This window comes from Seriola aureovittata, chromosome 4, assembly GCF_021018895.1.
Source record: "Seriola aureovittata isolate HTS-2021-v1 ecotype China chromosome 4, ASM2101889v1, whole genome shotgun sequence".
NCBI classification, from domain to species: Eukaryota; Metazoa; Chordata; class Actinopteri; order Carangiformes; family Carangidae; genus Seriola; species Seriola aureovittata.
In genome coordinates this window covers 26,908,909-27,017,218 of record NC_079367.1, presented here as the reverse complement: position 1 = coordinate 27,017,218, position 108,310 = coordinate 26,908,909, and the positions used below count along the sequence as shown (strand labels likewise).

Here is a 108,310-nt window from a genome sequence, read left to right as displayed (position 1 = left end):
CATTCCTGAGTGTTCAGCGAGTGTGAAGTTATTTAATGCTATCTCTGTATTAACATGAAATGGAAGAAGTGACGCAGTGTTGATGTCATGTCGCACAGTCTTGACTTTGAGTCTTCGGTAACTAGTTCAAGTAATTCTTTAACAGACTAAAAAGAGCACATAGAAAACTACACATTAAAATATTACAAGCTTTTCTAATATTTATAATAGTGACTTGCGATGCATTGTTCATTTGAGGCATTTTAGTGAATAAGCATAGATGTAAAATTACAAGATGAAAGATCCCCTTAAAGCTACAGAGAACTGTCACACTAATTGCATTTAGCAGCTAAAGAGCCAGATGTTTCCCAGAGGAGATGGTAAAGACCGAAAACTAAAACAGTGAATATAAAACATAATTTAACCAATAAATTATAACGGTCTGCTCTGTAACTGCTGGATGTTTAAATAAGCAACTGTTTGCAGTATCAGCTTAAAAGGTGATGGTATGTCAATGTGTTCACAGGAGGAAACTTTGCACATCTATTCAGCGAGGCAGGTGCATAGCAGCAGGCTTAAACTTGGCAAACAAAGAAATCCTGCACACTGTCTGACTAGCAGCAAACAATTTAATTGCAACGTTTTGGTCTTAGATGTTCATCAGGCAAATGGTTCTCCAGCATCATGGAGCCCTCTTAAATAGGAGTGGCTGAGTTGGCAGCCAATTGTCTCAATGTTGTGTTCACAACTTGTTCAAATCTGTTACTGCAGGTTTAGGTACGCTGCCTGTGCCTCAGTTGATCTCCTTCTATGTTAAACTGCTTTCATGGGGCAGATACAATCCAAAACAAATATCTAACAATTTGGGTTTTTGTATTCTGGATCCCATGCACATGTTGCCTTGTGCTTCCTACTGGTATGACCATTTTTCAGTCCTCTGCAACTCTGGTTTTTGCTTTAGCTGCTAGATGTTTTGACTTTCTTCAGAGGTTAGCCACTAACTTTTATCTCATGTCTGCTTTGGCTGTGGGCAAATAGTGTCTATTGGCTCATCTAAGCTTGTTAGACGAGACATTTTGAACTTATTGACACATATTTGGCTAAGTTTGTCCCACATAGAGCAAATTCACCTCTTTAACAGTCGCCTCTACAGTTGACTTCATATTCAGTTAGTGTGACCTCTGTGTGTGCTGTGCTGTCTGCCACATCTCTGTGATACAACTGAGGGGAACAAATTAATGTTTTTAAAATCCTAAAGGTGGCTAGTGACTAGTGGCTTTGAGTAAATGTACACCTGTTGCATCTTTGTTCAAGTGAGTGTTAACTTCAGTCCAAGGCCAGGTGATGGTCATCAGAACGACACTGACTCAGGCACACAACAACAACTTTGGAGAGCCATATAGCTTAAGACTGATTTCTGAATAGAATGGAGGGTTAAAAGTGAAACATGTACAACAAATACATAATTTGTGAAATTCTTAATTTGCTGAATACTGAAGTGTGTACTTTTAGTATTAATAATAACAGCAATGCCACAGGGGGGGGAATCTTCCTACTGGATAAGAAACTTGTGACAACACCGGTGTTACAGATTAGACCAGACATTAGGACGCTTGTCGGCTCAATATCTGTAGATCAGATGTCAGTGTTTCCCACACATTAATTTATTTGTGGCAGCCTGCCACAATATCAACAATGTCCACTGAATATTGACATTTATATTATCTTTTTTACTATTTCAAATAGATAAAATCCCTCACACTCATATTCAACAGAGCATCTGTCATAGTTGGACTGGACATCAGGAGCACCAGAAGAAATCCCACCAGATTAGTGTGTCGTCCAAAACTCCATAGTGTTGTTACTGTGTGTGTGTGTGTGTGTGTGTTGTGTGTGTGTGTGTGTGTGTGTGTGTGTGTGATTTGGGCTGTGAGCTAGGGAAGGTTGTTATCTGTTTGACACAATGTGAAGCAATGGAGCTGTGTATATTTATCTGATAAACGTGGGAACAACCACTGGAACGCGAAAATGAACTAAATGAGTTTTATGTCTATTAAGGAAAATGAACAAGAAGACGGTGGCCAAGTTGCCATGTAACACTGGTAACATCTACAACCGCGTCAACCCTAATTAATAATCAAGTAGTGATTGATATTATTACATTAAGATTTTTATTGAAAATATGTTTACTGTTAATGTGGAAAAAAAATATCCATCTTTTAATTTTTTAAGTGTAACTTCACTGAGAAAAACGTTGGTCCTTATTTTGATCATCTGGAATGGCAGAACTGGACTTCTGGTGCAAAACAGCTGAAGTAAACAGATTCATGTTTTTATGATTATCATCTGGAAATACGAAAATATAATTTGAACGACCTGCACATTTTAAAGGCAAAAGCACTTATTACATTTAAATACATTGCTTTAAACAGCATAAACTTGATAGCTTAACTTCTCCCTCGTAGACCGAATGTAACATTTACATTTTGACAAACGTCATGTTTTTGAATATGTGCAAACACTTGAATGTCCCTGTGCTCATCAAGAGAACATCTGTTATTTTAAAAAGATCATCTGTCATGTCAATATGCCTGTTTAACTTTATTTAAAACAATTCATAATTTTTTTCAGTGTTATTAAAAATGTACCTAAAAGGGTAAACATGAGGAACGCAACCTCAAGTTAATTGCACATTAATTGCTGTATTGTTATTACTTCAGTTAACCTGCAGATGATGGTCTGCTTCATGTAAACTTGTTTAAAGTATTTTCTTGCAGTGTAAATGCTACTGATATTTTAAGTAGTTTAAAGGGTTTTTGTGTTCAACAACAGTTTCCATGTTGTTTAACTTTAGAGTTCATAGTTAACTTGTAACAAGGAAACTGAATTTGTTTTTAATCTAAACTCAGGAAGGAATGATGTTGGATTTCAAGTGAACAGGAAGGAAAGGTTGTAGTGCAGCGTAAATATGTCAAGGTACAGTCATTATGTAAACACACTATTAATAACTCTCTGGAGACAAACATATTTTTTATGACTTTTTAAGTGAATGATCGTTATAAAATGTGCACCTTAGATTAGAGTCTCCAGTCACTTAGTTGTGACATCTCTTTTAGTTTTTCTTGAGGGGATTAACTTTGGTGTAGGGCATCTGATGTGAGCAATCGATTCAGCTGTGGGTTTCTTTCTCGTAACAGTCAGAGACTGAACATCTGTCCAGTAATAAGAGGTGTTGCATGTAGAGTGTGAGTGTGAGTCTGTGTGTGTGTGTGTGTGTGTGTGTGTGTGTGTGTGTGTGTGTGTGTGTGTGTGTGTGTGTGTGTGTGTGTGTGTGTGTGTGTGTGTGTGTGTTAGCTGGTCCCACCAAGTGAACCTCGTCTTGTCAGGCTCTGTGTGCTGCAGCTCAGGCCTCGAATATCTGCCAAACGGCTCGACTGAGGGACAAAACAAAAACACATGGCAGGTGTTAACATGCTGCACAAGTCTGTTTACAGATAAACACATACATGTCAATGCTGGGATTTCATCTGTTATAATTACTGAAAACAACGCAAAACTGAGAAATAACAAAGACAAGTTTGGTTTCTTTTATAAAAATGTTGTGTCTACTGAAAAAAGGATAAAATTTGATGGGCTAAAAATCTTATTCTTGAAGGGAAAGTTAGTTTTATACTGTATATTGTAATGTTTATGTCTACTACAAGTACATGCATGTCACAGTGGTTAAATAGACTGAATGACCAACAGTCTGCTCACCTGGGCTCCATCTTGACTGTCTCTGGCTCCAACATTTAACACATTCAGAGAGTTTGCCCTCTTCATCCTGAAAACAGGACAGAATATCATAATAATTAACATAATAAATAACAATAAATACACATCATGAGTAACTTAATCTTTATAAAAGGGTCAAAATGTCACTAAAAACTCCCACAGGCTCAGTTTTACTGCTTGGAAAAACAAGAGTTGTTGGGTGAAATGCAACAAACAAAGTTTAAACAAAGTGACTGAAAAAAAAAACTTAAAAAGAAAAGTCAGCCATAAATTTGCAGAAGTTAAGATCACCTTGTCCTCCAGTTGCTTGATATCAATTTTTTTCAGTCTTGAGTTCTTAATCAAAATATTGGATGAAATATGAAGAGCTTCCATTAAAAATGTACAGAAGCCCTAAAAGAAAGTGATAGAAAAGTTTTTTTTGTTGCCAAAATCAGTGTACGTCCATGAGCTACAAACCTTCCTGTACTGAGAGGACCTGGCTTCAGCTAGAGCTGCGCTCACAGTGGGGGTTTTGAAAACCATTCTAACGGAGTATTACCCAGCATTCCTTGGGGTTGTTTCCTCCATTCCGACCCCTCTCAGCTTGCGGACCAGTTTCTCGCTGCTCCGGCGAATTGACTCTCTGAGTTTGGTGAAGGAGCCGCTGCGCTTCAGGTTACTGAGTCCATCCTGTCTGGGGCCGCCGTCCTCGGCCCCGGACCAGCTGGGACGACCTTCTCCTGGAGGACGGACAGACAGAATCACAAAACATTGTTAGGTTTTCCCACGAACTTTAAGATTATAAACTAACATTCTGCAATGTTATTGATGAAACATTTGGTGGTTACAACCAAGGTTTTATTTTTCATAGTTTGTCACTAAAGCCTTTATTTGGTCTGGTATGACCATTAGCTTATTGTGGCTCATGTTGGCAAACGTTAGAAAGCTAATGCTGTGTAAGATTGCATCAGATTTCCACATTGATAACTCCTCTATACCTGTGCTACTGTTACACAATGTCTTAGTATACACCATTATATCATAGTTGTTACCAGTGGCCACATAAAGCCATTATTATGAACCTGTAAAGAAAAGTGTATCTCTACAATATAACAAGGTTCAAGATGAACCAGGAAATGTATCAGTAATACAAACGTCATTTAGGTTTTCAATATTTCCCTGTGTTTTCACTTTCAAAGCAGTGGTTTTCGATAACATGGTAACAACCTCTTGGTTGCATCATGCCAAGAATGATGACTGTAATTACAAAAACAAGATTAAGTGTTCTTGTGGGATGCACTATTTTCCCCATGTGTCATCCAAATCAATGTGGTGGTAGACATGTAATAAACCAAAATGACAAGTCCAAAAATACAACATCTTCTGCTTTGAGATAAATATCATTGTTTTGTACCTTCTACAGATCCAAACTCCTTTTCATGTGCTCTGGTCAGGATCTCTTTGTACAGAGCCTCAGCTTGTCTGTATTTCCCCTGTTTAAGGTAACATGATGCCTGAGATTGAGAGAGAAACAAAAGATGAGTGAAGAAAGCGAAGGTCTAGATGTGAGGAAAATGACACATGTATAATCTGATATCGTTCCATGAGCACTGTTCAGTATTGGTACTTGGAGGCCTAAATGAAAGAGTGACTTTATTACATAAAAGTTATAATTAACAGTTATTGTTTTGCAGTTGTCATATCAGGAGAAATGATGCGTGATCTAAGACCTTTCTACACTCTTCTCACCAGGTTGTTCTTGGTCTTGGCCACGTTCGCGTCGTCTGGTCCCAGTTTGCTCTGGTAGATGTGCAGGGCGCGTTCGTAGTACTGCTCCACCTCCTGGTACTTCCCCTGGTTCTGACATAGCAGAGCCAGGTTGTTGAGCTGCTTGGCCACATCTGGGTGGTCTGTACCCAGAACCTGATGGGAGACAAAATACACTGTCTGGTTGAAAAGTATATACAATATTTCCATAAGCAAGTGAAGTATTTATCTGATGCATGACACTGTTTGACATGACATTCTTTACTAAAGTAATAGTAGTAATACCATGCTGTAAAAATAGTTCATTCAAATACTTAAGTAGAAACACTATCCTACTATTAATAGGAAAGTACACTTAAAGTATCAAAAGTGAAAGTACTTGTTGTGCAGGAAAATGTCCCCTATGGATGTTCCTTCATATACAGTAGAATTGTCTTATTATTAGTACTCATGATATGCAAGTAGAATTTTCCTGGTGTAGTTGATTGTTGATTGATTATCTGTAACAAGGTATCATACATAAAATCATATGTTTTTAATGGGACAACTAAATCTGCCAAAAATATATATGTAAAGTAAAAAGTACAATGTTCTACATTTAATGGTTTAATATCCCTCAACAAAAAAAAAAATCCTCAAAATGAGGACAATTTAGTGATTCTCATGTCTTCACAGTTTAGGACACAGTTTTAAAAGTTACATTATTTTCCTCTTCCCCCATGTTTTATTTGAAGTGTTGATCCATAAGAATATATATTTGTGGTTTAAGCTCTATAAACAGCAGGTCAGTGGGTGACTGTTGTCTTGAGTGATCCAATAAAAATACAGCAGATTTCAGGAAAACACTCAGAGAAACCAAATCCTGCAAGGTTGGATGGTGGGTCCAGGTGGGCGGGGCTTGGGTCATGGCTGAGAGCAGTGACAGCTTTGTTGTGACATCACAAAGTTCCAGAAGTCCTGACCGCTGGTTTTAAGGCTCAGTGTCTGAATACAGGCTTTGTGCATTTCTCTGTGGACTGAGGCTTTGATACTTTCACAGTATTAATATAGAACCTAAACCTGCTTTATAATCAAACAACACATTTACTAACTTTAAGTTAGTAAAGGTTGGATAACTTTAAGTTATTAAATGTATTTAGGGTTGAAGTTAGAATAGGGTTAGGTGAGTGTTAGGTTACAGTTAGTTATGTAGTAGTGATAATTAGGAGTTGTATGAACTCTGAGGCTCGGAAGTCTGAGAAGTGCAGTAATATAAAGTGTCTTTTCTCACCTTCTCTCTGATCTCCAAAGCTCTTTTACACAGTGGCTCTGCTTCCTTGTATTTTCCTCTTTTCCCATAAAGCACTGCAAGGTTATTGAGCGTTGCTGCTACCTGCACACACACACACATACACACATGTATATCACACACCAACTCAGTTGGTCCGATCTATACTACATTAAACAACCATAAAAAGACCAATGCAAGTATTTTCAGGTCAGAAGCAGCAACAAAATGAGATTGGAGGATCAGACATCTGTTAGGATACATCCCTGGCAAGTGAAAATAAAGTAAAACAAATACAAATACAAACTGTAGGAGCCATTTTTAGGTGAATATATGTAGATACCAAATTTGGCCCCTAGGTGTCCTCATTGTATTGTGTGTGTGTGAATTTATATATGGGTGGGAACATCCTGGCAGGTGTCAGGTGTTGCTAGACGGAAGGAGCACACAGTTTTTCGACCGCTACGCTATGCTACGACATGGTATGCTCCGCTCCGCTGTTGTCGCATTTGTTTGTATGAACTTTATCTGCACTAAGTAATGGATTCTTGCATGGTTAAAAGATCCAGACGGTGAAAAATAAAGAAAATATCAAATGAAGAAGCGAATCCGGAAGCTGTTTGTTTCATTGGACACAAGTGTAGTAGCAGCAAGCGCGTCGATTAGTTTTAGCCCGTCTATGCAGCCCCTCAGTGGCTTTAAGTTTAGGCTTAGCCGCTACACAAACCATGCTTCAGAAGTTACTACATCATCTGTGACTGCAGCTGCTTCATTAACTTACAGCTGGATGATCGATCCCAAGAGTTTTCTCCCTGATCGCCAACGCATCATTCAACAGGTTGGCTGCTTCTTTGTATTTGTTCTGGTCTCTGTAGGAAAAAAACATGTCACACTATCTGTCACCTCAGATCAGACTTTTCATATAAAAATCACATGGTTTTGATGAAAGGATTTAATTGTTCCAAGTACAAGAAGAATCGTATGGTGGTTGGTTTTATCATTAGTGATTTCCACGTATTACTTTCAAGTTTTATGGCTCAGATAAGTGTTAGGACTTCAACTAAAGTGTTTTGTTACAGAAACTGATCCCTAAATACTAAGAAATAGAAATCTGAGACATTTGTAACAACCTCAAACCTTACTTTGACACCCATCTCAAATGGGGACAACCAGATGCAGATGTAAATCAAGGATGTTCTTTTTTTGGGGGGAGATTGATCAGCTTTAGCATTTGTCACCATGGTAACTAACTAGCCTCACCTGTACACAAGTGCCAGTATATTCAGCATGGTGGCTACGTCTGGGTGGGTGTGGCCTGAAGACTTCTCCAGGTCTTCCAAAGCCTGTTGAGACATGATCATCAGACTTAAACCTCTCTGGTGTGAAAGGAGCTAGAGCCGGTGCAGACTTCAGACCCAAACAGCAGCAGTTACATGCTGTGCAGGGGACCAGTTGGAGATGGAAGTCCTTCACACACCTGTTTGCAGAGCGGTACGGCGACTTCGTATCGTCCCTGGGATGCGTACTGGATGACAAGGTTGTGGAGCGTTCGAAGGCGGGCGGGAATCTCGTAGCCGCCCTGCTGGGCTGCAGCTGCTGCACTGCTGTGGTGAGGCTGGGACACTGAACAGAAATAAACAAATACAAAGCAGAATTTTCATGTCACATTTACAACTGGCCAAACTTTTACTTCAGTAAACAAACAGACAAGGCACCCCTCCAACATAAATGAGCTGGCTTGATTTAACTAGATTTGACCAAGATGCAAGTAATCACTTCAATCTAATAAAGTTCACTATTGAGTCACATTCATTCATCTATTTTTTCATCTACTTTGTCATGGTTTTAATTCATCATAGCTTTAAATGATCTGGTGTCTTGTTGCTGAAAAGTAGCCGTCATGTGACTGTCCACTCAAGGTGCTGTTGTACAAAATGACTTGAAGGAAAAGTTGAAGGTGTTGATGCTTTTGCAGAACACATTTTCTGGATGAGAAAATAAGATGTCTCATGCTTTAAACTCATTATCACTACATGTGATGCAGATGCTCACAATGTGACATCAGAGCTTGAAATGTCTTTGTTGTGTGTGAAGAGTTGTGACTCAAAATATCATGAGCAGAGGAAATACAGTTACACTGAGTGTATCTAGAGAATGAAGACTTGTTCAACATTTGGGACAGTGAGTTGTACAGATCACCAGCTACAAACCTGTTGGACAACTGATTAGTAAAGGGAGAAACAAAAATATTTTCACACCAGCAGACTTATTTGAGATTTATTTTCTGAGCTTTTACACCATCTTACACCATGCTGGCAAAATCAAGGCGGCTTGTGTGATGCTCACAGCATTCAATGACACAAACTAAACACCAATGTCTCTCTATACAACACCTCCACTGCAGTGAAACAGAATCTCAAATCTCTGCAAATAAAAGTTTGGTTTTGTTTTAATTTTGGTAAATTAACCCTTTTTATATTTGACCTGCATGGCTTAGATAAAGATGAGCATATCGCATTCACACACCCCAGCAGAACCTTACTCTGTGACTGTTCCTCATCCTCAGTAGGAAAGAGATCATCCAGAGACTCTTTGTTGGAGGACGTGTCTTTGTCATCCTGAGAGGAGAAACAAACACACTCAAACAGATAAACTGCAGATACATTATGTCATCACATTTGCAGTATTTCCCTACATGCAGGATGTACAGTGTTTTTATAATGAATTAAAACGGCTGGATATCAGCAGATAGTCAAATTACTATCTGTGACTATAATGACTATAGTCAAATGACTATAGTCAAATGACTATCTGTGATGGGAAAAGTGTTGCTCGCACTGTATGTATCTGTCCAACATGAAGCAGCAGGCAGACAAAGTTAGCGACTAACTGGTGAAGAAAGTGGAACATCTAGCAGCTAAAGAAACACAGAACGGCTGCACAAAACAACACACAACAGTTTTCTACTAAAGTATGACACTTAAGGTTTAATTTCTCCTTAGCTGAGTTACTTAAGGTTGTTGCACAGAATCTCTTAAAAGGTTTCCTTAGTTGAGGAAAAAAGTTTAGGCATTTGCAGCAGTGAAAGAGACTTAATAGAAAGACATGACATATCTCGACTAAACCTGACAGGAAGAATCATATGGCATAAAACCATAGAGCGATCATTAAGCTGCAGAAAGTAGAGTGATCTAACCTAACTGTATCTCAGACTTTAAGTAAAATCTTAACTTGAGGCCCCAGATATTTTCTCTCAGACGTTGGTGTGAATACTGGACTTACATTCACATTGTTTTTTTCCATTTCTGCTGAATGTGTAAATAAATAACTGTTTGCTACAGGAATAGATCAGACGTCACAACTTACTGAGACGATAATTCTTTTGCCCCCTAGAGGTCACAAGAATTAATAACTGCAGCTTTAAGGATCCATTTAAATGCTGACTGTGGCTCGTCTTGACTACACTCATTTAAGAAATTGTCAAGTTCAGATAGGCCTACACTACTCTCTCAGGTTTCACTCAGATCAGGTTTATATTTCAGACTGCTTTCCCTGAATCACACACAACACACAGCCCTGACAGAGGCCTTGTGATGAAATGTGTGGGTTAAATAAAGAGCAAGTCAACTACTGTTGCCAAGCTATTTATCCACTTTTGATCCTTTGTTATTTGATCACCTAGTTGGCTGATGAGGAAGTGATAAAAATCTCCCTGAACATACACAAAGACATGTTCGTGTTTATGTGTCCTCACCAGCTGCGGCTCCTCCTGGTCGTATTTACGTATGGAGGACATGAACTGCAGGTGTCTGTTCTGCTCCTCCAGGGTGACCACCTCCTGCTCCCTGTCCTGCAGCCGCTGCTGAGCACCAGCCAGCTCGTCCCTCAACCACTGGTTCTCCTGACAAAGACGACGCACCTGAGAAGGAGGCAGAGGACGCAATGATGAAAAGAACGAAAGAAAGAGAGGAGAAATGATGTAGGGTTGAGAGGATGACGAAAGGATGACAAGAGAAGAGAAAATGGAGGAAGAGGGTGTAGAGGGAAAGGAAGGAAAGGAGGAAGAGGATGAATATGGGAGGGAGGGAGGAGAAAGATGGAGAAATGGTGACATGACATAAAGGACAGGAAAGATGAAGAACAGAGAGGAGGAAGACAAGAATGAGTAGTAAGAAAGGAAGAAAGGGAAGAGTAAAGGAAGAAAAAGAAGCAAGGGGAATGGATGATTACATGGAGAAGGTGAAGGAGGAGGATTTCAGTATACTAGCAAAACAAAGATGGATTAAAACTCCCCACACAGGAAACACAGTGGAGGGTTTAGCGGAGGGTTGGTGGAGTCACCCTGTATGTTGAAGAAAATATGACCCTCAGTGAACCTCCCATCTGCTCTTTATCTCTTCAGATCTTCTTCTTCCTTTTTCTTCTTATTTTTTACAGAAACGTACCTGAGCTCGCAGCTTCTGTTTCTCCGCCTCCAGTGATCCCAGGTGAGCCGACAACGCCATCATCACCTGAGGAGACAAGAGACAACTGAGACATGAAGCACAGAAGAAAAATACAGCAGCATATTCAAATGAACATCAAAATGTAGACACACGGACACATGGAACTTTTCCTGCACATTTTATAGGGAAGCATGAAAGGCTCCAAAGCTATTACATCATAAGAACATTTTAAAATAATACTTAATTGCATTTTTAATGCTCATCTAATACTACAGCTTGTAAATATTGTAATTTCTGTTCTCCTCGCTTTTAAATACACCTTTAATGTTAAATAAACTTTTACTTTAATCAGTTTTATTTGTACTTTTGTACTGAGCTTTTAATGCCCTTTTACTTATGGCACTTATTACATCAGCTTTTATTCTAACCTATTTGATTAAAGTGTTTTTGTGTGGGAAAGTCATCTTTAAGATATTCAGATAAATTAACTTAATGGACCTTCCTAAATTGCATTTTTCCCCACAGTTACATGGATGTTGCCTGACTTCTGTGAGATTTGTACTTTTTTTTGTAATTTTGGACAAAAAATTTAAACAGAAGTAGCAAAGAAATGAAAATGATAACATTTTTAAAAATACATAAAAATAATAGTAAAGAAGAGTGTACCGCCTCACCTGTCCACGTGGCTGCTTTTACATCGGGCGCTTTAAGAGGCGCTTGAAAGATAGAATAGCAGAACACAAATATGCCATAAAAACTCATAATGTTGATTACACTATGGAACGCCACTTCCATATTTGTCCTAACACCAACGACAGCCTTTTGAAAGTGGAAGGTATTGAGCTTGTGGAGCAGCCCATCAGAGGAGGTGATCGCCTCAATAGATAACTCCAGTGGGAGACTTATAGGATTTTGATGCTTTGGTGTATCCAGGCCTTAATGAGGAAATAGATGTCAGACCTCTCTTCTAAAATGGCTTACCCCTCTCTTTATTGTTCACAAATGGTTGGTATCACTAATTTCTAATGATTATAATTATGATGTAATCAATATCTTCTTGTCTACATAACCTACTTGTAATATATTATACGATATGCTAGTGAGATCTGTCTATGCAAGGAATCATGACACTCCATTCTGGTTTACTTCTCTTTGCAACCACGCCCTGAGGAAGACCCTGTTGTGGTTGAAACCAGTCTGCGTTTTTTTTCCCTTTTTGGAAGTTTTTTTGTTACATATTTTACTCTGATGTGCCTTTACACAAAAAAGGCATTTTAATTACATCCTTGGCTCCATGCAAGTGTGCCTGAACTAAGACCAGCAGCTTTGAAAAATCTTTTTTTGGAAACCACAAGAAAACAGAAGAAAATTAACCATAATTTTAACTTTGTCCTTATTCCACTCTTGTGTTTGTACCTGTGCCTCGCTCAGCCCCAGCTCTATCCTCTCCAGTGATTGGCAGATGATGCTGCTTTTCTCCTGCTCCACGCTGTTGCTGCTCTCTGGCGCCGGCCGGCTCTCCATCGCCTCCTGCAGGCTCTCCAGCAAACCGCGGTTCTCTCCTCTCAGCGCCTCCAGCCCTGCGATCACCTGCTGCGTGCTGCACAGAATCTCCTCCGCCGACAACATGGCTCCAACTCTGAGGTTCCTCCTCTCACAACAACTGACCTGGGAACAGCAAAAACAGTGACACATGAATTTCTGAAAATGACTCTTTATAGCAGTACTTGTAAAAGAAGCAGTAGTGATAGAGGCAATGGCCACTACCACTACCCTCGTGGCATTAGAAGTAGTAATATATTTACCAGCAGTAGTAGAAGTAGTCATCATAATAGCAGCAGTATTGGTAATATAATAATAGTAGAAGGAGGAGTGGTAGTGGTGACATGGCAGGAGAAGTAGTAGTATTATGACTACTACTAGTATTTGTAGCTAACAGTACCAGGAGAAGAGGTGGGAGGCCAACTAGTCTTAGTAGTAGCAACACTGGCAGAAGTAGAATATAAGTTGTAATAGTATCAGCAATGTACCAAACGAAAACTTCAACTAGCAACATATGAGGATTAGTGTAGCAGCACCATCTTTGAATGCAAGCAGAGTTTAAACTGTATTTGCAAATTTATCTTAATAGCATTTAAAAACCGGTATAGTACTGATTTACTATCAACTTTGTGGTCCAGTCTCTTTTGATAAAGGTAAAGAGGAGAAGAGAAGACATTTGGATATAGATCACAGACAGTGACTGAATCTAAATAGAAGCTGTGATTTCTTATTGGTTTCACTGAATTAATCCATTTCTGTCAGTAAACAGATTTGATTGTAAAAGGTAAGGGGAAAGGATAAAGGTGTCCTTTGGGTTTCATTGTCAGCAACTTCAGTAAATACAAACATGCTGGTTTTCAGTTTCCTCTTCTCTGCTCTGATCTGACAGGAGAAGTAGGGATATGGAACTAAATACAAACGTTACAGTTCATGGTTAACATGCAGGCAGATTGTTATCCAAAGGTCAGCATGAGTCCAAATATTTCTCTTTGCATGTCAGGTCATCAACTATATCAGGTTTAGAGCGTTAGTTTAAGACAGTGTGTTAAGTCTAAGAAAAAAACTGTAGATTTTTTTGTCTCACGTCGGCAGAAATGCTGCGTGTCACTGTAACTGAATAGAGGAGTTTTAATATAAGACTTTGCTTCAGATTTCCAAAAGTGATTTCTGAAATACATTTCAAGACTGACTTTTCACTCTCATGTAGTTCAAATGAAGTATCTTTCTATCTGTTTTGCTTTGATTTTATTCCGTCATAAAAAACCTCAATCTAACACCTTGTGCAAATATTCTGAGGACACTCAGTCCAACATGAAACATGGAGACAGAACACAAACAAAATGAGCAAAAGAAAAACAACATACAACACAAACAACCTGTTATGATATATCTGAGTATTGTTATGTTATGTATCTATCTATCTATCCACCCAGTCACAGAAAAACAGTTTTTTAATAAAAGAATTATAAACCGAAACTAAATGATGGTTTGGATTTTGGTATTTTTTCCGGTCTTTACAGGCAACTGGTATCCCTCTAGAGTATGTTTCTGCATCTATGAACACAATTAACATGTTTTTATAGTAATATAATAGTATCATTGTTGATGATCAATATAATTAATTATGAGTTGGAAATGCTAATGTGAGTCTTTCAAATAATATCTCATTCATGTGTGGAGCATGAAACACTTCTGAAAGAAATATTCAAAACAGTGAATTATTGCATTATAACGTTATGTCACATTGTTTCTGCTGTATTTGTGTGAATAAACAGTAAAACAATATTTTTTATAATCTCGAACTGTCCTACAATAATATTTTGAGTGATTCTGATCTATAGGCACTTGTGTCACTTCTCTTGTATTTATAGGTTCCTATGAATAGATATCAGAAATATATTGACCAAAATCAACCTGGACTTGAGAGGGTTACTTGTTAAAATATAAGAAAAACACACACACACACACACACACACACACACACACACACACACACACACACACACACACACACACACAGTCTATGCCTTTTGTTTACTGTTGGCGGCGCAACAGGCCTCAGGGTCGGTTTTCCAACACGTCAGGAATAACGTACTTTCATGCCAATTTACAGCTGCCACAACCCTCTCAGCTGATTTAACAACTACTGCGTCACATTACGAGACATTTCCGTTCATTTCTACAATTTAAATGAATTTAATTTTTGCTGTGACTGAGTGAAAACATCATTGGCCGCTGTACAACACATAAGCGTCTGTCTGTGGTTGATAATTATGCTCTACAACAGGATGTAAACAAACAGGTACACACGCAGACTTCATTTCAGATCCAAATCAACAGTTATTTATAGCCTACCTGCTAAGTCCGGGCTGCGGCGGCGTGGTTTGGTCTTTTTGTCCACTCTGAGCTGGTGTTGTTGTTTTTCTGTGGACAGAGGGACCTGTCAGACACCGCGGAGCATTTGCTCTCACAGTATCTGTCCGTTTATTTAACGTTGAACAGGTGAGACGGTGAAAACTGGAGGCTGTAAGTCATTCACCTGCCGCCTCCTCAGCTCTCAGCTGCTCCTGTCTTTAACCGGCGTCAACTTCCGGTTCTCACCTTCAAACTAAAAGCCTCAATGCGCAAGAAAGGCGATATCGCTGCATTGTAGTTACACGGTATAACATCCACATAAGTGTTTTTGTAACTAATCTAAATATTCTCGTTTTACATTTACATAGATAATGGGAGCTTAACGGATGTGTTTCTGATATGTATTTACACAAAGTCTGACTTGAAGGTTGATATGTAATAATCAATTTTGTCCTCAACACATGTTTCTGGCTTTCAAACAAAATTAAATTTTAACACACATATTTTTTAGTTTTAGGCCCAAGAATGGCGTCCCTTAGGCTCATGAGTATCCAGCTTATCAGTCATGTCTTGGTTTTAGATCAGATTTGGGATGTGATGTGGAATCACATTTTGCATCGCCTGTCTTTGTCCATAGCACTGTCAGCACTGGAGGATCATGGGAAAACGTGGTAATTCATATTTCTTTATGCAACATTAAAACAAACGCTTCTGATCGCTGTCTGTTGTCTGTACAGGCTCATCTTCAATAACCACTCTGTTTAATTTCACTGACTCGTCACCAGTAACTGTAGACAAAATTGTCACGCAACACACAACTTGCCCTCTGCATTACAGGCGTCAGGATTCAACTTTCACATCAGCATCAATACTCTTCTTATCTCACCAACTTCTTCATGTCAGACTGTATCCAGAAAACACAATAACAGTATACTTGGCTACACTAAACTGGGATCAGGTCTGAGGCACATTTATGCAGAATTTTATGTTAATATGTGCAATATCTCAATCGAGATGTAGGTCTATCATTTACCACAAGATGGAGTTTCTGAAGCTTTGTGACTTTTATTTATCCACAGTAAACAGACCACAAAACAAAAGGCGTGCACGAGCAGTTTACACATGGAGACACAGAGGAGCCTGTAGCTTCCTGCGTCACATCAAATCCTTTTTGAAGTAAAAACATCTTTCCATGACAGAAGGATGGACTTTGCTCATCCCCAACAAAGAAGAATGCCAAGACATTGGAACAGCATAGATGACTAAATCATTAATAGATAAATAAATACACAAATTGTAGAATATTAAAATAATAAAGCATTGTGAAATAACTTGATATACTTGATATATCTAACCTGAGTAGAACTCAACATTAGAGCCTTGAAATAAAAGTACGTCGCGCTTTTATACTTTTTATTCTGAAGGCGAAGTCTCACGATTTCCTGCATTTGTCTAGTTATGTCTGTCAGACTTGACAAAGCTGAGGAGCTTACCTGATCCCATGTTTCCCACCATACACCGCGGCACCGGGGTTGGCCGTCATGTCCACTAGACAAGGCCATCTGCCGGAGAGATGAGCTGCCTGCAAGAGGAGAGAGGAAGAAGACAGATTATTAATGACACATAATCAACGGTTCACTTTGACAGTGTGTGTTTGAGCCCCATTGAGGGGGTGGGGGCCTTACACTCTCCCCTTCTCTAGACATTTTAAAAGATACAATTACTTATGTTTGTTGGTTATATGTATTATGATATATTCATGTTTTATTTTAATAGTTCTGTCCCGTGATTAAATTAAACTACCACTCTTTCTAAGTTACTAACAATATTTTATTTTCTGGTACAATCACTCACTTATTACCAAACTGATTTAGGACTGAAATGAAAATGTAAATAATTTGGTGTTATAATAATCATAATTTAAAAATATACACATTTCACTGACAGGTTAACAAATATAACTGATGTAAATAAACCTTAGAAATCAGAAAACAGCAGGCTACTACCTTTTTTGTGTTCAGTCAAGCTGAGATGCTTCAATCTGTGTTGTGATTTGTCTTAGGTGTTGTTTAATTTTGTTTTGCAGTGCTTGCATTTTACTTACTTATGTTGTATTGTTGGTCTCACAGATTAGCATATCCATGCAGTCAGATTAACTGGGCTGTATGTGTGTGTGTGTGTGTGTGTGTGTGTGTGTGTGTGTGTGTGTGTGTGTGTGTGTGTGTGTGTATGTGTGTGTGTGTGTGTGTGTGTGTGTGTGTGTGACCCAGAGGTCACAGTGTGGAACCTCCATTAGTCTTATTAAAGTCACATTAGCTAAGCTGGTGGAGGAACAATCAATTTACAGCAGCAGTCATTGGCCACGGTTCAGCAGCTTAACATTAAGTCACTGCAAACAAACAGGATGTAAAGAACAAGCCCTGTATGTTTTTTGTGGGAGTGGAGAGACAGTCAGGCTGTATCCATCCCTCATTCCCTGTATTTTCCTGTTCTCTCTTCCCTTGTATAGTTTGTTTTTCCCGAAGCCTGTTAATCCTGTTTGCCTCAGGTTCATCATTCCAGTCTCTCCTGTTTCCTGCCACATCCAGCTCAGTCTTCATCTCTTGCTCCAGTTTGGATCACCAGTTTAACTGCCTGCCCCGCTCCGCTAATACCAGTTTCATTCACCTACCACTCTCCTGTGACAGCTCTGGCTCAGCCCCTTCATCTGTAATCTCCACAAGTCTACAATAATATTACCTTTGAACTGCAGTCTCGTTTGTGTTCTGCCTCTTGGCTCCCAAGATCGCACTGACCATAACACAGTATAGTAAGGCAAACAAATGCCAAAAAAAGTCATATTATAGTAGAGCATAAAAATGTCAAAAAACGTCATAGTATAGGATGGCATTATATTTCATAAAAACCTCATCATATAGTCTGGCATGAAAATGTAAAGAAATGTCATATCATACTAAGATATAAAAATGTCAAATAACATCATAGTATGGTCAGGTATAAAACGCCATAGCATAGCAAGGCAAAAAAATATCAGAAGAATTATGGTATATTAAGAAATAAAATGTCATAGTATATTAAGGCATTAAAATGCCAAAAAGCTTCATTGTATAATATGGCGTTAAAATGTAAAAAAAAATCATAGTATACTATGGCATGAAATTTCAAAAAAGGTCATAGTATAATAAGGCATAGAAATGTCAAAAAATGTCATAGTATAGTAAGGCACAAAACGTCACAGTATAGTAAGGCAAAAAAAGTCATATTATAGTAGAGCATAAAAATGTCAAAAAACCTCATAGTATTGTATGGCATAAAATTTCAAAAAAACATCATAGTATAATAAGGCATAAAAATGGCAAAAAACGTCATAGTATAGTATGGCATAAAATTTCAAAAAACGTCATAGTATAATAAGGCATAAAAATGGCAAAAAACGTCATAGTATAGTATGGCATAAAACGTCAAAAAAAAATTAATATATTAAGCCATAATAGGTTATAAAAACGTCATAGTATGGTAAGGCATCGAATGATATAGTATAGTAAGGCATAAAAATGCTAAAAAAGGTCATAGTATAGTATGGCATAAAAATGCAAAAAAAAACGTCATAGTATAGTATGGCAAAAAGTGTAAAAAAAACATAATAGTATATTTAGCCATAAAGGGTTACAAAATCGTCATAGTATGGTAAGGCATTGAATGATATAGTATAGTAAGGCATAAAAATGCTAAAAAACGTCATAGTATAGTATGGTAAAAAATGTCAAAAAAACATAATAGTATATTTAGCCATTAAGGGTTACAAAATCGTCATAGTATGGTAAGGCATTGAATGATATAGTATAGTAAGGCATAAAAATGCTAAAAAACGTCATAGTATAGTATGGCAAAAAATGTCAAAAAAACATAATAGTATATTTAGCCATAAAGGGTTATAAAAACGTCTTAGTATGGTAAGGCATCAAATGACATAGTGTTTTAAGGCATAAAAATGCTAAAAAACGTCATAGTATAATTTGGCATAAAAATGGCATAAAACGTCAAAAAAAAAATTAGTATATTAAGCCATAATAGGTTATAAAAACGTCATAGTATGTTAAGCCATCGAATGATATAGTATAGTAAGGCATAAAAATGCTAAAAAACGTCATAGTATAATATGGCATAAAAATGTCAAAAAACGTCATAGTATAGTATGGCATAAAACGTAAAAAAAAATTAGTATATTAAGCCATAATAGGTTATAAAAACGTCATAGTATGGTAAGGCATCGAATGATATAGTATAGTAACGCATAAAAATGCTAAAAAAAATGTCATAGTATAGTATGGCATAAAACGTCAAAAAAAAAACAATTAGTATATTAAGCCATAATAGGTTATAAAAACGTCATAGTGTGGTAATGCATCAAATGACATAGTGTTTTAAGGCATAAAAATGCCAAAAATAAACGTCATAGTATAGTATGGCATAAAACCCCCCAAAAAATACATATTAAAGCCCCAAAACAGGGATTGAACGCATGACCTTGTCAGTGTTAGGCAGTAGTCCTGACCATTGTACCACAATGCTTCTACATCACAAGCTCATAGAAGCTCACAAAAGATTGTCCATTAGGCATAAAATGTCATGAAAAAATCAAAGTATAGTAATGCAAAAAAAAGTCAAAAAACGTAATCATATAGCGTGAGTTGAATATGTCAAAAAATGTCATTGTATAGTATGGCATAAAATGTCACAAAAACATAATAGTATATAAAGGCATGAAAGGTCATAAAAACGTCACAGTATGGTAAGGTATAAAAATGGCAAAAAACATCATAGAGTATAGTATATAGTAAGGCAAAAAATATATCAAAAAGGACCATAGGACAGTAAAGCCCCAAACCAGGGATTGAACCCATGACCTTGCCAGTGTGAGGCAGAAGTCCTGACCATTGTACAACAATACTTCTGCATCACAAGCTCATGGTATAGCATGATATTAAGGATATTTTAGCATACTAATCCATGATATATTACAAAAGATTGTCCATTAGGCATAAAATGTCATGAAAACATAATTGTATAGTAAAACATATAAATATCAAAAAACATCATAGTATAGGATGGCGCAAAAATGTCACAGTATATAAAAGCCTGAAACCAGGGTTTGAACCCTTGCCCTTCTCAGTGTGAGGGACTAGTCCTAACCATTCTACCACCATGCTGCTGCATCATAAACGCCTTGTATAGAAAGGTATATAAAATATCAGTATACTACTCCGTGACATATCATAAAAAATCATAGTATTGTGAGGCATAAAATATTATAGTATAGTAAGGCATAACAATGGAAAAACAATTCATCGTATACTGTGGTGTGAAAATATCAAAAAGCATCATAACAGAGTAAAGCCCCAAACGAGGGTTTGAACCCATGACCTTCTCTTTGTGAAGCAACAATCCTAACCATTGTACCATGATGCTGCTGCATCACAATTTAATGGTATAGCAAGATATTAAGAATATCTTAGCATACTAATCCATGATATATCATAAAAGGTTATTGTCCATTAGGCATAGAATGTCATGAAAACATCATTGTATAGTAAAGCATAAAAATGTCAAAAAACATCATAGTTTAGGATGGCGCAAAAATGTCACAGCATATAAAAGCCTGAAAACAGGGTTTGAACCCTTGCCCTTCTCAGTATGAGGCTATAGTGCTAACCATCGTACCACCATGCTGTTGGATCACTAGCTCATTGTATAGCAAGGTATATAAAATATCAGTATACTACTCTGTGAAATATCATAAAACGTCATAGTATTGTAAGGCATAAAACGTCAAAGTATAGTAAGGCATATAACAATGCCAAAAAACGTAATCACGTACTGTAGCGTGAAACTATCAAAAAACATCACAGGATTATAAAGTCTGAAACCAGGGTTTGAACCCTTGACCTTGTCAGTGTGAGGGAATAGTCCTAACCATCGCACCACGATGCTGCTGCATTGCAAAGTCATTGTATAGCAAGATATATGAAATATCAGTATACTACTCCTTAAAATATCATAGAACATCCATAGTATAGTAAGGCATAAAAATGCCAAAAAAAACATCATAGTATAGTATGGCATAAAAGGTCAAAAAAAAAAATTTGTATATTAAGCCATAATAGGTTATAAAAACGTCATAGTATGGTAAGGCATCGAATGATATAGTATAGTAAGGCATAAAAATGCTAAAAAACGTCATAGTATAGTATGGCAAAAAATGTCAAAAAAACATAATAGTATATTTAGCCATAAAGGGTTATAAAAACGTCTTAGTATGGTAAGGCATCAAATGACATAGTGTTTTAAGGTATAAAAGTGCTAAAAAAAACGTCATAGTATAATATGGCATAAAAATGTCGAAAAAAAAAATTAGTATATTAAGCCATAATAGGTTACAAAATCGTCATAGTGTGGTAAGGCATCGAATGATATAGTATAGTAAGGCATAAAAATGCTAAAAAACATCATAGTATAGTATGGCAAAAAATGTCAAAAAAACATAATAGTATATTTAGCCATAAAGGGTTATAAAAACGTCTTAGTATGGTAAGGCATCAAATGACATAATATAGTATGGCATAAAAATGTCAAAAAACGTCATAGTATAGTATGGCATAAAACGTCAAAAAAAAAAATTAGTATATTAAGCCATAAAGGGTTATAAAAACGTCATAGTATGGTAAGGCATCGAATGATATAGTATAGTAAGACATAAAAATGATAAAAAAGGTCATTGTATAGTATGGCATAAAAATGCTAAAAAAACGTCATAGTATAGTATGGCATAAAACGTCAAAAAAAAAAATGTGTATATTACGCCATAATAGGTTATAAAGACGTCATAGTATGGTAAGGCATCGAATGAAATAGTATAGTAAGGCATAAAAATGCTAAAAAACGTCATAGTATAGTACGGGATAAAAATGTCAAAAAACGTCATAGTATAGTATGGCAAAAAATGTCAAAAAAACATAATAGTATATTTAGCCATAAAGGGTTATAAAAACGTCTTAGTATGGCAATGCATCAAATGACATAGTGTTTTAAGGTATAAAAGTGCTAAAAAAAACGTCATAGTATAATATGGCATAAAAATGACGAAAAAAAAAATTCGTATATTAAGCCATAATAGGTTACAAAATCGTCATAGTATGGTAAGGCATCGAATGATATAGTATAGTAAGGCATAAAAATGCTAAAAAACGTCATAGTATAGTACGGGATAAAAATGCTAAAAAAACATCATAGTATAGTATGGCAAAAAATGTCAAAAAAACATAATAGTATATTTAGCCATAAAGGGTTATAAAAACGTCTTAGTATGGTAAGGCATCAAATGACATATTATAGTATGGCATAAAAATGTCAAAAAACGTCATAGTATAGTATGGCATAAAACGTCAAAAAAAAAAATTAGTATATTAAGCCATAATAGGTTATAAAAACGTCATAGTATGGTAAGGCATCGAATGATATAGTATAGTAAGGCATAAAAATGCTAAAAAAGGTCATAGTATAGTATGGCATAAAAATGCTAAAAAAACGTCATAGTATAGTATGGCATAAAACGTCAAAAAAAAAAATTTGTATATTACGCCATAATAGGTTATAAAGACGTCATAGTATGGTAAGGCATCGAATGAAATAGTATAGTAAGGCATAAAAATGCTAAAAAACATCATAGTATAATATGGCATAAAAATGGCAAAAAACATCATAGTATAGTAAGGCAAAAAATATATCAAAAAGGACCATAGGACAGTAAAGCCCAAAACCAGGGATTGAACCCATGACCTTGCCAGTGTGAGGCAGAAGTCCTGACCATTGTACAACAATACTTCTGCATCACAAGCTCATGGTATAGCATGATATTAAGGATATTTTAGCATACTAATCCATGATATATTACAAAAGATTGTCCATTAGGCATAAAATGTCATGAAAACATAATTGTATAGTAAGACATATAAATATCAAAAAACATCATAGTATAGGATGGCGCAAAAATGTCACAGTATATAAAAGCCTGAAACCAGGGTTTGAACCCTTGCCCTTCTCAGTGTGAGGGAATAGTCCTAACCATTCTACCACCATGCTGCTGCATCATGAACGCCTTGTATAGAAAGGTATATAAAATATCAGTATACTACTCCGTGACATATCATAAAAAATCATAGTATTGTGAGGCATAAAATATTATAGTATAGTAAGGCATAACAATGGAAAAACAATTCATCGTATACTGTGGTGTGAAAATATCAAAAAGCATCATAACAGAGTAAAGCCCCAAACTAGGGTTTGAACCCATGACCTTCTCATTGTGAAGCAACAATCCTAACCATTGTACCACGATGCTGCTGCATCACAATTTAATGGTATAGCAAGATATTAAGAATATCTTAGCATACTAATCCATGATATATCATAAAAGGTTATTGTCCATTAGGCATAAAAATGTCAAAAAACGTCATAGTATAGTATGGCATAAAAATGTCAAAAAACATCATAGTTTAGGATGGCGCAAAAATGTCACAGCATATAAAAGCCTGAAAACAGGGTTTGAACCCTTGCCCTTCTCAGTATGAGGCTATAGTGCTAACCATCGTACCACCATGCTGTTGGATCACTAGCTCATTGTATAGCAAGGTATATAAAATATCAGTATACTACTCTGTGAAATATCATAAAACGTCATAGTATTGTAAGGCATAAAACGTCAAAGTATAGTAAGGCATATAACAATGCCAAAAAACGTAATCGCGTACTGTAGCGTGAAACTATCAAAAAACATCACAGGATTATAAAGTCTGAAACCAGGGTTTGAACCCTTGACCTTGTCAGTGTGAGGGAATAGTCCTAACCATCGCACCACGATGCTGCTGCATTGCAAAGTCATTGTATAACAAGATATATGAAATATCAGTATACTACTCCTTAAAATATCATAGAACATCCATATTATAGTATGGCAAAAAATGTCAAAAAAACATAATAGTATATTTAGCCATAAAGGGTTATAAAAACGTCTTAGTATGGTAAGGCATCAAATGACATAATATAGTATGGCATAAAAATGTCAAAAAACGTCATAGTATAGTATGGCATAAAATGTCAAAAAAAAAATTTGTATATTAAGCCATAATAGGTTATAAAAACGTCATAGTATGGTAAGGCATCGAATGATATAGTATAGTAAGGCATAAAAATGCTAAAAAACGTCATAGTATAGTACGGGATAAAAATGCTAAAAAACATCATAGTATAGTATGGCAAAAAATGTCAAAAAAACATAATAGTATATTTAGCCATAAAGGGTTATAAAAACGTCTTAGTATGGTAAGGCATCAAATGACATAATATAGTATGGCATAAAAATGTCAAAAAATGTCATAGTATAGTATGGCATAAAACGTCAAAAAAAATTAGTATATTAAGCCATAATAGGTTATAAAAACGTCATAGTATGGTAAGGCATCGAATGATATAGTATAGTAAGGCATAAAAATGCTTAAAAACGTCATAGTATAGTACGGGAAAAAAAACGTCAAAATACGTCATAGTATAGTATGGCAAAAAATGTCAAAAAAACATAATAGTATATTTAGCCATAAAGGGTTATAAAAATGTCTTAGTATGGCAATGCATCAAATGACAGTGTTTTAAGGTATAAAAGTGCTAAAAAAAACGTCATAGTATAATATGGCATAAAAATGACGAAAAAAAAAAATTAGTATATTAAGCCATAATAGGTTATAAAAACGTCATAGTATGGTAAGGCATCGAATGATATAGTATAGTAAGGCATAAAAATGCTAAAAAAGGTCATAGTATAGTATGGCATAAAAATGCTAAAAAAACGTCATAGTATAGTATGGCATAAAACGTAAAAAAAAAAAAATTTGTATATTAAGCCATAATAGGTTATAAAAACGTCATAGTATGGTAAGGCATCGAATGATATAGTATAGTAAGACATAAAAATGCTAAAAAAGGTCATAGTATAGTATGGCATAAAAATGCTAAAAAAACGTCATAGTATAGTATGGCAAAAAATGTCAAAAAAGCATAATAGTATATTTAGCCATAAAGGGTTATAAAAACGTCTTAGTATGGCAATGCATCAAATGACATAGTGTTTTAAGGTATAAAAGTGCTAAAAAACGTCATAGTATAGTACGGGATAAAAATGCTAAAAAACATCATAGTATAGTATGGCAAAAAATGTCAAAAAAACATAATAGTATATTTAGCCATAAAGGGTTATAAAAACGTCTTAGTATGGTAAGGCATCAAATGACATAATATAGTATGGCATAAAAATGTCAAAAAACGTCATAGTATAGTATGGCATAAAACGTCAAAAAAAAAATTAGTATATTAAGCCATAATAGGTTATAAAAACGTCATAGTATGGTAAGGCATCGAATGATATAGTATAGTAAGGCATAAAAATGCTAAAAAACGTCATAGTATAGTATGGCATAAAAATGCTAAAAAACGTCATAGTATAGTATGGCAAAAAATGTCAAAAAAACATAATAGTATATTTAGCCATAAAGGGTTATAAAAACGTCATAGTATGGTAAGGCATCGAATGATATAGTATAGTAAGACATAAAAATGCTAAAAAAGGTCATAGTATAGTATGGCATAAAAATGCTAAAAAAACGTCATAGTATAGTATGGCAAAAAATGTCAAAAAAGCATAACAGTATATTTAGCCATAAAGGGTTATAAAAACGTCTTAGTATGGCAATGCATCAAATGACATAGTGTTTTAAGGTATAAAAGTGCTAAAAAAAACGTCATAGTATAATATGGCATAAAAATGACGAAAAAAAAAATTAGTATATTAAGCCATAATAGGTTACAAAATCGTCATAGTATGGTAAGGCATCGAATGATATAGTATAGTAAGGCATAAAAATGCTAAAAAACGTCATAGTATAGTACGGGATAAAAATGCTAAAAAACATCATAGTATAGTATGGCAAAAAATGTCAAAAAAACATAATAGTATATTTAGCCATAAAGGGTTATAAAAACGTCTTAGTATGGTAAGGCATCAAATGACATAATATAGTATGGCATAAAAATGTCAAAAAACGTCATAGTATAGTATGGCAAAAAATGTCAAAAAAACATAATAGTATATTTAGCCATAAAGGGTTATAAAAACGTCATAGTATGGTAAGGCATCGAATGATATAGTATAGTAAGGCATAAAAATGCTAAAAAAGGTCATAGTATAGTATGGCATAAAAATGCTAAAAAAAACGTCATAGTATAGTATGGCAAAAAATGTCAAAAAAACATAATAGTATATTTAGCCATAAAGGGTTATAAAAACGTCTTAGTATGGTAAGGCATCAAATGACATGGTGTTTTAAGGTATAAAAGTGCTAAAAAAAACGTCATAGTATAATATGGCATAAAAATGTCGAAAAAAAAAATTAGTATATTAAGCCATAATAGGTTACAAAATCGTCATAGTGTGGTAAGGCATCGAATGATATAGTATAGTAAGGCATAAAAATGCTAAAAAACGTCATAGTATAGTATGGGATAAAAATGTCAAAAAACGTCATACTTTAGTATGGCAAAAAATGTCAAAAAAACATAATAGTATATTTAGCCATAAAGGGTTATAAAAACGTCATAGTATGGTAAGGCATCGAATGATATAGTATAGTAAGGCATAAAAATGCTAAAAAACGTCATAGTATAGTATGGCATAAAAATGTCAAAAAACGTCATAGTATAGTATGGCAAAAAATGTCAAAAAAACATAATGGTATATTTAGCCATAAAGGGTTATAAAAACGTCTTAGTATGGTAAGGCATCAAATGACATAGTGTTTTAAGGTATAAAAGTGCTAAAAAAAACGTCATAGTATAGTACGGGATAAAAATGCTAAAAAACATCATAGTATAGTATGGCAAAAAATGTCAAAAAAACATAATAGTATATTTAGCCATAAAGGGTTATAAAAACGTCTTAGTATGGTAAGGCATCGAATGATATAGTATAGTAAGGCATAAAAATGCTAAAAAAACGTCATAGTATAGTATGGCATAAAACGTCAAAAAAAAAATTAGTATATTAAGCCATAATAGGTTACAAAATCGTCATAGTGTGGTAAGGCATCGAATGATATAGTATAGTAAGGCATAAAAATGCTAAAAAACGTCATAGTATAGTATGGGATAAAAATGTCAAAAAACGTCATACTTTAGTATGGCAAAAAATGTCAAAAAAACATAATAGTATATTTAGCCATAAAGGGTTATAAAAACGTCATAGTATGGTAAGGCATCGAATGATATAGTATAGTAAGACATAAAAATGCTAAAAAAGGTCATAGTATAGTATGGCATAAAAATGCTAAAAAAACGTCATAGTATAGTATGGCAAAAAATGTCAAAAAAACATAATAGTATATTTAGCCATAAAGGGTTATAAAAACGTCTTAGTATGGCAATGCATCAAATGACATAGTGTTTTAAGGTATAAAAGTGCTAAAAAAAACGTCATAGTATAATATGGCATAAAAATGACGAAAAAAAAAATTAGTATATTAAGCCATAATAGGTTACAAAATCGTCATAGTATGGTAAGGCATCGAATGATATAGTATAGTAAGGCATAAAAATGCTAAAAAACGTCATAGTATAGTACGGGATAAAAATGCTAAAAAACATCATAGTATAGTATGGCAAAAAATGTCAAAAAAACATAATAGTATATTTAGCCATAAAGGGTTATAAAAACGTCTTAGTATGGTAAGGCATCAAATGACATAATATAGTATGGCATAAAACGTCAAAAAAAGTCATAGTATAGTATGGCATAAAACGTCAAAAAAAAAATTAGTATATTAAGCCATAATAGGTTATAAAAACGTCATAGTATGGTAAGGCATCGAATGATATAGTATAGTAAGGCATAAAAATGCTAAAAAAGGTCATAGTATAGTATGGCATAAAAATTCTAAAAAAACGTCATAGTATAGTATGGCAAAAAATGTCAAAAAAACATAATAGTTTATTTAGCCATAAAGGGTTATAAAAACGTCTTTTTATGGTAAGGCATCAAATGACATGGTGTTTTAAGGTATAAAAGTGCTAAAAAAAACGTCATAGTATAATATGGCATAAAAATGTCGAAAAAAAAAATTAGTATATTAAGCCATAATAGGTTACAAAATCGTCATAGTGTGGTAAGGCATCGAATGATATAGTATAGTAAGGCATAAAAATGCTAAAAAACGTCATAGTAGAGTATGGCATAAAACGTCAAAAAAAGTTAGTATATTAAGCCATAATAGGTTATAAAAACGTCATAGTATAGTAAGGCATCGAATGATATAGTATAGTAACGCATAAAAATGCTAAAAAAACGTCATAGTATAGTATGGCATAAAACGTCCAAAAAAAACCAATTAGTATATTAAGCCATAATAGGTTATAAAAACGTCATAGTATGGTAAGGCATCGAATGATATAGTATAGTAAGGCATAAAAATGCTAAAAAACGTCATAGTATAGTATGGCATAAAAATGTCAAAAAACGTCATAGTATAGTATGGCAAAAAAATGTCAATAAAACATAATAGTATATTTAGCCATAAAGGGTTATAGAAACGTCTTAGTATGGCAATGCATCAAATGACATAGTGTTTTAAGGCATAAAAATGCTAAAAAAAATGTCATAGTATAGTATGGCATAAAACCCCCCAAAAAATACATATTACTATATTAAGCCATAATAGGTTATAAAAACGTCATAGTATAGTAAGGCATCAAATGACATAATATAGTATGGCATAAAAATGTAAAAGAAAATCATAGTATAGTATAGCATAAAATTTCAAAAAAGGTCATAGTATAATAAGGCATAGAAATGTCAAAAAATGTCATAGTATAGTCAGGCACAAAACGTCACAGTATAGTAAGGCATAAAAATGCCAAAAAAATACATATTATAGTAGAGCATAAAAATGGCAAAAACGTTATACTATAGTATGGCATAAAATTTCAAAAAACTTCATAGTATAATAAGGCATAAAAATGGCAAAAAACGTCATAGTATAGTCAGGCACAAAACGTCACAGTATAATAAGGCAAAAAAATGCCAAAAAAAGTCATATTATATTAGAGCGTAAAAATTTCAAAAAACGTCACAGTATAGTATGGCATAAAATTTCAAAAAACGTCATACTATAATAAGGCATAAAAATGCTAAAAATATTCATCGTATACTAAGGTACAAAAATGTCAAAAAACATTATAGTATAGTAAGGGTTAAAACGTCATGGTATAGTCAGGCCAAAAATCTCCATCTTATAGTATGGAGTGAAAATTTCAAAAAACGTCACAGTATAGCAAGGCATAAAAATGTCAGAAGACGTCTTAATATTGTAAGGCACAAAACATCATAGTATACTAAGGCATAAAAATACCAAAAAACATCAACATATAGTATGGCGAGAAGAGTGGCATTTAATTTTTAAAAAAGTCACAGTATAGTAAGGCATAAAAATGTCAAAAAATGTCATACTACAGTATGGCATAAAATCTTATAAAAACATCATAGTATAAAAGTCATAGAAGTTCATAAAAACGTATGGTAAGGCATAAAACATAATATTATAGTAAGTATGAAAATGACAAAAAAACGTCATGGTATAGTATGGCATAGAAATGTCACGGGATAGTAAAGCCCAAAACCAGGGTCAAACTCATGGTATAGCAAGGCATAAAATATATCATAGTATATTTATCAGTGAAATATTATGAACCATCCTTTGATTTATTGTTATTTTGATTCCAGGCACCTCTTTCCATCGTTTAAAAAAAAAAGAAACTGGCAAATGCTTAAAAAGCAACAACCAAGCGACATTCTCTAAAAGAAAGAACTTGTTACAGTTCCAAAGTTATCTAAAATAATTAAGCAAGAAATAGAATAGTGACAGCTGCTCTGTTGTTTGTGGCCAAAAATGATAACAATATATACTAGAAATAAAACTCAATTTGGAGTAATAAAGATGCCAGGATCTCAGCAGTTACCAAATCTAGTTACAAATTTGCTAATATCCCATGAGAATTGGAGGCATCCAGAAGAAGTCATCAATTACAAATCAGCTAGAATTAAAGAAAAAAAAGGGAGAAATTTGGCAATACTGCGTTTTGACCATACATAACAGGTCATTTTTAAAATCTGATGTCAGTTACTGTTACAGGTCTATTATACACTGGTAACACATTTTGTACCCTCTGGGGTTCCTCGCTTCCAAAAAAGGACACACAAAGAAAATGCTATAAAATTATCATATATCAATATTTTTTTCTGCTTTTTTTGCATAAATCTCTTAAACCACTTCAGTTCTGCTCAAACCTACCAAATGATTATTAGTTTTCAGGATTTAAACCTTTAAATGCCAGTTTGAAGACATGTTGCCTCTTGTTTTATTAAAAAAAACAAGACAGAATATGAGATATTTCCCACATAATACATGATTGAGGGATGTGACATTGTTTTATATCAGTCTTTTATATCAAGACATTTCTCAAAACCAGAATATGAACAGGGTGACTTTTGAACACTGGAAATAAATCATGTACTCATCCCGGCAGTAGCCCCCGAGGCACTCAAAATTTCCCTGGAATTTTCTAGTTGGATATTCATATTATAATTGTTTGATTGACTGTAGATACATTTCACATATTTCGTAAGGTTAAAATTCAATACAAGCTCTTGGAGAAAAGTACAACAGAAGTCCTCAACATGGCCTGGAAGCTGTGGACGCAACACCCACGAGAACATCCAACCCACGATGATGGCGAAAAAGTAGGTCTACGGGGAGGTGGCAGCCATGGCATCATACAACACCAGATTCCAGTTGTCCTCAGTCAGGATCTAGATTGATAGATTTAATCAAAGAGAGCAAGACAGACAGATTCATTTACAAATAGCATGATGATGGAATACAACGATGATGGAATACAACGATGATGGAATACAACGATGATGGCACGGATTAGGACCTCAAAAACTGACCTGGAACACAGTGACCATGGATCACAGTACGGAGTCAAAGTTCATCTGGTCTTTGATGTTGTGTCCGCTCTGGGACTTGAAGGTAAATTTCCTGTCGGAAAAATCTGTTTCCACATGTGTAATAAATGATTTTACCTTGAAAATATTTGTGCATCCTCTCACTGGCCAACTCAGGACACGTCCTTCCACAATATGCTCCTTCAAATGAGGTATTAAAGTGTTAACATCTTGACACTGGCGTTCACACAACGCCATTGCACATTTGTAAGGGGTAACATTGAAGTTAACAGCCACGTAAACAGGAGAAGACACATTATGGGTAGTAATGGGCCTTAAAAGCTTCATATGGACAAAATGTCTGCTTGCAAACGTTTCCTAAGCACTAAAATAAACAACGTGGTTCATAAATGTGAAGTTTGTAATGAAGACCATAACCTGTCAATGTCTGAACCGGCTTGCAACAAAAAGGCAGCTTTCCCCAACCATGGGTAATCTCAGCCAACGTTAGCTAACGTTAGCTCTGATCAGTTATATGGAACTGGTGGCGGGGAGCCCGTCAGGAGCACTGGGACGTTACCCGGTGTCCTCAAGGTTGCTTTGGCCTATGCCAAAGGATGGGCTTAAAGCTCGTTCTCCGAGCTGTGGTCCAATGCCACGTCATTTCCCGGTGGGCTACAATTGAAGTGCTGCCCACCACGAGCTCCCACAGAGGACCCGTGAAAGCTCTGCTCCAGGTCACGTCTGAGACCCCTCTATAAGAGCGAGAGCCTTATGGACTAACAGCTGTCGTCGGGGAGGTCTGAGCACATCAGCACCTCAGCACGAGCCTCAAGAATGTCACCTTGTAGAAGTTTGTGTTGCCACTATGACATCGTGATGGAGCGACTGCTGAACCCATATCCAAATGAAGCAGCTGTACCAACATTCAGTGATGTGAAACTTAGTTGTCAAACATGTATCCACCTGACCAACATATAACTGATCACAGTTAGTATTTATCTGATCAAAGCCTGATCAAAGCCTAAGGGCCATTCTTATGTCTTTGTGACATCACAGGTGATGTCACAAGTACTCCTGAACCAACATTGTAAGTAGGACCCAGGGTTTGCATTGAGAGTGCTTCCACTCTCCCTCAGAGGAGACATGGAAGGCTCTGGTGGTCTGGGGACGCCGGGATCAGGTTAGGAAGCCCCAGACCCCCGGTCCAACGACAACTGTGGACATTTGTCGTTGGGGGCCCTCATGCTGAGCAGCCTAACCAGTTGCTTCAGGCTTGTGAGGAACCATTGAGACCCATCGATTCCCGGCTGTAAGCGGAGGCCTCAGCATGAGTCCGATGCTCGTGTCTGGAGGCTTTTCCGTTCTGTCTGAGCTCTGGCTCGCTTTTCAGCGTTCCCGGGCTCAGACGTGGTCCCCACCAGAGCCTTCACGCGTCTTCTGTGGTGCCGGTACGTGCTGTGGTCCAATGCCGCGTCATTGTAAATAAGACCCGGGTTTTGCATTGAGAGTGATTCCACTCTCCCTCAGAGGAGACATGGAAGGCTCCTGTGGTCTGGGGTCACAGGAAGAAGTCCCTGACTGATGATATTACATGATACAAGTTCATATTTTTATTACACCCCACCAACAGCATGAGTCTGAGTGTGACAGGAATAGGATTAGTTGTGTTTTGTAGCCTGTCACGTTCGGACATTTTCTCTTCAGCTTCATGAAAATTTTCTTAGCTGAACGTTTTATTTGTCACTTTCATTTTATGTAGATACACATCCACTTGATAAAGAAAAGGGTCTGTTCTGTCATTTCACTTTTGATATTATAGATTAAGCCTAATTTGGTTGGCAGGTGTATTAAAAAAGTGTGATCAGGGTCAGGAGCAAAAAATAAATAAATAAATAAATAAATAAATGTACAGGTCACTTCAAATAGACGCCTTGGCCCAGAGGCAACCTGAACTCTCTGGCCCGGTCCAGGCCTGTGTCCTGCAGATGTGTTCAGTTATCTATATGCTGTGACTTCTGGTTCTTTGGAGTCACCAATGGAGAACCTTGAGTTTCTATCAATGGTGTGGTTTTCTTTATTCAGACATTGTACTAGCATGCTGCTCATGCTAATGACTGCAGAGTTAAAGTTAAAGGGAAATAAGTTAGTGTTATCTCGTCCACTGTTGTACTCTTAAAACATATTCAGGCAGGTTCTCTGGATGGAAGTATGTCACAAAAAGTGGTTCAAATAATGAAAATGTACAGAGAGAGAGACAGTGTGGATCTCAACAAACCAAAACTGTCTGTCTCTCTCTCTCTCTCTGCCTGTGTGACAGTTATATGAGCGAGTTGATGGACAGCTCAGCTGTTAGTCAGCAACTGCCGTGTGTAGGCAGGGCCCGGCCATATAAGGTCACTGTTCCCTGGGGAAACTCCTCCAGGCCTCTGTGCTCCCTTCAAGCAAACCTACTGCTCACCCATAGACTACATGTGAAGTGCTCACCATATGTGCACCCAGGGTCAGGCATGGACTGTCCTCTGTGATTGGTTGGCAGGTGACTGCTCTGTGTTGATGAATGAAAAAAAAATATTGTTGTTTTGTGGATTGTCATGAGCAATAAACAATGACACAGAGACACTTTACAGGATATTTGCTTAATAAAATCATCATCTTGCACCACAACCTTTACTTTTTGTTGGAAGTCTTTGCATCACTCAATGAGGAAGGCTGTTAAGAGGCTACATAGACACTTAACCGTGATGCCTTCATACAAACCCATACTGAGGTCCAGATGTGTTTTATGCTGTTTATTCAAACAAAAGGACTGACAAGCATCAATACTGGAATAACTGAAGGAAGACGTGACTGTCAGCAGAAAATATTGGAGCCCTTCTCACCCTATTTTACTGAATCTTACCATACAAGTGAACATGTGGAGCACACCCATGTGCCAAAAATAATGTGTACATCCTAAACAAATAATAAACAACACAGGCTAAAAACACAAACAAAACTGCAAAAAAAAAAAAAAAAAAAAAAAAAAAGACTCACCTGCATGTCATTTTCTTGTCAGTAAATGGCAGAAAACCTGAACAATCAAGATAAAAGCAGCAGTCTGAGTTACATTTGTTTAAGATTTAGTGATTTTTAGATAAGACCTCTGGATGAGAACAAATAATCCTGCTGTGCTGTCAGTAGGCCTATCATATATCACACACCATGGGCATGACGCTTTCCAGATGTTTTGACTGTCATGTAAACCTGTAGCTGCTTATTTTAGCCTTTTGTTTTCTGTCAGGATTTGCGAGGTAAGTTGGACCCAAATGCAGTCGACTCTTGGGAGACGGTGAACGCAGGTTTATTTAACAAAAAATCCACACGTGAACGTGACGTGAACAGACATGAACAAACGCTGAACTAAAAAGACGAACCAACACAGACAAAGGGAAGCACAAGGACTATATAGACAAGGGAGGCAAGGGTGATTGAACACAGGTGAAACACATTAGGGCGGGGCAGACAATCACAGACACAGGACCAAGACAGGAAGCAAAAACACTCACACACATGGAAACCAATTACAAAATAAAACAGGAAGTGCAAAAACTCCAAAACAAAACTAACAAAAAGTGTCTGCCATTGCAAACCATGACAGTTTTCTATTCAATTTTTCAATAATTTTTGTTAATAATAATTGTCATTATTTCAGTAATTGTTTTGCAAAATGCTTCCTACAAAACCTTCTTTCATTGAATGTAATAAGCGTAATCTCTGTGTTCAATTTTCAAATTATGATTAAAATCAATCAATACAAAAAAATACAAAGAATAGTAGATAAATCAACAACAAATCTCTCTGTTTTTAGAAAGTCCTGAGTCTCAATAACAAGCCATACATTTGTTATTTGTTTGTTGATTAAACACGTCACGGTTAAACAGGATAGGAAACAGACAACAGGTTGTTTGTCCTGCCATGTGCTGCAATTTAGATTGTGTAAATTTCATGGAACAGGATTTAAGACTGATCTGAGACGATTAACACAAATACAGTATCAGTGATATGAGATTAACTGTTCACTGTGCACACGAACCCTAAAGAGAAGACACCTTTGCCATTTTTAAGAAACATTTCTAATACAACTCATACAAGTATTAGTGCAAAATCCTTCCCCTGGGTGTCTTCACTGGGCTGAACTCCTCAAATAGTGTCACTGAACTATGCAGGGCCACTAAACATTTGCCATAAAGCTCTGTGGGTCAAAGTTCATTCTTTCCTCAGCCTCTGGCCTTACTGCAGAAAATAGAAACTACTTTATTTGTTCATCTGTTACGGTGAAAATATTTGTATATATTTATATTCCCTTTAAATATTTCAGCTTCTCAGTTGTATATTTTATTTTGCCTGTTTTATTGGGTCTCGATGTGCATTTCTTTATGACTTTTGCTAAATATGAACTGGTGTCTGATGCTGACAACACTGGACATTGGTGTCACTTACACAGAATAGACTGAGAACCAGAGGCTTTAATATAAAACCTCATGAGTGAAAAGCTAATCTTTTCTAAATCAGTTCAGCCATCTAAAGCTCTTCATACTGTAAACCACACTGACCTTTATAATAACAATTAAGTCTTTGTTCTTAAGCAAAGTATTACTGACTTATTAACTACTGACTCCATTTAACATAAACTCATGTTTAGATTCCTTTTCTTCCCTTTTATGTTTTACAAAAAGTTTCATTAATAAATGTTATTAAAATACTTTATCCATTGTTTAATTTGTTCCTGATCACTCAGACACTGATTATTGCTGTAATGCCGTGTGGACCAAAGGTAATCTTTTTTTTTTTTGCATGGTCTTTGTCTTCACACACACATAAATCTAAAAATAAACAATAACCACATCATGACTGTGCATTTATAAGAATTTATCTACATGCCCCTCTGTCTTTTAATTCAGACCTAACACGCCGAATATCAGATTCTTGTCTGCTGTCACCTCAGTTCCTATGTTCTTTTGTATGTACAGATGCGTGACAAAATAAAGAAAAAACCTGAGAAAAGAGCACAGAAACGTTTCCACAATGCTCCCATCCTAAGGGCACAAGGGCACAATGGTTCAATGAAATGGAAATGATATGAACCATAGATAGATAGATAGATACTGTCGTATCCAAATTGAGAGAGGTGCTTTGCGCATTTTACACACATGGCACAGTCTCTGTATCTTAATCAATCTTTTCAAATTCTATACAAGGTAACATTCTTGAGACTCCTGAGGTGCTCAGATCCCCCCCCCCCACCGACAGCCGTGAGTCCATGAGGCTCTCGGTCTGATGGGGAAGTCCTCTGTGGGAGCTTGTGGTGGGCAGCCTTTAAAGTGTGGACACCGACGACACCGGGAAACGTCCCAGTTCTCCTGACGGGCTCCCTGCCACCGGCTCCCACAGAGGACGCGTAAAGGCTCTGGTGGGGACCACGTCTGAGACCTGGAACGCTGAAAAGCGAGCCAGAGCTCAGACAGAACGGAAAAGCCTCCAGACACGAGTTTTGATTGTGCTGAGGTCTCCACTGACAGCTGGGGGTTGATGGGTCTCAATGCTTCCTCGCAAGCCTGAAGCAACTGCTTAGGCTGCTTAGCATGAGGGCCCCCAACGACAATTGTCCACAGCTGTCGTTGGACCGGGGGTCTGGGGCTTCCTGCCCTGATCCCGGCGTCCCCAGACCGCCAGAGCCTTCCATGTCTCCTCTGAGGGAGAGTGGAATCACTCTCAATGCAAACCCCGGGTCCTATACAATGTTGGTTCAGGAGTACACACCTGTGATGTGTGTGTGTGTGTGTGTGTGTGTGTGTGTGTGTGTGTGTGTGTGTGTGTGTGTGTGTGTGTGTGTGTGTGCGTGCGGGCGGGCGTGCATGCGTGTGTGTGTGTCTGTGTGTGGTTGTGTGATACACCTTCAAAAGGCTGTTTGAGGGTTAAGTCTTCGTTTTAGGGTTAGAATTAGGTTAAAGTTAGGGCAAGGGGCTATCAGGAATGCATTATGTCAACAAGTGTTCTCACAAAGACAGAAGTACAAGTGTGTGCATATCTGTGTGTGTGTGTGTGTGAGAGAGAGAGAGAGAGAGAGAGAGAGAGAGTTAGGTTAAAACCTGCTAAGCTGCTAAGCACAGAAGTTGAGATCAATGCTGATATGAGAGCGAGAGGTGGAACTCCACACTGCTGTTGCCACGTAACAGACAGCTGACAGCAGGAAGGAATGATGGTGCAGGCCATGTGTGTGTGTGTGTGTGTGTGTGTGAGATATAGATATGGTTACACACACCCCCCTCCCCCCCATTTGGACATACCATATATATGTAGACACACATGATCAAAGAATTATGCAACACACACACACACACACACACACACACACACACACAGAAGAGAACTCAGCAGAGTTACAGCAACAGCTTAATGTTACAGCTGTCTTGGCCAATATCCCAGAGATGTAAATTTAGAAATGAATGACTTATAGAATGAATGGGAACAATGACACACACACATACACACGCACACACACATGCACGCACGCACGCACGCACGCACACACGCACACACACACAAACAAAATGATGCAAAAGTATATTGTATAGGTATATACAAAGCAGTCTACAAAAACATGTCACAGGCAGTGTGTGTTAAGGTATGATTCACATTCCACATTCATGGATTAAATCCTAAATGTTTATTGTTCTGTCCATTATTCTGTTGTTTTCTCAGCCGTCCTGCTGCTTTGGTCACGCAACATGAAGTTGGTCAGTCTGGTCAAGTGACAGTGAATGAACAGATGAATGGATGGAGGGATGGAGGGAGGGAAAGACACCCTGACAGCTGAGTCGATGCAATTCAATCAGGAGAACTGGCATTGGAGATTGGAGGACCTGGTGAGGTGGCACTAAAGATAGAAATCCATGGTTCACCCCATGTCTCCCGCCCCCCCTCACAAGTTACTCAGGTAGCTCATGTTTCATTGTCAGCTCACCACGGTCAGCTTCACAAGAAACACACAAAAAATCATAGAGTTCAAAACTGTGATCCAAAAATAATACAGAAATATTATGTTGTTAAGTGCAGATGGTTGAATAATCACCCATACACACAACACATCCAATATATGTCATCACATGTGAGCACAACATTTAAACTGTGCACCCTGTGATGATCTGTCATGTCTAATGTTACTGGTTCCCTTTATATTGAATGAATCCCTCTGCTTTGTGTCAGTTGTCTGCTGCTGCTGATACATCATCTAACAGTTCACTATGAATGCGGAAGGTCATAAATGTATTCTATCAACTAGAGCACCACATCACTTGTTGGGGAATTATATGATGTTTCCATCAGGCTTGCGAGTCGCTTCAGAGGCCAAATAAAGAAATCTAATTCAATTTCATGGGGATGAGTGTGATCACATTCCTATGAAGAGCCACGCTGTGTGGAGAGATTACTCACTGATGAACACAAATGAGGTGATAATCCTGTCAAAAATACAGTGAAGTGGTTTCAATCAGAGTGTGTGTTATTGTTGTCAGTATCAGCTCAGCGCCAGCTCGTCCAAAGTTACACAAAAGCTATAAAAAAATATTTAATTTCTATATGAACCAAAGTGAAAATGTTTATTTGTGTTAAAGTGGCAGTCTCAGTATAGATACAGATTACTGTACATGTTGTGTACGTACAGAATGTGATTGATTATTACCAGGACAAAATTGACAAGACATTTTCTTTAGCTCCATCATCACTTATATGAAATTTTACACATAAGTATATAGTTTTCATTTATGTGGCTCTGCCGAGGTGACACTGCAGTGGTGCGTCACTTAAAATGTTGCTGTGACAAGAAATTGTGAGATAGCATTTCTCATTTCCTTCTGTAAAGCAGGGTCATGTGTTTCCTAAGCTAGAGGAGATAAGATAGGAAGCACTGTAGCTCCTTTCCTTCTCATTTAGAGAACCGGACCAGCTCTGATCATGGCTGACACTTACGTTACGTCTGAGTCGTTTCTCTCAGTTAGGAAGCTTCAGAAGCGAAAAAGACGTTTCCACTGCAGCCATGACCTTTCTTATTCTTCTTGCTTGGTTGACACTCCTCCCACTGTCTTGAAGGTCGTCCTGGCAACCTCAGCAGGCAGTTGGTTGACATTGGAAGGTCGTCAGCTGATGCAGTTCACCTGGACCTTCCATTAGTTAAGAGCTGGCACATGTGCTCACTTGTTCTTCCCCTTCCTGCACATACATCACCTCCACAGCACGTCACTCAGACACACGCTGCTTTCATTCCTGAACTTTCTGATTTTCCCACCTGTTGTTTCTTTGTCTTATTTTTTAGTTATAAGTAATAAATTGTTTGTCTTAAGTACAACCTTTGTGTGGACTCCCTTCTTGTCACATTCACTGAGCCAGTCTGTGTGCCGTTGTCCCGGTAAGTGTTATCTCTGCGTGTTCTTTGGTTGTTTACCGGAGGCTCTGTTGTCTGCAGTGTTTTGATATCTGATAATAATTCCTTTTGGAAGATGAAATTTGATCTCTGAGTTGAAATATAATATTTGTTGTTGCTGGTTAGTCTGAGAGGATGAAGCTAAAAATGAATTGCTGGACAGTTTAACAAGAGTGCTGCCTCTGTGAGCTTCTGTGTTATACCACCACATTTCAGTACAAATAAATATATATACAAATGAAAATGAACAGAGGCAGCGGGCTTCATATTAAATTCTGTTAGATTTTTAATAACAGATTGGATATGAACTATATATTTTACCACACTCCGTCTGTTTGTGGAGATTTGAGTTTAGACGAGTCAGAGCCGACCTTTTCATTTTCATAAGATGAAAGTTTTCCTCAATCTTACCCAAATGTTTTAATAACCTAAACTTCTATATACATGAACATGAACACCCGCCCCTTCATCACAAATGATTAACAGTACACACCGATGTGTACAACCAAACACAAAACCTCACATCTCATTGGCTCCAACACCATCACTCCTCCACATTCAGCCCTGCTCATTCCATCACAGCACTTTTCACCGTCTCAGACTTAACATGAACACATGTTGACAGAGTCGTCTTACAAATGCCTGGAGTCTATTTATGGTTTCTTCAAACTACTAACATGCTCAGGACTTGTATGTCTGAAACAGTTAATGCAGGTCAAATTAGAGGAATCCAAAGAAGGCATGACTGTCCTGGATCGTGGCTGCTTCTTGCAGAGGCCTGCAACTTCTTTCATAAGAGTATCGCCTCCCTTTGAGTTCAGAAAGTATTGTCTTTATATTTGGATTCATAATTTGAGTTTGATTAAGACACTAACATTGAGGCTTTGAAAGAGAATATCATGATAAACACAAGAATTAAAATTCATGAAACAGACATCACCTTGAGCTCAGATCAATTTGTTGTAACATCTTGAAGTTTCGCATCAAAACAGTTTCACTCTCTCAGTACAGGAAGCACAAGGACAAATATCGGCGCTATAAGACGCTGCCTAATGCAAATACAAACATCACAAATGTGCGTCAGTGGCTAAGACTGCCAGCTGTTCCTGGCAACACCCATGTGTGAATGTGTGAATGCATGTATCCCTCAATGGCTCCCTATGGCCTTTACTGTGAATAAGAGTCTGTTATCAGACGGCACGCCAGCTCAAACAAGGTTTATAAAATGCTGTATATATACAGTTTATCTCAGTGACTCCTGCTTACTACTTAAACTGTTTTCTAGGTATCAGAATGCATGATGACACAAACCAGCAACTTGGAAAATGTGATACTAAAATGAAGTTACAGACAGTAGCTTAGCATTTAGATGAATATTATCTTGAATGCTTCAAATCTGTATAAACTTGTTGAATATCATAAGATCCCATATGCATCTATGATTTCTCACACACAGAATGCATCTAAACACATTAACAGAAACTACTACTATTACTACTTGTATGTTAAATGTATCAACTACTCACAAATGTTTAGACCTTGTATGAATCCAACACACCACATGGTACTAACATTTTTCAGCAAAAATGTACCAATATCAGTTTCACTGAGGTTGAATTTAATGCAAAGCTGCAACAAACCTCAAGTTGCCACCGCCTGCATGTATACATGCACACATTTGCACATGCACACACACAAACCATGGATCAGAACTACTTTACATCCTTTCTAACAACATATTCTAACACAGACACCAGAAAACAAACACTAAAAATGTAATCACTCAGTCATTTAGTATGAACAAAGCCCATAAAAATATTCAACCACCTTGATTTTTTTGCACATTATAACATTATAAATGATTCAGACAGTGTTCCTGGTTACATAACTGTCCTTGGTGCCTGTTTCTGCGGGGCAGCTGCAGGGTTCTGGGGCTGTTTGGCTGTGTTGTGGGCCGGTGGCATGGGCATGTGTGTGTGAGGGGAGGGGGTAGGGGGAGTGCTGGGGGATACAGTGACAGTCTAAACTGGGGTACTGGATCCGTGCCACAGTGGTATCTGAGCTACAGAACTAACTGGATGGGCAGGAGGCGCACACAGCACATATCGCACGTCAGTCAGCGTGACCTTTGAGTTTTATCGATGGGGGGTTGACGGTAGTGGGGAGTAAAACAGAGTTTCTACATACTTTTATTCTGCTACAAGTCCTTGAAGGTAATTAACAGCTTCTGCAATAATGTCTATATTAGTGCAGAAACTATAATATGAAGATATTTTCAAGACAGAGCTTCAATTTGTGCAATTTACTTTACATCTTACATAAGATAAGATAAGGTAAGATAATCCTTTATTAGTCCCACAGTGGGAAAATTTGCAGTGCTACAACAGCAAAGTGGACAGTACAAAGAAAACTGCAAAATATCAATATCGAATACTTAAAAAAAGATAAATAATAGATAATATTAATATAATATGTAAATTTAAAAATAGCAGCAGATAAGTGATATTGCACAGATGCTGTGTGTTGATTATTGCACGTGGGTTTTACTTTATAGTGATCATTAACTGAATCTTACAGTTTGCTTACTGATAACACAGTAATACTAATGATTATACTACTAATAATAAACAACTATATCTAGGCTATACAGCACTTTTCAGTGCTTTACAAAAAAATTAAAAAACAGACGAAGCAGAAGTAAAAACAATGAAATAAATAAAATCAAATAAATATGAACAAAACATCACAAATAAAAACCTCAAACATTTCCAAAAGCTTTCACATAGGTTTAAAGAAGAGATTTAAAAGGAGCTAGAGGCAGAGCGCTCCATAGTGTGGAGGTTCAACCTCAGTCACAAACTATGACCTAGGAGTAACCAGCAGGCCTCCATCCGCAGATCTCAGTGGTCAAGAGGTCACAGAGTGAAAGTATTTAGGAGCGAGGCCATATAAAGCCAAAACAGTGAGCAATAAAATTCTTAAAGTCAGTTTGAAATCTAAGAGGGAGCCAGTGTAGGGAGGTGAGGACAGGGCTGATGTGGTCTTGCCTTTTGTGCTGGTAATGATCGAGCAGCAGCGTTTTGTAATAAGGAGACACAGCAGCAGGAGCCCCAGCTGATACCTGAGGAAATAAAAATTAAAAAAAAAAATTAGATATTTATATTTTAATATATTTATAATTATATTATGTCTATAAGTTAACAGAACATTAGTTGAAGGGCAGTAGTTTTCCATTATCACGTGACTGCTTTCTGTTTCTTTCTTCTCTTTTGCGACTGCTCACCAACAATCAATAATTGTTATTATCAAAGGCAAACTCAATGTAGAAAGTCAGGCCTAGCAGTAGCAGCAACTCTGTGATGCAAGAGGCCTGTCAACTCATTCCTGCTTGTTATATTATCGTTGGTTAAGTTGAATGTCCATGGTGCAGGTCAAAACGACACTCAGGCCACCGGGAAATGTGCCGGTTCTCCTGACATGCTTTCTGCCACTGAAAGCATGTGTGCAGAAATATCAACAGGCTTAGAACAAAACTGTGGTGCACCAAAACAGAGCACTGAGTATTGAAACGATCACCTGGACGGTTGGAAGCGGGTGGTGCCATAGTGAATTTCATTGGCCCTTTTTAGCCTTGTATGTTTGTGTTGTAGCTTCAGGCTTCCTGTTTTCATGTCATGAGTTCTGTCATAAATGATGCTGCCTTTATCTCTATACACAACTTGAAATACAAGCTCTGTCTTTTAGTTGCTTTCTCCAACCAACTTTTCCTAGTACTAGTATGAACGCTGAACACTGCAGCTCCCACCACAATGAAAATCAAAACTTTCTCCCGTATAACACACAATGAAAAGTGTTTACTGTGTGTTATATTTTCTCTAAGTTTCTGTAAGTTCATAAATATATAAATATTTACAATTACTCTCTTAAAAAACAAAAAGCCTGAGCTGTTATGAGACATGAAATCTGTCTAACATGAAACATCTGACCTCCAGGTCTCTGTTGTGTTGTGGGGAAACCTGGATCTGATGTGAGCCTGCTGTTTGCGTCACTGTGTCTCTCAGCTCCACCCCTCGATTTCTACTCTGTCACATGTGTGTGTGATTTAATATCTGTCTGCGGGTATATTATTGAGGTCTATCACATTACTGCTGGTGTGTAATAAAGCTGGCACTTGTACAGTGCCAGTTTTATAAAAGCTAGATCTGAGTATGAGTGTAACCTCCTGTGAGCCCAGAGTTGACTAATAACCATTTACACTGCATACTAAGCAATAATATCCTAAAAGACGTCATGACATTGAGTATCGTTTACACACACACACACGCACACACGCACACGCGCACACACACACACACACACACACACGCGCACACACGCACACACGCAAACACGCACACACGCACACACACACTCCAGTGTATGGACTTTGTGTTTTCCTTCCTCTGACTTGCCAAATCAATTGTATCACCACATGAAATTTCACACAGGGAGCAGTAACACGGATCTTAAACTCACACTTGCAGACACCTTAGCAAATTGGTAGGAGAGAGGGCCACGGCTCAATGAAATTCAGTCTGTAATCTTGACTATTACTATGATGTAATCTAAGACGAAGTGGTTATTTTATATTCAAGTTCTTCTGCTTCATCAACTCAGTACAAGACATGTGCATGCATGTCTATAGTCCGAACCATCAGAGCTGCTTCGAGCAGGCTGAGGGTGAAAGGTTGGGCCGGGCAGCTGCAGCTGTTGCCCTGTCTCTCGTCTCGAGTGTTGTGTGATGTTCGTTCTTGCCTTTTAGAAACTCACCCGGGCACAGATGACCCCCTGTGACCAATGAGATGAGGGAACCCCAAGCCCAGTCAGCCAATAGGGACAGAGGTCTGGGTATAAATGCTTATGTCCGTCACCTGGAGGAGTTGGGCAACCCCTACATTTGGTGGACAGGATCTGATCCCGGGATCTGTTACCTCTTTCTTTTTCTTTTCTCCTAAGCAGGTAAAAAAGCAAAAACAACAAATATCTGTCAGACAGATTCCTCCATTGGTGGACTCTGGAGCTTTGAAAACCTTTTCTCTTCTTGGATTCCTCTGAAGTTTTGCACATTTCTTCCTGATATGGAAACTACTAAAACCTACTTTGATCATTCTTCTGAGTGCACTTCATAGCCTGAAACCTAGATTTTTTTTTTGTTTTTTGAAAGACTTGACGCTGTGTTTTTCTTGGATGTGGGTACCACTTGTCTGCTGATACAGGGATAGTTGAGAGTATGGCAGTGTAGTGTCACTGAAACAGTTGTGACTATCTATCAGCTGCTGCTGACACCAGCAGGGCAGGCTCGAGGTGTCTGTGAATAGTTTAGGAGTGCTTGATTTGGTCATGGAACTTGTGGAGCCATCCACAAGGCATACGAGCTTTGACCTTTCAGTGTACCAGGTGTCATCACTCATCTGCACCTTGAGCAACTGACGAAACTGAGCTTTGACCTCTGTCTGACAGAAGGAGAGCTCAACCTGGAAATAGACACAGAAAGACGGCTGGTGGTTAGTAAATCTATTCCCGACCCCACATGTCTATTCTGACTGGTTTTGCAGCTGCAGCTCTGTTGGCTCCTGCTTTGCATTTAAACATTTGTGTCTAAGTGCAAAGTAATTTGACTTTAGTTACTGGATCATTAAGACAGAACTGAATGAGTGCTGGAGTGGAAATATACAGAAATATTTTTCCTTCTTTAAGAGGCTTTCTCAGTTCACTTAAAACTTCAAGGATTAAATAGTATTGAGTATAGAAAAATTACTAAATTAACCACTTGCATTTTTGAGCATTAGTATGTTTTATAGTTATTTTCAGTATTACAAACATAAGGTAATTTAAAAGTTTATTGCGTGTCGTACAAAAGTCACCATGCTACACTTTGTATTGGACAGTTGTCCGGCCACTAAGTTAGGGTTATTCTGAGAGGGAACAGAGTGACAGCGGAGAGAAAGTCAGACATCATAATGAGCTGGAGACTGTAGCTCGCTGCAGAGATGGGAGGGTGCAGGTCAAAGGGAGGGGAGGGGGTGAGGGGGAGTGGCAGGGGGCAGCACAGTCAGACTATTAATAATATTGGCTGTGAAGGGGGAGGGTGCAGGTGCTGAGGCACTAAGAGGCAGGAAACACTGGAGAGAAGCATATAGAGAGGAGAGAGAGAGAGTGAAAGAAAGAGAAAGAAAGAAAGAGAGAATGAGAAGGTGTCTCCTCTTCACCAGAAGACTCGTAGACACAGCCCTTGAAAAACTTGGAGAAATACCAGACAAGAAATATGGTATTCATCAGATCACTGTGTTGTGTTTCAGGTTGTTTTGTTACATTAATGCAACAAATAAACTTTAATTAAGGTTTCACAAAAACAATAGTAAAACTACAAAATCCCTTTTTCAGGTCTGCTTCTATAATATTCATCTGACTGAACACAAGAATGACTTAATACTGCCTGGCCCTGTGTACAATTACTACAAAGTATCACAACCAATGCAGATTGTGAGAAATAACCTCCTGTCCTCTCTTTGTTGTCTCCTCTCAGACGGAGTAAGAATTGCAGCCATGGCAAAGAACTGCCACAACGACTACAAGATGAAGTTCTCCCTGGACGATGAGTTCCCTGATCTGTCCCTGCACAACAACCACATGGCCAAGGTACAAATCCTGCTCTGATGTTGTCTGTTCATGGCCACACACCCAAAACACACAGGCACGTGTCAGTGTGATCCCAGGACCCGCCCAGATTACTCTGACACTGTGCTTCGAAGCAAAGCAAATCAAAAATATACCTCAGAATAGACAAGTCACTTGAAGCATTTTTTAGCTGCTCTTGGAACCCCCTACACTTTGTGAGTGTTAAAGTCATGTGACTGTATAATCACCGACCTGCACTGTGTGTCATTTGCTGTAGGTGCTGACCAAGGACATCTACGGCAAGCTCAGGAGCAAGTCCACCCCCAGCGGCTTCACAGTGGATGACGTCATCCAGACCGGTGTTGACAACCCTGGTAAGAACGAACGAGTCGTCAGCCAGGGTTTCAGGAGGCATGAATTAACTCAAGCAAACACTGTATCATTATGTTATGTTTATAGAAAGGCCTCTAAATCCAACTCTGCTAGCATCTGTTTATCACTACAGTAAAGGTGACACCATCTTCCTCATCCTCCCTCTTGTTCCCAAGGCCACCCCTTCATCATGACCGTGGGCTGCGTTGCTGGTGATGAGGAGTCCTACGAGGTCTTCAAGGATCTGCTGGACCCCATCATCTCCGACCGTCATGGCGGATACAAACCCACCGACAAGCATAAGACCGACCTGAACTTCGAGAACCTGAAGGTGAGGAGAGAAGACATGCATGATGGGATTGTTTAAAGGAAAGGAAATTGGCCATTGACAGCCTTTAATTTATTGACTGTCTAAAATAAACTACTGTTAAGGATATATCACTTCAAGGTTAAGTTTACCATTGGCCATTCACCCAAAATACTCTTACAGTACATTCTTTAAATTATTTTTTTTGAGGCAAAAAGCTTTAATATATCCTACTAACATATGATCACAACTTAGTGAAGTAAATCATCTATCCACTCAACACACTTGCTTTACTGGGCCTATAATTTCTACAGAAACTGGGAGATTTTTTTGTGTGCTTTTTGATTCAAATCACTGTAAGACTGGAACAAACCTAAAATGTATTTGTTCTTGTTTTTGATTGTAATTACCTTCAGTTTTAGTTTATAGGTAGACACAGTACTTTGACTGTGTTATTTTGTCTGGTCTTATTATTCCAGTTCTTTATGTATTTATTTCTGTTTTAATGTCTGTTCAAAACGAGACGGCACATCTCCCGTGGGCAATATTCAATTATATTATATATTCAATATTCAAATTAAAAACTGAAATATGTGAACTTTTATAAAACCACCCATGGGTGAGGCAAGTTTGTTTGTAAACAAGAGTGTAAAACAATGGCTACAACACAGTAATAATGTGTCTGTTGTGTGCCATCGCTCAGGGTGGTGATGACCTGGACCCCAACTACGTGCTGTCCAGCCGTGTCCGTACCGGCCGCAGCATCAAGGGATTCACCCTGCCCCCCCACAACAGCCGTGGAGAGCGCAGAGCCATTGAGAAGCTGTCCATTGAGGGTGAGTATCAAACTATTGACACTAATACCACTCTAACTGAAGAACACACACATTAGTGACAGAAACTGACTCCTCTCCCCCGTCCTTCCTCTCAGCTCTGGCCAGCCTGGAGGGTGAGTTCAAGGGAAAGTACTACCCCCTTGATGGTATGACCGACGCTGAGCAGGAGCAGCTGATCGCTGATCACTTCCTGTTTGACAAGCCCGTGTCCCCCCTGCTGACCTGCGCTGGTATGGCCCGTGACTGGCCCGACGGCAGAGGCATCTGGTGAGAAGCACAGACACACAGAACAGAAATGAAATAGAAAATCTGATTACTAATCAGACTAGATGCTGAAAAGATGGTCAAGGATGTGCCATAATCAACTATAAAATCAGACTCGGTTGGCCGACACAATTATTCACAATCAAACAAGCAAAACACAAACAACCTCCTCTGAGTTAAAATCTCCCATATGGTCTTCCCAAGCCAACCTTTAAAACTTTCACCATCTGTCGCTGTCTCCCACGGCCCTGATATGACAGTCCTCATTATTCCTGTTTTCAAACATCTGTTTAATTGTGTCATGAATACTACAGCTCACTACCCCACCCCCACCGTAAGTGGGGTGTCATCTTGTATATCCCCCACTGTGCAGCTCAGTGGGTCACATAACTCACATTTGCACACTTAATGTTTTGACACATATCATTCAGTTTCTGTGCATCACATTTTTACCAAAATTGCAAAACTTTTTTTGCTGAATGTAAACTGAGTGTGAAACTGAGCTGGACTTTCTTGCTCCAGGCACAATGACCACAAGACCTTCCTTGTCTGGGTGAACGAGGAAGATCACCTGCGTGTCATCTCCATGCAGAAGGGAGGCAACATGAAGGAGGTCTTCAAGCGCTTCTGCACTGGCCTGCAGAAGGTAGCACACATAAACATCCATGCATGCTTTCACATAATCATATAGTTATGCAAACACTTGAGCACGATTCAACTAGGAATGTGGGTACAAGAGTTAAAGCCAGGTCACGAATTTTGTGGTTGCTTTCTCAGAACCTTGTTTGCATGATGTTTAATTTTGTCATTAATAAAAGACAGATCTAGTTAGCACTTAGTGACATCCACATAGTTATATTTGAACTGTGATGCATTTCTCATTTCACTTTCCTCTTTGCTGGTCAGATTGAGGCTATCTTCAAGAAGCACAACCACGGATTCATGTGGAACGAGCATCTGGGCTACATCCTGACCTGCCCCTCCAACCTGGGAACTGGCCTGCGTGGTGGCGTGCACGTCAAGCTGGCCAAGCTCAGCACACATCCCAAGTTCGAGGAGATCCTGACCAGGCTGCGTCTGCAGAAGCGTGGCACAGGTACTGAATTCAAAACTATATCAAGGACCAGTCTCAAAGCTAGTGACAGATTGGCATTTTCAGAGGAGCTTAGAGAAACTGCTACCATAGCTAACAGGCTAACTTGGAGTTTCTGGTGAAAACATTAACAGAAAGTATATGGCAACCAATAGGTGTCCATGTGTTGTTCAAAAACATTAGACACCTTACCCACAGGCTAACTCAGACCTAAGACCAATGTTACCATGGTAACAATCAGTGACATCTGCACTGAGCAGTAGCATCCAACAAGAAAAAGTCCAAGCAAACATCCTTGTAACATTTTCTGCTGCGGTTGAATGTGATTTCTCGGTCAGCCATTTTTTTGTGTAGAAAAAAGTCTTAATTTACCCAGAATTCATTGTACCACAGTCCATTTTAAGGTAGTCAAGAACTAAACTGCTTTGTGCAACGGATGAATTAAGACGTATATCTATGAGCCATGTTTTCCCTTTTTTTGTTATTGGATGCTACTGCTCAGCGCGGGTGTCACTGACTGTTACCATGGTAATAATAATAATTTATTTGTGTAGCACCTTTCTTACAAAAAATGTAGCACAAAGTGCCTTAAAACAAAGAAATGACAGGCACCAAGTGTTTCACATGAAAAGAGATAAAATGAACATAAGAAATAAAAAACATTAAAATGACATGGAACGATAATAAAATAATAGATTATTAAAATGAAATAAGTGATTACATAGAAGGCCTTAAATCAGTAAGACATAAAAACTTATAGAAGGCATTTAAGACAAGAGCTGAGCAGTGTATTTACATTGTTTCTAGGCCACAGTACATTTCTCCTCTTACTGCTGCTCCTGACGGTGGATTTATTCTTCTCCCCCTTTCTCCTCCAGGTGGTGTGGACACAGCCTCCGTGGGTGGTGTGTTCGACATCTCCAACGCTGACCGTCTGGGCTCCTCCGAGGTGGACCAGGTCCAGCTGGTGGTTGACGGTGTCAAGCTGATGGTTGAGATGGAGAAGAAGCTGGAGAAGGGAGAGTCCATTGATGGCATGATCCCCGCCCAGAAGTAAACTGAACAGACAACCAATGACTGAATGACTGTCTGTGTTTGTTTTTTTTATATTACAAAAAAATGAACGGGTAGCCTTGTTGTAAAGTTATCTTACTGGTCTTAGCCAACTGGCTACTTTCTGCTTACTTCGTTCCGTCAAAAGGACGCTCCACTTTTCTCTCTGCTCTTTTCTTCCTTTCTTACTTCTGTTAACTTTACTCATCTTTTCCTTTCCTGCCTTTTCTTCTGCTCCTCTTTCTAAGCTCATGTCACTTTAATCATCGCTCTCCCCATCTTCTCTGTAACATCCTGGGATCAATCCATGCATAGTCTGGTCATGGCTATGTATACACACCAAAATAAATTTTTTTTTGGTTGCAAAATATAACTGGACAATTAAAATATGCCCCATGTAACAATCAAACCTTCTGTCTCTGTTTTCTTTATGGGAAATACACAGAGTACTCAGTAACATACAGTACGTTAACAATATTAAACACCATCGTTAAATATTAATATTAGTTTTGACTGGACACACGACATCAAATCCATTAAGTCCATTTCTGAGAAAAAAATAGACATCCAATATTAAAGAGGTTGAAAGTCTTTATTTTTGTGTCACACATTATTTCCTAGGAGACATGCAGGATTGCAGGTCGATCATTTCCGTAATTTCAGCCCATAAGTTAAGTTTTGTTGATAACAGTGACAGCTTCAAACACACTATACAACAGAACTGTAGCCTTAAAGCATGGCCCTAACTGTATCTAGAGAACAGGTTCAGAGAGTGAGGCCCAGTTGTACACAAAAAAAAAGAAAAAAAAAAAGAAGAAATTGCTAAAACTAGCCCTAAATCACAGCTTCACATTTTCAGACAGTGGTGGACACGTGCTGCAGCTGAAATCTCCCATGGAACAGATAAACATGTCGACCTTACAGCCGAAAAGATCACAAACCTGCTGTAATGTCCAACTTCTCCATTTCCATATCAGTGTTTTGTTAGATGCTGAAGGAACAAGTTATAATTGCTTGGCTTTAAAGAGTTACAATATAAGTACAACAACCTTTTGATTTTGGAGTCGTCAGTGTTAAAGCAGCAACACATGATGGATGAGTCTTGTTGATTTGCTCTGTGATGAGCAGCAAATTGTTTTTATGCCTCTGCCCAGTGACAGCATGTTGTCAGGTTGTCCGTCCATCCCATTCTCGTGAACGCAATAGTTCAAGAAAACCTTGAGGGGATTTCTTCAAATTTGGTACAAACATTCACCTGGACTCAAAGGGAAACTGATTAGAATTTGGTGGTGAAAGGACATCATCACTGTGACCTCAAAAAACATGTTTTTGGACTTAACTCAAAAATGTATACACTAAAGACAGAAATCTAACACAAATTTAACAGGATGAAGTGATGACATTTTATATTGAAAAGGTCAACTTCACTGTGACATCATCAGACTTTGACCATTATTCAGTGCTGTCACTCAGGAACAGAGGGAGAGATTGTGACCATATTTCCTGCAACAAGATTGTTTGGCGGAGGCATCGTTGAAAAAGAAAAGGTAATTCAAGGTCACATTTGTCCGACACCACTGCCTCATGACTGCACGTCACAAGCTTTTAAATTATACACTGGTTTGATGAAGCAGGAGTTTCATTGGTTAACAGTCATACACCTCTTACAGCAATAATGGGATCTGATTGGTTCAACAGTCATACACCTCTCGTCTGATTGGTCAACTGAGGGACAAATCTACAGTTTACATATCAAGTGTTGCTGAGGTTAAAAACACAAAACAAATGTGATATTGGGCGAAAGAAAATCTGACAAAACTTTGAGGAGACAAATTCCCATTTAGAATTTTTCAGAAATTTGGTAATTTTCTATCCATTTCCTTGATATGAGTGTGGCATCAGTGGAATCAAATGGCACCTCTGCCTGGAAACCTTAAGTGAATGATGCTAAGAAACCATTGTGGGTAGGTACATGTAAGTAAAAGAAAGAAAGGCATTCAGAGTGTCAATTATTCACCTCAGTAGGCCTTAAATGTATCAAACAATGTGTTTTTTAACAATTTAATAAAAGAAAAAAAGCAGATGAATTAAAAACTCTGGCAGAACAGTACAATGTGATCCCAGCTAAAAAGAAAAAAAAGTGCTCAACGAATTTTAATAATAAATCAGAAATATAAAAAATGAAAAAAATAAATCAAAACAAGGAGCCCTATTAAGTCTTACACAATGCTTTGTCAAGTCTTAATTCTTGGCTTTGTGGCTGTATTGCACTACACTTGAGGAAAGCGAAGGCATCCTGACAGTTATATCCCAGGTGCTACCAGAGTAACTACTGCACATCAGTGAACCCTCCATATACTCTAAACCAGCTGAGCTACAGTAACTGTGTGTGTGTGTGTGTGTGTGTGTGTGTGTGTGTGTGTGTGTGTGTGTGTGTGTGTGTGTGTGTGTGTGGGGTGGGGGTTTAGAAGAAGAGATCAAATTATAATGAACAAACAAAAATATATACTGTCTTCACTAAACAGAAATCTGTGGCTGTTTAACGTTTGACCAAATACCAACAAGAAAAGTCTTTATCATCATGTTGGATCAGGTTTTTGAGTTATATCTGCACTAACCTAGCAGGAAGAGGATTAAAAATTAGCTTTTTTTGTTGTTTCTGTATCATACAGTGTTAAATTACCATTACACGAGATAAAAACTAGGATGCCATACTATTTGACTTGTAATCTAATGCAGCAGATGTACAGTATTTGCTCAGAAAATTAGATTTTTTAGCATTTGTGGCACAGATTCGATATGTGCTGAGGAAAATTTAATTTTCTTATGGGTGAAAATGTAGTTTAATTTATGTAGTTTAGTTAAATGTTGACTTGATTTACTTGAGCTGATGTTAGTCAAATAGGATATTAGTCTCTGATTGGCTGAAAAAAAACTTCTTTTCTAATGTACATAAACTAAAGCTCCTGAGTGGAGACTTTTAGATGCAATAATATGAAGTGGCTCTTGTTGCTTGTGTACATCCAACTCCAGATAAGAAACTACAAATCCGGCCACGACATTCTGTTGCGACATAAAATTAAAATTCTACTTTGCGCTTTAAACCAACAAAATATAATTTTTAATTTTTTGAAAGGACTTTGCTTGTTGAGAAAGGTGGTGAGGAGCAGAAGTTGAGTATCTGTAAGGAGCAGAGCCTGAGCTCAAACCAGGTTCTCAAGGTCAACATTTCAGCTTGAGTCCTGTGTTATGAGGCAGCTTTGCTCACCTGCCAGAGAAGACAACATCTTACCAGAAATGGTGCAAACAAACATCAAAATCCCAACTGAGCAATAAAATGGGCTTTGTCAATGGATGGGCAGAGAGGCTGTGGTGCTTCATTCAGTCTGTCACAAGTGTCTGCATTTCTGCATGTCTCCCTCTGGAGGCCGGAGGTCAGACTGCGCCCTCACTCCTTAAATATGTGACGTCTGCTTCAGAGGACGACAACAGATGTCAAAGTTCTGCCCATTTTAAAAGCATTAAAGAAAGAAAATAAACTTAATACACAAAAAAATTAAAACATTTCTTTAAATAGCAGCTCTTTAAAAAGGAATGATGACAATTATGGTACAACAGGAATAACAATGACAACAACAACAACAACAAATTATCAGTCTCCATCATTCTCAGCAACACCATCCTTATCAACATCAAATATGAAATCATGAAAAAAAAAAAAAAAGTTTAACCCCATGGGCTCACATAATGTGGGGGTGGTGCCGCGTTTTAAGCAGGAGTCGTGGGTCACTGACAGCTCCAAGGTCAAGGGTCATCATAAGTCTGCCGATGGCGGTCTATCCGTGTCTGTGCATCCATTTGTCTGGCTGTGATTGGTGGCATCAGAGGAAGAGGGTCTTTGGCGGAGGCGAGGCATCGCTAGCCACATCAAATGAGGTGGAGCCCAGGGAGGAAGAGGAGGAGGGGTGGTGTCTGCCTCATTGTTCCTCCTCCTTCTCATCCTTCCTTGTTAATTAACCTGTCCTGTCCGTCATCGACCTGCCCCGCCTCCTGTCGATCTCAGAGCTCCAGCTCCTTGGACACTTTGGTGGCGATGTCTCTAAAGGCTAACGGTGCCCCCCACAGGCGCTTGAACTTCACACCGCTGCTCTGGCCCAGCCCGCTGGGCAGCTGGCAGACCTCGGCCTCGAAAGCCACCCGGGCGCCGGCTGCTCCGTGGGTGCAGGACAGGAGGAAAGGCCCGGCCAGATGGACCTGGCAGCCACAGCCCTGCGCCGCTTCGCGCAGCGCTAGCACCACCTCGGCCGGGTCGCGAGGGCTCCGCACCCTCACATCCCAGCCGCATCGGGGGGTCCGGGGCTCGGCCGCTTTCTGATGCCCAGATAGATGGCGACTGGAAGAGGGGAGAGGAAGGGAAGGGTGATGCGAGTGAGGGATGGACCAGGACATGTATGAAGGTTTAAAGCAGAAGGGACAAAGTGAGGTTGATAAGAGATGTTTGCATGAGGAGAGGGATAAATGTGGGATAGTTAAAGAAGGGGTGAGATCCGATAGAAATACAGGAGCATGAATAAACAGAGTTAAGAATAAAGGAGTAAATGTGTTGGGTATTTGAGTGAGATGGACGTGTTAAGAGACAAGTGCAGGCAAGTGAATGTATGAATGTAATTGAATGAATGGTCAGGGGAAGGGGAGAAGAAGAAAAAAGAATTAATACAGCATCATTGGATTTTGACAGTTTGCTACAGTACCTAGGTCACAGGTAAATACAGGTAAATGTGTATTTTCAAGCCTAACATCATGTCTTTATTCATACTACAGTGGATATACATCAACAACAGGAATATGCAAATCACACCTACCTCAGATTTATTATTCATGTATTATGTTCTTCAATGGAAGTTTATATAAAATGTATATAATTAATAGCAAACTATAAAGATAAAGTCATAAAATACTAATACAATAATATTTATTTTGTTAGAGAACTTGCTTTAAAGCACAACAACTGCATCATGAAAACATTATTTCTTTCTTTTCTTTAAATCAGACATCACAGGATCATCTACCACAAGGAGCCACGCTCAGCATCTACGGTCACACCACAGTCTGTCAGCTAGTGTTACACTGGTGCTACTGGTTTACCTGCTGTTTTTAACCTGAGACTGACACTGGGCTGGAGCAGCTGAGGCTGAGAGGAAGTATGCAACACCTTTAGTAACATACCGATAAGCTGAGACTGATAACCCTGAAATTATACAGTATATATACAACCAGAGCACAGGAGGTCAATACCACCTGTATAATCCTGGTTTCATTGGTTTCACAAGGCTTGAAAATGCTTTTTCATAAATTAGTTTAGCCTTCAACACACTAACACACAGACGAAACCAACAATGACTTACAGTGATTAAAAAATACAAAGGTTAAGTTCTGTTACAGTCTGTGCCTTTAAGCTTTGATCTAATCAAAGTGTTGCAGCAGTAATGATAAAGTTAGATACTTAGCTTTCTCTCTTCACATTGTTGTGGTTGTTTTCCACACATAGTGAAAAGCTATTATTTTGTCACCAAAATAACAACTGTTGCCTCAGATAATCTTTTTACTCCCATTTTACATGAGTGGCCTCTCATTGTGACCAGCCCAGACACACCTGTGCAGTAATCATGTGTAATCAGCATGTTGATCTGCCACACCTGTCGGGTGGATGGGTGATCTTGGGAAAGGAGAAATGCTCACTAACGTGGAGTTAAACATACTTGTGAAGAAAATTTAAGAGAAATAATTTCTCTGTGTGTAGAAAAAAAATCTTAGTTCTTTTATTTCAATTATCAGTATATATGATTCAGTCATCAATCATTCATTCTTGTCTGCAGCTATGGGGTTACAGATACATAGTGAATATCGGTCAGGTGGGTATTGATGTTTGATTTTAAATATTTATAGCAATTATAAGTTATTGGTGTTGATCAGCGGTTGGTTCTTGGTTTCACAAGATGTAGGATGGAGAAGTTTACATGCATTTATCCGTTTTGAGACTTATGTAGGTAAATGACAGTTTGGGTTCTCTGGGTAGAAAATTTCAGATCTTTTTTGTCATAAACGTATTTCTGCACGTCTTCACCACATGAAAGAGAAAAATGGGTGTTGACATGTGAGTAGCATGCTTCAGGCTCTGTGCTGGATATTTAATCAACAGCTCCCCTGTTGGCTCATGCAAAACACCCCATAAAAATATCTGGTGTTTAGAAATTGATCAAAAAAAAAAAAAAAAAATCCAGTCATGGTCACACATCAGTACGACAACATTCACTGTTGCACTGTGAGCAAAATGTTTCCCTGCTCGAAATTAATTTTACATCCTGTACTGGTTAAACCATCAATGACAGTATATAAGTCTACGCATACAGTAAACAACAAATCTTTTTAAATGTATCATAGTGAGAGATTAAAGTAATTCTGACTATTATATACAATTGTACAAAGTGAATTTTCTTCAGTCAAACAGAGATTTAACTGAAGCAATAATATTCTCAGAGAGAGCTAGACAAACTGTCTCGTTGAGAAGTTAACTAAAGGTTCAGCATCATTTCAGTACATGCTAAACTGTTGAATACATTTTAAGATACTTTTTGAGGATGATACTACAGTAATTTCTTTCACATAAACACATATTATAAACTAATAACATTGATGTAGATCCCTTAGATTTGTGATTTTAACAAATAGTGATGAAGATAGGTACTAAGTGAGTATCGCTCTCTGCTGGACAAACTATATAACAGTGTCACTGTTTTAGTTATGACATTTCTCTGCTGCAGTTTCCTGTTAATTATATATATATATATATATATAAACCGATGCTGATATATTGGTCTCTTGGCTCTACTTGTAATGATGATTTGGTTGTCAGAGTTGATAGAATGTAAATTATCACTCACCTTGTGACCGGAGATCTGCTGATTCTCTCAGGTTCGTCTGTGACCCTCAAGAAGAAGACAACGTATCTGTTAGGAATCATTTGGCAAATCATGTTCTCACACAAACCCGCCCCCCCACCTTTCCCCTTCAGCCCCCCTCCCCCCACTTCCTCTTTTAATGCGACAATCAGCAGCACAGCTTATCAATCCACGTCAACGACACAGAACATGACAACTCATCCTCAAATCACAAATGGATCATTACCGGCCTACACTCACTACACTGGATGGATGTGAAACAACAAAATGTCAGAGTCACCACGGAAACAAAAGGAGACGGAGATAAACAGACGTAGAATGAGTGAATCCAGAGCAGACTGTCAGGGCTCGACAGACAGCAGATACAGTGTGTGTTGCAGTGGTGGCCACACATGAGTCACACACATACAAATCTAATGCAGGTAAAATCACAAATGCACGAATTAAAACACAACACCTTGATTCATCTGCTGATTATTCTCTAGATTCATTGATTAATCATCTCATGCATAATCACAATTTACGAACACACAAAGCGATGTTAGCAAATAGTTTTTTTCTGATCTGAGCATCAGTCTGAAATCTAGTTTGTGATCACATGAGATAGACTAACAGGCTGGTTAAACTTCATGCACCACAGATGCCACTAATGTTCCTAACATCTCTCACGACAGTTCAAATTTGGGTGAATGTTATATCTTTTTGTTATTTAGAAAGTATTCAGAAAGTATTCAGACTCCTTCACCTTCTTTACATTTTGTTACGTTGCAGCCTGAAGCTAAAATCTTTTAAGTTAATTTTCCCCTCATCAATCTACCCTCAATACCTCATCATGACAAAGAAAATTTTTCAAAGAAAAGTGATCAAAAAGGAAAATCTGAAATATCACATTGACAGAAGTATTCAGACACTTTGCTACGATACTCAGGTTCAGGTTCTTCCCATTCTCTTGATCATCTTTGAGATGTTTGATTGGAGTCCACATGTGGAAAACTTAACTGACTGGACATGATTTAGAAAGGCACACACCTGTCTATAGAAGGTCTCACTGCTGACAATGTATAGCAGAGCAAAATCCATGAAGAAGAAGGAACTGCCTGCAGAGCTCAGAGACAGGACTGTGTCGAGGCTCAGATCTGGGGAAGGCTACAAAAACATCTGTGCTGCATCAAAGGTTCCCAAGAGCACAGTGGCCTTCTTCCTTCTAAAGTGGAAGAAGCGTAGAACAACCAGGACTCTAGAGAAGGGTTTTGGTAACAGAGGAGACCAAGAACTTGATGGTCATTCTGGCTGAGCTCCAGAGAGCCTGTGTGGAGATGGGTGAAACCTCTAGAGGGACAACCACCACTGCAGCTCTCCACCGATCTAGGCTTCATGGCACAGAGGCTAGACAAAGCTTCTCCTCAGAGAAAGACACATGAAAGCTTCTTGGAATTTGAAAAAAAGCACCTAAAGGACTCTGACTGTGAAACAGAGCCTGAAGAAGATCTACAGGGACATATGGCAGAAAATCAAGGCTTGTACCTAAGAAGACTTGAGGCTGTAATCATTGTCAAAGGTGCTTCAACTAAGTACAGAGTAAAGGGTCTGAATACCTATGTCAATATGACATTTCAATTCAATAAATTTACAAAAATCTTTAAAATTCTGTTTTTGCTTTGTCATTATGGATACTGAGTGTAGACTGATGAGGGAAACAATGAATGTAAATGATTTTAGCATCAGGCTGCAGAATAAGAAAATGTGAAAAGAGTGACAGGGTCTGAAAACTTTCTGAATACATGTGGGATCTTCATATTTTGTCCTGGTATCATTGTCATGTAGATACTATTGAGTTTGGGGCTGATTATTGCACTTCCCTTTCATCACCACCAGGAGCTGCTGTTGTTATTTCCTGTGAGTACACTGATGGCTTTAACCCACCAACCTGGCAAACTGATCTCTATTCCAGGAACTGGGGCTGGCCTGGAGGTGCTAGCAGTGAAATTTCATTGATAGATTTTATTATTTTTACTGGAAATGAAACCTACTCCAACACAGCCCTGGATGTGACTCATGAGCTGTTGCAGCGCAGTAGCTTTAATCAGATCTAAATAAATGTTAAGACTGTGAGTCGCATCTTTTTCGCTGCGTCACCTCTCTATAAAAGCTACAGCGAGAGATCTAATGCCGCTAATCCACACAGATTATCACTGAGATATGCATCAGCATTTATCAATGAATGTCATCCTAATACTTATCCAGCAAATATGTGGAGGGGAATTCCTGTTGGATTAAGAACACTGAACCTCAACTCTGTTGGGAACATTTGACTCTTAGCACCAGTGTGTCGGTAAGAGCTGGACAAACATGTACCTGTCATTTTTTCTTAAGGCTCTTGAGGCCACATTTTGTCTCTCTTGTCATTACACGTCTTAACTCAGCACAACAGTAATTATGTAAATGTTTTGTAATTGTCCCATCTAGTTATGAGCTTGCCTTTCTTGTCTGGGTAGAATAAGTGAGTGAGTGACATTTTGGCCCTCCCTCAGAAACTGATGCCAAGGTGCCCTTGAGCAAGACAAGTGCTATCACATGGTTGGAAAAACCAACCAAGACTGGACAGACTTTAGTGCTCTGAGCCAGCGACTGTGTATAAACTGTACAGTGTGTGTGGCAGATGAGACAGAGAGAGAGAAGTAGAGCATTAAGTGCCAGAGAGAGAGAGAGAATAGAAGAAGAGAAGACATGAGAACAGAGACAGGGTGAGAGACAGACAGAGCTAGCAGCAGAGTAACAGAACAATCTGCTTGTATCTTGAAGGAGCGCTGTGTAAGATCCCTGTTTAAGAGCAGGATAAATCCTGGTTACATAACTAATCCTGATTTAAAACGGCAGTGACGCTGGGTCAGTCAGTCAGGATGACTGGTGCAGGCTGAGATGTTTCTCACAAGCATCTGCTCTTGCAGAGGGCTCGGATGTATGCTGTGTACTTATAATGTCACAAGTTCGAGGCTGAAATGATACAGAGTAAGTTTTGTTTTCAAACTGCACTTTTTTTTACCCAGACATGAATCTTTACAACCTGAACCAGGCCAAGTTTATGAGCAAAGTGTAATTTAACCTGTAGTCAGTGTACCTGCTTTATTACTCAGCGGCGTCTCCCTGCTCTTTACACTGTGAATGTTGTCTGTGTGATCACAAAGTGCTGCACAATCTGACCTGAGATCAGTCAACACTACCTGAGAGTATTATATTATATATACACTATAGCTGCAACGATTCATTAAAGGAAAATTTATTGGCAACAATTTTGATATTAGATTAATTTTCTATGTAAATTTGTTGTTCCAACTTCTTGAATGTGAATATTTGCAGGTTTCCTTAATTTTCAATGATTGTAACCTGAATATAATATTATAGTTTAAGACGATTCTTTCTAGATATCTGAAGACGTCACCTTGAACTCTGTTATTTTTTCACATTATTTGGTGTAAAAAAATATCAGAAAATCCGACAGATTAACTGATAATGAAAATCCTTATAGCAACAGCCCCAGTAACTACAGTGCATTAAGAAGCGAATTATTTTATTATTATCATAATTTACCGTTTTTCTGTCTCCACATTCACTCAACTTAATCCTACTTCAGTCATCAATTTCCTAACTTTTGACATTTGACAACAGATATCACCAGAAAACATGAGCACAATTACAGAGTAGAGGCTAAAATTATGTCTCACTTTATTCTTACAGTGGATTCTGGCCTCCAATACTGGTATAAAACCCTGGTCTCTCGACCACAGGTTTATCCTTTGTTTAATGTTGGTGCGAAATGTTGGCTCTACAAAGACGCCTCTCTTGCCTCTTTGATTCTGAAGGACTACATGTACTTTTAAAGGTTTCAGATCAATGAGACATTTTCTATCAAACTGGATATCCGGTGGTACCATGTTGTTCACGTTAGGCCAATTATAAATTACCAGTGCTTCATTTTAACAGTGATGAAGTCATTTACTCTCCCTCTCCCTCTTCATCACTACTCTTCATCCTTTACCCCCTGCCTCTGTCTTGTACAAAGCACCAATAAAGCCCCACCCCCTCCTTTCCTGCCTGTCTCTGCTCCCAGAGATCCCACAGCCTTGCTGCAGGACGGCTGATTTGTTAACAGCATGGACAAACATGTGGTGATGATTACATGAGTCAGACTAGTACAGTTGAGCTGCAATAAATTCACAGACACACATCTTCATAGGGTTGTTTGTTCTAAAGTTGTGTGACTGTGAGTCAGTGTGTTTGCATGACTATTGATTTCTACTGTAGCTACCTGAGCTAACTGTGGCTAACAGTCACAGCTGCTGTGTAGAAAAAGAAAGCCATCTCTAAAAATCAAACAATAAACCAAGTCCACCTCTTGTTGCTCCAGAAATGAGAGCTACAGCATGAAGCCCAGCCAGCAGAGACACAAGCAGTCCAGACACACACACACAGACACACAGACAGACAGATGCCGATCTGAGGTTTAGTCATACAAACACATTGTTTAGAGATGAAGCTGCTCTATAGGAAGAAACAAACTGTGTTAAACTTTTATGGGCACAACCCAAGAAATTTTATAAAGAAGAATTAAACTGGGTCTGAACCAGGACAGGGCTTTCCAGTTCTCAGCTTTAGCATTTAGGCTCCTTAATGTCTGACCTAGCATATTGTAGCTTTCTCTGTTTTCCGACCCCAACCCATCTTTGTCAGTTACTGGAGACAGAAAACCTAAATTTGTACAAACAGGGTGGGGCTGAGGTGAGTGAGCGGCAAAGACACCAGCTGAATGTAAAACAATCAGACACACGACAGTAACTGTATAACAGTGTATAATTTCTTTATACTGAGATAACTACCCTTTCAATACACATGGTGAATTGTAATAAGGACATAAGGACATATTGGATTTTTGGAGTTTTGCATCTATGTGACAAAGAATTGTGACTTTTCAAGTATCTACTTCACTTGATTAACCAGAAGCAGGTTATTCTACCTAAAAACTTGTTTCTCAATTTAACTGTCAATCAATTTCATAATACTGTAAATCATATACTATGATAGAAGACTCTATTTATACCATCAGCTCCTATCAATAACCCCCTCTAAGCCTGAGTCTCTTCTTGATGGAAGATACATTCACAGAGAAACTAACCATTTTGAATTTACTTTGTATGTCTAGAGAAACAGACACTTTCCAGTTCACAGCTCAGTTTTCCTGAAGCCAGAATCCTGCAGGCTGAATTTAACTCAACCACGGATGAAACTCCTGCCTGCAGAGTATCTTCACCTCGGTTAATGTTTGTGTAACTAAACCTGCAACAGACAGTGAATGAGGAGTAGAGGGGATGACAGTGCACTGGCAGGCAGGCAGACAGACAGACAGACAGACAGAAGCAGCCAGAAAACATGGGAAAGGAAGACTTACTAACTGTTTTTGTCCCCTGTGGGAGTGTGCAGCCCGACATGGACTTGTTTGAGCTCTGACGTTTAGTAGGGTCAAGAGTGACCCTAGGAGCAGAGAGGAAGAAGAGAAGGAGATGAAGAGAGGATGAGAGGAATGGAAAAAAAGGAAAAATAACAGCAGAGAATCAGACATTGAATGAAAGAGAAGTGGGGGGGGGGGACAACATAGAGATGACAGACAGTAAGAAGCACAGGTAGAAGAGGTACAAATCAAACTGTGTGTACTGTAGTTCAGGAAAGAGAAGGGGAGAAGACTGGCAGGTGACTGGCAAGGAAAAGCAAAACTCGTTAAAGAACCAAACAATCAAACAAACAAACAGATAAAGCAACAATAAGCAGCCAAGAAGAACTGACTGTGAAAGACACGGAGTGTGTCCACCTGATCAGCAGACCTGGGTCAAATAGATTTCTAACAGTACTAAGTCTTGATGACAGAAACTGAGAAGTACCAGTGGCACAATTGGATTTGATCTTCTCAAACTTCACATACTGCCCAACTGCACAGATGTGATTGGTTAGGAGAGAGGGCTGCAACAGGACTGGGTGACTGTCCAGCAGAACTTGACACAACTGTGTGAATGTCTCTGCTGCTATTGGAAACAAGCAGTCAGCATTACTACATCAGGATAGAGTATCATATCCATTACCATCCAGTAAACTGTATGCTTCCCAGTGCCAAGTTACCACTCTGTGTTGCTGCCTCCTGCTCTCTCTATTAAGGTAGTGAGATACATTCATGTCTAACATTAGAAATCACCATCTTGATGGTTCAATTTAAAGTTTCCTGGAAAGAACCGAGTAATCTTAAATTAAAAGAAAGAAACTACAAGCCTTAATCTAAACATACAAAATCAATCAGCAATAACACTAGTTGTTTGTCTGTATCTGTTTCTAAGGGAAACAACATAAAGAAAGACACAAGCTGTAGTTTGATCCAATTTTACGTAATACTGCCTCATGCTGGATGTTTTTATTTTTACTTTTTAAAACTTTTTATGAGGCTTATTTTCAGAATATGTCTTATCATATACATTATTTACTATTTCACTATTACTTTATTAATTATTATTTACTAATTTCATTCCTTCATCCTTCCTGTGGGAAGGCGCAGACAGATTTTCAATAGTAAAATGTTGTAGGAAGCAGGTGGTTATGGGAGGAAATCCTACAGCTGCTGGCAGAAAACAAACGCACACACAAGATGTCTAATTTCAGCAAGTAAAACAAACAGTAGGAATACTGTTTGAACACTATTAGACCCAGGTCTGAGATTAAGAAGGACAAGGTCTGAAGCCTTCTGTGAAGCTGTATTATTAGAGAAGGAAGGCTGGTAGGTTAGTACTTGTTAAGGAAGAGACGGTGAGAGGCAGCACAGTTAGCTAAATGATCTTCATGTACAGGTTTACAGCAAAAGAGCTACACCGTCCAGTTACAAGCCTTTAAACACACAGTCTGCTACCACTTCACCACATTTGGAAGATTAGTGATAATTATCACATACAATAACACATATACTTCCTCTTCCTGCTTCACCTTAAGTCCCCCCTCTGAACGAAAGCAAATCTAATTTCTCTTTATGACAAACAATTGGCTATACAGAAACCTTCTTTTCTTTCCTTCCCTTCTTATTCTCCCAGCTTCTCCTCTTACCTGCGGGTCAACTTGGAGGTGAGTTTGCTCAGCAGGTTGCTCGTGGCCCGGGTCCTGGCGTGGGGCAGCGGGCTGGCATCGTGGGACGGCGTAGGGGAAGCTGGGGGAGCATGAGAGGGAGGCCGACGGTCTCTAATCTGCCCTCCATGGAAAGTGCTCCTCACCGTGGATCCTCTGGAGAGGCGGGAGGAGGGCGTGGAGGACGAAGAGGAGGCCCCAGAGGCGCCAGCGATGCTGTGGGTGGAGGGGGAGGCAGGGGGAAGGCGGTGGGATAAGGTACTGGAGGGAGGAAGGAGAGGAGGAGGAAAAAAAAGAAAGAATAGTTGCAATCAAAATCATTTCTATTGGCAGATGCAAGAACTGTGCAAGAATCACATGTGCCTTGAATTATAGAGCATTTCACAGTTTTTTACATTACAGAGTAAATCCAGTTACATGGTGTATTTCTAACAAATATGCCCCTAAATCATGGCAGGCAGGGTCATAAAAGGGGATATCTGACTACCTGGCTTTTGTTTTGTTTAGTTTTTTGACCCAATAAATTTTTAAGTGTGTAAAGAGTAGTGTTCCTTGAATTTATGATTACAATCAAGCAACACTGAATTCATTTTAATTTTTTTTCAGGCAGCATGAACACCCACACAAAGGAAATGTAACAGTGTAAGAGAGTGAGAGCTGCTCCTCACATCATAACCACCAGTTCTCCTCTAATCTTTAAAAATGGACCCAAAACGTTCTCTCTCTCTCCCCACTGAGCCACCCCCTCCCCCCCATCTGTCTGCATCCCCCCTACCTCTCGTCCAATTCTTTTCTCTTTATCCAACACTCACACTTTGTGACACCTCCACACACACACAAACACACACACACACACACACACACACACACAAACATACACACACCTCTCCACCCCTGATTCTCTGGCTGGCTGGTGGCCTCAGGCTGCTTTTCATAACGCTCTAGATAACACCCACACACAGGGTTCAAGTGGGGCAGAACCATTAGATGGGTTAAGTTGAAGTGCAGCCGTTGCAGAGCAAAATCATTTAATATCAACGTGAACTAGCTGGCTACTGCAGCTTGCTGCGGGGGGGGGGCACACCCCGCTGCAGCTAGGTGCAGTAGGTAGAGAAGAGAACAGAGGGGTAGAGGGGGTTAGAGGAAGAGTGAAAAAATGGCGAGAGAGGAGAAAGGGAGGATGAGAGAGTGACATGGTTCAAAAGTGGAAAAGAAAAGAAACAGTGAAAGAAACTAATGATGTTGAACTCGCTTTCACACAGAGAACTCCTGCGAGATTTCAAGTGCTTTTTTTCCCTCCTCTGCATGACGCAAACAAACGTTACATGTCAGTCGTTTACATGACAGAGTTGAATGGGTGGGTTGAGATAATCAGGAGTGATTAGTGATCAAATCAGCCAGTACTACTGCACTGGAGTTTTAATAACGAGTTGTACACCTGCACTCAAACATGAGATAAAACATTTTAGCTTTTTCTAACTAAAGATGAAAATATTTCTTCAGTGACACTGACTTACATTAATTATTATAAATGAATAATTATAATTATATGAATTTCAGAGTTCAACATTAAAACACAGGTAGAACTCTACAATCTAAAACATCTTGATCTGTGTCATCATAGGTTAACGTCTGTGTGTATAATATGCAGAACCTGCAGGTTTTATATAAACGGCTTATGAATAACAACAGACACACATGTAATCAGTGTCTCTCTGTGCACTTTCACCACAACTGTCATGTACATTTTAGTCAGCGAAACGTAAGTGTGTGTGTGATTTGTCTGTGTGCGTGTGTCCATGCACGTGTCTGTCCCATCAACCACTCTGGCATGGCATCAGATTGACAAGGCCTCTGAGGCAAGTGGAGGGTTACACTGGCACAATGCCAGTCCTCACTTCATTCTGCTGCTCACTACTGCTCACCCCCGTCCACTCCCCTCTCTTTCCGCCCTCTTTCATCTCTTCCTCCCTTTCTACTTTCTCTTTTCCTCATCCTATCATCACTCCCTCGTTATACCTGCCACTCTTTTCCCTCCATGCCTACATCCCTCAGCACCACCTGTTAAATCAGAAAATGGAGCTGCAACAGAGAATAATGCCTCACTTTAATGGCTGAATGTAAAAGAGTCGGGTGTGTCTCTGCTCACAGGAGAGTCAAATCAAATCAGAGAATCCCAACTGTTACATAAACACCAGAGAGCCAGCACACCACCCAGAGCGCTGGCTGATGTTTCTTTTTTTTCATTTGATATCATCAAAGCATCAAGGTTGGTAAATTTGAGCATGTTGGTGGAGCTTACGTCACTTTACAGGATTTTTCCCACAACATTCAATACTTATATTTAACACATGAGCGCACACGCACGCACATACACGCACACGCACGCACGCACGCACGCACACACACACACACGCACACACACACACAGGAAAAATTGACTGGAGGTCAGATGGCAGACAGAACCCTTCTGGCTTTCCCTTCGAGAGGCAGCAAAAGTACAGAGTGAATAAGAGACAGAGGGACGGAAAACAGGGCCAGCCAGAATGAAAGTGAGAAAGTGAGCGAGTGACCAAAGGAAGAGAGGAAGGGAGAGAGTGAGAAAGAGGGAGGGGACTGTGCTCGCCATGCTCTGAGACTGACAAGCAGACAACCATCTGTCACAACAACAGACAGTTCATACTGGGTAAATAAACACACACACACACACACACACACACACACACACACACACACACACACACACACAGATGAACCCTCTCATGCACAGTTTAAGCCCTTTATCCCCTCTTGAAGAGACAAAATGTATGTGAGACAAACACCCTGTGCCAAACACTGTCTCTGTGCAATAAAGGAGAAGCTGTGTGGACTCAGTCTTTATAAACCAACCCACTATAATAAACCTTCAGCTGTCTGTATTTACTATGAATATAAATATATTTCCTACAATGTCATTTATTTCATATTGTCTAAGTCTGCCTTGCTGTTGTTTTTCGCACTGACATTTAACAGCCAACAAAACCAGCCAGTTCATTAATAGCCTGTGCACCACACTTGTTTTCAAAAAACAAAATCTGCTGATGCTTTTCACCAAGCAACAACCATTTCTCCAACCTAAACCTGATTCTAATTTCACCTCATAATCATTTGAGATTTTTCAGATACAAAGTGCGGAGAAATTTAAAGCTGGCGCAAAGTCAAAGATGGTGGCAAATAGACTCAAATCTGCTCCAGGCTGAGTGAACTGAGGTGAAACCAGCCAGAAAATTAGTAAAGTGAAACCTGATCTTCTGGTTTGGAGACTTTCAGCACAGACACAGAACTGTGATGGTGATGATGATGATGGTGGTGCTCTCACTTGTTGTGCTGATGCTGAAACCTGCTGTTCCTAATAAATATATTTAAACACGAATGCTCCACGACCTTTGGCTCAAATCCCCACAAATAAAGAAAAATCTTTGCCTCATGTTGTATTTGAACACAATCTAAAAAGAGTTTCCACACTTTGAAAGGTGTCACTGACCCCCAGCAGCCTTGTGAGGGGATTTTGTCATCATACACACAGTAAAAGATGAACAGAGACACAGGCAGACACCTATCCTCCTCTCACCTGTTCTCCTTGCCATTTTGCAGCAGTGGGTGTCTATCAGTGCTGGACCGGTCTGTGCATACATACGTGTTCCTTCGAGTCATGGCACTAGCAGGGATGTTGTTCTGGGGAAAGAATCAGAAATCTCATGAATTTGCTGAAGAATAAAGGATGTAAATGATACATGTTTTTATCTTGATGTGGTGGATGAGCTGTATGTGACACCATTTGAAAACAAGCACTTCTCTGCCTCGGCTGTTTGACCTTAGACAGTCACGAGTATCTGCGGCGCAGAACATTAAAGAGTTAATCTCAGGTTAATCTGGCTTCTGTCTTTAACTCTTTACAATCCCTCAGATCTCTCTCTTTTTCATGCTAATTTTACTAAACAACCATAATCTCCATATCCACTGCTGCATGAATCTACAGTTTGTTATTCATCTCAACCAAGTGTTTACTGTTCAGCTCTTTTCTAATCTGTGGAGGATGTAAATGTTTACAGTCTCCATAACATCTGTGTCAGTGTAGCCTCCATGTGCTGTAATCTGAGGAAATGGGATTAGGAGGACTGTGAGGATTCTGCCATCTGTACATGTTGTATTGATAAGGGATTCAGTGTGAGAGATTGGTTACACTGGATGATTCATCACAGCCACAAAACACTCACTGTGGTTGAGTTAACCTCCTTGCGCCGGTCAGGTATCTCCGCCTTATTTGGGTTGTGAGCGGAGCTGACCATGGGACTGGAGGGGGTCGGGATGCTACGGGAGCCGACGGTATTGGTGCTCGGCTTGCGGATTGACAGCCGCTCCTCTTTAAGCCCCGCCCCTTCACCTACACCACTGGGACTCCGTTTGGGGTGTGTCGACCCTGGAACCGCTGGACCACCTGAGAGAGAGGGAAAAAGTCGTCATTTAAAAACTGCAGAATGAATCTAACGAACACTAACTGATCAAGCTAAACCCCAAGCTGTGAGTGATCTCTGTAATCTGCCTTACAGAAGTCAGAGTGTCTTCTCTGGCGGTGGTATGTGGAGGCGCTGCGCTGTGCCTTGTGGCCAGAGGAGGAAGAAGGTGCACCAGAAGAGGAAGAGGAAGTGGAGTGTTTGCTGGTCCCGTTGGTGATGGTGCCGGGCCGGACTCGAGCTAGACTCAGACTGCTGCTTGACCGAGACTCGGTGCCGTCAGTCTGAGATACAGATGAACAGAAAAGAGAGAAAATTCAAAATAACAATATGAATGGAGACAAGCATTACTAAAGTTGTTTACTAAAACCAAGAAAATCAAGCTAGTCCAGATCAGTTCATTCTAAAACCAGGTTTAATTACTGTAAAGTCATGTCTCAGTTTAAATCAGAAAGGGCCCAAAACCAGGAAATAAAAATCATACAACACAGATTCGGTCATGACTATGACACAACACAGCTGTAAACAAATGAGAAATAGGAACTGCTGACATCATTCTGAATCTCACACACCTCCAACTGTGGTGTTTTTTCATTTTAATGATAACTTTATTTAGTGTTGTATATGAGCTTACTGTATCTACTACTGTTAAAACTGTAACCACGACTGCATAATTCATTTATTTCACCCAATTACAGAAGGTGAAAAAACAACAAACAAACCAACAAAACAAGTCGATACACTCACCTCATTCTTGCGTGCCAGCAGCAGGTATGTGGCGGTGACCTCGTTGTATTTCTGACTAACCAGAGAATCTCTGATCTCGTCTCTGGCGAAACCCATCCCAACCATCACATCTGCAATGAGACCAATGAAATTAGAAACAGTTGTTTACACAATTTCCACAGCAAGTCACGAGTGACGCAGGAAACATGCAGGTCGACCTTCTGTGCATTTATGAAAGGTTCAACCTTGGTGTGAAAGCCTGGTGCCAGCACATGTCTGGAGCACCATGTAGGTTTGCTTAAGCATTTATGGTTATTAAATTATGGCATCCCATAGGACATTCATGTAAAGGAATCTCTGAGGGGCTGAACAATACATAAGTTCACCAGTTCTTATTTAAAAGCCAAAAGTCACAGACAAGAGGCTCTTGAACATGGCTGACTACAGATTCTTTGTCTCCAACCTGTGGGAGTTGAAGACTGCTGACAGTGTCCTTAACCAGATGTTCCCAGTTCACCCACACTGAATATTTCTGTTTACTGTTATTGTAACATGCAACTAGGTTATTAGTTAATGATTGTGATCAATTTTATTTCTGATCATAAATAAATTACTGGCAAAAGGCGCGTGTGTTTCTCACCGATGCGACCGGTATCGTTGAAGTCCTCCACAGGCTCTGCGTGGGGCTTCAGCTCCTCGCCGTCATAGCCGACATTGATCCACTTATCTTTCATTATTTGCTGGTGAGGAGGGAGAAGGAGAAAGAAGCCTTGACAAATACAGTAACAAAGTACAGACACACAATAATGTTTTGTTGATTTTTTTTCCCCAAGTGTAACTTTCATTCTTTGGCATCAACATTTTACTTCCTATCCATGTTCAGTGATTCACCTTTACTTTATGTACTAATTCATCTACATACAGTACTCAACAACAATTCAGTTTGTGTGCCTTTGTTCAACTGTGTGTGTTATAATTTATTGTTGTTGTCCTTGAAAGACAAGATGACCTACAGACATGAGACATGCAGGGCAATCAGACCCTTAAGTAGATTGTATTGTACAGCTCAACATTCAGACACTGATGTGCTCATGCATGTATTGTATGTGCCTCCCTTCTCATATTGTTGTTAAGTTTCCTGCTCACCTCCAGCGAACAGCGCTTGGCAGGGTTGAGAACCAGGAAGCGGCGCAGTATTCCCTCGCAGTCTGTAGACATGTAGAAGGGCACACGGTACTTCCCCCTCAAAACACGCTCCCGCAGCTCCTGAACACAAAACACAGGCAAACGCATTGAGTTTCAGCTACAGGAACACTCAATCAATATTACTCATATTATATTAAAATTACTAAAATTAAGTATGATGTGATATTATGGTGCACAATTGTGTGGTTATAAAACTGATAAAATGCACTTATTTGCAGATTTCAATTCTGACTTTACGTTAACATTAACATAAAGTTCAACCTGACTAACAACAATGTCTCTTACATGATACCTTTGATAATCTTGTTATCATGATACTGATTTTTTTTTTCCTTTCATAAAGGACTTGTGATCGCTACAGGAGCAAAACTGAAAAAAATAAAATAAAATAGAAGGCAAGAAAATGAGAAAATGTGTAACAGCTACTTTTAACTGCCTGGTGTTCTGGTCTTCAAACTCAAGGTAAGGAGATATGTGACTATCTAAAATAAATTTATATTGATGTCTCTATAGTACATTCATTTTCTTTGGTATATATAAAATAATTGTCAAAGAATAGTCAAATAGCGATAAGGATTTATTTCTTTGTGCCCATTTTCACTGAACTCAAAGTTAAAACCTCAGAAATCACTTGATGGGAGCTTTCAGTCTCCTCACATGACATTATACTGTGCCAACACCGCCTACACGACACCCACCTTCAGGTTTTGCCCGTCAAAGGGCAACGACCCGCTGACCAGAGTGTACAGGATGACACCCAGGCTCCAGATGTCCACCTCTGGACCGTCGTACTTCTTCCCCTGGAAGAGCTCCGGGGCAGCGTAGGGTGGGGAACCGCAGAACGTGTCCAGTTTACTGCCAGCAGTGAACTCGTTACTGAAGCCAAAGTCGGCTATTTTAATGTTCGAGTCTGCGTCTAGTAGCAGGTTCTCCGCCTGCAGGGAAACAACATAGACAGTGAAACACATACGACTTGACTTAAGGCTGGAGTCCATCTGTTCTTTCAAGAAGTGATGTGTTTTCTTTTGCAATGGCTGATTTAAATAAATTGTAGCTGTTGTTTTTAAACTTCATTTTGGTTACTTAGTTAGATATCAGCTCTAAAATAAATGTGTGCTACAATCTTATTTATTAATATGTGTAAAATTCATATATGCAGTCAGACATTAACTGTCACAGATTTTTGTTTATCTGAATAAGGTTTTTGGACCCTTTTCATTCTCTCTCTGTGTAATCACCTTCAAGTCTCGGTGAACAATGTTCTTCTGATGACAGTAGTGCACTGCTGACACAATCTGAGGAGAGAGAGAGAGAAGACAAGACATCAAACAAGAGAAGAAAATTGCACTTCATGTTTGTACTTACATCATGTAAATGGTGGCTAAACTAGGCGCTCCATTTCACACATGCCTCCTTGAGCAACATTACGAATGAAAAGCAGATGAGTGAATTTCTTGCTGTGCGATCACACTTACTGTTTGTTTTATTTGGTCTGAACCACAGTGGAAAAGTTTACTGCATTTCTGTGTCGGTCTGTTTTAGGCCCACACTGCCCAGTTACAAGCAAAGCTGTGACTGTAAACAATGAGCCACATGAACTCAGACTTCAGCTCCCATAACTTTTGCTGAGTATGATGAATTTATCTGACCTCTGCATCTCTTCTTAATCATCCCAGACTTTGCTTTGTGCTGCTTTTCAACCCTAATGTGACTGCAGTTTTCCTTATACTGTTTTTTACCGACTAGCTATCAGTCGTGCTCACAGAGCAGCTGTAAAGGGACATACAGACAGATGAACAGGCATTGGACAGGTGAAGTAAGGTATGAGGGCTTTACTGACCTGTCTGAACTTGGCTCTGGCTTCTTTCTCCTTCATTCTGCCGTGAGCCACGAGGTAGTCGAACACTTCGCCTGGAGGAGAAACAAACAGTATGAAGACATGCTGCAGTTCAGGCAGGCATGGAGTGTGTTTACAAGTCCAGTGCTCCATATAACCAATCCAATCATATATAGTGATTTTTCTTCCACCTATAAGTGTTCACGTGTGTTTAAATGTTTTAAAACCTCCGACACTCTGCCAGAGGTTTGTGAGTTGAGAATCAAGTCTGTGTCAAGCTCACACTAATTTGATTTCATGCATTACAGGAGTAAATGTAGCGATACATTTAAAAAGCAGTTAAAGACTTATCTGTTTAAACAGGCTTTCAGATAAACGATGTGTATTTTACTGGATACTCTACTAGTGTTGTGTATTTTCGATGTTTTTGGATTGTGACTGATCTTGACCCTGTAAAGCACTTTGTGACTCGTGTCTGTGAAAAGTGCTATAGAAATAAATAAATAATACTGTGAAAAGGTTGAAACCTGATACGAGTGACCTGACTAAAATGAGTAAAGGCATATGGGTATGTGTATGTTGTCATGTGTAGGAAAGAGACAAAAAAACTATATGACTTCCAATAAGTTGGTCCTTAAATGTTCGTTCTTCCTGGTTTAACATTATTTTTCAGCTCCTCAGAGTAAACAGCTAACAGTTGATAACAGCTATCCAGTCAAGTGTCATGTTTGTCAAGTATGAAATCATCAACAACTTCTGCTTTATTTCTGTGAAGACACATTCCTTGTTTTAAACACTTGAATTAAACCATTTCAAATGTTTTCATGTGCAAGCGTCCATACATATTTTCTACGTGAGCGTGTGTGTGTGTGTGTGTATGTGTGCGTATGTGTGTATGTGCACTCTGAAGATCCTGGAAGGTAAAACAGAAAGCTGAGGTTGAGTTGAACAGAGCAGCATGTCGGCTGGTGAGCTCCTGTCTCCTTATTAGGCATTAAAGTGAGAGATCACACAACATACAGAGAGAGCAGCGGAGAGAGATGAATGGATTAGGATGAGGAGAGAAGAAAGAAAAACAGAGAAGCTACAAAAACTAGCAGAGAGCATGGGAAACAGTTGAACAATGTTAAAGAGCAAGATGAATAGAAGAGCACGGAGAAAGACAAGAGAGAAAAGAGTAGAGCAATAAAGCAACGTGACTGTAGATGATGAACACTAAGGCATTGAACCGTAAATTAATGAGTTCAGCTGAACTCTATAGAAACTGTACAGTCAAAGTAAAGATTCTAATTGGCACCATTCAATACTTGGCAATGATGATGATGTGGGTGGTGGGGATGTCACTCACCTCCGCTGGCGTACTCCATAATCAGGTAAAGAGTCTTGTCTGTCTCAATCACCTCAAACAACTGGACTGTGACACACAGAGGAAGAAATGTTAGCATGGTAACAAACACACAAACATGTACACACCCACCACCTCCAAACAAAACACACCCAAGATCATTCTCTGTGGTGTAACTCACCTATGTTGGGATGGTTGAGAGTTTTCATGATGCGTACCTCTCGAAACAGCTGAAAAAAATGTATCAAATGAGAGAATGAACTGCCAGACTCCATTATTCTACACAGAATAATTCACAGGTAAGTTGCTTAAAATATTCAAAAATACAAAAAAAAAAGAAAGGAGAATGGTAAAAGGATAATGGCAATAATAAACTGCTATATGACTTGAAATGGAAAAGTTCCTTGTGCTATTTTATGACTTAACTAAATTCATTGAGAGTGAGAAATATAGCAAAAAATAAAAAATGCGGCACTATCTTGACTTGATTTATTTAGGTGTCATGCTGTTAGAGATTTTAATAGAATTTCACTTGTCATTTATTTACACGTGAAACCATGAAATTTTAAAGGTCCATATAGTATGAAGGTGTGTAGTTATATTATAAAGCAGGTCTAGGTTCTATAATAACACTGTGAAAGTATCAAAGCCTCAGTCCACAGGGAAATGCACAAAGCCTGTATTCAGAAACTGAGCCTTAAAACCAGCTGTCAGGACTTCTGGAAATTTGTGATGTCACAACAAAGCAGTCACCACCAGCCATGCCCTAAGCCACGCCCACCTGGACCCACCATCCAACATTGCAGGATTTGAGTGTTTACCTGAAATTTGTTATATTTTTATTGGATCACTCAGTAAACAGTCAGCCAATCAGAGAAATATCTTCAAATATATCTTCTTATGGATCAACACTTCAACTAAAACACAGGAAAGTGTAAAATATGGACCTTTAACATGCAAGTTTGTTGGAATACAAAGACTGTATGGTGACAATCAATAAATAATAATACAATATAATGCATTTATATGAATTCAAAAATACATCCAAGTCCATTTTTAGATAGACGCCTTTTCCTTTGTGCTGAAGTTGAGTTTCCTCCTTGTTCATTCATCAGACGAATTGCTCTTCAGTAAATTCATACAGCTGGTATATACACACCATTCCTCTTCATCCATCTCATCCCTCCACACATACATGTTTTCCCCCCACACTCATCTTTCCAACCACCTCCGGACCACCCAAGGGAGTGTCTTGCTGGTGCTACGCTGACAGCAGGGCCTCCTCCCCTGGGTGTACTTCCCCTTCTACTCCCCCACCCCATTCATCACTGAGCTCCAGACTGCTGCCTCATCCTGCCACTCTGATGGTGTCTCTCTCTGTTTGTCTAATTAACGTAATGTATTTGTCTACGAACTCCATTATAAAAGACTACAGAGGGATAGCGGCAGGGCAAGATTCATCACTGTGGAACATGCTGACGGCTGGTCTCGAGACGTTTTCAACACCAGATGGAATTACAGCAAACTGAAGTGTAATTTGAGAAATCAGAGAAAAATGAAATCTCAAGTCACCCTTAAACTGGATTTTTAACTAACACATACTTATATGTATTAAAGGTTTGGGATTGTACCCATTCACTGCAGATGTGTTTTCAAGGGCCTACATATAGCTTCTACATATGCAATCAATCCATTCATCCATCATTAGTTGTTTTGCTTTGGTTATTAATGACAAAGTGTGACATTCTGACCGTGGAGAGGAAGTGCCATTTCACTAGGAAGGGTGTGTATGCGTGTGCATTATAAAAAAACAAAATGTGTGTGTGACAAAGGCAGTGTGTGTCAGCAGGAAACTGAAACATAAATAGAATATGAAGCAAATTAACAATGCACAGGAGGTGAGGGGCACAGACAGGGGAGAAAACAGGAGGACAATGAGAAAGTAAGAAATCAAGGAAGAGGTTCGAGGTAAGGGGACGGGGGCAATGAAAAGGATTTGTATTAGTATTTATTTTGTATTGGCAGCATTGGAGTCATTTTGTGCTCTGGAAAACACTGCAGCAAATTTGACTCTTTTTTTTTTTTAAAGAATAAATTACACACCAGTGAACACAGAAAAAAGAAGACAGAGAGACAGTGAAAGAACAAGAATACAAAAGAAGGAATGCACTGATGCCTTCATTCTTGCTGCTGACACTCAGCTGCCCTGGGTAACACACTCCTCCCATATATATATATATATATATATATAGATATATATATAAGTGGAAATGTGAACTGCGTTGGGTTATATATATAACCCAACGCAGTTCACATTTCCATATTTGTACACTACAGTAGAACGCCTGTATTCCTCTGCAGCTCAGTGAGAAGCACACTGCATTACTGCATCACTGCCGTACTGTTTGAAGATTTTCATTTCTTATTTTAAGTGGACATGATTTCATGCTCATCAGAGGGACAAGAGGAACCTTACAACCCACACATGGTGCTTATAAGACGTTAAGTCGGCAGTTGTCGGATAAACTGACAATAAACAAAGATAAAGATTGTTTTGGTCTGAAAAGACAATAAACTGTCCAAAAATGAAAATGTGATTAAAATGAATTATAGTGCATTTCTGTTTCACTACAGTCCTGAATGCAGCAGGCTTCAGACAGAGGAGCTCAAACACAGCCACATATTACACTGTGTTGCGTTATTAAGAACATAGGTGATTAATTAAAGGAACAGTCTGACATTTTGGGAAATACACTTATTTGCTCTGTAGCAGAGGGAGATGAGGATATCACTGTCATATAAAGCTCAAGCTAACAGCCAGTGCGGTTAGCTTGGCACAAAGACACAGAGGGAAACAGTTAACCCGGCTTGTGCTAAGCCAAGCAAACTGCCTCCTCACAGCAGCTTCATGTTTATTGTACAGACACCAGAGTGGTATCAATCTGCTCATCTCGCTCTCCGGCTGAGAGCGAGTGTGTTTCCCAAAATGTCAAACTACTACTAAGAGAAACAATCCATGCGAGGAGGAGAGAAGAAAGTGCAGATTACTTCACATTTAATTTACAGGACATTAGTTTTTACCTTTATTTATTTATTCTACTCATCCGGGGGGGCTACAGTGCATATGTCCCGTTTCATAATCATTTTGATTATTTCCGACCTAACACCTGCTCAGTACGCCACGTGTTCAAGGAATCTGCTTTCTCACAGTGAAGTAACAATACTTCCACAATGACATAACTCCAGAATGGCCCGAGGCGATGTGTGTATGCCTGGGTGCATGTTTTCACAAATATCATCCGAGACAGATTCCTGGTATGCATTTAACCCCTAAGGAAAAAATACCAGTTTAGTTTGCCTACGCAAACACCCCTCCTCCCACACACACCAACCTGGCCATACTGTACATACAAGAAAAGTTTTACTCCGAGATAAGAAGCTGAATACTTCAAAAAACATTTAGATGGCAAACGACCTAAACGAAACTTATAACAATGAACTTGTAACATTGTTTTATCATAAATTAACTACCAATTTTGATGCACTATTAATTGTTCAAGTTCTAAAATAAAACTGGCTTCAGCTTCTTTGACGTAAGAGTTTGCTGCTTGTTTCTGTTTTATATAATAGTAAAATCGTGTCTAGACTGTTGGTCAGATAAAACCAAATAAAAAGACCTCACCATGGACTGTGGACTTGATAAATTGAAAAAAAATGTTGCCAGATTGATCGCGAATGAAATTAATTAGTAGTCGTAGCCATGAACTGATTTTTGTTAGCATTTAGGAAATTAACTCCTCATAGGAAAAGACAGACATGTGCAGCTGCAGTGATTTGACAACCAGTCTGTAATTTTAAAAACCCTGATGTGAATTACTATGAAGAAGAACAATACTGTTGTGTTGGAGAAACATTCATATATAAGAACCAATCTGTTTGGTAATGTGTTATAACCATTAGTTTCTATTCTTCTGTCAGTTTTCCTGCTCAGTGCGTTAAAAATAGGAAGCCACATCATCATAAACAGACTCACAGAGGCCCACTGGGAGAGTGTGTAATTGAATTAAGTGCATGGTGCATCAGCTGTTCATCTAAGCTTTAAGAAGAATTATCAGCTAAGCCTCTCCTCCCTCACCTCTTTCTCCTATACACCAATCCCCCCCCCCTCTCGCTCACGCCCCCTCTCTCCTGGACTCATTCAGCTCTTTCTGTCCCACATTTTCACTCCTTTTTCTGCCGTGACCGCTGCTCACTGGGACAATATTTAAAGATAAAAATAACAGCTAGGAATTGTTTCCTAAACAGAGTCTGTCTGAAAAGAGACGCTCAAGAAGCAGGAACCTCAGCAGCTGGCCAGGAAATTGTTGAGTCATTGGTATTGATCAGCAGCTCACTCAGTCCTCAGCTCACAGTGATTTAATGTTGTGCTTGTGATGTTTCTTATTCCACCTTTAGGTGCATTTTAAAGATGAGAAACAAACAAAAATGTCAGACTTTTTCCATCATGTGCGAATGGAGCCAACAGAATAACTTCTTATATTCACCCTCTCTTAAATCACCTCTTTTTTCTGTCACATGGCGATAGCCTCGCGTCACTATTGCCATGCCAACCCAGGTATTAATCCCTGGGCCTGAATCTCCTGCACCCCAGGGTGTTGTGGAAAGTCATGGAACGCCAAGCACATGGCAGGAGCTGCACACACAGAGACACACACAAAAAACCTACTGACACACTGCAGCTGTACTGTGCGGTCCTCATATCTCAAAATGTTCTTGTGTTTTACAGGATTATGGGGAGCCTTAATTTAATTGTGTGCTTCTCTTCCCTGATTTCAGGCAGCATTAATCAACTTCTGAGCATTTACATCCTCTCTGTCTCCATCTCTGCGTGCCAGGAATTATTAATCAACTGTTCAGTCAGAGCTCTCACTGCTTTTCTCCTACACAAAGAAACTTAACTGATTGTCAGCATTTTTTTCACTTTTCTCTGTCTCACTTTCAGAGTGGTACTGCATGGGTTTGATTCATGTGTCTGGCCTGCCAGTCTGTTGACCTTTGACCTGTTTATGCAGGCATTGAATCTGTGTTTTTCCTCTCCTTCAAACACAAGTCTGTGAGCAAGGGAGAGAGAGAAAGAGAAAGAGAGAGAGCAGCATGAAGAAAACAAAGATGTTGAAATAGAGGAATGAGGAATTGATAAAGCTCGTCTAGCTCATGTTTAAATACCCAGGCCCTTCACATCTCTACTGCGCAACACACAGTCAAACACACTACACACTACTCTACACAAACACACTTCCACTTCTCAGTCACAGCCGATCACGAGACCAGAGAAACTCAGAGGAAAAGGGTGAAGAGTATGATAGACAAAGAAAGACAGAATGAGAGGGACAAATGAACACACAGGCCTCTTTCTCTACTCCCACGTCAGAGTACCTCCTGTGAATAACCCTCTGTCTGTGTGTGTGTCTATTAACTATGAATGAGAATAGTCAGCTCTCAGTGTATTCCTGACTGTGGTTTTATCTCTCTTCACTCAGTATAGACCGATCAGACGCAAAATTGAAACCACTTACCGGTTTTAATGTAATACATACATACGCACTGTATATACACACACATCAAAGGTTAACTAAATGTTATTCTGGTAGGCTAAACATTAACTAATACTTGTGTATTAAGGGCTGACAGTGTAGCTACAGAGGGTTTTTGTATAAGTTACACCAAGGTACACCTAGACCTGCGCCTGCACCTCAGGCTGCTCCGCTTTGGCAGGTATGGACATACCACATGGAGATCGCTAAGATTGTGATTGGTCAGTTTTGAATAGACTTTTGACCCCATTTCTCCTTTCGTTGGGAGCACTGCCCTCCTATGTTATCCATATAAAATAGCTACTAGACGAACACCTCCTCCTGATCCCTCCATTGCCTTAATGTACAGCGGTAATTAGAGCTCCCAGGCTTGTTGATGAGAGGAGCTGAATCATTAATGAAGAGAAGCTGCAGTTTAATTCTGGTCTCATTTTGCTGGCAATTTGACCCAGATCATACGAAGCCTGACTCAGCTTGATTAAATAAGAGGAATTATATATAGTCTTATAGATGCTGGGTAAACAAGGAGGAGTAAGGGGAGGCAGCAGGGGACAAACATAGATCAAGACTTGTATTGTACTTCTCTTCTCTTGTTGTGTTCTCGTTGTTGTGGGAAAACCTTCTGCTCTCCCTCTGTCCGCCCTCTTGTCCCTTTATTGTCTAATTATTCCCATTACACACCGGCACAATAACAACAATGCATACAGCGGCAACAATATGATTATGCATACACACCCACGCAGGGACAATAGCAATGCAGATAATGGCATTACACGTGCATACAAAAAGGCAGAGCAGAGACCGTGTCGGACTGCGAGGTTATCCGCCTGTTATCATTCACGTAGGCTCACACACACACACACACGCTCACACACACACACACACACGCACGCACGCACACGCACGCACACACACACACACACACACACACACACACACACACACACACACACACACACACACACACACACACTGTCTGTTCTCTTCGGTTCTGCTCTGTATCTCGTCTTTCTCAGGGTCCCTGCCTCTGTGCCAAGACCCCATCGCACCCCCACTCAAACTCGGCCCCTTTTGTTTGCCTGTCTGGAATTTAGCTCCTAGCTGAGGGGGCCTGGGTGAGGGACAAAACACACTTCATAGCATTAGATGGTGGCTTACAACACTGTCCTGCATGCACGCACACACACGCACACATATACATTTTACTTTTGCGCACATACACAACATTGGATGGCTGCCTGCAAAAAATTCTCCTGTTCTCAGAGTAACACCCAGGCTTTGATGGGGCCCTGCATAGTCTGGCAGATTATCACACAACACACACCGCAGATGAAGAGTGCACAAAAAAAACCCCACTTGGTTTCTGTATGCTGCTGTTACAGCCATACAGCATTTAATTACAGCCATTTTAGCAAGGTATTGACAAAAACCTACAAAGGGATTTGACTAAGATTCAGAGGACAGATGGGTTTTCTATGTCAGCAAACATACAGTTTCTAATGTGTATAACTCCTTCATGCATAAGACCTCTGCTTATAAACACCTTTAAAATACACCATATACTCTTTTCCAAGACAAGCAAACCCAAGGGCAAATGGTAAAAAAGAACGAACTGTTTACAGAAGGTGTAGCTTTGCAATTAGGATTCTCAGCATTGGCAGAGATCTGCATTTTACCAAATACTGCAGTCCTTGTGTGCAACAACAGAACTGTAACTAAACTTCACCATATATAAATGTTACTTAGAGTGACATGTTTAATTGTGATTTTCGTATGATTGTCTTCTGTTGTATGTTGTTTATCACCAGTACGTACACCTACACTGCCATGGTTTACACACTATTTCAAAGGCAGATACATCAAACAGCCTATTTCACTTGAGCAGCCTGGCACTCAAGTAAAGCAGGGAGCTTGCACAGTGGCACCTTGGCAGTACTGGCTGTTCTGTACAAACTAAGAACTCCTTTTAAAAGTCTAAAAATCTGTCAGTGACTGCATCACTGAAATAGTTTTAGCAGGCATCCTGTGGTGCCGCAGACGGTGGAGAGTACAGCTGTGATTACAGTAGAGACACTACGGCAATACAACGCCTGGGGAGGGAGGAGAGAAAGTGGGACACACAGCTACAGTAAAGAGAATGAAATGAAGAGTTGATGAAGAGAGAATAAAACGTGGGGGGTGGGGTGGGGGGGGGCAGACAGACAGAGAGAAATGGGGCATAAAGCTAAAGCACAGAGAGGTTGACAGAACAGAGTGCACAACAGAGTGTGAAGAGGAAGCAGAGACTTAGAGAGACGCTGTTTCTACTTCAGCCGAACATTGGATACTACTTCTTTTGAAAATTAACGTTGTGAAAATCAAAATGCAAATGATGTGCACTTCCATTATGTACGTTGAAGGACATAAATCGATCTTCAGCTGAAATCAGCTCATTATTTAACCAGCAAATACCTTTCAATTTATTGCATTGTATTTTCATGAAAACAGCTCAAAGTGAGGAGAAATCTTATGTGTATTTTTTCTATACTCTAGTCTGTCGGTTCGGATGTTGACAAATGTAAAAAGGTTTTTAGCAGCACTAAAATGATTAGTTAATTAATAAATAAGATCAACAGAAAAATTAACTGACAATAATTTTGATAAATAATGAATCACTTGAGATTGTTCCCGCTGTGGAAGAACCACAAGACTGCTGTTCTGCATTTTATACTTTTGGATTTGATCAGACAAAAAAGCCATTTAAGAGATTAATCTTAAATTATATCTTTACCTTTCACTGCATTAAAAAAATATTCAACAATTGTAACAAAGTCTGACAGTTTATAGACCAAATCGAAAATGGATTGATGAATCCAAAAAAAAAAAGACAATAGGTAATATAATATTAATAGTAAGAAATTTAGATGTGGTATAATCAAACTGAACAGTTGCTCCAGCCCTAGTTTGTAGGTTAGAGAGAAAGTGATTGCAGGAAAAAAGCGGAAGGCATTGAGAGAGAGGATATGTGACAGACAGAGACAAAGAGATGGAGAGAGACAGTGTCACCTGGCAGCATGCGTAGTGTCCTACACCGGCAACAATAATGCTGACAAGACAGGACACAACTGGCAGCCCCAGCCCTGACACAGCTGCGCTATGCTGCACTAGACCACTACCACACTGCAGAGGACACACACACACACACACACACACACACACACACACACACACACACACACACACACACACACACACACACACACACACACACACACACACACACACACACACACACACACACACACACACACACACACACACACACACACACACAGCATGTTAAAACCAAGGTCCCAAGGTCTTAGCTTAAAGATTTGGAGAGCAGGTTCACAGTGTAATTAAGTCGACACCTCTCTGCTGGAACAGAAGGTAAATGATGCAACAAAGAGTGAATCTCACAGGCGCTGTTCAACATGAACAGGTCTGTGTTCCCACAAACATACAGACAACCGTCCATCACCTCAGTTTCACCTCTGTTACAGAGAGTCAGTAGCTTATCAGCTGGTGATAACACTCTGACTGAATATTAACTGTGCTGTGAAGTAGACCTGAACTCCAAAGTGGGTTTAGTGACATGATAATGGTACTTTATAAAAGATGAGTAGTTATCTCCTGCTGTATATCTCAGATACAAAATTATCAACTTCAATCGATGGCTGTCTGAGAACTCATATGCAGCTTGTTGGCAATGAGCACTTCCACTCTTCGTCATATGTGCAATGTTGCTTGGCAGCAGTCAGTCTCTATACGTCTGTGTTCCTGAAAACTACCCACACTGGGTTGAAGTGTGCTACGACAGAACGGTTTAGATTTCACAGCCACTATCGGATACGATCTGAACATGATCAGGATGTTTTCCCACACTTATCTACCTTTTGTTTATTTTCTCACGAGAGCTAAGAGCAATTCAAGGTCTTTACAATGACGAATCTAAATCCTCTTTTTTGATTAGTGAATGTTAGAAATTTAGTCTGCAGGTAATATGCAGTAGATCTGAATCTGTTTATACTTGAAAATATTAATTTGCTCAGACATCACACTGAACTGAGATTTTCTTTTAGACTGGCTCAGACATGTCTGGTGGTGAAAAACTTTCTCTTCCTGTATCCTCTTTTAGCCAAACTAAGGACAGAAGTTGTGCAAAGTCACACAGAAATGAAATGTCGTGTTCATGCTTTTATCTAATGTTATTCATTGGTTCATTACATGGTCTGGACAGGAAACAAAACAAAGAGGAGCTGTTTAAAAGGTTGGGCTGGGCCATAACTGATACACTAACACAGAGGAAACTGTAGACACACAAGCAGGATTGCTGTTAAACAAATCCGTGACAACAACAATATGAGGTTGGATTAGGATTAGAATTTAAGAATAGAATAAGATTATGACTTTTTTGCCATCTCGAGTTACAAAGGTGATAATATACTTAGATTTCATGTTATCATGTTAACAGTCAGAGCAGCAAAGTGATCAACTTGGCATCCTGACCAGTATCTAGGCCGGTGACCCAACTACCACACTGAGCTAGACACCATCAATAACCAATAGTGTCAAACCCAGCCTAGACTGGTTAGCTAACCAGCTGATTATTCATCAATAGGGTAGTTATGTGTTCGTGTGTGTGTTTGTGTGAGATGCAGAATCGATCTCGATGATGTGAGCGAGTGTATTTGCTGTAGTCAAGGTGCTGATAAAAAAACACTCACAGTCAGACAAGGCCAAAGTTTGGTCAGCAGAGTTGCCGCTGAACAACAACTGACTTGTTCACACAAAGCAAACCACACAAAGTACACACAGGTTAAAACTATCAACGCACATCGGATGCAAAAGTGACAGAATGTGTGAACACACAAAGCAAGTACAGTACATGCTGTCAAAAGCCTTGATTTAGACTCCATTAAACAATTAAAATTACTGTGCTAAATGTTTGCAGATACCACATTCTTAACGTGAGTATTTCTTGCTTTTATATCACTGTAAACTGAATATCTTTGGATTTTTGACTTTTGCACTGTCAGTCAATTGATTAATTGAAAGAAAATCTGAAGATTAATCAATAATTAAAAGAAATGTTTTTCTTCATAATCATCAGTCATAACTGTTCTAGGATGTACCCATTATCTGAATTAAGAGAGATGCTGAACATATATTTATGCACACAAACACACACACACACACACACACACATATATGGAAGACGCCAAAGCTTTATGAAATTATTTAGGTCTGAAAATTTCACTCTCAACACCAAATCAAACTTCAGTGTTTCACTCCAACGCTGGCTCAGCCAAAGATGCTGTGACACGACAATGTTTTCCAATGAATGATTTAAGATTTCCTCAGCTATCCGAGAGGTGCAGCTGCAGTGACCACATGAATAATCGATTCTAAAAATCTCATAAACAGGTATCAATCTTTTAATACTGCTTTGATTTTCAGAGGTGAATATTCCACCGACAAAGCCGGATGGGAAAACATTGCAACTTTAAAGGCTTAAAAACAGATCGCAGCCCTTAGGCGATGTTTCTCACTCAATTTTGTTTAATTAGATCGCTCTCAATGAACACATGCAGCACACATGCACACACAAATAGCTGCAGCAGGCCAAGTTCTGACAGGAGAGAGCTTAATCTCATTAAGCCATGAATGCAATACACGTAGTTAATACAGGACTCTAGATGTCACTAGACAAGCATACAGTGACGTACATTACTCTAAGCCTCTAACTGGTTAGTTCCAGTGGACTGAGTGGACAAATGATGGTTATATTATACTGACACAAAGCAGAGCGCAGTGCTTCACCAGCTTCATGGCCTGTCCGTATGAAACAATATTCAGTTTACAGATTTCAATCATCCCTAAAACTGGCCTTTTATCAAACAGTAGTGCAACTGGGACATTTGCTCGACAAACTCTGTTTACAAATCCTCCCTGAAGTGATGCAGAGTTGTCTCAGCTCTTAACCTGCTTCCACAACATTAAGTTTCACATAACATACCAAAGGGTCAAAGTTCAGCTGACTGCTGCAATCAAGGGTCATCTGACTATTACAACATATATGGCAAAACAACAGGTGAAGAGGTTACTGCGCTCCTGATGCAACACAGATGCAAATAAACACACTCGGGATACCAGACTGACCAACTGTTACGTCTTCAAAATAAAAGGACAAACAGTTTTGGGTCATATTCACACATATAATGCAGCTACAGATGTTAAGTAGATAATGGCATGGCTGAGACAAAGATCACAAAAAGAAGAAAATAGAAAAAAATTACTTTTGCTTTTATAATATAAGAAAAAGAAAAGTAGGCAGTTAATTTCTGCTTAAAGAAAAATAGGGCATCAACTCATGAGTTCGATGTATGTAAGTTGAGAAACCCGTCAGCTGGGATGTCACCACAAAAGACACTGAACAACAGAAAACATCTGTATAGGTGTGATGGCTGCATATACTCTGTGTATATGTTGTGTATATCTCCCTGTTTTCATCTTTACTCCTCTACATTTACCTTTTACTTTGACACACAAAAGTCTGCTCACATATACAAACACATACAATGACACACCACTCACCTTCTGTAGGCTGGTTGGGTTGAGCTGTGTTTTATCGATGATCTTTATTGCAACCTGTGAGGAAACGATAGGAAAACAAATGAATAATAACTATATTATATAGCTATTTGTACGTTTTCTCTGCCTCCAAACTTGGTTTCTTTCTGGGTAGGTGGTGGTGATTGTCGCTTGACAAGAGCTTCAGCTATTGTTGTGTTTAAAAGACAAGAGGTTATAATACTCCCTCTGAGCAGCGCTACGTCTTCAGGGCAGATTGGAGGCTGCAGTGAGTCGCTATCAGAAAGTGAAAAGACAGGCCGGGGCTAGCTGGTTAGCACGCTAACTTCAGTGGAAGACAACATGTGATATAGACATGAGTTAACATTGGTGTTTGTTTCCACTTCTGGAGACAGCTGTTGGTGAGTAAAGGAATGAAGTTTGATGCTGAACTCAACATTTCTTCTATGGTAATCAGCTGTTAATGCTAATGTTAGCTATGTAGCAATAGCAAAACTTACAAATAGTTCCTTTAAATAAACAATTATTTTCATTATCATTTAATTTGCTGATTATTTTCTTGATGAATGGCTTGGTTTGTAATGTCAATTATAATTGTATATATTCATATTACTCTAAATAAAGTTAAAAAGTTCAAATTAAACTTTAGTAAATTTGTGCGAAAACTGACTTTAAACAATTATTTTATAAAAACAGTTGCTGATCAGTTTTTTAATCAATTAACTGATTGTTCTAATCAGCCGTAATTGAATTTATACTGAACAACTTCAGTTTTCAAACTGCGTAACGTTGTCTATTTCTTTATCAGAGCTGTAGCTGCTGAGCAATGTGCTCTGCTACAGAGTCCAATCTCTGAACTATATAAACCGTGCATTTAAATGAAACACATTTTTAGTATTAACATTAGCTTTATCCCTTATTCAAAGTTAATATGAAAAAGAAACACACCGATCAAACCACTCACACTGCAGTGAACAGAAACAGTGTTTAAGAGCATGTAATGAAAACAGAAGCTGAAATCCACTAAACAAACCAACACGGCTTCATAAGAGGCTTAACAACATGTGGTGACCTGGTCAAAGACTGCATCAAACCACCACTGTAAACCACCAATATAAGACTGTCTTCTGTTTTATAGGGGCAGAATGCAACAGCACTCACATGATCAAGCCAGCGGCGGGCACATGAACTTTCTACTGAGTCTGATGGAGTTATCAACTCAGCTAATGTAGGTCAGGTTTTTACAAGAAGAAAGACTGCAGTGTATTTAAACACACAGGCGTACACCTACACAAAAGAAAAACATGACTGCCTCTCTTCAGGGGTTTAAGGCCTTGACTGTGCTGGGAGACAAGACAGTTTTGGCTGACTATATATGCCTATAACAGAACATGGTCTGAACTTGCAGGAACAACCCTTTAAAACTCAATCTCTGGGCTGAGGCCCAGGGTTCTGCTCTGTTCTGTTCTGGCACCCAAACCCTGGTATTCACCCATGAGACTGCTTCTACTTGTCAACTCTTTCTCTTCAGCCTCATTAGTCCTGAGTGCTGTCATGGACAACAACGCTGTCTCCTACCTTCTTGTTTCTTTTAACTCACCTCTCTGCCAGTCAATATGTGCCGTGCCAGTTTGACCTTGGCGAAGTTGCCCTTGCCGATGGTTTTGAGCAGCCGGTAGTTTCCGATGTGCGGCTGTTCATCTGAACACAAGGCGATGGAGTTACGACATCGGGCGCCGAGTGAGCGGCTTGACCAGCCGGTACCCTTCTCTGAACGGCTGGCCGACAGAGAGGTATGCTGAGGAGAGAGAGAGATGAACCGTCAGTATAAGTAAACAATGTGCCTGCCATTTTGAATAAAGACACTACCTAGTGTCTTGGAGTGGATGGGAATCATTGAAACCAGGACACAGTGATCGGTGCCAATGGCCCCTTCCCTACTTCCAACCACCCTACGTCCGGCAGTCTTGCTCAGACTAATTTTGATCCCAACTGTACACCTGTTGTACCTGTTTCATGACTGTATCTTGCACAGTTGTCATGTTATCGCGGTGACAGACATATAAACACTAGTGCACTCAAAACTCGCAAAAAATAACTTTCGATTAGTTTGAATCATTCAAATATCTATAATTATAATATAATTGAATAGAATGTCAATTATATAATCAAATTCAGAATACTTGTTGACAGTCCTAATAAACTTGTCAAAGTACTGAAAACCACACACACACACACACACACACACACACACACACACACACACACACAATACCAGCCCCGCTGTCGTCATCATTATTCATGTTAATCATAGTTCCAGCTTCTCAAATATCTTAAAAAAATAGTAAACGGAATATCTTTAGGTTTTTGACAGGTCAGACAAAACAAGATATTTAAAGACATCGCCTTGAACTCTAGAAATTTGTAATGGAGTATTTTTCACAATGATCAATTAATCATGAAAATAAGCTTTAGTTGCACCCCTGATCTGTGTTAGCGTCAGTAGTAGTTAACAGATGAGGTACACCCTTCAGACTAGCTCCCTTTACATGATCATAACATAACATCAGAGGAACCAACTGTGACCTTGACTCTGGTCCTATAGCCATGTGACTGCAGCCACCAGACTGCAGCTACCAGGCTGAAGTCACATGGCTATAGGACCAGAGTCTGGTACCAACCAGACACCCAAAGGTGAAAAGCGAGAGTAACCAGGCCACCTATGAATCTCATCTGACCTCTCATAGTCAGCATTCCTCACATTCATGTGTGGCGGAGAGGTCACTGGTGTCAGACACGTGTTATTGTGGCTGGACAATGTGAGGCGGAAACTCTTCTGCCCTGAACTGTTGATTTCAAACTAACTCAACCTGGAGTGAATAAACAGTTTGGCTGTAAATCACTGTTGCCTCAAAACTCACAGAGGTGATCAGGGGGCCGATTCAGCAGGATCATAGTGACAAAGAAGTGATCTGAATTGACAAATGACAACCTGGAATTTTACTTCATATTCAATCTGCATTCACAGAGTTTTACCTAAAGAGCTACTTTGTCCCTGAGGACCTAAAACTCGAGATGGGGTCATAGCAGCAGAGTGCCTGGGAAAGCCTGATAATTTGCATAATCTTATAAAATACTTGATTTAATTAAGGCAGAAAGGATATCATCCTATGGTCAAGTTATGATTTATTACACTGCAGAAATTAACATCATTAAAGTTAAATTACTTCATTATATAATTTGCTTCAGAAATAGATGTGTTATGTAATATCAGTGAACTCATTATTTTATTAAACAAAATGTTGCAGCAGCAGTCATATATAATATAAATGTTACATGATTTGGCAATACATTCACAAGACGAAGTGATTAAAATTATTAATTGATAAAGATTGTGTGTGAAATGTTCCTGTTGTGTATCGAAATAATTGTACTTGTGCTTCAGAAAAGACACATCCTTAAATTCATGTACTTGATGCAGTTATTATTTTTTTCCTTGAACTCTTCACTTTTCCAAAAATATCTGAACTGAGACGCTCAGCATGACCCCACCTGAACCTTTTAGATCAAGCGAGGTCTGCGGTCTCGCAGCATAAACATCAAACTCTAATCCCCCCCATCTGCTCTCCTCTGAGCACTGAGCAGAAACCGAAATCTAGCCTGAACTTTTCATCTGTAGTGAGGATGACATGAAGAAAACGAAAATACGAAGGAACAGGAAGCATCAGAGTCCCACAGTTGAACTTCGGTTCTCGTCTGCGGGCCTCATCACCATGAAAACAAACACAAACAGCATCAACAGTATTATTGTAAATCTGTTTTTGCCAAATTCCACCCACTTTCACAAGTTAAGACAGAAATATGACAGCGCTGTGGCAGTCTGTGCTGTTGAGGGCAGCTCATGATAAGTAGTATCATAGAGTAAAGTATTTTCAGCAACTCACACCATTTTAATCGAGTGGGATGCACCTGACAGTTGTAACAGGTGTGATCACACCTACAGTTTGTTTCCTCCGGTCAAATCCATCACAGGACTGTCGAAAATGTTGCGTCTGTAAATTTGTCTGTCATTTAGGCTCACACTGACAATTTGAAATGAACGGGGAGCTGTAAAAGGTACCTGCACTGCACTGTGACATGCATGTTGTTGTGTTTGGGGCTGTTGGTGTAACCCGAGATGGACTAGCATCATTTTAATTGGACTAAATGAACCACGATAAAATAAAAGGGTAAATGCTTGAGATTCCAACAAATGAGAGACATCACCTGAAATCTGTCCAATGAGGCAGGCTTGAAATAGGCCAAAATGTCAGTGAAGGGAGAGACAGTAAACAAACTAGAGCCGCATAAGCATGAAAATGAGATTTTGAATCCAGCTCATGACCAGTCTCTCCTGCTTCAGCCCAGTGAACCAGTATGTAAATAAAGCCAGTGATGGGGTAACAGTGTTGCAGCTCTTTGCACAATGGGCTAAGAAGATAGATATGACTGTAGACATGTAGAGGGGGAGAAACTGCATCATTGTGAGAAAAGGACAATATAATGCTTTGAGAGAAACTTTAGAAGATTTAATGTTTTTCCAGCACACACATTGTTAAGTGCACAGACACAAACCTTAAATATGAATAATCATGATATAATATAACTGCCATCAATGCTACTAATATCAAAACTCACAGAACAATGAAAAACAGCGAGGTTGACATTTCTACAAAACTCATATCTGTGAATTAACACACTGATGTTGCATCAGACTCTCTCTTCCTCCTCATCCCAATCCTCCACCCTCATCTGATCCACCTGTTCCTCTTCCCCTGAAATCCATCCATTCAACAGGAAAACATCTGATTGGCTATCAGCACCTTCCGAGTCCTGGCTCCTTTCCCAGCATGCCCAAGTGCCTGAATCCCCCCACCTTTCCTTTATCGTTCCTATCATATTTACTCATGCTCTTCTTCAGAATTTCACTCCTAACCTCCCTCCCTCTCTTACCAAAATGGGTAAACGTTTTTTAAGTGAGAAGCCAAATACAAAGCAGAGCAGAGAGACAGGGGGAAGCAAGTAATAGAGGAATTCAATCAGTCCCTGTGGGGAGTGATCGTCCATTACAGTTGTCCAAAAAGTCGCCCTGTGAATAACAGAGTTAAGATCAAATTCCAATAAATAGATTAAGCCATCAGTGTGGCATAAAAGTGCAGACACATATCCTACAATGATTACAACATCTGCAGCCACACATATTGTGTTACAAGCACTTAACAGCATGTCTGAGTCATTTTACAGTTCATTCTCTCTGAAAATGAACACTTCACCTATGATTCATTTTATGACTGTAACGTAAATCAGCACACCAGGAAGCAACCAAAATCTACTTCAGCTTTTAATATTTCAACGCTCTATATGAAATGGACCACACGCATCAGCCATTGAGGGTCCAACCTTTGTTATTTCTGAGCTTGAAACACAAACAAAGCACCAAAAACAGAAACTAAAAAACTCCTGTGGAATAATGAGACTGTGAACTAACCAATGGAGCAGCTTTCCAAGATCTTAGGAGAAAGTGTTTATCAAGGTAATATAAGGTGCTTTCTGTACTACAGCCATCCCGCAGAATATGTTCCTTGTCCAATTTATTTCCCCCAACTTCAATTTTCACCTCCTCCTCCTCACCCTTCCCCCCATTTACTCACCCTTGTTCTTATTCCCCTGGCTCATACCATCCCCCAGACAAATCAATTTGCCTCCCTTCCCTCCATTCTCCTCTCCGTGCCTGGACCCGCCCTCTCTTTTGTCTCGCACCACTATCTTCATTTTCAGCGACCTCACATCAATTTGAGCTTCATGCTGCCCCCCCCCCCCACAACCACCCTCCTCACAGATCCCCTCCCCCCATCCCACATACTCCTTTCAAGGAGTGCAGTCCATCGATTCTTCCACTCCTTCTGATTACCACGCACTTTCATTCAAGAGGAGGCCTCTGTGTGTGTGTGTGTGTGTGTGTGTGTGTGTGTGTGTGTGTGTGTGTGTGTGTGTGTGTGTGTGTGTGTGTGTGTGTGTGTGTGTGTGTGTGTGTGTGTGTGTGTGTGTGTGTGTGTGTGTGTGTGTGTGAAGGGTCTCTATCGTCAGCAGACTGGGGCAGGCAGAGGTATTTGTGGGGAAAGCAGGGGGATAAAAGCCCCCCCACATCATTATACATGTAGGGTGACATTTGCTATAGAAGGTAGATGGAGGGCTGGTGGATGGTTAGGTGTGTGCGTGTGTGACTGTGTGTGTCAGGGAGAGGGGTTGAGGGGTGGGGGTGTGTGTTGTGGGCTTTTACTATGTAATTTGCACATTCAGCAAACAAGCTGCACCTTGTCCTTGCGAACTGAAAGCAATCCAATTCTCTGTGACGATGCCCTACATCTCACATGTCCTGCTCTGCTGTCCCCAACTCTTTGCTCTCTGCTGCTGGTGAAGCTCGTGGCAGTAACTAAAGGCTAAATATATCTAATATTACCATAATGTTAATTTTTTAAATTACAGTAACATACAGTTAATATTGGCTGCCATCTAACTATCGAGTTTCTCAATGTTATGTACTTGCTTTTCATATTTTAAGCCGTCATAAAAAGTGCTGATTGGATTTAGAATCCAGGGCATGATTACGTAAATGTTGTGACGGACTCAGGGGTAGCCCTGTTTTGTCCTTCTGTTTTGGCTGGCTGTGTCTGTTTGTTCCAGGAAATTGGTGGGTGGGGCAGAGACCTTGTCAGGGATGCAACACACCTGAGCAGGCTGGGCTCAGGAGGCTAGAAAGCAGGCCTGCAACATCCTTCCTTATTCTCTTCCGCTGGCCTGAGGACTGACATTGTCCTTTGTTTTGCATTTTGTGTTTCACACTCATACAAACACTCTGCATACACACTGACCTGCAGACAGACACACCCTAATCCACTTTTGTTATTTACTTAATTAAAACAGCTATCAGTACGTGCAGACTATGTGTGGTCTCCCACTTTGTCACATACTGTTGAGCAAAATGGGGGCTTGTCCGGCCGTCTTGTTAGTAAGTTGTAATGCTGAGAGTTGGGGTTGGGACTAGTACTATCTGTCGCCTCTATCTTACACTGATGTGCACTAGTAAACATTTGGGGCTCTAGAGAAGGATAGAGAGAGATTTAGTCACAGGTTTAGTTATGTATGACTTAAGTTGGTAGTCTGGTGTAAGTACTAGTAAGGACTAGTTTGGTCACATACTGTTGAGCTAGGTTGTGACAAAATGAAAATCCCAATAAATCTTGACTAAAATATGTACCTTGTGATTGTTAAAAGAAATAGATATTCACAGTGTATCAAAAATATTTGTACAATCCTTGTGGAAGATGGAAAAGGGATATTTGATTCATTATGAAGCAAAACTATCATGAAGTGTTACGTTTTTTTTATTGCCAGCATTACTATGGTCATAATGTTAGGAGCTGATGTCAGAGTGGAAGTTTAAGTTTACGTGTGCTGAGTTTTATGACGAGCCATTAACAGCATGAACCCAACTTTAGGCAAATCCATCTACATCAACTTACTCTACAATACTGCTGTCTAATGACAATAGATTCTGTCTTTATGTCAACATGTACTAACTTATGTACAGAGATATGTTAATGTTCCCCACATAAAACTGTAGATTCAGTTTTTCAGATTCACATCCGCAGCAACAAAAACTGGTCACCAGCAACAACTGTGACTATCAGCCTCTTGCTGTGTTGACTTGTCTGCAGGGTGTTGGTCATGATCATGCGTAAGCACTACAGATAAAGTCTTTGTCTGTCCTTCCTTTGATATTAAAATAACAAACTAAAACAGATCAGTTGTTTTCCTCCAAAATAAGAGCCCCAATACAAGTTTTAGGCATGTACACTGCTCATGTTTCGAAACTAAGAAAAAGACAGAAGACAGAAGCAACACAACCACAACATGCGAAGCTGAAATTATCTGTATCTCTCAAATATTAAACTCATTTATCTGATACTTTTTCCAAAGTGAATCTTCAGCATTCTGGTCCGATCATGCATGTGAACTAAGAAAGATTAAATCCCTTGAGAGATATCACAAAGATATCATGAGGTCAATCTACAATTCATGAGAAACTACTCTACATTTTCACATCCTCCTGAGTATAAAAGAATAGAAGAAGAAGAAGTGTTAGCTAAGATATGTGGTGGCATCGCAGTGGCATGCACGTTTGCATATCCGACATTCCATCAGCTGTTCTACAGTACAGCAGCTATCTTGCATCTGTGCTGGTCTGTGTGGGCACACAGCTGAATAAAAACACAAATAAATGGATGAATGGAAACTCTTTTGATACAGTTCTTCCACTGTGAATAGGCGCCTAATTTAAATGCAACTCCCCTTTTGTTTTGTACTTCAAACATATTATTTTATGAACCTACAATCATTTTAATTTAACAGTTTGAAAAATAGCTTTGCCATCTTTGCTTGTTTTTTTAAAAGGAAATCTCTTTACACGCTGTTTCTCTGCCATGCCTGAATATTTTGAGATTCAAGAAATTTTATTTTTTCACTTGGAGTTTTTCCATGTTATTATTGTAGATGTTATTGCTTGTTCTGCTATTACACTCATAAATAACTCTTCAAATGTGATTTTCTCTTTCTTCTCTTTCTCTTTTACATGAAGCTGGAGTAGCGGTAGATGACTGCTGCGTCAAGACTCAGAGTGTGACGAACACAAACATGTTTCCAAACAATGGACCACACCCTGAGGGTGGTGTCCTGCTGCTGCTCCTGCAGCCTGGGTGCACTGTGGGTCTGTCTGAGTGTGTGTGAGTGAGTGAGAGAGGTATTGAGTAAAGACAGGATGTGTGACGTTGGTCCCCTGCAGAGGAATGGCGTAACATCTGCAAACACACACAAACACACACACACATTGACCCACAGTGTGTGTCCAGTTTCCTCTTCCTCTCTAACTGTCGTGCCTCTCGGCCTTGTGGCCTCAGACTGATGTGTCACTGGCCCTGACACACACACCTCCTCTATCACACAGCAGCAGACGCACTGTCTCCACAACACCACAGAACACAACAAAGAGATAACACTGTTACAAATAATAAGATGTGTTATCCTAGTGGCTCATTTGACTAAATGACATAAGATGTTACTCTGATGTCATGAGTTCTACACACATCCGTACTGCTTCTTCCAGCCTGTGTCACACTCTGTGCTTTGTTTTGTCCTGTTAACAAAAAAACAAAAACAAGAAGGAAAACAAAGTTTCAAGCATTCTGAAATGGAGAAGTAGCCAATGATATCTTGCTTTATGGGAAGGTCAGATCCAACAGGAGCAGTTAAAGTTATAGTTAAAGGTCTGTTTTGGTCTTAATGATAATATGTGGAGGCAAAAGTTGAAGTTCTCAAAGTAAAAGAGATCCGAAAACAAAAAGCTTGTACATGTAGATTGGGGAATACATGAAAAAAGGTGAAATGGCCTTATACTGACAACGCTGCTCTACACCGACTGTACATACCAGCCTGTAATTACATTTTTCTGTAAACAAAAACCACTGGCTCACTCTGGATAGACTGGCTCTACTGCTGGCTTTGAAGAAGTTGAGGAAGCCTCTCATTCAACCACAGTATCCGACATCTAAGTCCGACTGGCACAACATCTCCCTCTCTCTGTTTATTCTCTGCTGTCATCCAATAAAAATGTCATAAAAAACATCCTGTATATGTTCAATAGAGCCAGTACACATTTGATATCTGCTCCATCAAGCCACACAACAGATCCTTCCTTTTGCTAAACCTTCAAACTTGTCAATAACATATATTAACTCCCTGTGTCAAGTACAGCGAAAAGTTGCATGAACTTAGCCTGCGTCACTTCCTGTCCTGCAGACATCAATGTCACAGTGATGACAGCAAGTCATGTGACATGTTGCGCTGCAACCCTCAGCATGTATTTCCTGGCAGGCCCCACGAGGAAGAAGGAGCTGCCAGAAAAACATGTCAGTGACCGTGACAGACAGGCTGTCTGTCACTGAGGAGGCCTCGCTTTGCCTTTGACCATCATATGTTCAGGATTTTTCATAAAACATGAAAGCATTACATTCCAGATAATACATTTGTTTTAGGAAGTAAGCTGCGAACTGGTCATTAGCTGCTGTGTTTAATGTTTATGTACCGTAAAGGTTTCTAGTAATGTGCATCGGTTTTTACTGGAAAATGTCCTTAGTTCGTCGTATTGAAAATATAAAACCTTACAATGAATCTGCAAGTCATTCTCATCCAGCATCATTCACAGGAACATATAAAAGTAACAAATCTAATCAGAAAACATCGTCACACAGAAACCAGATAATAGTGAATCTCTGCGGCATAAAACCTTGCTGTCAATCACAAGTATTCAGTCCGATTGATATTATTTTATATTGATTTCTAGCCATCTAACAAGCCAAAACCTTATGCAAACATTTCAGCACCGATACAATAAAATCAGCAGCGTCACCACCATCATTACCCACGAGTTTGGTTTATTTTCATCACAAGACATAACTGTTAGCAGAGTATATTTTCCACTTTCTGCTGTACAAGGTGGCAGAGGAAGTTCAATGGCAGGAAAAAGAGTGTGTTGAATAGATGAAGGTCACATTGGACTGAAATGTGTGTGAGTTTTAGAATAATTAGCAGTGAAAAGGCTGCTAATAGAATTGGCTTACTTTTAAAGGAGTTGCAAATGAGATACAGTGGCACAAAAGCTATGAGCTGAAATTAACAATTTTACACTGCGAGTAATTGGCATGAGCTGCCCTCCAGCCCTCTTTAACAATTTAAATGACCGATAATTAAAACAAAACATCACTAACATTTCTTCTTCTGTTGCCTAATTACGGAGGACACATCTGGTTTTTATGAGAAATAATTTTAAATAAAACAACACAGCAGCTGATGGACATTCTTCAGCTTTTTCCAGACTCATTCAAACTCCTGCTAATAACCATTAGCCAGACTGTGAGTCAGACCAGTTTTGCTGTGAGGCTGCTCTCGCTGACTAGTACTGTATATTACCCAAGGGCCGGATGAATCGTCTTATGTGCCAAATACAGCACCAGCACCAAAGGTACATTCAAAAACTCAAAGCAGCCTCACCTCACTCCATCATTACACTGATGAGGTTGTGGAAATGTAACATTGCTTTAGATTGGGTTTCTTGGGCCCTCAGTTCAGGATGCTGGCTCTAAAATACATAGATGTTCAGTTCATGTAAAAACATGGTAATAACCAGGGTCAGGTTTTTCCATGACGTGAACAATCTCTTTACCCTCTTAAACTAAATTTTTAGGGTTTCATTCAACATCACAGGATGTTGAGTTTGCAAACCTATGGACCAATGCAGACCGCATGTCTCTATCTGCTCGTCAACATCCTGTTTAAACATTAAATCCAGATGGCCTTGTCTTTGCGTAAATGGTAATGCACAACAAGATGTCCTTTTGAAAAATAACAAATGAATAAAGGCCACTATTTTTTTACACCACGATGCTTCCGTTGTTGAGTCTATTACGCTCTTCTAGTGGACTGAAAACTAAAACTGTTAGTTAGTTAACTGTTGGTTAAAAGCAGCCTCCCTCCTCCAGCCTGACATTATCTGGCCCCAGTATGCAAAGTGTAACTGGATTCCTCAGTCTTGACAGTGCAGAACTCCAAACACACACACACACACACACACACACACACACACACACACACACACACACACACACACACACACACACACACACACACACACACACACACAGAGATGCTCTCTGTTGGCCTCTGGAGATCTGCCACATTACTCAGCATATCATTCACTGCAGGGCTGTGATGATCAGAGCAGGCGGAGGAAGGGTCAGATTTATTCTGTTTCGATCAACAGCAGCGGATTAAAGAGCTGAGTCACTCCTTGGCTAGACCTCAGTTTCTCTCGCTGTCGCTGCACAGACTGATTCTCCTTTCTGCACTGATCTGTTCTCCAAACCCTGTGTCACTGCATGCTCCGAGATACAGATTTTAGCCCTTAGTTTAGCCGGTTTAGTTTAAGATGATTGCACCCAAAATCTCTGTAATAATACCTCACAGCATATAATTTCACTGTTCACCTGTTCTCTTTTATAAATTCCAGGTTTGACTAACCTGGTGGTTTGACTTATTTTTAACAAGGTCACTGATGAGTACTGTTGAGTATTGTTACTGGTGACCAAAACTACAAAAAAAAAGGTGCCACTTCAACATTTTACTCTCACCTTTGCTCTTTCAATCATCTCTGTATCCAAAAAACCTGCTGTTTGATTGTTTTGGACCTCATACGGGCTTGAATCTTTGAGTCAAATCCTCTCATTCTATTCACTGCGTAATATAGGTTCAGCAACCTCCACCCACTCACCCATCTATCATTCTCCCTGCTCAGAGTCTCTGTTTCTACCCAGTCTGTCCCTTCAGTCTGACCCTTCAGTCTGACCCCGAATGAGAACTTCTACATAACATCTCACTATGATTATTTTTCTTCCCCATGCCAAAATTAATTTGTCTAAAAAGTCAAACCATGGTGGGTGTCAGCAAGCTTTTTTGTTAAAACAGACAAAGACAGAGATATAATCCCAGTGAAATGTAATGGTTGGTTTAGCTTCAAACATCCTCTGACTACCTGGTTGAAACAAGAAATTTCCATGTTTGAGATTTTTAGTTGTGTTTGAAAACACGATTTTATTTGTTTGGTTTGAAATAAAAATGTTCAGGAGAATTGTTGCTTGAGCAGTTTTGCTGATGTGTTTCTTTAAGATTGCAGTCTGCTGCAGGAAACTATTAGAGCTCTGTGTTAGGGGAAGTCACACAATAGTCAACAGCACCTACAATGTGCTACTATCTCTCTGCCACTACCAATTTAATAACAAAATGTCCAACAAGTCTGTTCAACCCTAAAGGAAAGCTCAAATGGGAAACTCCAATGTTGTGGAAATTACCATATCACAGGTTTTGGTTTTCTCCTGACCACATATACAGTCTTTTGTTGCAGAGCTCCAGTCTGCAGCAGCTATGGACACAACCAGTGGCAGTTTTTTCTGATGCAACACTTCCTCTGGTTAATAACAAGCACACATTACCACACACACGTACTAATCACACAATACCATCTTTATCACATACAGCTTAGAATAAACGACATGAAACATGAAGTAGAAGCACAGTGTAAGGAAATCAGCTATAGGCAGACACAAAAAAAAAATGACCCCCTTATCACCAACCAGTCAAGTTGCAGTTTACATGTACTTCTGTCCAAACTCATAATATGTGTAGTGAAGGCATTGTGAAGCGCATTTTGTCATATTAACATATGAATTCTTGAGTTAGGACCAAAAATGTGTTTTGAGCACACAGTGACCTTAGACCTTTTGACCACCAAAATCTAACCAGCTCATCTTTGAGTCCAAGTGAACGTTTGTACCGTTCACAAGTACGGGACGGCGTCCGACCATTGCTGTCGCCGGCGCAAAAGCAAAGTGATGAAATGTACGTAGATAGCATATAAATCTGTCACTGTGTTATCTGTGTGACTGGAATGCAAAACAATGAGTGGCATGAATTGAAAAAAGGTGTGTGGAAATGAATTAACATGGAGGTTAAAAGTTCACAACTTAACATCTGTCACAAAATATGGAAATCACCATTAAAATATAGAGCACTTTGACTGAAGTCTGACTGACACCTCACACATGAGTTTTATAGAGCTGACAGGATACTGACAAGACACTCAGTACAGATACAAACATACATAAGAGAACAGGAAGAGCAGACATGGTGTCTGCATGGGTTAAAGTGCAGCAGCTCAGGCCTGAGGAAAGACACTGAAGACAGCAAGTCGACACCTGAGAGCCCAGCAGCCGTGGAGCCCCATTACACAATGAACACAACAGAGCGACTGTGTGCTCTGACTCTCAGCATCTAAGTGTCCTTTATGCTTGTGTGTGTGTGTGTGTGTGTGTGTGTGTGTGTGTGTGTGTGTGTGTGTGTGTGTGTGTGTGTGTGTGTGTGTGTGTGTGTGTGTGTGTGTGTGTGTGTGTGTGTGTGTGTGTGTGTTAACAGAGGCTCTGTGAACAGCGTCACTCTTCACATGGTTGCCTGATCTCCAGAAAACACCACCTGTTCAGCACTGGTTGCCTCACTAGCTGGCAGACAAAAACAATTTGTGTTGACTAAAGCTAAACAGATACATGCGGATTATACGACAATTAATAGGTGTTGAAATAAAACATATTAAGATTTGGCCTCTTTATCCTGTATCTGACTCTGGGCTCCTTCCTTTTGACGCTTCATGAAGCCAATCCTGATTTTCATTCTTACATTTTGCTGTTTGCTTACAGGTATAGAAACTGGACTGCTGAAAGACTTAAGGATTTTAAACACGCATATAGATCCCTATTGTATAGAGAACAGGCTTGCTCAAAGTTACATTAAGTAAGAGCAGAGGGAAGAGAATGTGTCAAACTATAACAAATAAGCAGAATAAAAATACTATTTCGAGATGACTACTTATCAATTTTGAATGTTTGTGACATTTTCACAAATGTCTGTTAAATGTCTGCTACTCATCCCTAACTGATATAAAAATACACATTCAATATGTGCCCACTTCACTACACCGAGTGCCCTACAATAAACATCGTCTGGTGAACAGCAAGTAAAAGGCAGAAACTCATCAAAAACTAACGGCACTCAGTGGAGCACACACCTCCGCCAACTGCGCCAAGGCCAAACAATCCATGTGAGATCCACATTATTATTATAGATCAACAAACAGACACGAGTGAAAACACAATAAAAAAACAGCTAATATTTGGAGTAAATCTAGGTCGTTAGCATGAAGTAACTCAACAGCTTCATCTACATACTCTGCAAAGAAGAAGATTCCACACAGATTTTGGAAAGTGTGATGCATAAAACACAACAAAGAGGGAAGGTAAATAAATCCAAGAAAATGGATCTAATCAAGTAATTCAAATCTGAGTAGGGACAGTCACAGCAAATAAATCAATCTCCCTTAAAAAAAAAAAAACAGTCACTGACGTGCTCTTGAGCAAGGTGTTTACAGGAAAGTCTGCTAAATCTCTTAAGCTCTTTTCCCACCACTGCCCTGCTTTACATCCACACTTTTATACTTTCACAGCTGAATCTACCACAGTTTGCCACTGCTGCCCGAGGACAAGTGTCACAAGAAAAACTGGGAGCTCAGTCACTCACTCATGGGCACCTTGGTAGTAGCTGCTAAGGCTAAACAGATGGTCACCTCTCCAGCTTAAGCCAGACATTTCCCAGTAACTGGCCCACTTCTCTGACCTTTGGGCTACTGTTTCACCCGTAACTCCAAAAACATTTCAGTTGGGTTAAGCTGGCGAGTGTACGAAACCGCACACATCAGCGAGGCATTGTGACAAATATAGGTATATAGGTTACCCAATATACACCCACTTAATTTTATACCGATCATACATGGTTGAGTCGGCCTCTGCAGACCAGATGATTAGAAGCCTGGAGCTGTTGATGAGTGTTTCTGGTGTGTTTCTAGGTGGAACGAATGCCATCGGGGGCATCAGAGGTGGGTGCCAGCTTTTGGGAAACAAGTCAGGACAGCGAGCTAACGAATCTCGTCCGGGGGAACACAAAAGCCCTGCTCTGCCCTGCAGTGGCACACTGAAAGACATGTCGGCCTTTTTTGTAAGAACACACAGCTGTACGTGTGCGCACAAGCACTCACCCACACCTACTATACGATTTCCTTTTCTCTCTCTCACACAGGTAAAACCTCAAGATTAGCCCCAAACAAAATAGTGTGCCCATTCCCACAGTACAACAACAGAAAGCAAACATATGCATCTGTTTATTGTACATGGGAGCACCTTCACTGACTGTATGCCATAAACTTCGCAGTCATAGTGCTAACTAACCTAGACTAGACACCAGTAATCCTGGACACAAGTGATGACGCAACACTATAACTTTAAAGGAGCTATGTGTAACTTTTAATATTGCTACACAGCCAACATTAAAACTTACATTAGAGCTCTTTGTTTCACTCTTTTCAAACTAAATCAATTTTGGCCATACACCTGTTAGAGTTGCGTTCGCTACAGTGACTGATTGGGACTTGACACCTAGCTAGCATCTAGCCATAGCCTGCATGTGCCGCATTTAGGGAACATCGGTACATTTCAGTGTCTACTGACAGAGGTGCTTAGGGGACCTGGGTTACGCTCTCTCCCTCTAAACTGCACGAGCATCTGCCATAGACTTTATATAAAGATGGACATAGCCTCTGTGATATCTCCCGCATTTCTGAGGGGCAGTTTTGACATTTGTCTGTACATCTTTGGTTTTAAAGGGATTTATAAAGAAAATTTTTAACTGTACTTAATATAAAGAGGTATCAACTTATATCTGATCTGCTCCGTGTGTGAGGGGAGGGGCTAAGACACACACACGGTGAAACAGAAACGCATCCGTAAATGACAGCAAATTTCCAAAGCATTACCATCCACAAAAACCTGCAAAAAGTGATAACTTTCAACATCAGGATCAAGATCACAAAACCTAAATCTGACAAACTAGGAAACTAGTAAATTCTGAAATATGACAACTTTGGAAACGGTTCTTCAGCCATATTTCAAAGCTATTTAGGTCTCAGTTTTAAAATTAGCACAGGCAGCGATGTCAGCATCAACTGAAGACATTTGTTAGTTTTTTAACAAAAATCATTTGAAACAGCTTTTAAGCTAAATGAAGGAGGAAGATTGGATCTCATTATTCAGCCAGAAAAGAGGAGTGAGATGGTTTCTTGGCTCAAATATAGTAGTCACAGTTCAAATCTGTGGTAGTGAGCATCTTTATTACATTATAGCTTCCACTATAAAAGTGCAAACAGAATCTGTGTGCACACAGCAACATGAACACAAGCCATCATTCACATGCCAAACAGACTTAACCTGGTAAACAGTTGAACTGCCAGAAAGTCAAGTCTAGTCAAGTCCAGATTTACTGTCATCCCAACCATCTACAGTAGAGTACACAGCAGAGACCAAACAACGCTCTCCTTGGACCATATGGTGCAACATACACAGGTCAAAAAATACTGAGAATACAATATGAAAAGCAGAATAGGTCAGAGAAAATGTCTGCAGTAAAGAAAAAGGAGACACTGATCATTTGTTCCAGCCCTTGTTCTCTGCATATAGACTGGGCAGCAACTGAGTGTACCTTTCTAGAAGACGGTCTGTGTGAGAGCTAATGATAGTGCATGTGTCTGCTGAAATGGACCAGAGTGGGTGAGGAAGGGTGGGGTGGGAGAAGTAAAGGGAAGGTGGGGGGGTATATGGAGGACCCCCTGCTGTTGCCATGGTGAGGTTGCTAACAAGAGTGGCTTGTGCCTGGTGAGCGAGTACAGCAATCCCTCTGCTGCCCAGCTTACAGACAAATACTTTCTTCCCCTGCACTGCTTTAATACAAAGTGCCACCTCTACCAGCTTAGACACATATGTTTATTTTATAATTAATTAAAATGGGGAAGGGCCTAAATATGACTGGTTATGTTGTGTGAAGGTAAAAAAAAAAAATCTAAAAAACGTTAATTTCACTAGGGTTGAATGAGATGCAAAAAACAAAACAAACCCTTTTATTTTGGCAGATATTGCTTTGAGTCAAAATTTTAATGGGAATTATAATTTTTGCATTTCATTTTCACAAAAAAATGTATGTTGTGACGCACTTGACCTTTACCAAAGACTTGCAGCTCCTGCGATTTGGATGTCGCACTCTGACATATTGGGATTTTGATAATATTTAAATTACTTGTTCCGCCCTAGATTTCACAGTACTGCGATTGATTAACTAGATCAACAGGGACAGAATAGATTATGTTACCTACAAGGGTTAACATGACTGCTGACTTAAATAATCATTTCAGTTATCTTGCTTCCACAGACTGAAAGAACAGCTCTGATCTATGTGGGACTAGCACTCAGCCGCCAGCAAATTTTTGACAAAGATGGATCTCTGTAAAGCACTTATTAGACACTATTATTGGTTTACTGCTCTGCTTTAGTCATGAGAAACTGTTTTATCACCCTTGCAGTTATTGAACAGGAGAAGGGACCCACCAGGAGCACCCAGTATTATTTGTAGTATAATAAGTATTTTACATAAACTGCGAAACATTATATGACCAAGGTACATTGAGAAAGTCAAAAGATATTGTTTTAAGGTTTTAAGTGAATTTTGCTGTTTCTAAGAGTGAGCTTCTTTATTCTGATTATTAATGGAATAAAAGGCTTTATCTAAAAGCAGCATCACTACAGCGTCACTACTACGGAGTCCTAAAATTGGGTGTGGCCTGACACAAACTGTCCAAACCAACCACAACAAGTTCATGTGAAAAGATCATTTTTAAAGTGCTCCTGGCAAGAGACACAGGCAATAAACACCTAACCAACAGCAGGTTGGCAAGGAGGGATGGCAGCATCTCTCCCATGGGTACAACCAGGGCTCAGAATGTATACAGTAAATATCCCTGGGAAGAAGGACCTCATCTGGATGGTTTTCATATATTTTCCCATGTCTGCCATTCAAAACTTACACTACAGCCTGCAACCAGGATGGAAAACTATATTTCACTTATGTCTGTCTTTCAGTTTGAGTGTCCCACCCCAAATATGGCGTACAGTCACTGTGGTGAAAGGTCAGTGTGAACGCCAAGGAAAACAGCCAATCGTTGGATAAATTCTGTGACAGTCACAGGCACTGCTTTGAGATATTTCCACAATAGGTAAACAGCAGACACACAGGGACTGGTGTAGTGACTACATACTCTTTAAATACCCTTTAAAAAACAGAAGGGAAGTGTTCTGTATTTTGTCAGCTGTTTGCTGGTGCTGCAAAAGGAAGTCGCTCTTTGTGAGAGCTTCAAATCCAGTAGGACTCAGTGATATTTCAGGCTGCTGGGTTGGTGTAAGCTAGGTGCCCTTGAGATAAAGGTGGGTATTCTTTGTACAGCTACACTACTGATGTCATGGCAATATGTGGTGAAGGGATATTAGAGAGGGTTAACGCCCCTTAAAGCATCTTTACAAAACATCCTCAGAAGTAAAACCTGTAAAATGCTTCAAAAAGCCAATCAACTCTCTAAGTCCTTTCTCCCCAAAACCCAGACGCTGCCACAGACACAGAAAAACATGAGCAGGACAAACCAGGCTAGCCTGACACAGCAGATTTTGCAATACTGGGTTGCCCACTGAGCTGCCTGTCACACAGTTTGATTAAAGGGGAATCTGGACAGGTCAGACAGGGTGGAGGGGACAGAGAAGGTGAAGAGCTGGAGGTGAGGTGATGGAGGAGAGATAGACTGGCATAAGGGAGGAGGGATGGGTGCAGGCCAGGCAGGGTGTGGAGAGGGTTGGGTGGCCTTGCATCAGATGCATCAATTATTGATCAGCTGGGGGAAGACTAACATGCGCACTGGTGACTTGAGGAGGTGGAGGTGAAAGGATTTTAAAGCAATTCATTAATTGATTACATTTGTGCATTTTGCAATCAGCGTTATCAACTTAAACACGAATCTGCACCCAAACCTCCCCCATCCGTCATCTCTCTCCCAATGTTCTCCATTCTCATCCTGGCCAGCCTGTGTGTCCAATTGCAACCCGTCCCAAATGAGTTAGGGGAGATTAGCGCGTCTGTGTCGCCTTGCTTGATTGCAGCTGCTCTTTGCACATGGCAGACAAATCTGAGAACCTTGGCAGGGAGGGGTTGGGGGGTGGTATTATCATTTTCTTCAAAAGCATAATAAGACCTAAGTTTAACCTATCCCTGTTGCTGGATGTGACAAATGGACGCCCTATGTTTTAATCATCTACTTACATGGTCCGGGTTCCGATCGTTCCCAGGCAGTGCCGTGCGTAAAGACATTTTCGTCCCTGAGTGCGCTCCGCCGTCCAGGAGAAAAAATAAGTCGGCTGTGGGTTTGTGTTCACACTGGGTTAAAAAAAAAAAAAAACACCCCCAGATTAGCCTGGTAGTCACTCACACCAGGCTCCGTGTATCAGGAAAAAAACAGCCTCACTTCTCATACAATCCTCATTGTCACAGTCCGTGAATGCAGCACAGATCACCAAGACAGTGATCCAGCTTAAATTGATGCGTAAAAAAACAAACTGGTAAGCTACAGCCACCTCATGCCTGTCTGGTGTTGTTGATACCAACCTAGCCTCATCTGAGAAAAAACAGCCCAGACTGAACCCCCCCACTTAGCTTTTCACTTTCCCCCAAATCCCTCCCAGACGCTATCATACCATTTCGGCGGACACTGGCTGGATGGTTCACAAAACAATCCCGATGGTACTCTCAGCTGCATCGTCTTCTGGTGAGAAAGTAAAGAAAACACGACCACTGAGGCAACTGATAAGGGTTACTAAGAGGAAACAGCCGTGGGCTCTCTGTGTCTCTGCGACCACCACGGGCTGAGTTGAGAAAAAAGGGGGAGTTTGTGTTTTCCTCTTAGCTAGCTAATATAATGTTTCTGGTTGAGGGTCAAAGCGGTGGTTCCCACGGAGAAAATGTAACGAAAACAGAACCAGGAACCGCCAGAGATAGCATTTGAAGGCACAGACAGATGCCCGGGGCCTTTGGAAATAAATCAATGGCAAACTGCGGATCTATTAAAGAAAGCGGCGGATGTGCAGCCTCCCAGTCAGTGCCCGACTCTTCCTCTCAGTCCAGTCCGCCCTTTAGCTCCTCTCATTCGGTTTGGTTGAAAGTGCTGTGACGGTGAATGGAAGGTCGCCGGCGTCGGATGAGCAGCGGCCAAACACGAAGATATGTCTGCCCTGTGTCGGAAACATAGCATTTGTTGTCTGTGAAGAGGGCGAGAGAAGACGGGATCCCCCTCCACCTCCCGAAAAACACCGTGACAAGAGAAAGAGGGAGGAGAGGGACGTCAACGGTAACGACAGGCAGGGCTGCTGCGTCTGTGGCCGCGCACGCGCACACACGCGCGCTTTTTCTCTCTCCCTCCCTTGTCGCTCGTGCTGCCTTCACGTACTCTTCATAAAGTCAGGCTTCAGTGTTTCAGAAGTAATAACTCACACTTGGTAGGGAACTTAAGCCACAATTGACTCAAAGATGACTTACATTCAGATTCACATAAATACAAATAAACGGCCTGTGTTATTTCCATGATAAACTCTCTCGAATTTCACTTCCTGGAAAAGAACATAGTCTATTTATTTCTCCTTAAATATCTCTATCGCCTCCTGGTGGCTAAAACCAACGCATTTCCTATTATCATTCATCTTCATTATATATCATTCATCATCAATCATTATGGTATTATCATATCATATCATTATCACCATCACGACATAATAATAATTATTATTATTATTATTATTATTATTGTTATTATTATTATTATTATTATTATGATTGTTGTTGTATTTCATAATCAGCAAATTTTCCTAACTTTCACCCAGAAGAGGCTCTCTGGGTTTCCCCCAGTTATTATTTTCTATCATTATTATAATAATCAGGCCACTCTCCTGATCACCACTCACTCTAATTAGCCCTCTTTTGCTGATGTGAAGGCTCAAGTAATACTGTTTTTCCATTTCACTGAAATAGGTCTCATATTACTATCTTACTACTATCTTACTTACTATCTGATTACTATTAGATTTCAACCTGTTTTTCAAAAGAGCTGCATATTTTGATTACAAGCTTTAAAATCATGAAAACCTGTGTTAAACAGTACACTATATTTCCCTTATGGTGCTTTTCTCCTCTTACTCACATCCTATCTCCTCTATTTGTGTTTTTGAAGCTCTCAGACCAATACATGTGGTATGATATGTTTTTTGTTTTTTGTAAAATAAATGTAAAAAATGAAAATATAAAATAAAACAAAACACTATATTTCCAACAGCAAAAGAACACAACAGCCCTCATCCACCCTTCCCCCATAATCTTAAAGGCACAATCATTCCATTCATGGAGACATGTAGCAGTGTGTGTGTGTGTGTGTGTGTGTGTGTGTGTGTGTGTGTGTGTGTGTGTGTGTGTGT

At 39.4% G+C, this 108,310-nt stretch overlaps 3 protein-coding genes and 1 long non-coding RNA gene across 9 annotated transcripts; 2 read left to right on the top strand and 2 right to left on the bottom strand.

Moving 5' to 3' along the window:
* Positions 1 to 3,228: 3,228 nt before the first annotated feature.
* Positions 3,229 to 15,332, bottom strand: klc3 (kinesin light chain 3). 2 transcript variants are annotated; one of them, XM_056373455.1, is made up of 14 exons: positions 15,112 to 15,332; positions 12,631 to 12,882; positions 11,215 to 11,280; positions 10,524 to 10,688; positions 9,312 to 9,387; positions 8,247 to 8,392; positions 8,030 to 8,112; positions 7,551 to 7,638; positions 6,773 to 6,874; positions 5,485 to 5,658; positions 5,150 to 5,249; positions 4,295 to 4,475; positions 3,736 to 3,802; positions 3,229 to 3,413 (listed from the first exon to the last, which is right to left on the bottom strand). In XM_056373455.1, the coding sequence occupies exons 2-14, from the start codon at positions 12,841 to 12,843 to the stop codon at positions 3,330 to 3,332; spliced, it is 1,545 nt and encodes a 514-aa protein (XP_056229430.1). In that variant the 5' UTR covers positions 12,844 to 12,882; positions 15,112 to 15,332; the 3' UTR covers positions 3,229 to 3,329. The 2 variants fall into 2 exon arrangements, with proteins under 2 accessions (XP_056229430.1, XP_056229429.1); XM_056373454.1 differs by lacking the exon at positions 15,112 to 15,332 and having other exon boundaries at positions 12,631 to 14,524.
* Positions 6,985 to 11,566, top strand: LOC130167355 (uncharacterized). Of its 2 annotated transcripts, none has more exons than XR_008827280.1 (4): positions 6,985 to 7,607; positions 8,158 to 8,378; positions 10,527 to 10,748; positions 11,207 to 11,566. It is a non-coding gene; the product is annotated as an uncharacterized LOC130167355 (long non-coding RNA). The 2 variants fall into 2 exon arrangements; XR_008827281.1 differs by having other exon boundaries at positions 6,997 to 7,607; positions 10,596 to 10,748.
* Positions 15,333 to 44,526: 29,194 nt separating the features above from the next.
* ckmb (creatine kinase, muscle b) lies at positions 44,527 to 50,662 on the top strand. Its single transcript, XM_056373450.1, has 9 exons — positions 44,527 to 44,669; positions 46,237 to 46,349; positions 46,606 to 46,702; positions 46,877 to 47,031; positions 47,711 to 47,843; positions 47,939 to 48,110; positions 48,630 to 48,753; positions 49,014 to 49,203; positions 50,079 to 50,662. The coding sequence occupies exons 2-9, from the start codon at positions 46,257 to 46,259 to the stop codon at positions 50,255 to 50,257; spliced, it is 1,143 nt and encodes a 380-aa protein (XP_056229425.1). The 5' UTR covers positions 44,527 to 44,669; positions 46,237 to 46,256; the 3' UTR covers positions 50,258 to 50,662.
* On the bottom strand, positions 50,423 to 107,209 carry mark4b (MAP/microtubule affinity-regulating kinase 4b). Of its 4 annotated transcripts, none has more exons than XM_056373446.1 (19): positions 106,544 to 107,209; positions 106,113 to 106,226; positions 87,775 to 87,972; positions 86,178 to 86,231; positions 74,150 to 74,198; positions 73,972 to 74,037; positions 72,627 to 72,697; positions 72,025 to 72,081; positions 71,485 to 71,721; positions 70,727 to 70,846; positions 70,221 to 70,320; positions 69,602 to 69,711; positions 68,949 to 69,138; positions 68,618 to 68,838; positions 67,972 to 68,075; positions 64,344 to 64,622; positions 62,656 to 62,738; positions 57,195 to 57,231; positions 50,423 to 54,646 (listed from the first exon to the last, which is right to left on the bottom strand). In XM_056373446.1, exons 1-19 carry the CDS (start codon positions 106,544 to 106,546, stop codon positions 54,313 to 54,315), a joined length of 2,427 nt encoding a protein of 808 aa, XP_056229421.1. In that variant the 5' UTR covers positions 106,547 to 107,209; the 3' UTR covers positions 50,423 to 54,312. The 4 variants fall into 4 exon arrangements, with proteins under 4 accessions (XP_056229421.1, XP_056229422.1, XP_056229423.1 ...); XM_056373448.1 differs by having other exon boundaries at positions 54,508 to 54,646; positions 57,195 to 57,239; XM_056373447.1 differs by lacking the exon at positions 62,656 to 62,738 and having other exon boundaries at positions 57,195 to 57,239.
* Between the last annotated feature and the right edge of the window lie 1,101 nt (positions 107,210 to 108,310).

Coding starts and splice junctions, on each gene's coding strand:
- klc3 (XM_056373454.1), bottom strand. CDS start 13,044: ATGATGACTACTTCTACTACTGCTGGTAAATATATTACTACTTCTAAT. Junction 8,113..8,246: donor CCGTACCGCTCTGCAAACAG/GTGTGTGAAGGA, acceptor ATGTCTCAACAG/GCTTTGGAAGACCTGGAGAA. Junction 5,250..5,484: donor CCAAGACCAAGAACAACCTG/GTGAGAAGAGTG, acceptor TCTCAATCTCAG/GCATCATGTTACCTTAAACA.
- mark4b (XM_056373446.1), bottom strand. Junction 72,698..73,971: donor TATGGAGTACGCCAGCGGAG/GTGAGTGACATC, acceptor TTTCTCCTCCAG/GCGAAGTGTTCGACTACCTC. Junction 54,647..57,194: donor AGCAGATCTCCGGTCACAAG/GTGAGTGATAAT, acceptor CCCCTCTTCCAG/TCGCCATCTATCTGGGCATC.
- ckmb (XM_056373450.1), top strand. CDS start 46,257: ATGGCAAAGAACTGCCACAACGACTACAAGATGAAGTTCTCCCTGGAC. Junction 46,350..46,605: donor ACAACAACCACATGGCCAAG/GTACAAATCCTG, acceptor CATTTGCTGTAG/GTGCTGACCAAGGACATCTA. Junction 48,111..48,629: donor CCCGACGGCAGAGGCATCTG/GTGAGAAGCACA, acceptor TTCTTGCTCCAG/GCACAATGACCACAAGACCT.